Source organism: Xenopus laevis, chromosome 9_10L (genome assembly GCF_017654675.1).
Source record: "Xenopus laevis strain J_2021 chromosome 9_10L, Xenopus_laevis_v10.1, whole genome shotgun sequence".
Classification (NCBI taxonomy): domain Eukaryota; kingdom Metazoa; phylum Chordata; class Amphibia; order Anura; family Pipidae; genus Xenopus; species Xenopus laevis.
In genome coordinates, this window is record NC_054387.1 from 110,241,611 (window position 1) to 110,358,138 (window position 116,528).

At 39.9% G+C, this 116,528-nt stretch overlaps 2 protein-coding genes across 2 annotated transcripts; one reads left to right on the forward strand and one right to left on the reverse strand.

The window, feature by feature from the left end:
* The first annotated feature begins 24,632 nt into the window (after window positions 1-24,632).
* Window positions 24,633-96,408, forward strand: baiap2l1.L (BAI1 associated protein 2 like 1 L homeolog). Its single transcript, NM_001096405.1, is given in 14 exon segments — window positions 24,633-24,791; window positions 45,484-45,559; window positions 49,207-49,293; window positions 75,862-75,923; window positions 77,316-77,387; window positions 78,590-78,727; window positions 79,753-79,905; window positions 80,831-80,998; window positions 82,986-83,130; window positions 85,046-85,253; window positions 87,932-88,003; window positions 88,440-88,650; window positions 92,462-92,502; window positions 96,182-96,408. Coding segments are annotated over 14 exon segments (1,560 nt in total). The 5' UTR covers window positions 24,633-24,740; the 3' UTR covers window positions 96,258-96,408.
* A 6,250-nt stretch (window positions 96,409-102,658) lies between these two features.
* bri3.L (brain protein I3 L homeolog) lies at window positions 102,659-112,021 on the reverse strand. Its single transcript, XM_018236414.2, has 3 exons — window positions 111,545-112,021; window positions 106,669-106,774; window positions 102,659-103,346 (listed from the first exon to the last, which is right to left on the reverse strand). The coding sequence occupies exons 1-3, from the start codon at window positions 111,708-111,710 to the stop codon at window positions 103,214-103,216; spliced, it is 405 nt and encodes a 134-aa protein (XP_018091903.1). The 5' UTR covers window positions 111,711-112,021; the 3' UTR covers window positions 102,659-103,213.
* Window positions 112,022-116,528: the final 4,507 nt, after the last annotated feature.

Consider the following 116,528-nt stretch of genomic DNA (forward strand, 5'->3'; position numbering starts at 1 on the left):
TGAAAAGATAAGAAACCAACGGTCTCGTTTCATCCAACTATACAACAATTTCATCCAAATATCCAACAATTGACATTGTTTTTTATAGATTGTGGTTACCCAACTTGGAAGGTCTAAAGGAGAAAATATGGTTTCCATCTGTAACCACATCAAGGTATTAAAAGCAGGTTTTATCTTGCCACTGCCAGGAATAGTTTATTTCTGCTTGACACCGTGTAATGTAGATACTATGCTTTTAGGACAACAGCTTTTCCTGTAGATAGCCTGGACCACACTGAGCCTTCTGATAAAATAATGTTATCATAAATACAAAGAAAATAATTCCTTGTGTATGTAAACTATTTATCTGTATAACGGTAACAGCTATGTTTGATGTGTACTCAATTAGAATTTTGTCATCTCAAAGGGCACGCACGATAAAGAATGTGGCTTGTAAATGATTGGTTTGCAATCTACATAGATATAAATTATCCAAGGAGAGAGATATATTGACATTGAGAGAGAATATTGAGAGAATATTGTAAGTATTTTGTAAGCAGATTAAAAACCCTACAGTATTTACCTAATGTTTGAATGAAAATAGGATCTGTTTTGTAAATGGAAATGAGGCAGTGCTATCTAAGGCTATTAAATAAACCAAAAGCAAATATTTATGCAGAATTATTACTTCCAGTTGCCACTTGTGTGTGCAGTATAATAAAGCTATAATAACAACTTTGAATTGCACTTTCATATTGGCTTCCATTGTAGGTTTAGTAGCAGTCTTTCTATGTGATTCTCTTTTTCAGGTGTGAGACAATCAAAGAGTAGAGTAACTTGCAACAAGGTGCTCTTAGGAGTGTTTATATACAAGCTATTCACTCCTGCCAAGCATTACCAGGTATCCTACATAGGTCAAAGGTAGCAACCTTAAAGGAGAAGGAAAGGTTAAAACTAAGTAAGCTTTATCAGAAAGGTCTATATAAATAAATGCTGCTCTGTGTCCTCTGTCAAAAGAAACACAGCATTTCTTTCCTTTTGTTGTGTATACATGGTCTTCTGTATCAGACTTCCAATTTTCATCTTAAACCTCCAGGGCTAGCTCCTGAGCATGCTCAGTTTGCTCCTCTCTCTCTCCCTTTCCCCCCCTCCCTGCTGTAATCTGAGCCCAGAGCTATGAGTGAGCAGGGAGAGACTCAGACAAATGGCAGCTTGTATCCTAAACAAACAGAGTTTCTAGAGCTGTTTACTTAGGTATGGTAAAGCATTCTGCAAAATAAAAATAGCATTCTAGTTTGCACTATTGTGGATAATCTATTGGCAATAAACTGTCTCTGTAACTTTCCTTCTCCTTTAAAGGAAACCTATACCCCCAAAATGAATACTTAAGCAACAGATTATATCAAATGAAGTGCCCATGAAAGAATTTTACCAAACTGGAATATGTATTTAAGTAAAAACTGTCCTTTTACATCTCTTGTCTTGAACCACCATTTTGTGATGGTCTGTGTGTTGCCTCAGAGATCACCTGACCAGAAACACTGCAGCTCTAACTGTAACAGGAAGAAGTGTGGAAGCAAAAGATAGAACTCTGTCTGTTAATTGGCTCATGTGTCCTAACATGTATGGTTTGTTTGGTATGTTTGTGTGCACAGTGAATCGTACGATCCCAGGGAGTGGTCATTATTTTTTTAAAATGGCAATTTTCTATTTATGATTACCCAATGGTACATACTACTAAAAAAGTATATATTATGAAAATGGTTTATTTACATAAAGCAGGGTTTTACATTTGAGCTGTTTATGCAATATCTTTTTATAGAGACCTACATGTGAGGCCTTAAAGGAACAGTTCAGTGTGAAAATAAAAACTGGGTAAATAAATAGGCTGTGCAAAATAAAAAATGTTTCTAATATAGTTAGTTAGCCAAAAATGCAATGTATAAAGGCTGGAGTGACTGGATGTCTAACATAATAGCCAGAACACTACTTCCTGCTTTTCAACTCTGTAACTCTGAGTTAGTCAGCGACACGGGACATAACTGTTCAGTGAGTTTGCAATTGATCCTCAGATTCAAAAGCAACAGGTATGACCCATGTGGCCTACCCTCAAGTCACTGATTGGTTACTGTCTGGTAACCAATCAGTAGAAAACAAGAGAGCTGAAAGGCAGGAAGTAGTGTTCTGGCTATTATGTTAGAAATCCAGTCACTCCAGCCTTTATACATTACATTTTTTGGCTAAGTAACTATATTGAAACCATTTTTCACAGCCTGTCCATTTACTTTAATTTTTTTACTGAACAATTCCTTTAGACCAAGGGAAAACAAAGACTCAAATCAAGGGAACCGTAGGGTCTTAAATCTAGTGTCTCTGAGACCTTTAATCAAGGGAACCAAGAATCCTTTTTTCACTTTTGTTAGCAGGTGTAACAGGGTTCCAGATGCACCTTGCATACCAGGAGCTCCAGCATGAGTGGCTACTAAGGACCATGCAAGCAGGTGCCCACCTACAACCTCTGTGCCACCCTCTTGTAAGTTGCACCAGCTTGTCTGCCATTCACTGATATGTGCAAACATCTGGGGTAGCACAAGGTCAATACCTGCTTATAATTAAGTGTTTTTTTAGAACATGAAACTCATAAGGCTACCTCTATGTGCATCTAAATAAACTACTGGATTTTATACTTCTGTGGAAGACTGCTCATTGATTGCCTGCTCTATACTAACACTGTTTGATTTGCTGAAAGCTGGAAAGATTCAGGACAATATATAATTTAAAAACTATATAAAATTTAGGGATGCACTGAATCCAGGATTCGGTTCTGGCTTCTGCCAAGATTTTGCGTTTTTCAGCACGATTTGGATTTGGCCGAATCCAAAAAATCACGCAACTTCAAAAATGTTTTACTCTTTTTTACTCTCTTTGCAGTTACAGTATATAATTTTGCTGTGGTGTGTAGTTCTACGGACAGAAAACTGCCCGTCCAATGGGTTATCCAAAAAAAAAAAATCAGAGATTCGTTCTGGCTTCGGCCAAGATTTTGCGTTTTTCAGCAGGATTTGGATTTGGCCGAATCCAAGTTCCTGGCTGAACCGAATTCGAATCCAAAAAATCACGCGACTTTTCATCACACAAAGAAGGAAGTCAAAAATGTTTTACTCTTTTTTACTCTCTTTGCATTTCCAGTATATTATTTTGCTGTGGTGTGTAGTTCTACTCTTAAAACAGAAAAATCATAGGTCCAATTTGTAACGGAAAAATATACACAGTGGCTGCATCCCAAAAAAACCCCAGTCCAACGGGTTATCCAAAAATAAAAAATTGGAGATGGGAAGAGGCCCACTAATAGTGAAGTAGTAGCCCAAATAATATTTAAAATAAAAAAAATCTTTATTAGTAAATGCATAAGCCTAACGCGTTTCGTGCCAAGATGGGCACTTTCTCATAGGCTGTCGGTCTCCCCTTCATACAGTTTAAGGGGATATTGACCAATAAAATTTACATACATGACATCACACAAAGCCTTGTCCAATAAAGGAGAAGCTTTTTATATGGTTATGAACCAAGAAAAATTTGTTACATAAATTGCATCCCACAGATCATGTCCAATCAGAAACAGGCACGCTTGGACCAATAGGAAAAGTGGGTGGGTAAGAAAAGTGGGTGTGTTAAAAAAGCAATCCATGTGACTGAATACAGTCTAAGTATAAACAATGCATTCTTCCTTTTCACAAAAACGTGCCAAAGTTACATCATATATAACTAAGTATATCTTATGTTTCTGTGCAATAGGTGATTCAAAAAAATCAAATGTGATTTAAATAGGTAAAGACACATTTTTATTGGTTCATAACCATGTAACAAGCTTCTCCTTTATTGGATAAGGTTTTCCCATCTCTGATTATTTTATCTACTCTCTTTGCCTCTCGTTTCCCTAGAGTTCGGATTCAGTTCAGTATTCTTTCACAAAGGATTTGGGATTTGGCCAAATCCTAATATAGTGGATTTGGTGCATCCCTAATAAAATGAAGACCAATTGAAAAGGTTATAAGAATAGGACATTCTATAACGTAATAAAGGTTAAACTAAAGGTGAACAACCTTCTTGACGACTGTAAACAGGTGGGTTGTGAACAGGCAGAGGGGACCCTCCTCATCATCCATGTGGGGTGGGTCTGGGTCAGCAAGATTCATAAAGGCCGGGGCCAACCAGGTTTTTTCCTCAGTGTCCTGCTGGCCCAGTCTGACCCTGGTTTTCCCCCAGTGTTTCAACCTTGTTCTTCTTTTCTACCTGTAGTTGAAACGATGAGGTGAGGAAACTTTTCAAGACAAGTCCAGTTTATTTACACTTGTCACTACTTGATTCTACACATGAGAGAGATTCAAAGCAATGTTAAAGGAGAACTAAAGCTTAACTAAACAAGTAGGCTAGAAATTATGTTTGGGGCTTCTGTACCAGCCCAAGGCAACCACAGCCCTTTAGCAGTAAAGATCTGTGTCTCCAAAGATGCCCCAGTAGCTCCCCATCTTCTTTTCTGCTGATTTACTGCACATGCTCTGTGCTGCTGTCACTTAATGAGCTTAGGGACCCACTCACAATAAACTGTATATATAGAATAGAAATGTCACAATATAAGGCTGATTAGTAATTAATACAGATAATTACTACATGGCAGCACAGAAACCAGTACAACTAGCATCAGAATTGAATAATCAGCTTGTAGCGTCACTTATATTACAGGCCAACCTCATTTTCAATTAGTGACGAGCCCTAAGCTTAGCTTCTCAACAGCTTCTCAGAGCCCACTGAGCATGTGAGTGTCACAGACACTTTCCAAGATGGTGACCCCCTGTGACAAGTTTGAAGTCCTGGATTATTGCTGTTATTGACAAGCTGAAACTTTAGGCTGGTGCAATAAGTTCATTATATAAAATATGGCATTTTTAGCCATATTCATTTTTAGGGTTTAGTTCAAGCAAATTAGAATATATCACCTAATGAGTTCACGAGATGGATCAAATGGTTCTTTTTTGCCTGCATGTACTTTTTTTCTATGTTGGTAGTGTCTCTTAGTATTTGCTGCACTTGATAACCAGAGCCATTGTAGGCACAAAGCTGGGATATCACCTCTGAACTTCTTAGCAACTGCCTTCCTTGCCATTGAGAATTCTAGAAGTCTCAGGTGTTTTCGATAGCACTGAAAAGGAAACTGTACTCACGCTATGAACTGCTAATACACATGAAGCACGCTAGCTTGGAATCCATTGGGTTTAACCCCATCATGGTCTCAAAGAAAAATCAGAGCATTGTGCATAACAGATATATCAGGTTTCCACTCTGAGGACGAGTGGCCTCTATTGTCTGTTAACCTGTGACTCTGGAGTTGCTAGTGAACCACAAACTACATTAAATAAAAGGGCATACACACTTGCACATTCTTTTTTAATCATACATGTAGTAACTAGTTCCGAAAAATAATGGCATGGGGTCCTGGTGATGGCAAACATAAAAATAATACAGGTATGGGATCTGTTATCCGGAAACCCGGTATTCAGAAAGCTCTGAATTTTGGAAAGGCTCCACTTTATCAAAATAATCTACATTTTTAAATAATATTTCCTTTTTCATATGCATTTTCGGTGGATGAGCACAGATTATACTGCAAAGAAAACTGTGACTGTATATTAGTATTTATTAGGTGTTATTATGTATTGATGCTTGCTACAATAATATAAGTGCCATCTGTGAGTGCCAATGTATCATAAAACATGGCTATATTCTACCCTTTACAAACACCATCCCTTATACATAAGATAATTAAAATTCTATAAATTCTGTATAATGAACTAGTACTTTCTTATGTTTTACACAGAATGTCTCCTTTAAACATTATCCTTGATAACTATCTTAACTAAGTTTATGAAAATGATCTTGTCCCCAAAGTTTAGGGGGGCCCTAAAATCCTTTTTAGCTCCTAGTTATGCCATAACCTTCTGCTGCATCTGTCCATCACTGATTTGTAAAGGGGTGGTTCACCTTTAAAGGGCATGTAAAGTCTAAAATAGAATCAGGCTAGAAATGCTGTATTTTGTATAATAAATATAAACATGAACTTACTGCCCCACAAGCCACCCTACAAGCCTAATCAAACAAATGATTTATGCTTTCAAAGTTGGCTACAGGGGGTCACCATCTTGTAACTTTGTTAAACATCTTTGCAAGACTAAGACACATGTGCACATGCCCAGTGTGGTCTGGGCTACTTAGGGATCGTCATAAACAAAGCTGCTTGAGTTCTGCATGGCTGGGAAGTAAGGCGGGGGCTCCCCCTGCTGTTCATAAGTATGATTGTTTCCCTGCTCAGCAGTTAGGGACCATCTGACAATTCCTATCCACAGCAGTTAAATGAAGGGAGAAGTTCACTGCATACAGTCAGGTTTCTTATAAAAACGGTACACATTTTTAAATTAAAGTATATTGGAGATAGGTTTCTTTTTCACAAAAGAAAGTAAAAATGGGATTTTATTTTTTTGCCTTTACATACCCTTTAAGTTAACTTTAAGTATATTATAGAATGGCCAATTCTAAGCAACTTTACAATTGGTCTGCATTATTTATTTTCTACAGTTTTTTTTTATTTACATTCTTCTTCTGACTCTTTCCCGCTTTGAAATGGGGGTCACTGACCCCATCAAAAAACAAATGCTCTGTAAGGTTAAAAATGTATTGTTATTCCTATTTATTATTACTCATCTCAACTATTGAGGCCTCTCCTATTCATTTCTTTTGTTTTCATTGATGCATGGTTACTAGGGTCATTTGGTGGATAATTGCAAACTGGAGAGTTGCTGAATAAAAAGCTAAATAACTCAAAAACCACAAAAAATAAAAAATAAAAGCCAATTGCAAATTGTCTCAGAATATCACTCGCTACATCATACTTAAAGTTAACTCAAAGTTGAACAACCTCTTCAAAGTGTGAAGACACTAACACCTGATTTCTAGCACACACAGGCTGCAAACTAGGCCTGGTCCCTTGTATCAGTGCCCAGAGCCGGGCCAGACCGGCCAGGCGGCCTAAGCAACCTAGCCAGTCACAGTGCCGGCTGAGCGCGCGCATGCATGAATTGGTGTTCTCGTGCGCATGCATGCGCACATGCAATAACAATACATTTGTACAACATGTGTACGTGTGATTAAATAAATAACTTTATCTTTGTAGATCTATATCAGTGATCACCACAAGTGACTTGTTTGCAACATGTTGCTTATACCTCCTTTCGATGTTGCTGCTCATGACCTCAAAGCAGGCGCTGGCAGTCCACATGGGGCTACCAAACAACCAATCACATCATTTACATGGAAACACCCAGAAACTGTTTTTCATGCCTTTGTAGTTTTTTTTTTTTACATTTGAGTGGCTCATGGGTAAATGAAATGATTCAAATTTTTACAAATGTTTTCTTTTTTCTCTGTTATAATAAAGCAGTACCTTGTACTTGATCCAATCTAAGATATAATTAATCCTTACGGGAGGCAAACCCATCCTATTTGTTTTTTTTTAATGTTTACATGATTTTCTAGTAGACTTAAGACATTTCCTTATACTGAAAATCCCAGGTCCCGAGCATTCTGGATAACAGTTCCCATACCTGTACTAATTTTAAAAGGGGTATAGATCCATGAGAGTAAAAGCAAATTGTTCTGCTTTAAATGCATTGGCAAGGCTAGAATATGCAGTGTTTTCGTCTAAAGGACTAAAAATGGATATTGATGAAATAGAAAAGTCCTAAGGAGAGCAGTTGTATAGGGTAGAGAAAGGTCTCAGTTATGAGAAAAAGTTGGACAGGTTTGGATAGCTTACACAGGACAAGAGGCGTTTAAAGGGGGATATGATTACTATGTATAAATATATAAGGAGAGCAGCAATAATGATAATTCTGACAATATATACACCTGTAGGTCCTTCCAATGGATACTGGGTCATCCAATCAGTTTAGTAGAATGAAGGTTTTACTTCCATGAAAAGCCTGCCATTAAAAGCAGCACAATTGTAGAGAGGGTCAGAGACCGCCTGAAAGTTGTTTGCCATTACTAAGCACCAATGGATAGGTATGCTGTACAGTTTCTTATATACACAAGCCCTGTGCTCATCAATTTAAGGGAATCATTCTGCATGGTAAAATAATCCATCCTGCCTTTCACATTTCACAAAAGTCCCCTGCATCAAAAGAAAAATGCGGTCACCTATATGCTTTAACTTCTGCTTTACTTAGATTGCATTGCCACCTAGTGGCTCAAATAGTAAAAGAACGGTATATATATGCAAGTTTTTTTCCCTGTTCTATATCTCTACTTTAGCTTTAGCACCCTGGCATATGTGACTACTACACGAGTTGTGCTGCCTTCCAGACTCTCAAATTGCTTTTATTTCATACCTGTTATATATCCCATATACATATGGATATATCACAAGTACGCAATAAAAGCAATTTGATTCACAAAGTGGAGTGCGGGTCTTTCAACAAATTTATATACATCACTTTTGACCCTGCACCCAGATTCACCAAAGGAAGTCCGGATTAGAGTGTGGCTGCTTAAAATTTACTTTGTATATTTATATATGTACAGTCTAATAGAAGGACCCGCACTCCAACTTAACGTGAATCAAATGTGTTTTATTTTAATGCATATCCAACGTTTCGGCCCACATTAGGGTCTTTCTCAAGGACAAATTGCAAATGCAGATTTAAATACCCTTAGAATTGGCGCCAAACATGATGTCATAGGCAGTAAAAAACTTTAAAACAAACAGTGTGTTTTTCTTTTGTATGAACATAAATGCAGAATATGGATCTCACCACAGGGTGTCTCTGTTGTGCAAGTGAATAGCGTATCCAGGTTTAGGTGAAACAAAAGTGTCCATTCAGAAAAAGTCCATTCTTACAAACCTGCAAGTTTATACAAATCAGATATTAAGCTTCCATAATGACAGGTATACATCTCGTTAACTAGCCACCACTTAACATTTCTATGTTGCTATTTGTAACTTCTATGTTTCAAAACATCGAGGGTTGTTCAATCTGTCCCTGCACATACATGAGAACTTTTCTCAGGTTAAAATTTTAACCCTTTAGGTGCCACGCAATCCAGCTCATGGATCCAGTACGCATCTCTCTTAAGCAAGACTTTATCAATGTTTCCCCCTCTTGTTCTAGCGGGTATATGCCCTATGGACATACATCTAAACGTAGCTGGGCTAAGCTTTGCTTCCGCCCAATGCTTTGCCACCAGCTGCAGAGCAATGTCTTGGTTTTTGTTTTTAACCTTACTGTCTCTTTCTGGGTCCAAGGCTGCCTCATGCTAGCCCTGTGCATCCCAATGCACTCTTTAAGCATTCTGACCGTCTTTCCACAATCGTTTAGTCCACATGGGCATTTAATAATATATACAACACATACTGTAGTACAGGTCATCCTCTGCCTAATATCATACTTTTTGCCAGTCCGGGGATGCATGAAATGGTTACCTAGGTTCAGGCTGCTCCACATAACGCAACCACTACATCTATCGACCCCTGGTCGTTGTGTCAAAAAGTGCTGTACTTGTGGATTCAAATACTTATTGGTCGGGTCAGAAGGGCTCAAAATGTTTTTCAAATTGCTGCCTTTTTGGTAGCTAAATTTGGGCCTAACGGGTAGTTTTTTGGATAAACTATCGTCACTAGCAACAAGTGGCCAATGTTTAAATACACATTTCCGGATATATCCAGAGCCTTCTCCAGATCGGCTTACATAGTACATATCATTTTTACTTTCTTTTCTTTTGTTGGGACTTACACCTTTTGTTTTTGATTCTATTAGGATTTGCTCCTGACTAAGACCCAAAGCCCATGTCTTGGTATTATTAATTAGTTCTTGAGGGTAGACTCTGTTAAGGAACTTTTTGCACATTATATCCAAGTCTTCCACTCTTTTGTCTTTGTCGTTGTCTATACACACTACCCTAATTATTTGAAACTTTGGCAGTGACTCCAACAGATGCCTGGGGTGGTTACTCTCGTATGCTGAGGCTACTTACGACCCCTGGTCGCTGTATAAAGTATTGCTTTTCAAACTTAAAGTAGTTTGCAATTTGTCCTTGAGAAAGGCCCTTATGTGGGCTGAAACGTTGGATATGCATTAAAATAAAACACATTTGATTCACGTTAAGTTGGAGTGCGGGTCCTACTATTAGACTGTATAATGAAACTTTGACCCTTGCAATCATCTTCAATCCGGTAAGAGGAATAGAGCTGAAACGTTGATAAAAAAACTTTTGATTTTTTTGTTCACTATACAAGTCCTGGTTGGTGCGGTTTTTCTCTTGGCTATATATATATATATATATATATATATATATATATATATATATATATATATATTGAATAATGTACCCCCTGTTGTAAAATAAAAAGTCACAGGGAAGTTCCATGACCATATAAAAGCACTGGGCTAAAGACCTGGTGGATGGCTGAGGTTTTGCTTGAGGAGAACTAGTGGAGCTTTAAGAGGAGTGATTTGGAACACAATTCAAAAGAGAAAAGAAAAGCCCATGCTCGTTTCTCCACACTCACTTATGGAACTGTGGTTAATTAAAGTAGAGGTGTCACTGGTAGAACTGTCGTAGTTAAAAGAAGAGTGACTGTGCAAAACGTGAGGTACAGGTATGGGACGTGTTATTTAGAATGCTCGAGACCTGGGGTTTTCCAAATAAGGAATCTTTCTATAATTTTGGATCTTCATACCTGATTTTGCTTTCAATAAGGATTAATTATATCTTCGTTTGGATCAAGAATGAGGTACTGTTCTATAATTACACAGAAAAAGGAAATATGTTTTTATAATTATTTGATTAAAAGGGAGTCTATTATGGGAGATGACCTTCCTGTTATTTGGGCCTTTCTGGATAAAGTGTTTCTGGATAACAGATTCCATACCTGTACTTAAATGGTAAAGCAGTTGTGAGTTTCCTTCTACCCTTTATTGCAGGTGCATTTTAAGTCATAGCATATGGAGGCTCAACACCTGAAACATACACAAGCTATCTATTCAATAGTTTTACAATCTGCAATAAACACATTAAATAAAGGGTTCTGGGAATTGTAAGGAATTAAAGCAGAGGTTCACCTTTAAGTTAACTTTTAATATGTTATAGAATGGTCTATTTTAAGCAACTTTGTAATTGGCCTTCGAAATGTATTTGTTATCATTTTTGAGTTATTTGCCTTCTTTTCTGACTCTTTCCAGCTTTCAAATGGGGGTCACTGACCCCAACTAAAAAATGTATTCTCTGTAAGGCTACACATACACAAAGCTATCTATTCAATAGTTTTACAATCTGCAATAAACACATTTAATAAAGGGTTCTGGGAATTGTAAGGATTTAAAGCAGAGGTTCACCTTTAAGTTAACTTTTAATATGTTATAGAATGGTCTATTTTAAGCAACTTTGTAATTGGCCTTCAAAATGTATTTGTTATCATTTTTGAATTATTTGTCTTCTTTTCTGACTCTTTCCAGCTTTCAAATGGAGGTCACTGACCCCAACTAAAAAATGTATTCTCTGTAAGGCTACACATTTATTGCTTTTGCTACTTTTACTATCACTCATCTTTATATTCAGGCCCTCCCCTATTCATATTCCAGTCACTTATTCAAATCAATGCATGGTTGCTTGGGGAATATGGACCCTAGTAACCAGACTGCTGAAACTGCAAACTGGAGAGCGGCTGAATAAAAAGCTAAATAACTCAAAAATCACAAATAATAAAATATGAAAACCAATTGCAAATTGTCTCAGAACATCCCTCTTTATTTCATACTAAAAGTTAATTTAAAGGTGAACAGCCCCTTTAAGGAATTCTTTCATGTGGCGCTTGAAATTGCTTGTGCCAAAACATGTGCCCAGTTTACCGAAGTAGCCTGTATCAGTATTAACAGTATTGGTGCATTATGTCTAAATTGCACTGGAACCAACTATGTAGCCAAATGCCCAATGTTAATCATCTTGTGTCTGAAAATGAATTGAACGTTTCCTTCTACACGCACCAGAGAAGCACCCGATTGTAGCTTTGCTCTAACCTTTTGCTCTGGTGAGTAGTTACTGGGAATAAAACCTACCACCATGCACATTTTTATGAGCTGTGTAAAATGCACATAGTTTTGCTGCTATAAAACGGCAATTTAGTGCTGTTATTGAGAAAGCAAAAAAAGTTAGATTTTTCAAAGATAATTAGTATGAGATGGTAGAAATGTGGTAATTTTTAATGCAATATGGAAAAATACATCGTTTTATTACAGGTATGGGATCCATTATCCAGAAACCTTAAAGCTCCAAATTACGGGAAGGCCATTTACCATAGACTCAATCAGTGTCGGGACTGGGCCGGCGGGATCCCGGGAAAGAAACCCGGTGGGCCCCGGGCTCTTGTAGGCCCTGCCAGCCCAGATCCGCTTTTTAGTGGCGCGACCCCTCTTTGTCGGGGTCGCGGCATATGCACAAATGAGACGCGGCACACAAGGGGCGCCGGAGGGGGAGCAACCCTGGACTCAATTTGATAACATAATTCTAATTTTTAAAAATGATTTCCTTTTTCTCTGTAATTATAAAACAGTAGCTTGTACTTGATCCAAACTAAGATGCAATTAAACCGTATTGCAGACAAAACAATAGGGTTTCATTTTTGAATGATCTTTTAGCCGAAATAAGGTATGATTATTCACAATACAGAAAGATCCATTATCGAGAAAAACCTCAGGTCCCAAGCATTCTGGAAACAGGCCCCATACCAGTAGTTGCATGTAATAATGCCTGATCCCTATGGTTAGGGTCCTTCCTCTCACCCCACTGGGAAATAGAAATTGAGGGCCTATATGTCAGAGCTGGACTGATTTATGTTAGGGTTCCCTTCCCCCAAAAATTGACAGCGTTGGGCTACTTTTATTAGCATTTCTCATAAATCTATAGAACTGGGCAATATTTTTGCTTTTATTAAACCTCTGTCTCAGCATTCAGGGTAGGGTTGCCACCTTTGACCTTAACAAAAACTGAACAAGAGGGTGATGACATTGGGGCAGGGCAGAGATATATGGGGGTCGTTATATTTGGGGGCATGTTTGTGCCTTGAAGGGTGGAGCTGTGACAAAGCTGAAATGCCGCTGACAATGCCGGCATATGCGGCCGTACAGTGGGGGGCGGGGCCCGGCTGCACGTTACGCACCAGGGCTCGCCCCCCTCTAGGATCGCCATTGAGCAACTATTGTATCAATTCCAACAGCTGCCTGTAATGAAACCCAGGGATTCTTCTCAGCAGGGACAAAGATAAGAAATGTATCAACTAAATGTATCAATTTAGAACAGTTTACAGGGTTGGCGACCCCCCCTCCCAGAGCTGCTTCAGAAGGTGAAAAATGATACTTTACACTTCAATATTAGAAAAACAGTGACACATAGAAAATAAAAAGTCATTGGAAAAAGTCGTTATTTCTGGTGATTTATCTGAAACCATCTAGTTGTTTGAAGGTGAACCAGCCCTTTAAGAGACAGTAGTTAGGCCTCGTCTTGCCATATTGATGCCCTCTGAGATCTTGACTGCCCATGAACAGGATGGTTAAGGTAGTGGGGACCCCTAGTGAATAATATTGATAAACTATTACATTAGCATACACAAATAAAGGGAAAGGATGCCAACAACATGCCCATGACTCTTAGTTAAAAGATGGGTTGGTGAGGACTCTTTTGTATATGGAATAGGAGAACAGGGCATAAAACAAAATGGAATATATAACAGGCACAACTGGTCTGCTGTTGTTTGTGCTGAGAGAAGGAAGCAAAGTACAATAACATTTAAATATATAAGAAAAATTAACTCCTCATTGACTTTTAATATTGCTATATTTTACAATAGGAGGAAATATCATTGCCTTAATGGTTAAAAGCAGGGTGGTATGTTATTTCTTATTATACACAGCTTTTAATGAGTAATGGATCAATGGACATCAAGTAGTGATTATAACTAGATGCTAAGCAACATTTATACAGGCCATAGAGTTCCATGGCCTCCTGTTTTTATATGTCATGAAACTCCTTGGTACTGTATCCACTATATAATTTATAGGACATTCATGACTCTTGTTTATTATATAGTGAATAAAGTACCCCCTCTTGTAAAATATAAGGATATTATAAGTTACCAAGGAGTTTCATGACCATATGAAAACACGAGGCCGAAGGCCGAGTATTTTTATACAGGTCATGGAACTCTTAGGTTACTTCTAATATCCTCATATTTTGCAACAGGGGGTTCTTTATTTATTATAATACACAAGTTTTAGTGAGTCATGTGACAGAAATGACATCACTACTCACCGTTTATAGCTGATGACATCAGTACTCACTGTTTATATAGTGAATAAAGTACCCCCTCTTGTAAAATATAAGGATATTATAAGTTACCAAGGAGTTTCATGACGATATAAAAGCATGAGGTTGAAGACCGAGATCATGGAACTCCGAAGTAACTTCTAATATCCTCATATTTTGCAACTGGGGGTACTTTATTTATTATAATACACACATTTCATGACAGAAATGACATCAGAACTCACCGTTTATAACTGATGACATCAGAACTCACCGTGTTTTTATACAGGTCATGGAACTCTGAGGTAACTTTTAATATCCTCATATTTTACAACTGGGGGTACTTTATTTATTACAATACACAAGTTTCAGTGAGTCATGTGACAGAAATGACATCAAAACTCACCGTTTATAAGGATATAATTTACAGGATATTCATGGCTTTTGTGTATTATAAGGATATAATACACAAGAGCCATGAATTTCCTGTAAATTATATCCTTATAAACAGTGCTTAGCAATTAGGGATGCACTGAATCCACTATTTGGGATTGGGCCGAATCCCCAAATTCTTTGTGAAAGATTTGGCCGAATACCAAACCGAATCCAAACTCTAATTTACATATGCAAATTAGGGGAGGGAAAGTAAAAAGTGGAAACATTTTTACTTATTTGTTTTGCGACGAAAAATCATGCGATTTCCCTCTCCGCCCCAAATTTACATGTGCAAAATAGAATTCAGTTCGGCCAGGCACAAGGATTAGGCCGAATCCTGCTGAAACAGGTTGAATTCTGGTTATAATTGGAGCTTCGTGATGTCAATTCCGTCATGTGTATTGTAATAAATAAAGTACCTCTAGTTGCAAAATATGCAAAATATATTTTACAAGAGGGGGTACTTTATTCACTGTATATTTATTAATTGCCTAATAATTTTATTGCATTTCCCTTGTGACTGTGACTGTGTCTGTGTATCTCTCAGCAGGTAGAAATAGCATTGTGTAAAATCTGATCAAATTCAAACTTATTATTTACGTTTTTTGTGTCTGTACAACAGTTCAGTCATGCGTGTGTCTTGCAGAACTCGTTCTACTTTCATCTGGGTATCTCCTGGCTGTGTCTTAGGTAATTCACAGATTTACACTTAGCACAAACAATTATCTGCTGATTAACATCTCCCCTGCCTTGAACCTTTCTCAACCCAGACACACCTTGCAACAGAGCAGCCTGGGATCTTCACTAGCTTATTTTCACAAAAAGCCAATGCCTTCGAAATATCGCAGCTTTGTTTGGCTCTATAGAAGCTGTGGTTCCTACACTGAGTGGCTGATCTTTCCTAGGGGGTGCAAACTGAAGTCCCTTTAGAAACTCCTAAAAGTTCAGCTTGAAGGTGAAAGTTGAGGTAGAAAGCTTAGATCAGTGGCATGCTCAAAATCAGAAGAAACAGTGTAACTGAGCCCCAAAATCATGCTGAAAACGGCTATACTGTATATCAGAGTTGGCCTCCAATCTACCGTTGAGAACTGTCTAAAAAAAGTGTCCCCTTCCCGTTTAGATGCACAAACAGGGGAGGGTATGGTCTATTTAAAGCTTATTTGGCTGAGCATTTTCACTATTTATTGCAGGTGTTTTGCTGTGTCACTCGCTGTTGTAGAACTTTTCCAGCTTCCTCTTCAGATCTATTTTAAAAATACAATAAAGGACGGGCCCTTGGTGGCAAAAGTGAATGAGATGTTTATTGGCATGTTTGTTGTATTTCTGGTAACACTGGATCTGGGTGTGGCCTACAACCCAATATTAAAGGGCAACTGTCATATCTGTAAAAAAAAAGAAAAAAAAGAAAGACATCTAAGGGCTCTTACACATGAGCGTTCTGACCTGCGCTCCCCTGCGTTCCGTTTTTTGGCGTTCAGCCGCAGGGGAGCGCAGGAATAGACGCAAGTCATTATTTGAAATGGGGCTGTACTCACTCAGGCGCGTGTAGGCGCCGAACGCAGGAAAAATGCAGCATGTTGCGTCTGAACCTGCGTTCGGCGCCTACACGCGCCTGAGTGAGTACAGCCCCATTTCAAATAATGACTTGCGTCTATTCCTGCGCTCCCCTGCGGCTGAACGCCAAAAAACGGAACGCAGGGGAGCGCAGGTCAGAACGCTCAAGTGTAAGAGCCCTAAGGCTGTAGTGAGAATTAACTAAGTGTTTGTTTAGTTTTCTTATAGTTTTTATGAAATGCTTTATTAATTCTCCCTCAAAAATATTTTTTTGTCATGATTGTGTTGCTTGGCAGGTGGGCATTTCCATTGTACCACCTAGGGAACAAGTGGGACAGACAGGACATGTACAATACAGGTATGGGATCCATTATCCAGAAAGCTCACAATTACTGGAAAGCTAGCTCCCATAGACTCCACTTTATTCAAACAGCTATTTTGTAAATAGATTTTTCTCTGTAATAATAAAACAGTACCATGTACAAATATGGGATCCGTTTTCTGGAAACCTGTTATCCAGAATGCTCCGAATTACAGAAAGGTTGTCTCTCATAGACTCTATTTTATCCAAATAATGCAATATTTTTTTTAAATGATTTCCTTTTTCTCTGTAATAACAAAACAGTACCTTGTACTTGATCCCAAATAACATATCAGTATTGCTTATTGGAAGCAAAACCAGTCTATTGTTTTTACTCAATATTTACATGATTTCCTCGTAGACTTAAGCTATGAAGATCCAAATAACAGATAGATGCATTATCCAGAAAACCCCAGGTCCCGAGCATTTTGGACAACAGGTCCCATACCTGTACTTGATCCAAACTAAGATATAATAAATCCTTACTGGAGGAAAAACAAGCCAAATTGAGTTTATTTTGTTTAATATTTTTGTAGACTTAAGGTATGAAGATGCAAATAACGAAAAGATCTATTATCCGGAAAACCACAAGTCCCAAGCATTCTGAATAACAGGTTCTATACCAGCATCTCTTTATCTGTAATAATAATAATAATAATAAAAAAATGTTTCCAGCAGAAAGTTTTCAGCCACCAGGGCTCTGAAACTTGCATTATTTGCATTTAATTGTAATGTACAAATATTTCTCTAGGACTTTGGTAATTTTATCTCATCTTTATGAACCAATGATTCATGGTCTCTGTATCTGTTACATAGTTACACTGATGACTGATGACGAATGAATCTGTCTGTTGAGAGCAGGTGAAGCTGTACGTAACCAGAGGCTCTTTCTGTGGCCTCCTCCCTATTGAGGCACGTCACACAGCTTAAGAAACAAGAGAGCCCTGTCCTCCGAAAAGCGGCATTCCCTTCTGCTGCCCTACCTTCCCCACCTTGCCTTTGTCATTCAGCCAAATGCCATTAGTTCGTAATAACTGTATTCATACTAGAGATTTGTGTTTTACAGATTCACATACCAAATCCTCTTGAAAAGTAAGCACATGTGTACCTGGGATAAATAGCATGAAATCAGTGTACGGAAGTGATATAACAAAGCAGTATTATTAATAATAATGATATTGGGCTGATTAACCTCTCAAACTCCAAATCCTGACTTATTAGCCAGTCATTACTCAAATTAACCTCTTGCCACAGATAATGGCAAATAAAATATAGGAGTTAATTTAGGCAATTACTGCATATGAAATCCTGCTTGGCAAGAACTAGGTGGAACTTAAATAGATATAATATAGGCCTATTTTCAAAATTATTTTAACTATTCTTTATTAATAAAGGGACTGCCTATTCTATAGAATGCAACACAACAGCATGTAATCAAACCAATTACAAATAAAAGAACATAAGTGAAGGCATGAGATCAGAAGGGCCTGCTCCGGAGAGCTTACAGTCCATAAGGAATAGGAAAGGGCTGATGAAGTTGGCCTTACCTGGCATTCACTGTAGATGCTTTCATACTCTGGCAGGATACTCCAACCCTGGAAGTTAGAGAAAGCAAAGTGAGGGGAAAAGTAGGGGTGAACGAATGATACATTGTGTAACCTTTAATAAAACCAATAAAAATGATCCTAAAAATAACCATGTTCCTCACAAAAAGTAGCATTAGACAATGCTCACTATTAGGAAGAAGCTGATACATTGTTGCAATTTTGTTAAAGGGTTTGTTCACCTTTGAGTTAACTTTTGTTATCATGTAGAGAATGATATTCTCTGTCAATTTGCAATTGGTTTTCAATTTTTATTATTTGTGGTTTGTGAGGTATTTATCTTTTTAAGCAGCTCTCTATTTTCCATTTCAGCAATCCAGCTGCTAGGGTTCAAAATAACCGAGCAACCATACATTGAATGGAATATGAAGTGGAGAGGTGCGGAATAGAAAGATGAACAATAAAAAGTAGCAATATAAATAAATGTATTTGTTTACAGAGCATTTGTTTTAAAGTGGGTTCAGTGACCCCCCCCCCCATATGAAAGCTGGAAAGAGTAAGAGGGAAAAAAACTATTAGAAAAACATATAGGGGCAAATTTACTTAAGTTCGAATATCGAGGGTTAATTAACCCTTGATATTCAACTGTCCAAGTTAAATACTTCGACTTCGAATATCGAAGTCGAAGGATTTAGCGCAATTCGTTTGATTGAACGATCGAAGGAATAATCGTTCGATCGAACGATTAAATCCTTCGAATCGAACGATTCAAAGGATTTTAATCCATCGATCGAAGGATTATCCTTCGATCAGAAAAAATGTAAAGCCTATGGGGACCTTCCCCATAGGTTAACACTGGCCTCGGTAGGTTTTAGGTGGCGAACTAGGGGGTCGAAGGTTTTTTAAAGAGACAGTACTTCGATTATCGAATGGTCGAATATTCGAATGATTTTTAGTTCGAATCGTTCGATTCTAAGTCGAAGGTCATATTCGAAGGTTGAAGTAGGCAATTCGATGGTCGAAGTAGCCAAAAAAAACATTTGAAATTCGAACTATTTTTCCTTTATTTTCCTCTATTCCTTCACTCGAGCTTAGTGAATGGGCCCCCTAATGAAGACAAATTGAAAAGTTGCTTAGAATTGGCCATTCTTTAACATACTAAAACGTAATTTAAACGTGAACCACCCCTTTAAAGTTTCATTGCCTGGGTGCAATTAACTCTAAAGTTGGCAAAACCCAGGACAATTTTAGCTGACAACGCTGCACCTTTTGACTGAGTTGGCACTTTATTGGCTTATGTATGCGGCCTTTGTGATGTCATGTCTAACCAAAATCTGTCTGAAAATCATTCAGCTATCTGCTGGGCAGGTTTGAAAACCTTTTAGATAAGGACCGTATTGGCATGTTCATGTAGTCTTTGCCTGACAGGTCAATGTATTCCCATTGTGCGACCCAATCATTGGACCAGCCAAATCTTGCTCAGATCTACACCTTTGGGACCTACACAAATGAGCAGATCTCTGTGTGTCTCTCTAGTTTAAAGGGTTGTTCACCTTCCAACATTTTTTTCAGTTCAGTTGGTTTCAGAGAGTTCACCTAAAGCTAAAGACTTTCCCAATTAGTTTATATTTGCTATGTGTGACCGTTTTTCTGATATTGAAGTGTAAAGTGTAAATTTTCAACTTATAAAGCAGCTCTAGGAGGGGCGGGTCACTGTCCCTGTAAACTGTTCTAAATTGATACATTTAGAGGCCCATTTCCCAAATTTTGAATTCATGTGAGTTTTTTTTTACCTCTAATAAATTCAAATATACTTGAAATACGATTGGGAGGTTATTTAAGAAAAAAATTGAATATCTAAAAACCAACCCGAAACTCTAATCAAATTTGACTAAACTCGAATCAAGTTGTTTCTCCAAAAAAAAACTTGAATATCAAGAAGTCTAATAACATCTTCAAATTGATCGACCTCTCCAATTGACTTAGGGCTCTTACACACGGCCATTTTTTCCTGTGCTCCCCTGCGTTGTGTTTTTTTCCTTTCAGCTGCAGGGGAGCACAGGAGTAAACGCACTTATTGTCAAGGGGGCTGTACTCACACAGACGCATGTATGAGCCGAACGCAGGTGAAATGCAACATGCTGTGTCCCACCTGCGTCTGCTGCTTACATGCATCTGTGTGAGTATAGCTGCAGCTGAACGAAAGAAAGAGCAATGCAGGGGAGTGCAGGAAATACCGCCCATGTGTAAAGTTGCTGAATAAAAAGCTAAATAACTCAAAAACCACAAATAATAAAAAATGAAAACCAATTGCCAGGACCGGATTTAGCAAAGAAGCGGCCCAAGGCCGCATTGTCTTAAAGCTTCTGTATGCACACAGCACCCTTCCCCGCATGGTCCTAGCGCCGACCTCGCAAGGAGCACGTGAGCGAGCGCTCTTGTGCTGGAGCACTTGGGAGCTTTGAGTCCCCAATGCTCCTTAGGTATGAGGCTGGGCAAAATGCCGCCCCAAAAATTTTGCCATCCTAGGCCTGGGCCTTTGTGGCCTCGTCACAAATCCGGGCCTGCCAATTGACTCAGAATATTACTCTCTATGTCATACTAAAAGTTAATTAATAGGAGACCCCTTTAATGTGTGGTAGCTGCATTCCACAGTAAGAAGAGAAAGAGCCATGTCACTTTGTACAAATATTTACAGGGTAAAGCTGCGCTGTGGCTCAGGCTAATAACTCCTCTTTTGCCCATGTTCTGCTTCAGTTGCTATCTTCAGTCTTTGATTTCACATTACACGTCACTTTCGCTGCTGATTTATACAATAATCTTCAAGGCACCTCAGGACCGTACCATTATTTCCTAATCAGAATGACCTCTTGCATGGGCTTTGACTGTATCTTTTACCATGAGTCATTTCTTTTCAAATTTACTCCATTTTCAGACAGTTTGTTTATTGTCCATTTTCTTTTGTTTAAACTTCTTTTCACTTATAATCCACTTCATAATCCACTTCATGCTCTGCTTCTGTTTAGTTTCACAGCATAACGTTGACCATAAACATACTCGTTCTTTTGGGGGACAAACACCAAAGTGTAGGTCAGTTCTCCTGAATAATAAAGGTATGGGATCAGTTATCCAGAAACCTGTTATCCAGAAAGCTCCGAATTATGTAAAGGCTGTTGCCCATAGACTCCACTTTTTATTAACATGTATTTATAGAGCGCCAAATTTTTTAAAATGATTTTTCTCTGTAGTAATATAACAGTACCTTGTACATGGTACTTCAGTTTATTTAATGTTTACATGATTTTCTTGTAGATTTCAGGTATGAAGATCCAAATTACAGAAAGATCTGTTATCCGGAAAACCCCAAGTCCCATCCCTGTACTTCCACACACACAGTTTCTATATTCATTGCTGGTAGCAGTATAGTATAGATTGATGAGGAATTTCTGCTTGATTTAAATCAAAGGTTCCCAAACTGCAGGTTCGATCCCCATAGGGGAGCAGTGGCTGAGGTGTCCAGTCTGGAGGCCTACATTGGGAAGAATAGCTATTCCATTGTAGATATTTCTAGAACTCAATTTGAAGATTAATTAAAGGGGGGGGTAGTTCACCTTTAAATTATTTGCCTTCTTCTGAATCTTTCCAGCTTTTCTGGCCTCAGCAGCCAAAAAGACTATGGTTATTTCTACTTTTTAATTACTTTTCTTTTTATTGAGGCCCTCACCTATTCATATTCCAGTCTCTCATTCAAACCACTGTTTGGTTGTTATGGTAATTTAGACCCTAGCAACCAGATACGTGCTGAAATTTAAAACTGGACAAAAAGCTGAATGATTCAAAAATCTCAAATAATAAAAAAAGGCCAACTGCAAATTGCCTTAGAATATCACTTCATATACAGAATCATACTTCTATAGTTTTTTTTAGAATGAAGTGAATCTGGCCCATTATTTGATAAATCCAGAACAAAATCCACTATTATGCATGATAAATGGCCACTGGAGGTCACTGTTTCGGTATCAGCGTTTGGATTCTAATCGAAGCAATGACGGCTGTTTTCTCTTATGAGAAGAAACGCAAATATGCGGATCAATAAAGGTCCCTGAGAGATATAAACTATGCAAATGGGTGTAATAAACATGTAATAGACGATAAATAACAAACTGTGAATCCAGCTTTCTTTCCAGAAACTTGTGGTGCGGTGGCAGTTAGTTTTGGTTTCTGTCTTGCTGAAGGCTAATATGAATTTTCACAATATTCATATATTATCTCCTGTTATTAATGCAAAATGCTACATTATATTGCAGGGGCATTTGCTTATGTTTGCATGTATACATTTACCGGAGCTGTCTTATTGATAACCTAAGCAGGAGTATTATTGAAGCCTACGATACCTAGCCTGAATTCTCTACTGACATTTCTCAAGTGTCAGAATGTTCAGCCTGATATTTAATGGAAGAAACCTATCACTACAGGTGGAGTTTCGTACAGATAATGGTCAAATGTGTGTTTTCTGCTATTTTAAAAGGGTTGTTCACCTTTAAATACATATTTGGTATGCTGTAGAGAGTGATATTCTGAGACAATTGCTTTTGGCTTTAATTTTTTATTGCATTTGGTTTTCATTTTTTATTATTTGAGTTTTTTGAAATACAGTATTTAGCATTGTATTCAACATCTCTCCAATTAGCTTTTTCAGCAATCTGGTTTTGAATAATATGAACGAGAGACTGGAATATGAATACGAGAGGGACTGAATAGAAAGATAAGTAATTACAAGGAGCAACAGCAATACATTTGTAGCCTTACAGAGCATTTGAATTTTTAGATGGGGTCAGTGAGCCCTATTTAAAAGCTGGAAAGAGTCAGAAGGAGAAGGCAAATAATTCAAAAACTATAAAAAATAAAAAACATAATAATGACCAATTGAAAAGTTGTAAGGCTACCTGTATAGTTATTGCTACCAGGGGCGCTGCTGCCATGAGGCCAGTTGAGAATATCGCCTCAGGCAGCAGCAGCCGCACCTGGTAACTTTAAGAGCTGAATTTCCGGTTATTAAACTGGATATTTGGCTCTTCTAGAGTAGAGAGAGCAATTGTGTATTAGCCAAGCAGCTTCCCCTGCACCCGCTTCTGCGTAAGAACGGTAAGCACTGGGGAGCGAGAGCCGCCTCATCTTTCTATTCAGGCCTCTCCTATTCATATTCCAGTCTCTTGTTCAAATACATCTATGGTTGCTAGGTCATTTGGACCCAAGCAACCAGACTGTAAAAACTGCTGAATAAAAAGCTAAATAACTCAAAAACAAAATAATAAAAACAATCAAACCAATTGCAAATTGTCTCAGAATATTTCTCTCTACATCAGCGTTTTCCAAGCTTTTTTGGCCCGAGGACCGGTGTAGAGCCAAATTTTTTTCTGCAATAATCGGGAGGGGTCGTGTCCAATTCAGCTCGCCGGCGTCCAATTCGTCGCACCACGTTAATTGGTTGATAGGCTCGGCGGCCCAGTTCGTTCAAGACTGTCCGCGGCCTCTACATCATACTAAAAGTTAATATAAAGGTGAACAACCCCTTCAATGCCCCAGAATACTGCAATTTTGTACCCAGGCAGCACCAACAACACCTAACCATACCTCCCAACATTTTGGAAGTAAAAAGAGGGACAAAAATTTTTTTCTCTCACGTAGCGCAGCAATTTTTTGACCACACCCCTTTCTGTGGCCACACCCCCTAATTACCATGTTTGTTTTACAAAATTTGGCAGGTTATGAAAGTTTGAAAATATTTCTCCTTATCTAAACTGTGTTTTTGTGTCTCAAAATTGTTACAAAGTATCTTATTTGCACCTGTGGCTGTTCTGGGCTCTCTGCTAAAAGCCAATTAATTGAGAAACTTTGTTTCTTTTTCTGGCTGTTCAGTGCAGAGAAAAGAGGGACTTTCCAGTACAAATGAGGGACTGCGGGTTGAGCTGTCAAAAGAGGGACTGTCCCTCCGAAAAAGGGACAGTTGGGAGGTATGCCTAACTACTATATGTGCAGTGATAACCCCTGCACAAAGTTCAGTCACACCCATTCTCTGCTGCCCAGGAAAGACTTTTGGAGAAATATGTCCTCTGAGTTTACAAGGCCCCAGTGCCAGTTTAGGTGCTCATAATTCCTTCAAGTGGCCGCCTGACTCAGTACCAGGTTATCTCGAGGCCCCGCCCCTTCCTCTCTGTCGCTCCCAAGCTAAGCCCCGCCCTCCCCACGCAGGTGCGTCCCTCCCCGGCTCCTGGCGCTCGTCCCTCCAGCCACACCTTCCTGAGCCAGGGCGGGCGCTGCAGGTTGCGCTGAGCTGATAGTTGTGCTGCTGAGTGACCGGCAAGGGAAGCGCGCTACAGAGCAAGGTGGTCCTTGGGGAGAGGAAGCAGCAGTATTAGCGGAGTTCTCCACCTGGGGGTGGTGCGGGGAGAGCCGTAGCCATGTCCCGGGACGCAGACGCCGTGGCAAAGATCACTGAGAGCACGTACAAGGTAAGTTGGGCGTCTGGTTACAGCATGGTACTTAGGGGCCACCGTAGGGCCATACAGACAGTAGGGAGTAGTCATGAAATAAAGTGACAAAGAAGTGTAAAGTCTCTTGCATTTTGGGATTCAGTCCCCATGCAAAGGGAACACTAGTGCTAGTCATACAACCCTACCTGCTGCTGCTGAACTACACCCAGCACCCTCTCTTAAAGGGCCATAGTAGAGAGAGAGAGAGAGAGAGTCTGGGCACCCCTCTAGTAACTCCATCCTCCTCTGTCATGTAGAGCCCGAGCTGCCAGCACACTGCCATTAGAGACACAGAGAAAATACAGGAGACATGAATAGGGGAAAGTTCCTCTGTAGATTTCTGAACTTCTGAACATGAATTTGCTCTGTGCAACTGTGTTTATAGAAATGAAACCAGTGTGTTATAAAATGCCAGCACTCAGTTCGTAGGTCAGGATCCCACCTGGAAATTGCCTCATCCAGGATCCTGGGATCGACTAATCGCATCCTGTGGTGCATTTCTATGTGTCCAGAAATAATCATGTAAAAGGGGTATCCACATAGGATTTGTTAAGTAAGGGTGGCAGACGTGGCTACTGGGAGAGATTAGTTGCCAGCAACTAATCTCCCCTAATGCCTTCCTGCTGGCTAGAATGTAAATCGTCGGTGGGATGGCAACGTTTCGTTTTCCGAAGTAGCCCAAATTTGCCTCAAGAGGAAACTTCAGGCGACTTCGGAAAGCCGAAGCGATCCGAGTGGCATCCCGCTGACAATTTACATTCTAGCCGGCGGGAAGGCATTAGGGGAGATTAGTCGCCCGAAGAAGAGACGATTTGTCGCTGGGCGACTTATCTCCCCCAGTAGCCACGTCTGCCACCACCCTTAATGATACAAAGTCGAGTAAGATTTTGCCGTACATCTGAACGTGAGAACTGCTGTACTTTGTGGCTCTTATTAACGCCTACTAGGATTCTGTGCTGGTACTACAGGTATGGGACCCATTATCCAGAAACCCGTTATCCAGAATGCTCCAAATTACGGAAAGTCTGTACCCATAGACTACATTTTATCCAAATAATCCACATTTTTAAAAATGTATTTCCTTTTTCTCTAATAATAAAACATATGATCCCAACTAAAATATAATTAATCCGTATTGGAAGCAAAACCAGCCTATTGGGTTTATTTAATGTTTGCAAGATTTTCTAGTAGACAAAGTATGAAGTTCCATATTATGGAAAAATCCATTAACCTGAATACCCCATGTCCCTAGCATTCTGGATAACAGGTCTCATACCTGTACTGATGTTTCCCTGGATAGGGGTGTGATGGGCTGTTTTATGCAGTGACATGGTTTTGGTGTGTATATTAGTAGCAATAAAACTTGCAGTTGCTTGCAGGTATGTATGCCTTTAACATTTAGCAACTGTGTACCGTAGAGCTTTATTGGTGAGATTACTCTATAAGCACAGTAATTACCATTGTTGGCAGCCATAATTAACTCTGGACTATGAGGGTGGCTATAGCACTTTTTAGGTAAAGGGGCCAAGCATAGGTACATCTGTTCTTTGGTGTAGTGGTCAAATAAATGGGTCTTTGTCTAATTTGAGTAGTGGTCTGAATAGAGTTCAATTCTTTAGATAACATGGGGGTTATCAGGAGAGGACTGTACCCTGGTTCACCTTTAGGGTAAGGACACACTGGACGATTTGTCGCCAACGTTTTTAAAAAGCAAATCGCGGCGACATATCGCTCGTTTTGTCTCTGAACAAAACCAAATGAAAGACGCCAGCTCCTGTGCCCACAGCACGTTTGTGAATCGCCTGTAGCTCCAAAACGCACTGAGACCCTTTTCCGAGCGATTTATCAGAAATAGCATGTACTTAGAAAAGCACTGAAATCTCCTAGACACGCACACACATACAGATAAGTAGCAGCAATTGTATTCAAATTACAATGCGAACGCAATGACGCAAGAACGTAAAGACGCCAGGTTACAGCGGGAAGCACAAACCGTTTCCCGTTTTGGGTGGAGCACGTACCGCACAGAGTAATGGGATACAAATCGCTCTGTGCCAATAGTCGCTGTGAATCGTCTGTTCAAAAAAGATGATTGTCTTGTCGCCGCAATTTACTTTTTAAAAACGTTGGCGACAAATCGTCCAGTGTGTCCCTACCCTTAAGTTAACTTTTATTATGTTATAGAATGACCCATTCTTTGCAGCTTTTCAATTTGTCTACATTATTTATTTTTTTTATAGTTTTTAAATGATTTGCAGTATTCTTCTGACTCTTTCCAGCTTTCAAATGGGGGTCACTTTTAATTACTTATCTTTCTATTCAGACCCTCTCCTATTCATATTCCATTCTCTTATTTCAATCTATGTATGGTTGCTAGGGTCATATGAAATGGCATGCCAGAGAGCTGCTGAATAAAAAGCTAAATAACTCAAAAACCACAAATCATAAAAAATAAAAACCAACTGCAAATTGTCTCAGCATATCACTCTCTACATCATAATAAAAGTTAACTCAAAGGTGAACAACCCATTTAATAGTATTTTCCAGCTCTTATGTTCAGTATCTGGCAGAGCCTCACCTGCTTGCTTGGTGAACAATGGCCAAGAAAGGTGCATTGGCCCCTATATTACCTCTACCTATTACTAATAAATGACCCATCACTCTTATCAAGACATTGTTGAGCTACAACTCCCAGAATCCTATGAGGCAAGCAGGCTGCCCTGCCAATTCAACTGAAAACCGGAGATCTGCGTCCTGTCAGTCAGTGGTTTTGTTGGTCGTATTGGTTGTTTGTTGTTTTGTTCTTTTTCTATTTATTTGTTTACATGCAGAGCAGTGAATAGAAATAATCAAATAAAAGTAATGTGTTTGTAAACATGGGCCCAGTGCAATCAGCCAAGAAGCCTCATGGTATTGTGAGTTCTGTACATATATAAAAACGATACGGTTGTTTATTTATAACAGTGCATAGTTCCAGACCCACTGATATGGCTGAGAACCTGCAGAATTGGGTCATCGGTTTATCAGGTTTTTGATTTTGGTCCATCAGCGTTGGTTAGATTGCACCAGAGGTGTGTATGAAGAGATTAACTACTACTGCAGCTCTCCCCATCCCAATCCAAGAAAGCTAAGACCGGAGAAACAAAGTTTTTTTACAGGTATGGGTTGTGTTATCCGGAAACCAGTTGTCCAGAAAGCTCAGAATTATGTAATGGCTGACTCCCGTAGACTCCATTACATCCAAATGATCTTTATTTTTTTTAAAAATTTTAAAAATTATTTCCTTTTTTTCTGTAATAACAAAACCGTACCTTGTACTTGATCCCAACTAAGATATACCGTATATACTCGCGTATAAGCCGAGTTTTTCAGCACCCAAAATGTGCTGAAAAACTCAAACTCGGCTTATACGCGGGTCATACCTCCTTCCGCGGCCCCAGCAGGACTGTCTGTGACTGACTGTGTTGCCGGCCGCTACCCACGTGGCGGCCATGGGCGCCGCCATTTTGGGAGCGAACGCCGGCAGGGAAGGACGCGCCGCCCGGAGCTCCTGGACCTGCTCCGGGCGGTGACACAGTCAGTCACAGACAGTCCTGCTGGGGCCGGGTCACGTTTTACTGTGACAGAGGGAAGAGCAGCAGACGTGAGGGCCGGGGTGGGGAGAGCGACAGATGGGGAGGGCAGGGGGGGGGAAGTGGCAGAGGGAAGCAAACATGAAATAGGGGTAGACAGAGGACCCTTTAACAGGTACCTGCCCAGTGTCCCCCAATTGTTGCGGCCGGGTCACATTCACATTTTGAAATCTGACATGGGGCCCCTAGGCTTATACACGAGTCAATACATTTTTCCAGTTTTCTTAGGTAAATTAGGTACCTCGGCTTATACACGGGTCGGCTTATACACTAGTATATACGGTAATTAATCCTTATTGAAAGCAAAACCAGCCAATGGGTTTATTTAATGTTAACATTATATTCTAGTAGATTTAAGGCATGAAGATCCAAATTAAGGAAAGATCTTTTATCCGGAAAACCCCTGGTCTTGAGCATTCTGGATGACAGGTCCCAGATACCTGTATACAAGTTGTAACCCAGCTAGAGCACAATCATTAAGCTTATGATAATGGTCCAATAATAACTGTCAAGAAGGGTTTCCGGTACTTCACCAGCCTAACCAGACTAGAATTACCTGTCCTCCCCATACCGAATTGTTCAACTACCCTTTTAATCCCAATCTCACCACGTGAACTCCCTGGGTCATTACATTCTAAAGAGGAGCCCCATTTTGGGGAAAGCCAAATCTGATTTATTGTCATCTTGTCCGGTTTCCTTTAAAATGTGGCCCATTATTTTAAAATACTAAAAAAACTGTATTCCACCCCCACCATGTATGGTCTCCAACCAAAGCCCCCCCACCTGCCAGGAATGTGCCACCGGAAAGGTGTTAGCTCTACTGCCAAGCCCAATCTGAGTCAATAGTTTACCAGTCTAGATACAGACAGTAGCATTCATTGGGCCAGATTCAATTCAGTGAGAAAAAGTTATCTCATGGTTTATCATGTGAACACTCGTTGACAAGATTCAATTAGAGGAGGAAAAAACTTTTCTCCAGCTTCAGATCCAGTTTTTTTCCTATAGACTTTGATAGAGGTTTCACGTGATAAACTGTGAGATAACAACATTTTCTGAATTGAATTGCATCTCAAATTGAATCTCGTCCATGAGTTCATAAACCTTTGTTTCACTAAATTGAATCTGGCCCATTGTGTGGAATGGTAATGGTGCCCTAGTGCCTGGATGTGTTTTAGGGAGTCAAGTTTCACAATAGTGACCAGTAGAATCCAAAATACAAGATCTAGTGTGCCCATCAATGAACACCATAGTCCAATAGAAAAAAAGTCTCTGGTAGAACAGTCCAAAAGTCCAATAATAAACTTTTACATTCTGTAATGAACAGACACTACCTATTTAAAATCATATATACATGAAAGGTGGTACTTCAGATTTTAGGGTGTACCTGTCCTGTTAATCAAAGAAACATGTAGGGTAAGGGCACACTGGGAGATTTACGGAGATTTAGTCTCCTGATGACTAATCGCCTCATCTTCTGGGCGACAATCTCCCCGATCTGCCTTCCCCTAACTTCCCGCCGGCTATAATGAAAAATCTCCAGCGGAAGGTACTCGCGGCGATTCGTTTTCCGAAGTTGCCTCATGAGGAAACTTCTCCCCGAATCTCCCCGTGTGCACTTACCCTAAATGGGTTGTTCACCTTCCAAACACTTTTTTCGTTCAGTTGTTTTAAGATTGTTCTCCAGAAATAAAGACTTTTTTCAATTGCTTTCCATTTTTTTTTTTTTTTATAGTTTTTCCAAAATCTAAGTTTGAACTTGAATGTTCCTGTCTCTGGTGTTTGAATCTGGCAGCTCAGTAATTCTGAACTGTTACCGTTTTGTAACATTTAGTTGATACATTTCTCAGCAGCATCTCTGGAGTATTATATTAGCAACTATTGTATCAATTCTAACAGCTGCCTTTAATGAAAGTCAGGGATTCTGCTCAGCAGGGACAAACACATGGATCAACTAAATGTATCAATTTAGAACAGTTAAAAGAGTCGGCGACCCCCCCCCCCAGAGCGGCTTTAGAAAGGTAAAAAAATTAGATGTAAATTTCAATATTAGAAAATCAGTCCGCGGGTCACCGTCGTGTGGCCCCGCCCCTTTAACATTACGTCCCTCCCCTTTTGACGTCACATCCAGCCCCTTTTGAGGCCCCGCCCCTTTTGAGGCCCCGCCCCCAGCAGCCGGTAAAAAAAATTATAAAAGGTGGCAACCCTAGCCTTCAGGTATAAGGCCAAAGCCCCAAAAAACTGTATTCAAACAAAACAAAAAAACTGTGGCAGAACTGATGCAATTGAATATGTGATAGATGTTTATTTAGCTCACAAAAAGTAGCAACATTTCTGGCTTCTATAGGTTTAAAAAAGGGCCCTGTAGAGGACAGAAACGTTGCCACTTTTTTGTGAGCTAAATAAACCTCTATCACGTATTCAATTGCATCAGTTGTGCCACAGGTTTTTTGTTTTGTTTAAATTTTCACAATTATTTATCAGAACACAGGGATATTCTATCACATACATTTTATATCGATCCTCTCAACATAATATATTCAAATAGGTAAGTATAGAGTATGCTTTTGGTGCTTTACACCCAAAAAAACCCTGTGGTGAGCATTTTTGCTCCAGATTTGCAGTTTGTAAGTGGCAGTTGTGACTTGGATAACATGATACCAGAAAGCTGACCGTCCATATATGTATCAGTAGAATGGTAATGGCCTGACTGCAATCTAGCTACAAAATCCAGGCAGACAAGAGGCAGCATACACCCACTTATGTTTTTAAATGCATATGAATAAGAGTGACATATTTACGGAGTGCAGCAAAGCCAGCCCTAAGGTTGTTTCGGCTGTGTCTGATGTCACTCAGTGCAGAGGCTAAAATTAGTGCACAGAACAATACCACTCTTCTACCTCTATGAATACGTTTCCTTACGGCTCATACACATGGATGGTTCCCCCCCTCTGTTTAATAAGTGTTATTAGACCACTGGTGCCCAAAGGGGTAGATTGCGCTCTGCCAAACAGTATTGAGCAGGTAACCAGCTGACCACAAGCAATTTAGATAACCCTTTGTAGCAGATCAATACAAGTGTGGATGGATGAATGATCATTATTCATTTAAATGGGTTGTTCACCTTTAAATTAACTTTAAGTATGATGTAGAGCGTGATATTCTGAGACAATCTGCAATTGGTTTTAATTTTCATTATTATTTTATGGTTTTTGAGTCATCTAGTCTTTATTCAGCAGTTCTCCGGTTTGCAGTTTCAGCAATCTGGTTGCTAGGGTCCAAATTACTCTAGCAACCAGGCATTGATTTGAATAAGAGACTGAAATAGGAGAGGGCCTGAGTAGAAAGATGAGTAATAAAAAGTAGCAATAACAATACATTTGTAGAATTACAGAGCATTTGCTTTTACATGGGGTTAGTGAACATGGGGAAGAAGAAGGCAAATAATTGAAAAACTATGAAAACAAGTAATGTAAACCAACTGAAAAGTTGCATAGAAGTGGCCATTCTATAACATACCGGTACTAAAAGTTAACCTAAAAATGAACCACCACTTTCTTTATAACCGTATGTACTATATTTCCTCATAATGCAAACAGATTTGCATTTTTATGGCACTTGAACGTCATTTTAACCATGTCGATACAGTGCTTGTCTTACTGGCACAACTTCACTAAATTTAGACCCTACAGTAGTAGTGTTTCATCTCCTTTCATAAACGCCTGGCCAACCTATGGCCCTTCAGAGTCTACGCTATAACCCCTACAATCCCTGAGGATTGATGGGCCTATGACATTTGTGAGTTATGTAGCACATGTCTGAACTGAGTACGGGTAAGGTCACACTGAGTTTTGGGGAGATTTAGGGCGACTAATCTCCCCGTACTGCTTCCCCCTGTCTTCCGCCTGCTACAATGAAAAAACCGCCTGCGGCATGGCATTCACGGTGCTTCGTTTTCCACAGTTGCCCGAAGTTTCCTCGTGAGGCCTTCATTTTGGTAAAACGAAGCGCCGCAACTGCCGTGCCGTAAGCATTTTTTTTATTGTAGCAGGTGGAAGACAGGGGAAGCAGTTCGGGGAGATTAGTGGCCCCCAAAGAAGAGGCGATTAGTCACCTAAATCTCCCCCAGTCTGACCTTACCCTAACATCATAGTGACTGAAAAAAAAAAGCTGTTATGCTAATATTAAGTTGTGTTTAGGTATATCGTGTAAGCTTGTCCAGCCTTCCTTTTGTCTGTTGATGCAGGTTTCATACTATTGTTACCCTTCAGATAAAAACAGCTCTATGTAGAGGAATAGTAATGCCTAAATACTGTAGGAGGTATAGATGCAACATCCTTAAATAATGAATTAATAAGTTGCTTTAAACTCTGGAGTCATTAGCTGAGTTTATAACGGCCATTTGCTAAATTTCCATTCAGATCTTTGGTTTTCATTATCCAGCTCGTAGTGGACTTCAAAACATGTAGCTGATTTGTTGCTATTTTGCAAAAATATTTGTATGTCAAAAAATCTAAATACAAGTATGGGACCTGTTATCCAGAATGCTCTGGAACTGGGGTTTTCCGGATAATGGATCTTCATACCGTACTTCTACTAGAAAATCATGTAAATATTAAATGAATCCAATAGGCTGGTTTTGCTTCCATATATGAATTAATTATATCGTAGTTGGCAGCAAGTACAAGGTACAGGTGTGGGACCCGTTATCCAGAAAGCTCTGAATTACGGAAAGGCCGTCTCCCATAGACTCCATTTTATCCAAATAATCCACATTTATAAAAATGATTTCCTTTTTCGCTGTAATTATAAAACAATCTTGTATTTGATCCAAACTAAGTTATAATTAACCCTTGTTGGAAGCAAAACCTGCCTATTGGGTCTATTTAATGTTTACATGATTTTCTAGCAGACTTAATGTATGAAGATTTAAATTATGGAAAGATCGGTTATCTGGAAAATCCCAGGTCTCCAGCAATCTGGATAACAGGTCCCATACCTGTAATGTTTTATTATTACAGAGGGAAAGAATTTTTAAAAATTTGGATTATTTTGATAAATTTAGTCTAAGGGAGATGGGCTTTCCATAATTCTGAGTTTTTTGGATTATGGGTTTCCCATACCTGTATTACACAGAACCAGTAACCCACTCGGGCTCACCCAGCTCTCCTTTAACCAGTGATGTAGGACATTGTCTTGAAATCTTGTCACTTTATAAAAATGTTTAATGCGGATCAAGATAAAATTAATGGCTTTCCAGGGCATTCAATCAGACATATGTAATGTAAGGATGCTTTAATTTAACATGATGTGGGTATGTCTGTTGCCCAGAGGCAAGGGTTGGGCCAGCTGTTGCCCTGAGAGCTTTTTATGTTTACTTTTGTTTACTTATCTTTTTATTTAGGCCATCTTCCATTCATCCACTGCTTGTTGGCTAGGATAAGTTTTCCCACAGTTTGATAAATGATGTGTGCCAAAAAATCTTTTACCCTGAGCACATTTCTTAAAAGCACCCATTAACAAAAATTTTGGAGTTTTGAGCAAATGTTGAGTGAACTGGTCACTTGCATTGGAAACAGGATCAGTGTAAGTGCTTTATCTGGAGTGGTGAATTGCATTGGCAGGACAGATGTATCAGTGTTTGGGTGCATGTATGCGCCTAACGCAGGTGAAATGCAACATGCTGCGTCCCACCTGCGTTTGGCGCTTTCATGCGTCTGTTTGAGTACAGCCCCTTCACAATAATTGAGTGCGTCTACTCCTGTGCTCACCTGCGGCTGAACAGAAGAAATCGCGTTACATATATGTAACAAGCTATCCCATAGCTTGTGAGTTTAGGTGACAAATTAGTGTGTCTGATCGTTACCAGTCCTTGACAATAGGTTTTCTGCTATCTTTGATTGATGGCTTTATTCTCAGCACAGAGTAAGACATGGCTCTTAGAAATTCTGAGTAGGTAGTGTCCATTTGTTAAAACATGCACTTTTCCAAGCCAAATTAAAGCGATACCGACGCGTTCCTATAAAAAAAAAAACATTGGCACGTGTCAGTATCAAGTACTTGCTGCACCCAAAATAGTTCTCCTGAAAGCCCCCCTCAAAGCCGCCCCGGGAACCTTCGTTGACCTGACCCTCCGGCGTTGCTAAAAGATCTTCTGTGCTGTTTAAGTGACACTGGGCTGGTGGCGACGTGATCTTCCATAGGCTAATAACGAATGAAAACAGGACTTCAGCCTATGGAAGGATCGCTTCGCCCCCAGCCCAGCGTCATGGAAGCAAGGCAGAAGATCAGTTAGCTGTGTCAGCGGGTCGGCTGCGCAAAGGTTTGCGGGGCTTGAGGCAGCTTTGAGGGTAACTATATTGGGTGCAGCAACTACTTGATACTGACACGTTCCTATGATTTTTATAGGAACGTGTCAGTATCTCTTTAAAGTGCAAATAAGCCCAGGAGGGAGATCTTTATCAAACATTTCTAATAGGATTGGTGTATGTGCCCAGAAGAACAGTAGCTCATATGTATCCTCACTTCACTGCCCAAATCCCTATTCTTTGTCTTAAGCAGGAATCCCCAACCTTTTGAACTTGTGAGCAACAATCATATGTAAAAGGAGTTGGGGAGCAACACAAGCATGAAAAATGTTCTTGGGGTGCCAAATAAGTGCTATGATTGGCCATTTAGTAGCCCCTATGTGGATTGTCAACCTACATTGAGGCTCTGTTTGGCAGTACAGCTGGTTTTTATACAACCAAAACTAGCCTGGAATTCAATAATAAGCACCTGCGTTGAGGCCACTGGGAGCAACATCCAAGGGGTTGGTGGGCAACATGTTGCTCACGAGCTACTGGTTGGGGATCACTGGTCTTAAGCATGTTGTAGCTTGCCACTGTCATCTGCCCATGTAAACTCTGAAGCTTGCCATATGTTGTAAGATCTGCTCTTTTGGTGAGGTTGATATACTTTGAGATGAGTAGTATCAGGCCAGATCATGATTGTCACTATGCAGGCCGTTGGATCAAGAATAGCATCAGTGTGCAAATGTGGTCCTCAATTTGATGGAAAAATCAAAATATCAGTTGTTGAAGCAATCAGCTGCTTCCAGCCAGACTGGATGAAGTCAGTTGCAGCAATTGGTTCTCTGCAGCATCAGTCAATGTACAGCACAAGGGAGAATGGGAAAAGTCATAATTTCTACAGTGCTGATGTGTTGCACAACAAATGATGACAACGGCTGTTTGTCTAAGATATGGTTGAGCGAATGCAAATAAAAATGGGAAAGGTTTTTGAAAAAAAGCAATATTTCACGTGACATACAGAAAAACAAACCATGTCTGTCTTAGAAGTTGATGCTTCATGCGAGCATTATATTTATTTATAAATATATACACACACAAACTACTGTATAGGTGCACTCAGAAAACAATGGAAATGCCTAGTTGCTGGAACATATATCAATATCAATAGAGCAAAGAAATCCGCAGTTATAGGTCTTTTGTGATGAAAAAAATGGATATATTCAACGTTTCGGCTCTTAGACTCGAGCCGTCATCAAGATGGGCCCTTCTTGATGACGGCCCTTTCCATGCTTCCCAAGAGATCTCTTTTTGGCAGGCGAATAAACTGTTGACTTGGTGTGGCGCCACGGCAAAGTCAACATCTTTTATGGACCCATGTATGACGACCTTAAAGCAGGTAAGTTCTGGAGGGAGAAAAAGAAAAAGTTTTCCAGATGAAGCCCTATACATTATTTGGCCTTTAGCATGTACGGATGTGTACTGGGTGACCATGATAATCCTGGGAGCACTTCTGTGGAATATATAATGCTGGTCCAGTGATGTGTTGGATCCATTAATGAAGGTAGTTTTCTGTTTTACATATTTGCTTTTCCCTTGCTATCATTGATGGAAACTATACAAATATGTAACCAGTATATGCTGTACTAGAATGTGTTGAGTGAGCTTACCGCTGTGCTTGGTGGGCCCGGGTGCACACACCCCAGACCTTCAGCATAGGGAAACATCAAAAAAAGCTGGCACAAGCCTGGACCCACAAAGTAGTAAAGCTGGAGTCAGATTGTAAAAGGTTAAAAAGCTTACATTTTATTCTTTATAATTAAGAACAAAGGCCTGACGCGTTTCGTGTCTACCAGGGACACCTACTACTTTGGAAGGTGACTTGTGGACATGCGTTAAGGAAAAGTCCAGGACATGCATTAATAAGTGTACCAGTTTCATTGTATTATCATTGTCTTGGCGGCCAACAGCACACCAGATTCATGTTGTGCTTGATTTGGAATTATGTGTGTGTCTGTGGAGCATGTTCAGATTCTTAATTACAGAAAGGCCTTCTCCCGTAGACTTCAATTTATTCAAATTTTAAAAAATTATTTCCTTTTTTTTCTGTAATAATAAAACAGTAACTTGTACTTGACCCAAACTAAGATATATAATTAATCCTTATAGGAAGCAAAAGCTATATATATTTAATGTTTACATGATTTTCTAGTAGACTTAAGGTATCCAAAATACAGTGGTGTGAAAAACTATTTGCCCCCTTCCTGATTTCTTATTCTTTTGCATGTTTGTCACACAAAATGTTTCTGATCATCAAACACATTTAACTATTAGTCAAAGATAACACAAGTAAACACAAAATGCAGTTTTTAAATGAGGGTTTTATTATTTAGGGAGAAAAGAAATCCAAACCTGTGTGAAAAAGTAATTGCCCCCTGAACCTAATAACTGGTTGGGCCACCCTTAGCAGCAATAACTGCAATCAAGCGTTTGCGATAACTTGAGTCTTTTACAGCGCTCTGGAGAAATTTTGGCCAACTCATCTTTGCAGAATTGTTGTAATTCAGCTTTATTTGAGGGTTTTCTAGCATGAACCGCCTTTTTAAGGTCATGCCACAACATCTCAATAGGATTCAGGTCAGGACTTTGACTAGGCCACTCCAAAGTCTTCATTTTGTTTTTCTTCAGCCATTCAGAGGTGGATTTGCTGGTGTGTTTTGGGTCATTGTCCTGCTGCAGCACCCAAGATCGCTTCAGCTTGAGTTGACGAACAGATGGCCGGACATTCTCCTTCAGGATTTTTTGGTAGACAGTAGAATTCATGGTTCCATCTATCACAGCAAGTCTTCCAGGTCCTGAAGCAGCAAAACAACCCCAGACCATCACACTACCACCACCATATTTTACTGTTGGTATGATGTTCTTTTTCTGAAATGCTGTGTTACTTTTACGCCAGATGTAACGGGACGCGCACCTTCCAAAAAGTTCAACTTTTGTCTCGTCGGTCCACAAGGTATTTTCCCAAAAGTCTTGGCAATCATTGAGATGTTTTTTAGCAAAATTGAGACGAGCCTTAATGTTCTTTTTGCTTAAAAGTGGTTTTCGCCTTGGAAATCTGCCATGCAGGCCGTTTTTGCCCAGTCTCTTTCTTATGGTGGAGTCGTGAACACTGACCTTAATTGAGGCAAGTGAGGCCTGCAGTTCTTTAGATGTTGTCCTGGGGTCTTTTGTGGCCTCTCGGATGAGTTGTCTCTGCGCTCTTGGGGTAATTTTGGTCGGCCGGCCACTCCTGGGAAGGTTCACCACTGTTCCATGTTTTTGCCATTTGTGGATAATGGCTCTCACTGTGGTTCGCTGGAGTCCCAAAGCTTTAGAAATGGCTTTATAACCTTTGAAATTGAACTCAGGTGTGATAAACCACAGTTAAGTTATTTTTTAACAAGGGGGGCAATCACTTTTTCACACAGGCCCATGTAGATTTGGAGTTTTTTTTCTCCCTTAATAACGTAAACCTTCATTTAAAAACTGCATTTTGTGTTCAATTATGTTATCTTTGACTAATAGTTAACGGTTTTTGATGAGCAGAAACATTTAAGTGTGACAAACATGCAAAAGAATAAGAAATCAGGAAGGGGGCAAATAGTTTTTCACACCACTGTACTTAAAGATCCGTAATCTGGGAAACCCAAGGTCGCAAGCATTCTGGATAATAGGTCCCGTACTTGTATTGAAACTGTACCTCATTTGGCCTCCAAAACAACCTCCTATAACGTCTGAGCCTCCAGCAATCACAGATGAGCTTCCCTATTAGCTACACCCATGTAAAACTGCTAAATAAGAAGATTATTGGTGCTGTTTTGTGGGGTGCTTTTGCTTTGCTTTGTTTTTTACTGAATTCATATAAGTAATAAACAGAATATACTTAATATATTAATATACATTACCCTTACATTAATTATGATATGTTGGTCCTAGAGTTGCTAACTGGACAGTATTTTACCGGGCCTGACCGATAAAAATTATGCTTGATCCCAATGTAATTAATAGGGGAAAAAATCTTAATATATAGGAAGGCCGGTATTTTTTTCCAAAAAAAGGCGGCAATCCCAAGTTGATCCCTATGCCCCAATATGCTAACAAAGCTAACTCTCTGGCTGGTGTAACCATAAGCTACTGCAAGCATCAAATACAACAAATTCAGTGCATGTGCTATTCATGCATGTGCTATTAATGCCATTTTCTGCATTAGGAGAGATGTGACAGATATGTGCATGCGTGAGCCCTATCTTTGTATTGGGCCTATAGCTTTAAATGTGGTACTGCTGGTTGGGGGGGGGGGCGGGGCAGCACTGTGATATAAAACTAAAAAGTCAAAAACAGATGTCAGAGTTTTCAACAAACCACCAGGAGGGTACATAATAATAATTACAGTGGTTTATAGATGCAAGCTCCAATAATTTTCAGTTATTTTTTAGTTTATTGTAAAGCAAACTGATTTTTATCTATTTCCGTAATCAGAACAGCTTTTTATTTCTCCAGACATTCACACACTCATGTCATTTATATCAGGGGACCTGTAACACAATCCTATCACAAGTCAGAGACAATAGAATTGATCTGTTGAAAATGGAAATCAGAATGTGCAAGAGTAATCATATAATGCAGAATTCCAGATTCTGCTGGGTTTTAAGGTAGGAGGTCCTAGTTCTGGTCCTAGTTCTGTGTTGGAGCACTCTAAATTAAGGGACGCAGGAGGGGAAATTAAGAAGCAGGGGACTTTAATAATTCCCAGCAATTACACTGCCAGTAATATTTTAATACTGGTCCAAGCAGGGAATTTACCAGCTAGGCCAGTAGATTCTACTACACTTCTACAATACTTTTTGTATTTGTTTGTTTTTTTATTTGTTATTTCTAATTTTGGGGATGTCTCGTGTCAGAATTAGAGGCAGTCCTTCGAGTTCCGTGATCCGAAGATACCATTTAAGTGCTATAAGTAACTATTTGTCTTATCTAAAGTAACAGATGATTGTTGCTATCAGCGTAGGAGGTACAGTTGTAAGTGCATCTGATATTCTTAGAATTTCTCCACCACTTTTTGAAAGTCCTTTAAGCCCTGCCCAAAACCAGCATAAGTTAAAGATTGCTTTCAAAGCCCTCACTTAAAGCCATAAAAGGGACACTGTGCACCCAGGCATGTTTGCAAGCTATAGTATCATATGATGTTGTTCATTCTTGCCAATCGTCCTCCACTAGTAGGATTATCCATGTGCTTAATGGCTCAAGGTACAGCTGATTTGTCAGGTCAAAAATATTTTTTTTTGCCTACAACTTTAAAGTCTCTCATAGTTAGGTTTGATGTGATTGGGCTAGGTTTGGTGCCTTTGCAGTGTTCTCCCTCTAGCTGGGCACTATATCTGGTATTTTTTGTAAGCCCTTTGGCCGGAAGTACTCTTGTTTATTGATGCACCTCAAAGCTTGACCCAACCTTGCCCACCATAATAGAAAGCTTTCTACAGAAGTCAGTAGGACAGTGTGGTGGTTTGACCTGCAGACATTCCAGTCCCACTGCACATTGTATTTGCAGAACCCCACAATACCGTTGCAGTATAAATATCAGCCTCCTAATCCAAGAGATGAAATAACAGAACAATAGATACCATACAGGATTGACCAGTGCATGGCTTCCTTGAGACTCATGGTGCTACATTAATCTACTATAGGTATGGGACCTGTTATCCAGAATGCTCGGGACCTGGCACTTTTTGGATAACTGATCTTTCCATAATTTGGATCTCCATACCTTAAGTCTACTAGAAAATCATGTAAACATTAAATAAACCCAATAGGCTGGTTTTGCTTCCAAGTACAAGGTACTGTTTTATTATAACAGAGTAAAAGGAAATCATTTTTAAAAATGTGGATTATTTGCTTATAATGGAGTCTATGTGAGACAGCCTTTCTATTAATTCGGAGCTTTCTGAATAGCGGGTTTCAGGATAACAAATCCCATACCTGAGCATATCAGAGCTGGAAACAAAAACAGACAAAAGATTAAGAGAAGTCATTGATTTAAACCTAAGAAAAGAAAATAACACACTGGTTGTGTCTTTAGTGCCATTTATTATTGTAATTTCCAGTTCATCCTGAATATCTGGCAGAATATTTCACAACCTTAGCTTGTCTGTGTGGTTTTGACTTTCGCTTGAAACTGCTTGGATGATGAGGGCTCTTAAAGTAAAAATTCCTGTTGCTCAGCATTTTATATGCTGATTAAGTGCTTTCCTTCACTTCTAAGCATTAAGGAGTGCTTCTTGGTATATGTGTATATAAAGACCAATTATGTCTAAAATGAAAAGTAGTTTAAAAGAATGCTTTCACACAAAACATTGTGTGCGTGTGTATATTTCAGCAACTTTTTACAATAAATTATATTTGAAAAAAGACTGTAATTATGGGCGTTTTCCTCGGAACATTACTTATTTATGTTGAAGGGCACAGTAGTAAGACACTAAAGATAGTCATACACGGGCCCCAGTGATTCCTGCCTCTGAGTAAGGCTTTACCTTTAATCTGGGCTTTTAGGTGTACATAGGTTAAAAAACAGTAGTTCTCCCCAAATTGTACCCTAAATATGGCAACTTGTAACTGAATTAATGAAAGCAAAGCACAGAAAGATGTGGGTAAAGGTGGCCATAGACGTAGAGATCCGCTTGTTTGGCGATCTCGCCAAACGAGCGGATCTCTCCCTGATATGCCCACATTGAGGTTGGCGAAATCTGGCATATCCGATCGGTAGGGCCCAACGTTCGGATCATAATGCATCTGATATGGGCGGTTGGATCACGGGACCGCATCTGTGCATTTATGCGGTCCTGCGATCCGACCACCCATATCGGATGCATTATTTTTTAACATGCCCGGCCGAGATCTGCCGGACTTTCGGCCAGATGTCGATCGGGGAAGCCGGTTGGATGGCCCCACACAAGGGCCAATAAGCTGCCGACTCTGTCTGTCTGCAGCTTTTATCAGCCTTTGTATGGTGGCCTTAACACTTGTGATAAGCAGTTTTCATATTGTGTACATATGAACACTCCAGACTCTCATAGCCTAGACTAAAACCTACGATGTCTGAGGCTGAGCTGAGATTCGCCCAATCACAGTCCTTGAAGGACATTTTAATATGGTCATCATTCAAGGTATATTTCCCCTTCAAAAGAATGTGTAAGATTGCATATAAAAGAAATACTGCCATCTAAGAATCTGTTCCCATTTGACCTCCCAAAAGAAATCCCATTTTTTTTAGACTCTTTAGGCTGGAATAATGATGCTTCGCTGGAATACTCTGTGCTCTCCTTTAATTCTTTCCAAAACATAAACTCCTAGCATTCTGTCAGAACTCTGTCCATAACCACAAATTGGCTGACGCTTGTATAAATAACCAGATTGAGGAATACAGGCATTTTGTGTTAGTGACCCAAATATGGCCGCTAGAAAAATATACAGTGAAACGAAGGATAGTGGTGTTTTGTTTTATTAACAGTGAAACTGTTCAGCCCGTGCTGTAATTTTTATGCTGCCTGACCCCTGAGAATGAACGCTTTTGAGAGGACACAAAACTGGAATACAAGATTTCGTGCATGAAAGGGAGCATTCATAGACTTCTGCTTTACAAGACATAGAGATGCTCACAAGTCTGTGCTAAATCTTTCTCCTTTATAAGGTTGAGACATTCTTCCCAGGAACTCTGGCTTGAAGCTTTAGAATATAACCTGCATTGCTGATCATGAACCAGTGGTTTAGATAAAGCTGGCCACAAGTGTAAAGATCCACATGCAGATCTTCTACTAATATGCTCGCCTTGAGGTACGTGATATTGGGCTGATCCAGTCGTTTGGATCAAGGGCCAAACTGTCAGATTACAGTGCAGAACTAGCAGGCCATCTGTGCGGGGCTGCATCAACAAACCAATGTGTTCTCACACCGACAGGATTTTTAAACATCTGCCCAGTTGTCGGCTAGATATTGGTCAGGGAGGCCCAACAATGTCAGCAGTTTTATAGTCTTATGTATGGCTACCTTAACAGACATGTACAGTATGTAGATTGACATACTGTACGACTGATGGTGCTCTGTTTTTTGCTTGCTTGGTGTTGATATCCTTGTTCTTATCTGGAGGTTCCTCCTTTGCCTACATCACCTCAGACAATCTATGTCATCTTCTATTTTATACTAGCTGTCTGGATGTTAGTCCTTTGCCTACTTAGAGACTGCCCCTCATAAGACAATATACATTGTTGTCCATTTCTCACTAGCTAGAGAGTACATGCTTGGTAAACAGCTGCAGAGTTCAAAATTTGACCTCCACAGTCTAGGTATGGAAAGAGGCAGCCCCTGGCTGATCTTTCAGATTGCTCCAGTAGAGGCAGACTTAACCTGTACATTGTAATTACCCATTTATTACATTTATAAAGGGAAACCAGACATCCTGTGATCAACTACTAGGCTTGGTCTTCCAAAACAGATGCAGTTTTTAGGCCTCTGGGTCCAAAGTGATTTACACAGCAGAGATATCACACTGTTAAGGATCATGGTGTCATAAAAATGCCAAGAATCATAAGAATGTGTTGGGTAGTTTGGTAAATAATCTTTATTGCTTCACTTTTGCATGTCTCATGTTCCGTCTTTTGCTAGAGAATTTTTATCTTGTTTTTATGTGTTTATGTGCAAGGACAGTCCTAGCATGAATACTGACCACCCTGAAAGAGAATGTGTGACTTTCTGCCATTCTAGATTAGTGCTAGAAAATTGGTCGTAACTATTCTTGAAAATGGTCTACTTTCTAACCCTGGGTCACTTATGGACCTGTTTACAGTACTCATGCAGAGAACTCACATAGGGAAATGCTACCTGCTATCTTTTTCTAAGTGTTGGTTGTTAAATGCATTTGAGTTGGACATTGAACTCTAGAAAAGATGGGTCATAAGCCAATGAAGAATGTTTGTCCTTGGCAAGGCAGTAGGCATTTAAAGCACCTAAAGCACCATGGTTATCTACATAAAGAATGCTTAACTGCAAGATTGCACGTATCAGAGGCTTCTTACGCACTTACATAGACTTACACAGAGTTTCTAAGAAGATATATACTGAACACAAAGCTGTACTTCTTTATCAGCTCACCAACTGTTTATATAACAGTTTAGTCCAGTAATAGGCAGAGCTCAGTGCATATGGAAAGTATATCCGGTTACCTGGTGGAACATTTTCAAGCAAAAATTACTCAACGAAGGTCGAAGAAACTTCCTTTACTGTTCATATTTACATGCAAATGCTAGTGTGGCACGTTTTATCAGTTCTTTGAAGTCTAATAATCTCTTCGGGCTCCCTTTCTGTCAGTCTGCGTCATCACCGGAGGCAGGCAGCTAATGGAGGAGAGTATCATTATGTAAGAATGCTTTCCACCCCAGCTGAAACTCCAGCAAGAAATGTGGCCAATGAATAAAGTCTTAAAACATGATTAAAGGCCAAAGGTTCGTCATAATTCTCAAATTCCAGACCCCAGTTGTGCTTCAACATTTGCCCCCTCCACCCAAAGCTAATAAGGTTACAGATTGTAGTAATATTCACACCACTGTAGTTCCATTGGCATCCAAAGCAGCAAGGACACATTGACCCCAACTCTCACCATAAGGGTAAAGCCACACTGGGCGTTTTGGGGAGATTTGGTCACCTGGCGACTAATCGCCTGGTCTTTGCGGCGACCAATCTCTCCAAACGCCTTTCCTCACTCTGCGCCGGCTAAAATGACAAAAATAAACGCAGTCGCTATTCACATGCGGGCAACTTCGGAAAACGAACCACCGCGTGTGATTCGCGCTGGCGGTTTTTCATTTTAGCAGGCGCAGAGTGACGAAAGGCGTTTGGGGAGATTGGTCGCCGCAAAGATGAGGTGATTAGTCGCCAGGTAACCAAATCTCCCCAAAAAGACCAGTGTTACCTTACCCTAATAGTTTAAGGCTTAGCCCCCCCCATCCACTGCAACAGACTTCCAAGGGGAACTGTGATCAATCCCCATAAGCACTTCTTCAGCCAACCATTTAATTAATAAATAGGCATAGCGTCTGCCTGGGTACATACTTGTGGCCCAAAACCGAAATCAGCTCATTGTTGCTTCACCCAAGCCACCAATAGTTCTTCACAGTGCAGACACAGGAGGAGGAGGAGATTATACTGTACATTTAACCTTAATTACAGTGTCTAGAGTTCGAGATGTTCGCTGTTATGTCACTGCAGTAAAAGGTTTCTCTAGTTACTGAAACCTGTGTACCCTGTACACTGATTTTTATATTTTTTTCCTGAAAAACACAATGTTCAAAATGATGCTGTTCACTTTTAATAGGGATATCTGTATAACACCATGTTTTGCTGGCCTATGTGCTGTTACTGATAAACAGTATTGTAGATTGTTTGCGTCTTCATTTAGATACCTAGAATATGTGCTGAGATTTATCTTGTCTTTTCTTCAGTATAGCCAGTGTCATCTCATTTCGGGCCATGATGATATTGTGTATTCAGCTGCAAACGATACAGATTGTTAGATCACCACAGCACCCGAGATTCATGTTACACAGATTCATGTTTTAAGTTATATTTTATTAAAATATGGATTAAGGGATAATGCTGCCTGTCTTGCTTATGGTAGCATTACATGAAATAAATGCAACACTGATTTTTCCTCTTTGTTCATTCTAGAATGTTATGGATCAGTTCAACCCTGGGTTAAGAAACCTGGTGAATCTTGGAAGGAACTATGAAAAAGCAGTGACCGGTAAGATTCATTAAGGGAATGTTTTCTTGATTATATTTATAACAATTGCTGTAAGAAATGTGTGTTACAAGAACACTGCAATGGGCAACTTTGCACAAACCGTTTGGTGCTCCATTTATTTGTATTTTTATTTATGTAGCACAGTACACAGCACCGTATAACAGAACAATCAATGAATAGAACAAACAGGGGGTTGTTGCAATAAATACAAATAAGTACAAAGAACAATAATAAATACAAAGTACCGGTATATTGACAATAAAGACTTAGTGTCAAGGAGACAAGACGATGGAAGTCCCTGCTCCGTAGAAACTTTGGGCGACTTCTGAATACGAAGCGACGAGTGTGCCATGCCGCAGGCGACTTTTCATTATAGCCGGCGCAAGACAGAGGGAAGGCGTTCAGGGAGATTAGTTGCCCCAAAGAAGAGGTGATTAGTCGCCAGGCTACTAAATCTCCTTGAATCGCCAGGTGTGCCTTTACCCGTAAATGTAAGACCTTTTTTTTTTGTCCTTGAAAATATTCCTGTATATGTTCACAGATGTAGCACGTTACTCACCATGGAAAAGAATCCTAGTTGGGATTGCATCCAGGTTTACTTGGATCTGGCCCCATTTACATTGCTAAGGAGAGAACCTAGTGGAGTGGAAGTAAATATTTTGCCTTCCAATGTGTTATCTGATAGGTAGGAAGAGTGTTTGTTGTAGATTAAGGGGCATATTTATGAAGCTGTTAAATATTTTTCTACAGATAAAAGCAGTGTAAAATATGTATTTATATGTGTTGCAGATTGCACATGGTTAAATGCTAACCTTCAGTGTCACATACATCATCCATTACAAGGAGATAATCCGTGAATTAGTAAAGGTGTGTCATTTATTTAACACCAGATTAACGCCAAAAATTAAACCATTATTTTAACTGATCTGGTGTAGTCTATTGAGGTCAATTAGACAAAATGAAGTGACAGTTTTTTGTGCATCATTCATGAAAATCTGTAAAAATATAAAATATAAATAAATATAAAATAAAAATATAAAATCCTGTGTAAAAAGTGCCAATTTTAAAATGGGTTTGTTCACCTAGCAATCATGCATTGATTTGAATAAGAGACTGAATTATGAATAGGAGAGGCCTGAATAGAAAGATAAGTAATAAAAAGTAGCAATAACAATATATTTGTAGCTTTACAGAGCATTTGTTTTCTTAGATGGGGTCAGTGACTCCCATTTGAAAGCTGGAAAGATTCAGAAGAGAGAGGCAAATAAGTAAAAACTATAAAAAATAAACTGAAGAATAATTGTAAAGTTGTTTAGAATTGGCCATTCTAAAACATTATAAAAGTTAACTTGAAGGTGAACCCCACTTTTGTGCAGTTTGGTTTTTCCCAATTTATAATTTGGTAATTTACATTTACCAAAAATAAGTACACCACTTAATAGATAAAAGTGATTTACATGATATTCCACCGTGTGTTAAAGTGGTGATGTAAAAGATATTTTAACTCCTTTTTTTTTTTTGTACACCATAAAAGCCATGATTTGCCTACACAGTTGTGTCAGTCAAAATAGATGTACCTGTATTCGTTATTTGCATTCCATTCAATTTCTTTGCTTTGTATTTATTTAATTACCACTTTAAAGCAGTGATTCCCAAACATGGGGGCTGAGACCCCTGTAGGTGCCACCGAAAAGTACTTTAGGGTGCCTAGCCTCAAGGCCAGTTGTGTAAAAATCTGGTATAAAATGTTTTCACTCTCCTGTAAATTCCTGAATCTTTAGCTCTATGACCGCAAATAAATATATTTTTAGCCATCTATTTACACTCACATACAAAAGGGCCAATAAACTCAAGTCTCTCGTAAAGGTTATGCGTAATTTACTTTTCCATCTCCTCCAGAGAACTGGAAAAGGGTTAATCCTGTCATAACCAGCCTTTGCTTTGCATATCTTTCAAATGGATTGTCATATAGTGTGTCTGTAAATTTCCATTTGCATGTCTCACCAATGACATGTAGGTTAACCCCACTTCTACTGAGCATTTATGTAAATAACTTCTGCCACAATTCTTTAGCTGTCCCCATGTCTTTGGGCAACCATTAGTCAGTAAAGTCCTAATCTAGTTAATTAAGCATGCTTTTTATTGGAGAATTGAAACCCTTGCCTCTCCGTGCATTACACATTCTACAACCTACTGTGTAGGCCTTGCTAAATTTAATTTTAACCGAGCTCCCAGGCCAATTAAATGCTCAGTCCTGAGACAAAGACAATGTTGTATACACAAAACTCTGGAAATTATTCAATATCCCTTTCCAGTCTGGAAGTTGTCTCTTGGAATGTAACTGGTTCAAATAACCAAAATGTGTGCGTCATTCCTGAGATATGTCAGTGGCAAAACATTGATTGTGACACTAACCTAAGCTACAATATCCATTTCAGTAATAGACGTATCATCAGCTAGTACACATTTCAGAATTCTTGTAACAGATTGTGGACAATTGCCCAGTGCCCATTATGTCTAGGTAAGTCCCCAAACCTTCCAGATGCTTCAGTTTTAATTCCCTATGAAACATACATCAGTCCCTGTATTTTAATGATAGTTCTGTATGAAATAATGTGGTTTCAATTTTTTTTTACCTTGCTTTGCACTGCTGTCAACTATAAAAATACAATTTAAAAAAATGTTGTTATAACCATTTTATAATCAGTCCTATAGTCTCATATCTTATCAGTCAGTCTTTACTGATGTTAATATAAGACTCCATCTGCTCTCCCCACCCAGTATGTGTCTTGTCTCAGATTTAAACATCCCTCCATTCTCCCTCCTGACTCTTTATCCCCTTTCCAGTCTCCCTCTTAACTAACCTGAGGGCCAGAATTCTTAGCAAATTGGTCAGCACCCTAACACTGCTTTTCCTATTCTAGTGCATCAGGGTACCTGTATGATCTCAAAATAAATGTCAGCATATGGACAGATACATACATATCTCCCTAAAAACTTTTAGCAACAGAATTTTTTTCAACCGATAATTTACAAATTATACTGTGAGTTAAGATGCTTTAAAAAGTGTTATTAAGATAATTGCAAATTAATCAAAGACTTTGAGTTTACGGTGGTTGTTTTGTGTATTTTGTCACCCTTGTTCCATGTATTCAGTGGACTGTTATTGCCCAGTATTCTGATATAATGACATTTGTTCCTGTACAGCAGATTAGCCAAGCATTTAATATACTGAACCAGAGGAGTACATGGATAGGCTTTAGAAAGAGACATGTCCTTCATTATTTATGGCACCCTGCTTTTCCCAGCGAGAAGGGGAAGCGTGAAATTCGATGTCCTGTATCAAGTACCTGCTCAGTTTAAATAGCTTAAAAATAGAGTTCTGCTCGCATGGACTTTCTTAAACGTAATACTGTAAATCCTGCATTGCTATCTTGAGAAATCCTAAAGGGAAAGTATTCTCACTGTTAGTGAGTAGGGCCTGGCTTCCATTTTTTTCTTCTAAATGGATAGACTGGTAAAACCCTCAAAACAAGTCTGTTCCTCCCTAATGCAACCCCCTGAAATGCTACATATTTACCATTATTATTTGTGATCTTCTGTAGAACCACTTTTACAGTTTTTTAATGAATGTCCATCTCTTCCAGCAATGGTGCAAGCAGGAAGAGCGTATTATGATGGCGTAGCCAGGATGGGTGAATTGGCCTCTGCATCTCATGTATCAAAAGAGCTAGGTAAGTTACATGGCCTTTTTGTAATGCATAGTGTCTGTGTGTGTTTTAATAGGCAATTCAATAGGCAATTAGTAGACTCTGATTTAGCAGTCCATCTCATTACATACACATACCACCATACAACTGTCTGTGCACAGGCTAAGCTGGGTGCATGGGCAGTATAGCAATTCTATAAAGTCTTGGTGTAGCTTGCATGCACCCTGCCATATCCGTGTAAGGACTCCATTGAAGATAAAAATAAATTAAACAATATGGCTGTGCGGCACTCTCTCGCCAAGCACTTCAGGCCTAAGCACAGGGCAGCAGGTACGTTTTTAAATTGCCACACCCCAGCAATTTCACCTTTTGTTGTTCTTCAATAGTCATCAATCACAGGAGCTGACATTGTGATGAACACATATGTTTTGGTGAATACTGTTTATCTCTAGAGTAGAGCAACTAGATGCTTTGGTGACAAAGCTAGCAAGGCTTCCAGGTGACTTAGGCCTAACCCATAGAATATTCCCTCTCCCAATGGGATGGCCGAAGAGATTGCTCTCTGCTCCATCTTTAGTCTTGCCTGCCCTAGCCCCTTGTTTGCTTGATGCAGACTCCCAGAGCATTTGAGCGGATGGACCTATAAGTTCTTAAATAAGTGCAGTTTGGAATTCTGAAGTAAGAACAGTTGGTTCAGTCCCCTAGCTACAAAGGGTGAGGGTTTTGTGGGTTGGGTTCAGACATACCTGCATTCTTCTCTAAGAATGCTTACGTCTCCTTTTTAATATACAAAATTTCATTTTCATCCTAGAATGGGTTAATATGCATTATTATGTTTGGTTTTAAAAGAAAGAAACCCTTTTTGTACTGTTACACAAGGAAATCTGAATAGAAATATGCAGGCCCGTTTAACATGAGCAGGGTTTTCCCATGGCTGTGTTCAGATTACGGGAGTGGTTCAAAAGCAAACAGAAAAGAGCAAACATTTGGAGACTATTGCGTATGAGCTTGTTGGTTTTAGCCAGCTTTAGTGAAAATAATGGTGGCGTTTGTTAAAAAAAAAAAAAGAAAATGTAAAAAATGAGCAGTGAATTACATCTATTGTGTCTGTTAGTCTGAGTGGTCCTTCTTAGGCTGTAACAGCACCTAACCCCTTAACTGTTTGTGGTCATTTTAGAGCAAAAAGAAAGGCATCAACCAGACAATGTGTTCTGAGACTGCTTGCTGGAAAGATTTGGGTTATAATGGTACTATTACATTAATAGTGTTAAAATCGAACAGAGAAGGGGGATTCAGGAAAGCATTCTATTGCTATAGCTGTTCTTAACCAAAGGAACATTGTAGACTAGAAGCATGTACAGGTATGGGACCTATTATCCAGAATGCTCGGGACCTGGGGTTTTCTGGTAACAGATCTTGCTGTAATTTGGATCTTCATACCTTACGTCTGCTTAAAAAATCATATAAATATTACTGAATCCTAATAAACTGGTTTTGCTTCCAATAAGGATTATTTATATCGTAGTTGGGATAATATACAAGGCACCATTTTATTATTACAGAGAATAAGGAAATCATTTTTAAAAATTGTTTGTAAAAATTATCTGGATAAAATAGAGTATGCCTTTCCATAATTGGGAGCTTCTGGATAATGGGTTTCCTGATAATGCTTCCCATACCAGTACTGAACTATTACAGGGCTCTATGATACTATTCATTTTAGGGAATCGGTTGCTGGTGGGCAGTGTATTAGCAGTTGTGTTTAAAAAAAAAAACTATGCTGAGAGGTAACTTATATATTGAGTTTGGTTTATCCTCAGCTAGCCTAGCATTCCTTCAGTATACTGTATGCCAATTCCACTTTCAACAAAGTACAATGCTCAACTCCACATCTCTAATGTTGCTGACTCCTAATCTTGCCCATCCCTACACTCATACTAGTGATGTGTTGGTCAAGAAAAAGTCAACCTGCACTGACCCTAACCCACAAAACCTTAACCTGCACCCGACCCATACCCGTAAAATATTGACATTGTAGGACCTGTACCCAACCTGCACATGCCCATCTTTTACGCTACTTTTGAGAGGAGTGGACTTCCCCAGTCTGTCCTGCTTTGACCTGGTTGGCCAAAATTCAACCCGAACCCTCCCAACCCGGTGGTCAACCTGCAGATCACTGAGGGTTTCGAATCAACCCGCAAATCACTAACTCATATCCCTTTCTGTTTTTAGATTATAAGCTCTGAGGTGAAGGTCCCTCTAGCTCCTGTATTGGTTACTATATGTACTCAACATGTATGTTTAATGTATTCTAGTGCTGCTGAACTTGGTGGAACTTTTTAAATATGTGATCATAATAATTGTGACACTCAGAATTAATGCCAGGCCTGCCCAAATCTAATTTCACTGACCTAACAGCCATAGCAGACAGGACCTGGACCTCTTAACCTAGACGAGTGTTTGGATTGTAACCTGCTGTTCAATTTCAAATGTACTTTAGGGGGGATATTTGTCTATGGGAAACAATGACATAAGGGTGTTTTGATTATCACTGTAAATCAGCCAGACAATTTATGTTCCATAGCCTTTAAGATGGCAATAGAACCATGACCCTCATTCTAGTAATACATTGCCTAATGTTAACACCCTAAGCCGTTACGTGGTTAAAGGTTAGCAAAATACTATAACAAAGGTTGCCTAAAGCCAGTATGAGCACTACCACTATAGGTTGAATATAAATAGTTTAAGACAATGAAATATGGAGACGAGTATATACTCACAGTTCACCCCAGTCCATTAGTAAGTGCCCTAATAGGCACGAAACACGTAAGGCCTTTTTCCATTATGTCCTAATAAACATTTTTGTACTTTTTAGTACTTTTTGATTTACTTTTCTGCAAAATACTCCCTTTGTTCCTGTTTGTTCTATTTGCATATACTATTAGAATCCAGATCACTTGATTTATTTTTCTCCTTTTGAACGTTATCAGGCGTGGGTAAAATTCAGTGTGTAAAATACTGTGTAAATGTTTATACGGCTATATGTAATTCTGGTAAATAGAGAATGTACAGTTTTATTTGTTCAACTACAGGCTTTCTTCCCTTTTTACTTTTGTTTTGTATTCAAATCTGCGGTTATAAAGTGAAGTCATTTGAAACAGAGGTTTTAATATTAAATGCCTCTGAAGGTAGGGCTTCATGCAATTTATAGCTTCTGGAAACAAAGGCAACGAGGAAGTAGGAGAACTATTTTAAAGGGGTTGTTCACATTTGAGTGAACATTTAGTAGAGTGATACTGAGACAATTTGCAATTGTTTTTTATTTTCTTTTATTTGTGGATTTTGAGTTATTTAGCTTTTTATGCAGCAGCTCTTTAGCTTGTAGTTTCAGCAATCCGGTTGCTAGGGTCCAAATTACCCTAGCAACCATGTACTGATTTGGATTAGAGACTGGAATATGAATAGGAGATGCCTGAATCAAACAAGGAGTAATACAAAGTAACAATAACAATAAATGTGTAACCTTACAGAGCATTTGTTTTAAGATGGGACCAGAGACCCCTCCCCATTTGGAATCTGGAAAGAGTCAGAAGAAGGAAAATCATTCAGAAACTATAGCAAATAAATTATGTAGGCCTATTAAAATGTTGCTTAGAATTGACTAACTTGGTTAACTTAAAGGAAAACTATACCCCCCAAACAATGTAGGTCTCTATTAAAAGATACTGAGTAAAACAGCTCATGTGTAAAACCCTGCTTCATGTAAATGAACCATTATCATAATAATATACTTTTTTAGTAGTATGTGCCATTGGGTAATCATAAATAGAAAATTGCCATTTTAAAAAATAAGGGCCGCCCCCTGAGATCGTACGATTCACTGTGCACACATACAAACCACATGTAAGGTCACATGAGCCAATTAACAGACAGAGTTGTGCCTTTTGCTTCCTCACTTCTTCCTGTTACAGTTAGTGTTGTAGTATTTCTGGTCAGGTGATCTCTGAGGCAGCACAGATAGAGTCACGAAATGGTGGTTCAAGGCAAGAGATGTAAAAGGGCAATATTTATGTAAATATATATTCCATTTTGGTAAGATTCTTTAATATGTCATTCAATTTGATATAAACTATCTGTTGCTTAAGTATTCATTTTGGGGGTATAGTTTTCCTTTAAAGGTGAGGCACTCATTTAATATCCTGCCTTTGGTTAAAGAGTTGGTGGTATAATCCTCCAGGATATTTGGAACAGCATTACCTTTTGTGATAAGATTAGTTTGGGTGTAGCGTGCCCTTATTTCCCTCCCTGTGTGCTTTAGGGGTTGTAGTTGTATCTGTAATTTAAGGGAGTGAATCCTATGGAAAAATATGCAGCCAAATAAATGGGGAGGGCTTAATATTTAGGCAAGGCTTAACTCTGCACTGCAGGAGCTGTTAACTTGTATAGAGAGGTCATTGCAGGATCAGCCATACAAAGCAGGAAGAGCAACTTTTAGGGGGTTATTTGATGATGAGTTGTGTTTTCCATGAAAAAATTTTGGAGGGTATTTTTTGAGTCAAAAATCGATGTTTTGGTGTAAAAAAATTTTTTTCAAGATTTATTATACCCACTGACCCTGAAAATAGTTCAAATACACCATCTAAAACCTGTCGAGGTCATGTAAAAATCAATGGCAGAGCTCCCTTGAACCATTAGCCTTGGTTCAAGGGTAAAACTCGATTAACTTGAGTTTTCGGGTTATAGACCCCGAACTCGCTGCTTCGAGTTTTTTCCATTCAAGTTTTTTTCTTAAATTACAAACCACTTGAGTTGTGAGTTCTTCTAAAATAGCTCACTGCTCTAAAATTTGACCTTTGATAAATAACCCACTTAGTTTGTGTTGGAGCATTAAACGAGATGGAGATGTTTTGCCATTTACTGGTGTGGAGAAATTAGCAAATGGAAGCAGAGAAAAACAGCAGGGGCTACTTGGAAATCTGATAAAAAAAAATTAGCATTTAGAAAAAGATAGTACATTTAAATTGTTTTTGAATAATACTGGATTTGGATAGTCAAGTGCTGATTAAGTAATACAACCCATACCAACTCCTCTAGGAATATTCTGTGTGTGTAACGGATTTTCTTCTTATTCTCTACAAACTTTCTTCATCTCTGAATAATCTCCCGGTCTGTTTTCCCCCAGCCATTATGTACTAAAGAGTGCAAAAGAAATTGGTTGAGAACAAGAAGGGTATTATTCCCCTTATTTAAAAATTAGTTCAATGGATAGGGCTTGTGCTAAACACTACTTTTACCTATTGATTTACTTGTGCTATATCTGTTTTTTATTATTTCTTGCAATTAGCAAGGCAAAAACAGTCACATTGTTTGTTCTGTCCATGCGAGCAAATTACTAGCCCACTGAGAACCCCTGTGTATAAACAAGCCCTTCCCACTAGTTGTAGCCATTGTGAATAATGAATATGTTCGTTATACAGAGGGCTTCTCATTGGACTGGTAATATGCGCCTAAAAAAGGCAGTAGAATGTGAATTTGCATTCATTTTCTCCACTGTTTAATGCAAGAGATAGCATATACTATACATATTTTCTTGTTTAAAACAATAGGCAAAAAGTATATTCAGCACAAGCCCTATTCACTGCCCCTTTAAACAAAAATATTGTAAGCTTTTTTTTTTTTAAGACTGTTATGGATATCCATGCAAATATAATTAAATACATTTTCCCATATTGGAGCAAAGTGTTTTTGTTTACCCTGTGTATCCTGTTTACTAGGCCAGTTTGGATGATACAGTAATTATTTAGCTGCTGACATCTGTTCTATCCATTGGTTACTATGGAAGTTGGAAACCCAACTTGTTGAACTGGTTTTTCCATGACATTTTTTTCCATAGCTGCAAATGGTTATGAGCAGACCTCAATGTGCACGTTTGATTGTTTGATACAGATCTGCGGCTTCAGTATTTAATTCCAAGTGATCCGTACATCTCTTCTGGCAATCCTGGGAAGGGCAGGAGGCTGGGGAATTGCCACGGGGGGTGTGTGGAGGGTCTGTCTTCAGTTCCAATGTGATGCAGTTAGTAGAGTCCCAAGGTTCCTGGAACCATTTGCCTTGTTTATTCATTTATTTCAGATGTTTTAGGGACAGAGCATATGTATCATTGAAAAACAAAACGATACATTCCAGATTCCTTGAGACACTGAAGCAACATGATACTGAGAATGCTTTCCCAAGCCTTTATCAGTTGTTAGTGTCCATGTAAATGCCCTGGCTGCTAAATACAGGACAGGTGAGGGATCCTATTTCAATCAGGAACAAGAAAAATCTATAACTCCAATCCCCTATCTTCATTTTGCGATGTTCCTGCTGTACATATATCACTCCCTGTCTTTTGCCTTAAAGGAATTTTTCAGGGTAAAGATAAAAACTGGGTAAATAGACTTTATGTGCAAAATAATAAATGTTTCTAATATAGTTAGTTATCCAAAAATGTAATATATAAAGGCTGGTCCCACAACACCAGCTACTTAGCCAAGAAAGCCCAACAGCGCCTCTTCTTCCTGCGCAAGCTGAGGAAATCCCATCTCCCACCATCCATACTCAAAACCTTCTACAGAGGGACTATCGAGAGCATCCTGAGCAGCTGTATCACTGTCTGGGCTGGGAACTGCACTGTCATGGAGCGCAAGACCCTACAGAGGATAGTGAAGACAGCAGAGAAGATCATAGGTGTCTCTCTTACTTCCATCACGGACATTTACACCACTCCCTGCAGCCGTAAAGCCACCAGCATTGTGGCTGATCCAACACACCCCTCACACTCACTGTTCACACTCCTGCCATCTGGAAAAAGGTACGGAAGCATTAGGGCCCTCACTACCAGACTGTGTAACAGTTTCTTCCCCCAAGCCATAAGGCTCCTGAATACTCAGGGACTGGACAGATCTCTCTCACACTCACACTCCATCTGACCTTACTATATACCACAATGTTACACAGCCACTGTACGCCATTGTATGGATGAATAACCATTGGATACAGCTGTTCCCTATGATCACATCTGCACTTTGTCATGTTCTTTATCATTTTCTTGCTACTGTCATGTCACAATGATACACCCATCATGTCTGACGTTTAGCATTATTTACTTAACATATTACAGGTATGGGACCTGTTATCCAGAATGTCGGCACCTGGGGTTTTCCAGATAACAGATCTTTCCGTAATTTGGGTCTTCATGCCTTAAGTCTACTAGAAATTCATTTAAACATTAAACCCAATAGGCTGGTTTTGCTTCCAATAAGGATGAATTATATCTTAGTTGGGATCAAGTACAAGCTACTGTTTTATTATTACAGAGAAAAAGGTAACCATTTTTAAAAATTTGTATTATTTGGATAAAATGGAATCTATGGGAGACAGTCATTCCGTTATTCGGAGCTTTCTGGATATCAGGTTTCCGGATAAGGGATCCTATACCTGTCTTGTCCTGTCCCTGCACTATGCTGTCCTGTTTTGCAGGAGTTGCATAATTTTGCACTTGCACATTTTGTCTGTTGTCCGGTACACTATATTGTGTTGTGTAGCACCATGGTCCTAGAGGAACGTTGTTTTGTTTCACTGTGTACTGTACAAACGTGTATGGATGAAATGACAATAAACTCACTCTTGACTCTTGAGTGACTGGATGGGTAACATAATAGCTACAACACTACTTCCTGCTTTGTAGCTCTCTTGGTTTCCACTGATTGGTTACCAGGCAGCAACCAATCAGTGACTTGAGGGGGGGGGGCACATGCCTCATAAATGTTTGCTTTTGAATCTGAGCTGCATGCTGAGGATCAATCGCAAACTTACTGAACAGTTATGTCCCATGTTGCTCCCCCTTGTAGTCGCTGACTAACTCCTAGTTAGAGAACTAAAAATCAGGAAGTTGTGTTTTGGCTATTATGTTACACATCCAGTCACTCCAGCCTTTATACATTACATTTTTGGCTAGCTAACTAGATCAGAATTTTTTTTATTTTGTACAGCCTATCCATTTACCCAGTTTTTATTTGTACAATGAGCTGTTCCTTTAAAGGACATCTCTAGTCCTCTGCCTTAAAGTGATACTGACACTAAAAAATATTATTGTACATTAAAAGTTACCTATAGCTCATGTTGATCGTTTTTCATTGATAGGTCTGTTTTTGTAATTAATTAGTACTTGAAGTTCCTAAACCTTACTGTTGAATGGCAATTCCTTCCGTGAAGAATTTGCCATCCATTTACCAAGCTACATTTACGTGTAATTAGATGTCTTTTAAAAGGTGTGCCATGCGTATAATGTACCGACCGATAATCTCTGTAGTATACAATGGGATTCTTCAAAAATTCTGTTATCTACTGTGTATCCTGTGCTTGAATGGCTGCCCCCATGGCTACACAGCAGCTTGTTTATAGAAACTATAGTAGTCTTTCTGAAGCAAACACACAGCTTTTACCCATGCAATACAGTTTATTGTCATTCCATTAAAACAATTAAATTTTTTGGTGTTCTATTTAGTCTAATACAATATCATTTAAACATAAATTAAACCCAATAGGATTGTTTTGCATTCTGTAAGAATTAATTATATCTTAGTTTGGATCAAGTACAAGGTACTGTTTTATTATTACAGAGAAAAAGGAAATGATTTTTTAAAATTTTAATTATTTGATTATAATGGAGTCTATGGGAGATGGTCTTCCCATAATTCAGAGCTTTTTGGATAGCGGGTTTTCTTTTTACGGATCCCATAGCTGTAAATGAATTAATCTGCCCTACAATGGTCCTTTCTTTGGATGCCAAAGCTCTGACTGGAGTGAGTTATTAAAAGGATGCAGGGAACTGTAGCAAGCAAACATCTGGAGGGGTTTGAGTTTTACCATCCTAAAACTGATAGCATTTTATAGGTCTTAACCTTCCAAGATATTTTCTAATGGAAGGTTTATAAATATGACTTCTGATTTCTAACTGGCTTTTTGCTCCCATTCACTAGATGTCATTAGCTGTATAATCCACTCAGGCAATGACTTGTTTACACCATAACAGCAATGTTTATAGCCCTAACACATACGTTTCCAAGTGCGGCTCTCATGAGTTTCCCCGGCAGAACAAGGGTAACTTGAGTAAATGATCATTCGATTCTAAGACACAGCCTTTTGTTATCTCTCCTTCTATATCTGGAAGGTCAAAGATTACCTATGCCAAACATAGTCCTTGCTGAGATATTCTACTCGGATACTGTATGCAGCCCCGTCTCCTAGAATGCTGTTAAAGGATCTCAGAGGAGTAGATGCACAGGAGTACTGACTGGTTGCAGGATGGACTGAAGATTTGCTTAACTTCTAAATACTATACTCTGCCTACCTTTTCTCCGGAGCTACATCATATATACCGTATATACTCGAGTATAAGCCGAGTTTTTCAGCATCCAAAATGTGCTGGAAAAAGTCTACCTCGGCTTATACTCGGGTCAGCGGGCAGTAGCCGAGATTGCAGTCACTTTTAATCATTCCTATACCAACAGTTCACTTGGGGAGAGACTGCAATATCCCACAATGCCCTCTGTTGGTTTTATGACAGAATAACAGTGCGCCCTCTGTTGGTTATATCAAAGAATAACAGTGACTGCAATATCACACAGCGCCATCTGTTGGTTGTATCAAAGAATAACAGTGACTGCAATATCACACAGCGCCATCTGTTGGTTGTATCAAAGAATAACAGTGACTGCAATATCACACAGCGCCATCTGTTGGTTGTATCAAAGAATAACAGTGACTGCAATATCACACAGCGCCATCTGTTGGTTGTATCAAAGAATAACAGTGACTGCAATATCACACAGCGCCATCTGTTGGTTATATCAAAGAATAACAGTGACTGCAATATCACACAGCGCCATCTGTTGGTTATATCAAAGAATAACAGTAACGGCAATATCACACAGCACCATCTGTTGGTTGTATCAAAGAATAACAGTGACTGCAATATCACACAGCGCCATCTGTTGGTTATATCAAAGAATAACAGTAACTGCAATATCACACAGCGCCATCTGTTGGTTGAATAAAGGATTAACAGTGATGGCAATATCACACAGCGCCATCTGTTGGTTATACGAAAGATCAGTGATGGTTTTATGACACACAGCACTCTCTGCACAATTCTCTGTCACCATCAACTTTGCAAAGAAGTCCGGTCGATCGCTGGGGGAGTCTCTTTGGCGGAAGGTGCGCTGCTGGGAGACAGGGCTGTAGTTGTGTCTAGGCTTATACTAGAGTCAATAAGTTTTCCCAGTTTTCGTAGGTAAAATTAGGTAACTCGGCTTATACTCGGATCGGCTTATACTCGAGTATATACGGGTAGTCTGTACAGCCAGGCCTGTACAGTGCACTACATATTATACTCAGGCCTGCTCGGGATAAGGGTTCTTTCCGTAACTTGGATCTTCATACCTTAGGTCTACTAGAAAATCATGTAAATATTAAATAAACCCATTAGCCTGGTTTTCATTCCAATAAGGATTAATTATATCTTAGTTGGGGTCAAGTACAAGGTACTGTTTATTATTACAGAGAGAAAGGAAATCCTTTTTTAAAAAAAAAAAGTGAATTATTTGGATAAAATTGAGTCGGTGTGAGACGGCCTTTCCATAATCCGGATAATGGGTATCCGGATTACGGATCTCATACCTGTACAGCTGTAAAGGATCCCTGATGCCCAAATTAGGGATACACTGAAAGCAGGAGTTGGTTTGTGACTGTATTTTTCAGAAGATTTTGAATACAAGTGCCTGACCAACCCAAATCAGAATCCCTAAAATCAAGACTTTTTGTCTCACAAATAAGGATGTTGCAGGTTGTTTTTTTTTTTTTGCAAAGTCCCACCTCATGCTCCAACTTTACCTATACCAGGGGGGAGAAGTGAATGGGTAGAGCAGTAGGACCCAGTGCTTAATTGTTGTACTACAACTCATGCTCGCTACTGATTAGGGATGCACCGAATCCACTATTTTAGGATTCAGCCAAATACTGAATCCTTTGTTAAATATTTGGCCAAACACTGAACCTAATCCGAACTCTTTTTGCATATGGAAAGAAGGAGGAAAGAGAACCGCACGGTTAAAAAAATGTTGTCTTCCTTGTTTGTGTGACGAAACGTCGTGTGATTTTTTTGAATTTGGTTCGGCCAGGCACTTGGATTTGCCCGAATCTGAATTCTGCTGAAAGAGGCCAAATACTGAACCGAATTCTGGATTCAGTCCATCCTTATTACCGATACCCATGGAAAAGTAATGGTTTATCGGGTTATAATCACTAGAATGACCAGGCAGTTGACCTCGGTGTACTTTACCCTTCAACTCTCTCTCACACAGTCGCTAACACAAGGAATATAGTAGCCTCTGTACATGTTGAGGACATACAATTTGCTTTTATTTCCCAAAACCATGTGGGAACATTTAGTCACAGCAGGAGAGGAAGCTATTACAGAGAAGTAATCAGGCTGGGCTGGATTACAGAACAACAGTAAACAAGACTAGAACCATGATCAGCCCCTCTTCTTATCTGAGCCAACTTCATCTGTGCATCCTTTGTAGGCACACTTACTAATGGTATTGCACGAAAAAGTATTATGTGCCTTTATTGATTAACATGCAGAGCAGTTCTATACACATGGAGAGACCTACAGAAGTGTCTGTCTGTTTAAAGGGGTGGTTCATCTTTTAACTTTTAATATGCTATAGAATGGCTAATTCTAAGCAGCTTTTCAATGGGTCTTTATTCTTTCTTCTTATTACTCCTTTTTCTATTCAGGCCTCTCCTATTCATATTCCAGTCTCCTTATTTAAATCCGTCAATGATTGCTAGGGTAGACTGAATGTCAATAAACCATTTTTTGGTGCCACATTCACCCCCTTAGGTTTCCAGTTGGACAGCCGTAGCCTTGGGAAGCAAGCCTCGCGATAAAATAATACTGGGATGATTGCTTTAGCAGGGTTCGCAGATTATATACTAATATACATATATTGCCGCTAATTAAGGGTAGAGCTCCATGACAACGACGCCCACCGACAAAACGCTTGTGACAAGTCGGATGGAGTCGCACACGTGAAGATATAATTGGACTGAATGAAAAGTTGGTGGTAACAACCACACTACATCGGACACGACTGTCGGATGTGGACGCAGAAAGCATCGTCTTCATCCAACAGTCGGACCGTGTAGTAGTTAACGCCGACTTTTCGTTCAGTCCATTTATATCTTCACGCGTGCAACTCCATCCGACTTGTTGCAGGGCGTTTTGTCAGTGGTTGCCGAACCGACAAAAAACGCTTGTGGAGCTTTACCCTAACCCTAAAGGTGGCCATACACGGGCCGATAAAAGCTGCCGACAGACCGTGTCGGCAGCTTATTGGCCCGTGTATGGGGGCCCCCGACGGGCTTCCCCGATCGAGATCTGGCCGAAAGTCGGCCAGATCTCGATCGGATGGGGTTAAAAATCCCGTCGGATCGCGGCCGCATCTGTTCGTTGATGCGGTCCCGCGATCCGACCGCCCGTTTTGCGAACGCTAGGATCCGATCGTTGGGCCCTAGGGCCCACGATCGGATCAGCCCGATATTGCCTACCTCAAGGTGGGCATATCGGAGGGAGATCCGCTCGTTTGGCGACATCGCCAAACGAGCGGATCTATCCGTGTATGGCCACCTTAAGGCTGTCTGCAGCACATGCCCCAAACAATAGCTTTGTGGGGTTTTTTTCATGGGTTTTCTTCCTGGTTGTTGCTGACAATGAAAACGTTTCCTTCCATCCAAAAGCTATAAACTCCTTACTGATCCCCTCCCTTTGCCTTTGATCCTGTACTTTGTGTTGCCTGATATAATCATCAGCATAAAACCAGGGATACCAGAGGGAAATCTGAACTATAGGCTTAGTGCTGGAAACATCCAATAAATAAAGGATATAGTCAGTGTGTCTTTCTATGGTTATCACAATTGTCATTTTCTCTGTGACATCTCCACACCCAGTGTTGGAATGTGGGATCCCTTCCACAAAAGAACCAAATCCACACCATCATTTGCATATTCGGATTTGAGCAGTCTACATATTTACATAAATCAAGCTCCCACCTGTGCAGCTTTTTAACATACCGTATTTATTGATGAACAAAGTCCCAGCATTGTACAAAAGAAGGGAGTAGAATGTCTATTTAAATGTTTAATGACCCATAAACTACTAATGCAACCATAATAATCACATATGACTTCTTGTGGATGAGTGCAGTAAACATCGGACGCCTTTTGACCAGAAGGGGAAATGATTTAACTTAGAGGTTCCCAAGCTGTAGGTTGGGGCCCCCCCGTGGGGTATCTGGAGTGATGGCTGGAGGGTCTAGTTTAAAGGACAGTTATAGTGAGATCTGGAGCAGGACTGTTGACTACAAAATACTCCTATTTGTACATTTGTATGAATGATAGCACAAGTGCCTTAGCACCATTGCACATGGGGTGTTTGCTTGCTGCTGCCCCTCCAGGGGAAGCCATGTTGTTGAAGTCAACGTTATTTATAGGAAAAAAACATAAAAATATCAGAAGGCTGGTATTTTTCTTTCATAAAATGTGGCAACCCTACTGCCGAAGGGCAGCGGCTGTTTTTTAAGGGGTGTTTCACCTGTACATTAACTTTTAGTATGTTATAGAATTGCTAATTCTAAAGAACTTTTCAATTGGTCTTCATGATTTATTTTTATAGTTTTTTTTAATTATTTGCCTTCTTCTGACTCTTTTCAACTTTCAAATAGGGGTCACTGATCTGAAAAAAAAACAAATGTAAAGCTACAAATGTATTGTTATTGCAACTTTTGATTATATTCATCCAGACTAATGAAATTGCAAACTGGAAAACTAGTATTAAAAACAACAAATAAAAAAATGAAAACCAATTGCAGATCGTCCTAGAATATCAGTCTCTACATCATACTAAAAGTTAAAGGGGAACTCCACAGAAACATAACGTAAACCTTTTAAAAAGTAAACATAATTTCAATGATTTTCTTTTTTTTTTATGATTTTTAATGGTATAGAACAGTTCCCTAAGCCTAGCCATCTGCTCTCCTGCTGATCTGTCTGACTACTTTGCTGAGCTGGCAGACTACTGTTACTTTGTATCAACAGCCATCTGTCCTCATCCTGCATCCTCCAAACCCCACAATTCCCTGCACACGTGATTTCAATAAGGAAAGGAACATCACAGTGCAATGCATTGTGGGTTATGTAGTTCCTGCATGATGTCTGTAAGCTGTGGAGAGGTTGTTACAATTTGTAACATCAGTGTTTAGTCCCTCCTTCCCTGCCAGGATTTTAAATGATGCAGGAAGAGAAGAACTGTTAAACAGCTGGGTTTCAGCATAGAAAATGGCATTTATTCATACTTTTTGAAGAAACAGGTAACGGTGATGGATATATTAGGGGTTTCTGTGTTATGTGGGCCTCTTTATCAAATTTTTGTTTGGAAGCAGGAGTTCCCCTTTAATCTAAAGGTGAACAGGCCCTTTAAAACACCTGTGTGCAATTTGCTAAGGATCATTAGGGTGAGATTTGAGGTATATTTGCAACTGTAGCAGATATATAGTGAATAAAGTACCCCCTCTTGTAAAATATAAGGATATTATTAGTTACCGAGGAGTTTCATGACCATATAAAAACACGAGGCCGAAGGCCGAGTGTTTTTATACAGGTCATGGAACTCCGAGGTAACTTCTAATATCCTCATATTTTACAACTGGGGGTACTTTATTTATTATAATACACAAATTTTAGTGAGTCATGTGACAGAAATGACATCACTACTCACCGTTTATAACTGATGACATCACTACTCACCGTTTATAAGGATATAATTTACAGGATATTCATGGCTTTTGTGTATTATAATAAAATAAATAAAATATTTTCATGTATCTGTATGTTGTAATGTTGGCACTGAAAGGTGTGGGGCTTAAAATATCAAGACCTCTGATTTAACCGATCCCTCATCCAATTAAAATATGGCTACATACAAGTATGGGATCCGTTATCCAGAAACCTGTTATCCAGAACGCTCCAATTAGGGGAAGGCCACCTCCCATTTAATAAAATTCTTTAAATGTTTCTTTTTCTCCGTAAAAATAAAACAGTACGTTATACCTGATCCCAGCTACGATATAATTAATCTGTAATGGAGGCAAAACAATCCTATTGGGTTTATTTCATGTTTAAATTAATTTTAAGTAGACTTCTTGTATGGAGATCCAAATTACATAAAGATCCCTTATCCAGAAAAACTAAGGTCCCGAGCATTCTGGATAATAGGTCCCTACCTATACATATATATTTTTAGCAATCCATGGCCATGGTTCATTTACAGATCTTGACCTTAAAAAAAACCTTATTTATTTTAGTGCTTAAATATTTGGGCTGGTGATAATTTACAGTTAATTCTGTCCTCGTGGTTCGTGGTGCGGAAAGACAATTTGCTTTTATTGCACACTTGAGCAGCCCTGAACAGGGATGAAGGGCAAACCTTGAGAGTAGCCATTACAAGAAATCGGCCTGTTCATAGGTTGCTACAGAAACCCAAGGCACAGCGATACTTTTACCTGCCGGTATCCTGAATGGATATTTTCATTATTTACAAATTATAGAGGGTGTTACCTTGCCAAAATAAAAGCTTTTATTAAGCCTCTGTGTTTGCTTGCCCGAGTCTGGATTCCAAAAAGCCCCATAAGATCTTTTAAAAAAGTGGGTGTTAAAGAGATACTGACACCAGAAATTAAACCTTTTTTAACATATATAATAACATTGTCTTTGCATGCAATCTAATTTTGCCATACAAGTATTTGCAGATGATTTTATATTACACATCTGATCCCCATGTTCCTCTATGAAGGGGCTGCCATATTTGAGCTTCAATAGTCGGTTAGCATTAGAAAATCTAACTGATATGTTGAGAAGGGACAGTCAGGTTGACAAAACAGTCCGGTTTAGGAACTTCGTCAAGTTGAATTTTCAAATGAAAAAAAATCGAATTTGAGCTATTTTTTGTGTACTTTGACTAGGGAATAGTCCAAATTCGATTCGAATTTGAAAAAAATTTGAATATTGAAATTTATCATGTCTATAAAAATTCGACTTCGACCATTCGCCATCTAAAACCTGCCAAATTGCTGTTTTAGCCTATGGGGGACCTCCTAGAATCTATTTGGAGTCAATTGGTGGACTTCAAAAAAATCTAAGTTTTTTTGAGGAAAAACTTTGAATCGAATTCGATTGAATGCGCTATTCCTTCGATTCGTACGATTCGAATTCGGCCGAATACGGGCCTATTTGATCGAAAATGGATCTATTAGACTAAAAAAAGATTAGACTTCATTTCGGTTTGTCTTTTTGAATTCGAATTTCGAAGTTTTTTTCAATTCGAAATTCGTCCCTTGATAAATATGTAATTCTTGGCAACTAGAATTAATAAAGAATGGTTTTAAATGTATTTGTTAATATTATGGATGAACCGAATCCACTATTTTGCATTCAGCCGAATCCTTTGTGAAAGATTCTGCCAAATACCAATCCGAATTCTAATTTGCATGTACAAGTTAGGGATGGGAAGGGGAAAACATTTTTTACTTCCTTGTTTTGTGACAAAAAGTCAGATTTCCCGCCCCGCCCCTAATCTCCCCTAATTTGCATATGCAAATTAGGATTCCGTTCGGCTGGCCAGAAGGATTCGTCCGAATCCTGCTGAAAAAGGCCAAATCCTTAGTGTTACAAGCAATAGCTGCCTGTTTCTTTTGATCCTCTCCCCGAGTCTCCCTAACTTTTGTTGCAGAAGCCAGATGATTAACCGACCTGTGAAAAAGCCAGAAAGGCCTCTACATTGTTTCAAGGGACAGAACCAGCAATGCAGAAAAATAAAATATTGTTTTTCAGTTGCCGTTTGCAAACAACTTTAAAACCATCTACAATGAATATACATTGGGAAATTGGTTAGAATTCCATTTTCTTTTATTAGGCAAAATGTTATTGGGAGTTTATATACCCTTTAACACTCCAGCATAACCTGCATAGGTGAATGACAGATAGGACTGGGGGAATCTGGAGGAGCAAGCCGTGCTGCTGGGAACACTAATGCTAACGTCACAGGGTGCGACACTGGTTTCAAAATCAAATTCATTGCCTCATAGTAAACACTCCTCGTTTCTCCGGTATTATTAACTCATTACAGACATTGAGAAGTGTTTCCATTGTTTACAATGACAAGGTTACGCAGTAGTATGACTAAAGCTGAGATGTCATGTCAGGGCTGGGATATCTTTTAAGTTGCCTGCCAGATGATAGTACTCCAGCTGTCTACTGGACATTAGTGCTCAGCTATTCGGAGTCAGACTGGGTACAAGAACATGTATGGGATCCGTTATCCAGAAAGCTCCGAATTACAGGAAGGCTGTCTCCCATAGACTCAATCTTATCCAAATAATACACATTTTTAAACATTATTTACCTTTTCTCTGTAATAATAAAACAACACCTTGTACTTGATCCAAACTAAGATATAATTAATCCTTATTGGAAGCAAAACCAGCCTATTGGGTTTAATTAAATATTTAAATGACTTTCTAGTAGACTTAAGGTATGCAGATCCACATTATAGAAAGATCTGTTATCCTAAAACCTCAAGTCCCAAGCATCCTGTACACAAAACATTCATTCCCTGAATAAATATTCTATTAAATATGAGCAGGAGCCACCATTTGGTTTGCCTAATCTGAAATACAGGTAGGGGATCCATTATCCAGAAAGCTCTGGATCATGGATTATTTTATCTAAATAATACACATTTTTACACATTATTTCCACTGTAATAATAATACAGTGCTTTGTACTTGAGCCAAACTTAGATACAATTAATCCTTATTGGAAGCAAAACAAGCCTATTGGCTTTATTTAATGTTTAAATTATTTTTTAGCAGGCTTAAGGTATGGAGATCTAAATTAGAGAAAGACCCCTTATCTAGAAAGCCCCATATCCCTGGATAACAGCTCCCATACCTGTATATCATTGTTTTACGACCTCTAGATAGTGGTTTTCTATGTCTATGGGCAGCACATTAGTAACAGTATTTGAATAATAATCATAATAAATAACAATGTTGAGTAAGGGATTGTCCATCAAAGCCTGTCAGTTCTTCCATAGCACAAGCCAACAAAGGGCTTAACAAGGGCTGTAACAGGAATCCTGCTGCGAGGCAAGTCTTTCCGGATTGTGGCCATTATCCAGCCTTTTCCATTCAGCTGAATACCAGAGAAAAGTCATGTGCAGCTGCAGGCACACAAAAAAAGAAGTTACACACTGTACAATGTAACAAGCCACACAAATAAGCAAGATGTCAGTAGCAGCAATATAAGGGATAAAGGGCAGATTATGTTTTCACGCAGCAGACCGTCACTAACAATTGCTTTCAGCACACCAACCGTATCAATCATTTCTTACTTCCAGTTCCAGGCTTTGTTTGTGGTAACTAACCCCCGCCCTCCCCATGCTATGCCTTTAATAAAAGGCGTTCGGCCTATAATTAGATTGGGTTTGTTTAGCCGCTCTCACCCTCTGTGCGGAGTTGTGCGTTCCTTTTGTACCTCTGCTAGGAAGCATGTTGTGCAAGGATACATGTATGCTGTAAATATCACTACAGGATCATATTTCCAGCAAAACATTTAGTAATTGTGCTGGATGTGTTCAAAACTTCTTTTTAGGCATACATTAACCACATAGGTCAGGGGTGCCCAACCTGCGGCCCGAGGGTGGATATGAATGCGGCCCAGCTTGAAGGAGAGAGAAAAGGAAGAGAAGGGGAAAAAAAGAAAGAAAGAAACACTTTGTGCTCTCTAAGTCCAGACACATTAACCACCTCAGTCTGTCGTCTTGTTAGGAACAGGCTTACTATGCCTGTAGGTTGTAACAATGGGGTGACCTATGGAGTAGGGAGGATGGGGGACTCCGCCCATTGCCCAGTTAGTAATAATAATATAATAATAAGTCTGTTTGATATCCAGGTGTCCCATATTCCAATGATAGCTCCATCTGGTTATCCAACTGGTATTGTAGTTCTTTTCTGTGCATTTTCTTTAATTTTACACATCAAAAGTGTTTGTGTATTTCGTGTTTGGCCCCAAACTATTTTTCTTTTACCAATGTGGCCCAGAGAAGCCAAAAGGTTGGACACCCCTGACATAGATACAAATTTGCATCAGGCTTTTTCTTATACAAGATATGCAACGCATCCGTCTACAAGATTAGTGATATACCTCTCTGGTTATTGGCCCCCCTCAGTGCTTAATCTTTAGTTTGCCTTTAAAGGAGAAGGAAAGCTACCAAAGCAGTTTTTGCCAATATTCTGCAGAATGTTTTACCATACCTGAGTAAACAGCTCTAGAAACTCTGTTTGTTTAGGATAGCAGCTGCCATATTAGCTTGGTGTTGGAAGAATTTCACTGGCACTCGGGTTCAATTCAATTCAAGCAAGTACAAGCCCTTGCTGAGTTTATTTTGCTCAGGTGCAACGTTTCGGGGCAAACCCCTTTGTCAAGCATACAAATCACAATGTGCGTGAGCTATTTAACACCACCACGTGACACATCAATTAGCATAATTAGTCTACTCCTAATTAACCATTTACAGTCCAGTAACCAAAGTTTTATTTTCAATTGGTCTGTTTATGAAAGTCCATACTAGTAGGCAAAATCCAAAAAAAACATTTTTACCAAAAAACAGTGCTGCAAAAAACAACCCCTTATCCTAATAATTGAATGCCCAAAAAGAAGTCCATAGAATTGTCCAAAGTATACCCAGGGTATGTGTCACAAACCAGACAAGTGTCCATCAACCCAGAAAATAGAAGAGCAAGGAAAAATCTAAAAATGTTACAGTATAGCATAAAAACTGGGTAGCAAACATGATTATTACATTGTAACAATCCATTTATAAAGATACTATCTTACCCTACACGAATGGGGAGAGGAAGTTAGGATCAGTATCTGTCCCTGTGGCATATTCAGGTTGCTCGGTTATCTGTAAAAAATATGTACAAAACAATTCTCACACAAAGTTACATATTAAATTCTTTGTTTAGCCCTTTGGGATGTCTGGACTGCAATTTCCAGATCCAGTAACATTCCCTCTGCAGTAAAATTCTCTTTTTATCAAATCCTTGCTTCGTTGGTGTTAAATAGCTCATGCACATTGTGATTTGTATTAGGGATTCAACGACTCCACTATTTTGCATTCGGCCGAACCCCCGAATCCTGCTAGAAAGATTGATGAATACCGAACCGAATCCTAATTTGCATATGTAAATTAGGTGTGGGAAAGGGAAAACACTTTTTACTTCCTTGTTTTGTGACAAAAAGTCCTGCGATTTCCCTCCCAGTCCCTAATTTGCATATGCAAATTAGGATTCGGATTTGGTTCGGCCGGGCAGAAGGATTCAGCTGAATCCAAATTCTGTTAAAAATAGCCGAATCCCGAACCGAATCCTGGATTCGGTGCATCCCTAATTTGTATGCTTGACAAAGGGGTTTGCCCTGAAATGTTGCACCTTCGCAAAATAAACTCAGCAAGGGCTTGCACCTGCTTGAATTGAACCTGAGTGCCAGTGAAATTCTTCCCACTTATGAAATTTGAGGTTGCCGAGGCCTCCTTCACCGAGCACCAGGTATTCATTTTCTGGAGAGCCAGGGTGTGCAAGCATGGTAACCTTTTTTCATTCAATATTAGCTCTCCCTGCTTACTCATAGCTCTGGGCTCAGATTACAGCAGGAAGAGGAGGGGGGAAGCAAACTGAGCATGCTCAAACCCAAGCGGTTTATGCTGAAAACAGGAAGTCTGATACAGAAGCCCATGTGTACACAATAGAAGGAAAGAAATGTGGTGTTTCTTTTGACAGAGGACTCAGAGCAACATTACTTTGAGGGTTTACTGGTCAAGCTTTCTTAATTTTAGCCTTTCCTTCTCCTTTAAATATGTAAAGGGTTAGGGGTTTAAAATAAGTGCCCCAAATCCATAATTATTTTTGATTTGGCCATATATGAAAGGGAATCTAACCCTTATTTCCTTATTCCAATTTAAGAATAAAATTAGTGAACTAAAATTGTCAATTTAAAGTCACGTGCCACACAATACCTGTGAATGTGGCGGCAAGAAGAGGGCTGCCTGTTCTGGACAAAAGCACCCCATGCACCCAATTAACTTTCAGTATGATGTAGAGAGTGATGTTCTGAGACCATTTTCAATTTTTTATTATTTGTGGTTTTTGAGTTATTTGGCGTTTTATTTGGCAGCTCTCCAGTTTGAAAGTTTTGCAATCTGGTTGCTAGGGTCAATTCTTTTTCTTTTCTATATTGGTTTAATTATTTGACCTTGCACACCATCGGTTGTTTTCTATTTGATGGGAGGTGCTCCCCAATACTCCTTATTTATTGTTCCAAATTAACCTAGCAACCATGCACTGATTTGAATAAGACATTGGTATATGAATAGAAGAGGGCCTAAATAGAAAGTACAATAAAAAAAAGTAACAATAACAATAATTGTGTAGCCTTACAGAGCATTTGTTTTTTAGATGGAAGCTGCAAAGAGTCAGAAGAAGAAGGCAAATGATAAAACTATAAAAAAAATAAAAAAAAAAAATACTGAAGACCAATTGAGAAGTTGCTTAGATTTGGCTATTCTATAACGTAATGGAAAGGTGACCCGTGCCTTTAAATACTCTATGGCAGATCCTTATATGAACGTTCCTTTCACCTGAAAATATATTTTATCTTCTAGTTGATCTCTTGTTTTCAGTCAACTCCTCAGCAGGTAGATTAACTAATTCTGTATTTAGAGAAATGTGCTATTGGCTCAGAAAGGACCCGGACGCAGGACAAGGTGATTGCCGGGATGCAGAACCATAAAAACTGGATGAATCAGAGAAGATAGCAGGGCAGACACATATTGACTGTACATTATACATTGTACATTGTCTATCATTGACTGCCATTTGCTACCTGGAAAACTCACCTTTTACATCTCGAGTTAAATGTGCATTAATATTCAGGGCCTCTCAAAGGGGAAGTTCATCTGTAAATAAACATTTACGTTGGCTGTGCCATGTGACACAGAGCTTTTTTTTTTTTTTTGGTTCAGCAGCTCTCTGGTTTGGAATGTTAGTAGCTAGGGTGTAATGTACCCTAGCAACCAGGCAGCAGTTTTAATGAGAGACTGGAATATAAATAGAAGGGGGTCTCAATAGTGATTAGGAATACAGTTATGAGATTCGTTTCCTGGAAACCTGTTATCCAGAATGACCGTCTCCCATAGACTCGATTTTATCCATATAATAGTTTTTTAAAAATGATTTCCTTTTTCTCTGTAATAATAAACAGTACATTGTACTTGATCCAAATTAAGATATAATTAATCCTTATTGGAAGCAAAACCAGCCTATTGGGTTTATTTAATGTTTAAGTGCTTTTCTAGTAAATATAAGGTATGAAGATCCAAATTACAGAAAAATCTGTTATCCAAAAACCCCAGAGCATTCTGGATAACAGGTCCCAAACCTGTAATAAGTAAAAATAAAATTGTAGCCTCACAGAGAAATGAAAACCCCATTAAAAAAGACTAATTGAAGTATTTCTAAGAACAGTACATTGTACAACAGTGTAAAGGTAAACTACCCACCTTTTCCTGCACACCTGCTCAGTATTCTTGTATTTGACATCACTCCTCTCTGGAGTTAACTTTTAGTATGTTATAAATTGACAACATTTCATTTCCAGCTTCCTAATGGGAGTCACTGACCCCATCTAAAAAAAACAAATGCTCTGTAAGGCTACAAATTAATTGTTATTGCTACTTTTTATTACTCATCTTTCTAGTCAGGCACTTTGCTATTCATATTCCAGTGTCTTATTCATATCAGTGCATGGTTGCTAGGGTAATTTGGACCCTGGCAACCATATTGCTGAAATGCTGCAAACTGGAGAGATGCTGAATAAAAAGCCAAATAACTCAAAAACCACATATAATATAAAGTTATTTAAAGGTGAAGAACCTGAACAAAGTAACTTAAATTACAGAGTAAGAGACCATTTTTTTGTTATTTTTAAATTATTTTGCTTTTCATTAAGCGGTTTGGAATTCCAGTAGCTGGGTCCAATTTACCATAGCAACCAGGCAGTGGGTTGAATTAGGGACTGAATTATGACAAGGAAGGGGCCTAAATAGAAAGAGAAGTAATAATAAATGAACAATAACATTTGGCAAATGTGAACATATGCAGCTATAGTGTCTGTGCTGTGGCAAAGATGTTTATATCCCGGCACTTATGGAACAGACCCTCAGTCCAAGGATTTAGCATACCCTGTTTTTTTTTTTTTTAAACTGTCTGTTCTTTTCTTTAATCCTTGGCCGCACCCAGGTAATGCTTTGTGTGTGTGTGTAATGTAACTTAACTCTTTGTAGTCTATGCTTGCAACAGAATTGAGTGTATGCAAATACATACCTTCCAGCATTCCCTATAGGAAAATAACAGTGTACGCACATTTCAGACCAGGCCCTTCAGCTGAACAGACTGTGCCCAGGTGTGCACAAACTAGCTCCCCACTGCCCTATGACCTTTTACATAAAACAGCAACCGAATTGCAGCTGTACTAACCCAGTAGGGCCAAATGGACAGTACACCATTAACTTGACATTTATAGGCTCCAAAAAAATTTTTTTACTTTAAAGGGATACTGTCATGGGAATTTTTTTTTTATTTCAAAACACATCAGTTAATAGTGCTGCTCCAGCAGAATTCTACACTGAAATTTGTTTCTCAAAAGAGCAAACAGATTTTGTTATATTTAATTTTGAAATCTGACATGGGGCTAGACATTTTGTCAATTTCCCAGCTGCCCCCAGTCATGTGACTTGTGCTCTGATAAACTTCAGTCACTCTTTACTGCTGCACTGCATGTTGGAGTGATATCACCCCCTCCCTTTCCCTCCCAGCAGCCCATCAGCAGAACAATTGGAAGGTAACCAGATAGCAGCTCCCTAATACAAGATAACGGCTACCTGGTAGATCTAAGAACAGCGCTCAATAGTAAAATCCAGGTCCCACTGTGACACATTCAGTTACATTGAGTCGGAGAAACAACAGCCTGTCAGAAAGCAGTTCCATCCTAAAGTGCTGGCTCTTTCTGAAAGCACATGACCAGGCAAAATGACCTGAGATGCACCTACACAACAATGTTACAACTAAAACAAAATACACTTGCTGGTTCAGGAATGAAATTTTATATTGTAGAGTGAATTATTTACAGTGTAATTTAGAAATACAAACTACATCATAAAAATCATTACAGAATCCCTTTAAGCAGCAGGCTTATCCTAGTCCTGTTGAATCAGATTACTGACACGCACATTGTTTCTAAACCTCAGGGCTTCTATATCTGATTGGACCATAGTTAGATATTGATTGGTGATGGCATCCAGTGTCTGCACAGACCCATAATATAGTTCGACCATTGACCCTGGGAATGATGGAAATGTGTGGGAGTGTTAATTGAGCTACTAAAGCTGGCCATAGATGTTGAGATTTTTAAAAGATCAGATCCTGATCGTGAGACCACGATCTTCTCAGAACGATCGTACGAATTTACCATCAACTAAAAAGACCAATTTACCAGGAAAACAAAGGGGAGCTGCCTGCTTGGCCCTGCAAACATAGATAGATTGCACTGGGGCCGACAAAGATTTTTTTGACCTGGCCGATCAATTTCCCGACAGATGTCGGCCGAAAAATCGTAAGATGTACGATCGTTCGAATACCACTAACCGCACGATAATTTCGAAGGATTGGTCGGACTTCCCTAAAATCTGTCGTTCGGCAAGAAGAATTGTCGCGTCTATGGGGAGCTTTACTTGATCTTTCATTAGCTGTGTTTGGGCTGATCAGAAGGATACTGGGCTTGGAAAGGTTTTGCAAAACAGAGACATACCACATTTTTCACTTCTTATCTTCTGCCAGTGGGTTCCTTTGTATTGTTCGTCATATTTTTCTGTGATTGTAATAAATCAAATAGTTCTAAACCTAGTTCTGACAGTTCTAGAAAACATTCTGTTCCCTGGCCATCTAATTCTAAAGAACCTGTGTATGTTTCTTCTGCCAAATATACAATATATTGTGTATGTGTATAGTGGTGCATAATGCCCTCTTGTGTTCTCCCTGCTCTGCCCAGTGGTACCTACAGCACCAGCATTTGGGCATCTGGGTATATATATATATATATATATATATATATATATATATATATATATATATATATATATATATATATATATATATATATATTCATTCATTAGCTGACAACTTTCTTCAACTGCAAGCCGCGGCCAAGCTATAGAGACTTAATATGACTTGTTTGGGTGCATGTGTCAGATAATTCAATAATAACCAGTGATTATGTCCCTGCGACTGCCTCATTAAGACAGCGTAGACATTCCCCAGATAAAAGTAGAAGTGAAAGAAGATTTGGTGTCTCTGTGGTAGTTAGTAGAGTATTCTGTTTATAAAAACCATATGTAGATATAGGTATTGGATTATTATGCATTATCCTGACTGTATAGGTAGGAAATAAAGTGGCGTCTTACGGACACGGCACTTCAGTGTGTTCTATTGTTGGGATAGTCCTAAGAGATCAAAGTTAAGACTAATTATATATTAATAAAGCTTAAACAGGTCTAAAGATTGAATTGTACGTTTTGGAATAATTAATTAAATTATGAAAATATCTTATTACTTTAGTTTTAACTCAACGTGTGTGTTTATGTACCGAGCAAATGTATATGAAAACTTTATTACGTTCACTATCATATGCTTTACTCCTAAGAGGGTCACCTTTAATTTATATAATGGCCATTATTAAGCAACTTTTCAATTGGTCTTCATTTTTTCTATTTTATAATTTTTTGAATTATTTGCCTTCTTCTGACTCGCTGACCCCATAAAAAAGGCTACAAATATGTTGTTATTGCTTCTTTTTATTATTCATCTTTCTACTCAGGCCCTCTCCTTTTCATATTCCAGTTTCTTATTCAAATCAGTGCATGGTTGCTAGGGTAAGTTGGGCCCTAGCTACAAGAGTGCTGAAACTGCAAACTGGAGAACTGCTGAATAAAAGGCTAAATAACTCAACAACCACAAATGAAAACCATTCGCAAATTGTCTCAGCATATAACTCGCTACATCGTAGTAAAAGTTAACTCAAAACTGAACAACCCCTTTATTATACAAACAAACTGGATCGGCACTTGATTTACCTACTGGACATGCTGGGCTAAAATGTATGTATTGGGCCGATGGCTATTACATAGATAAAGAATCAGCTGACTAATACTTACACTAGAAATTTGTTTAAAAGAGCCGTCATTGTTGATTTAACAACATTCTTTAGATTCATGTGTGTTTTTTTTTCTATTTTTGAAGTTTTCCTTTTCATTTACAGGCCATGTACTTATGGACATTTCCAACGTTCACAAAAAGCTGAATGACAACTTAGAAGAAAATGTAAGTATCGACCGGTAACGATAGTAGGGGCCTATGGTGCTCCAGTGAAAACGTTGACAGGTTATATCATATATTGAAGTTACAGGAACAGGGCTTGATTTTTTCTGTGACTGCTATGGCTTTTTATGTATGTGGTATAGCCAATTGTAGTGCTGCCCCAATTGTATTTAGTGGGCTCCTTCAGTATTATACTTGCTCTTTACACTTACTTGTATCGCAGGGGTCCCCAAACTTTTTCACCCATGATGTAAACGTAAAAAGAGTTGGGGAACAACATAAGCATGGAAAACAGTTCATGGTGGTGCCAAAAGGTCATGACAAAGCACAATGGCACATAAGGCATATAGCTGCATGTCTAACCCTTGCAATATTTTAATGCGGACGTGCAATGTTTTGGGGCTCCGCCCCTTTATCAAGCATAGTGCATAGGTACAATTTATAGGGAAAACAATTAAGGTGATTAGAACTCATTTACTCATATCACAATGAAGAATAGTTGGTGTCATCCAGAAGTCCATACTTCCAGTAATACATATAATTGCAAACCAGAAAAATAAGTCCAGTCATAATCAATTCCGTGTAAAGTCCATAGTAATGAAGCACAAAGTCAAAAGAAAATGTATGCAGTGTAGAACTCCATAGTATTAAAGAAAAATTCACTTGAAGATACATTGAAAAAAAATACCTAAAAGAAAGAAGGAAGGATTCTAAATAAGGGCTGTGATTGGCTATTTGGTAGGCCCTATATGGACTGGCAGTCTACAGGAGGCTCTGTTTGGCAGTACAACTGGTTTTTATGCAACGAAAACTTGCCTCCAAGCCTGGAATTTTGAGGCCGCTGGGAGCAACATCCAAGGGGTTGGTGAGAAACATGTTGCTCGTGAGCCACTGGTTGGGGATCACTGCTTACGGATCATAATCAAATGTCCTTGATCCCTCGCTTGTTTATAAAATAGTAAGCGCCAATATGCCAAACAAATTTAAAAAGCAGTTTCCCTGCTAAGGATCTATACTAATACAACGGAACAGCCTAAGAGGCACAGAGGGGTCATAGTCGAATCCAGAAGTGAGAAAAGCTGCCAGTCTGCACATTGAAACCATTAGCCCAAACAAATGGTCTGGCAATGGTTGATCATCCATGTGCCAGGTGTCTGACCAGCTGGTGTATTACCCATAAAGCCCAGCTTTAGGCCAGAGTAACATAACCAGGCTTTTATTAGGCTTTGCAGTAAATTCCCCCTCAGAATACTGACTAGTGCCAGTTTATCTTTATTTCTTTTTATTTTTGATATATAGTTCATAATCTACGTTTAGAAGAAAATAAATATTGACATTTAAAAGCCCAAATGCCAGTGGATTCCGAGTAATGCCCATATTTTGTACTCTTTGCAGTTTAAAAAATTCCACAGAGAGATCGTTGCAGAACTGGAGAGAAAGTCGGAACAAGATATAAAGTATATGAATGTAAGTACGTTGCCTCGTCGAATTTCCGGTGCATTCGTTTTTTGTCCCGTTTGCTGACATATCTGTATTGGAATAAATGCACCCATATAAGAGTATAGTGCCAATATAAACAGGTACTGTATTAAACAACAGCATAATCACAGTTTTAGAGTCAGGGCACACGCTCATATTCAGGGAAATTAGTCGCACGGTAACAAATCTCTTCTTCTTCGGGCGACTTATCTCCCTGAACTGCCTCCCGTCGGCTAGAATGTAAATCACCGGCGAGATGGCACTCAGTTCGCTTCATTTTCCAAAGTCGCCCGAAGTTTCCTCGTGGGGCGACTTTGGAAAACGAAGTGCTCCGTGTGCCATCCCACACTCTGCCGACTGCCGACGGGAGGCAGTTCGGGGAGATTAGTCGCCCGAAGAAGAGGCGATTTGTTGCCGGGCAACTAATTTCCCCAAATCTGAGTGTGTGCCCTGACCCTTAAGCTGGCCATAGACGCAAAGATCCGATCATACAAATCAATGTACGATCGGACTTTCCCATCTCCCGACCTGCCACTAACCATTCAGATCAGTCTTACCATTCCGACCAAATAAAGTAGTTAAAGAACAGATCAGCCGATGTTCTGCCCCTGACAGCAATCGTACGATATACATAGCTAGTGACAGTCTCCCACTGAAAATCGTACGATCGGCAATACATGCAGAGATATTATCGGCAGCCGACAGAAATTTTCCAACCTATCCGATCGACCAAATGACCGATCTCCGCCGGACGAAAAATGACGGGACTCTCCACACACGGTCCGAAAATCGTACGAATCAGATCATACGTCTATGGCCAGCTTTAGAGTATACAACAGCTTCTCCAGCTGGTTTTTGCAGGAGATTTATTGGCCTTAATGATGTACAATCAGAACTGCCATCCATAATCATGGACCCCTTACTATTAATCAGGGACTTCCCCTGGTGGACCCTGCAAACAATTAAAATAGGCATGGTCATGCTCCTGATTCTCCCACCATGCCCCTGTTATGCCAAAAATTCTGTCCCTGATCCACCCACAAGCCCTGCCCTTTCATGACCCAGAAATTGTGTCATTGGGCCTCTAACTGCCGTAGGCTCCCAATGGAGGTCCTATGTACAATGTGCACACAGATGGCTACAAAAACATGAATGTAATCATTAACAAATGTTAATTTTTTTTGTGGCAGGCCACCCTCAAGAGGTACCAGACAGAGCACAAAAATAAACTAGACTCTCTGGAGAAATCTCAAACAGATCTAAAGAAACTCAGGCGAAAAAGTCAAGGAGGGAGAAACGTCACTAAATATGAAATGAAAGAAACAGAGGTACGTTTGTTTCCCGCCACTGTGTTGAAATTACACGCATCCTGTAATGGTTCCCACTCTGTTGAACCCTAGGCATGTGCTGCTTCTGCCTGGCACTGTAACTAATTCTGGCCCTGGTTTTATGTGATATGTTTATAGAGCTCACAATACAGTAAGTACAGTATATCACCTTTGCATGTCTGTGATGAACTTTAAAGGGATACTGTCATGGGAAAATGTTTTTTTCAAAATGTATAGTGCTGCTCCAGCAGGATTCTGTATTGAAAACTGTTTCTCAAAAGAGCACACCATTTTTTATATTTATTTTTGAAATCTAACATGGGGCTAGATGTATTGTCAGTTTCCCAGGTGGCCTTAAATATGTGACTTGTGCTCTGTTAAACTGTTGGGTGGAATATAACAACAAAAGTCCTTCGACAAGTGGCATAAAGGTATTAGTGCATCTACTTATTTTCAATGTCCCACCAACTATTACATCAGAGTGCCTGGGGAGAATGAACATTTACTTTCCTAGGTATAACTAAATGCCCTACTTGGAGGTCAGCTAGTTTGAGTTTTGAGGTCTAGTCCTAAATTTTTCTAAAACCATTAACTAACTCACTCATATACCAATATTTTTCTATATCTGTACTCCTTTCATGAGCAAAGGGAAGGTAACCAGATAGCAGCTCCCTGACACAAGATAAAAGCTCCCTAGTAGATCTAAGAACAGCACTTAATAGTAAAATCCAGGTCCCACTGCGACATATTTAGTTATATTGAGTAGGAGAAACAACAGCCTGTCAGAAAGCAGTTCCATCCTAAAGTGCTGGCTCTTTCTGAAAGCACATGACCAGGCAAAATGACCTGAGATGGAGCCTACACACCAATATTACAACTAAAAAATACACTTGCTGGTTCAGGAATGAAATTTTATATTGTAGAGTGAATTATTTGCAGTGTAAACAGTGTAATTTAGAAGTAAAAACGACATCATAAAAATCATGACAAATCCCTTTAATACTATACTTATTCTTTGTTTCTAGTACGTGGAAACGATCACGTCCAGACAGTCGGAGGTAAATAAATTCATAGCGCAGGGCTGCAGGGAAGCTCTGCTAGAGGAGAAGAGACGATTCTGTTTCTTAGTGGACAAACACTGCACCTTTTCAAACTATATCAACTATTTCCATGTACAGGTAAGCTTGGACCCAACAGCACAAAAGCACAGGGCATCCTAGGGAAGAAATAGCTATGTTTGTTTTTAGAAAACAGTTAAGCACACAAGTTCCTGTCTGTAGAGGTTGCAATCTAATTCTGGAGCCCAGAGCACTGTGGGATAAAATGAATACAGCCAGGGGGGCAATTATATTCAGGTATTTTGCTTCAATTCTCAGTCTTTCATGGAGGTCCATGTATGTTAAAATATTTTTGGAGTGGTTGCTCTTTAAGTCTATGGCAATGCCTGCCATGCAAATATGAACAGGGAGGGCTAAAGTGAAAAAATTGCCCAAGGTATCTAGAAGACAGAATACTGAGATGAAGTTCACTGAAGTCATTTCAGCGATGTAATTTTTAAACGTTTTTAGAATTTGGTTTTCTTTGACGAATGCGGAATCTGTTGAATATTTACCCCCATATGTAATATAAGGCACTAACTTTGCCTGGTAGCAGTAACTCACAGCAACCAATAAGATTCTTGTTTTTAAACAGGTGACAGGTAAATTCTACCTTCTGATTGGTTGCTGTGGGTTACTGCACCTGGGCAAACTTAGTACCTTTTATTACATAACCCCCTAAAAGCCGCGAGTTGGGTAAAATATGTAAATGTACAAAAGTATTGGTTAAACAATCAATGAAAGAAATAAAAGTGATAGTGAGCCCTCTAAGGGAAAACCAATACTATACTATAAACTTACATAGTCATAGTACGCCTAGCAGATTGTTGAGATACTTTAGATTGTAAGCTCTTCTGAGCTGGGCCCTCTGATCTTCGTTTTATTCTGTCATCCTTCTTTGTGATTATTAAATGATTATGATGACCGACCCTAAACAGAACCCCTAAAACAGATGAGTGTTTTCATAGCAGTCACAGTTGTGTGTGTTGGTTTATGTTGATTGCAGGCTGTGGATTTAATCACTTCCAAGTTGCCCAAGTGGCAGGAGACGTGTAGTGACATCTCTCAGGTTCCGGAAACGGTCGTTAATATTATGCAGGACCTGAAAACTCCAGTGTCCACACCAATTTCTGGTACTCCTGAACCTTCCCCATTAATGGACAAGAAGGCCCTGGTAAGTCACACATACCCATATTACTGTATGTTACTGGCCTTCGCCTGTATTTTGGGTGTGTAGAATGCTGGGCACATTAATGCAGTTAAACCAGTACTTTTACATACAAACACGTCATCCGTTAAAAAAATCTAAACATGGGATTTAACTCCCGGTATTCACCTGACAACTGAAGCTTCTGAAAAGATCTTATAAGCATTGTGCCTGCCGGTGTATAACTGCCATATGAGAGCCGTGCTCATTAAGTCTGGGCATGCAGCTTGAGTTTCTGTTAATAAAGCCCATCCCCTGTAATTGAAGGTTTGTTTTGGCACTGGCTGTGGCCTGCCATGCGAGAGAACAAATACCTTAGATCCCAATAGACAGATGTTCTATGGAACCAATGTGCTTTGGTACAGAAACACTGAAGACAAAAGAAACCGCACATACTTGCATTCAGCACTAATGTGCCATAGCCCAGCAGCCAGGGTTTGCTGTTCAATAAGCACTTCTCACTTTGGAAGCAATAAAGGCAGAACCATGGTATTTAAAGGGGATGTTCCCCTATAAATTAACTTTTAGTATGATGTAGAGAGTGATATTCTGAGACAATTTGCAATTGGTTTTCATTTTTTATTATTCAGGGTTGGTTTTTGAGTTATCAGCAGCTCTCCTGTTTGCAATTTCAGAAATCTTCAAATGACCTTAGCTACCATGCATTTATTTTAATAAGAGACTGGAATATGTATATTATATTAGTAGAGGCCTGAATAGAAAGAACAGAAAGATAAAAAGTAGCAATAACAATATATTTGTAGCCTTACAGAGCATTTGTTTTTTAGATGGGGTCAGTGATCCCCATTTGAAAGCTGGAAAGAGTCTGAAGAAGAAGGCAAATAATTAAAAAAATATACAAATAAATAATGAAGACCAATTGCTTAGTTGCTTAGATTTGTCCATTCTGCAACATTCAAACTTAAAGGAGTTGTTCACCTTTAAATTAAACTTTTAGTTTGATGTAGAGTGTGATATTCTGAGACAATTTGCAATTGGTTTTCATTTTTTATTATTTATGGTTTGAGTTATTCAGCTCTTTATTTAGCTGCTCTCCAGTTTGCAATTTCAGCAATCTGTTTGCTACGGTCCAAATTACCCTAGCAACCATGTACTGATTTGAATAAGAGACTGCAATATTAACAGGAGAGGCCTGAAAAGAAAGGAGTAACCAAAAGTAGCAACAATACATTTTGTAGCCTTACAGAGCATTTGTTGTTAGATGGGGTCAGTGACCCCCCATTTGAAAGCTGGAAAGAGTCAGAAGAAGAAGGCAAATAATTAAAAAAATATATACAAATAAATAATGAAGACCAGTTGCTTAGATTTGTCCATTCTGTAACATACTAAAAGTCAAATTTAAAGGTGAACCACCCCTTTAAAAACCAGGTTTCACACTTTTAGATATTGAAATAATAATGCTGGAAAACTGAGCCAATGTCCGTTAATTTACATGTGCCCTTTTGTACTTTTATATTGGTATGGTCTTAGACACTTATGGTTTAATGTAATAAAGAAAAATCTCAGCATTTGTACTGGGTTCGGTAATCCATAGCAATTCAACTCAACCAATCGGCAAGTAGGATTCACAAGGTACTAGTGACCTGCTCGACCAGTTGCAAATCTTGCACATTACATTACCCAGAGGGTTAACTAGACTGTACCATACATATATTAATCTGGCGACATAATTGTTACATTTCATAATTTTAATTATTTGTTTAAGGACACATATATTTTTAGTATGGGAATTATGATGTTATTTTTCTTGAACAGACTTGAGAAAGTCGATTGTTTGCCCAGGTGTAGGCCAATTGTTTGCTCTATATTTGTTTAAGTAGGGGCGGCCATATTTCTGCGGGGAAGTCAAACGGCACTTATGAAAAGAGTGCATTAGGGTAAGATTTTAACTTGCGATGACGAGTCCAGTGCAAACTGTCTGTTCTCCATTTAGATGGCTGGAGATACCCTGTCTAGGAACACACTTAGGATGCCTCCAGCACCCCTGACCAAAGCGCAGACTAGTCCCCTGGTCGACATGTTTAACAACCCACCAGTTATCCAGAAACCAACATTTGAGAAACTAAGGACATCACAAGGTACTCACTCTTGTTTCACATCTTACCTTCTCCAGTCTAAAGGGGCACCTCTCATAGGAAAATTATTTCCCCCACTAGAGGTGCCAACAATACTATTTTACTCAAAAAATGCTTGTGTTATGCTATGGCCCTCGAAATTAGAGGGAGCTACTGGTGCCATGTTGAAACGCTAGGCAACTTTTGTGCAAATAATGATCAAGACAGGAGACCCACTCATTATGTGCATGCATGTCACCAAACATGGCCGCCCACACCAGGAGCTCCCTCTTGGGGTGGGCAGAATAGTACTGTGAGTGTTTTTTGGGGCAAAATAGTGTTGCTTCTTTCAAACGGAATGCAGACTCCAGTAGGAGAAACCATTTTCCTTTTTTTTTTTTTTTTTTCTTTCATCTCCATCATCCTCACCGCCATTGTTTATCACTCGTACCTATTAAACTACAATTGCAGTGTATCTATATAAAGACACACACATATGTAATAAATAACACAAACTTCCTTTCCATTTACTAATCTCTGTCCCTCTTTCTCTGCTGTAATGCTAGAGAATGTTGTACTGCCTCCAATTGTACTTGTATTTTTTTTCTTTTTATACATCACAAAGTAATAAAATAGTGATGTGTGGGTTGACAAAAATGCGACCTGACCTGAACACATCCAGCACATCTGTTTATAGGCCCGCCTCTGCCCCGCCCATCTCTGATGTCATTAAACGGGCTGGGAGCGCGCCAATAAATAGACACTGCTGGAAGAAGAAAGCCGCGGATTCCATGGGTATCTGCCCGCACATCACTATTAAGTAAACATGGCTCTCCATATTTTACCTTTTGTTCCTACAATGAAATTGTGGCCCAGCTATTCTTGTGCATAAGGTATGCTGAGTGACTGAGTGAGTGTTTGCTTATGGGCCAGCAGTGTGTTTCTCCGAGTTCTAAAGGGACCATCCCAAGATGGTAAACATTACAGCTCTTGTGTATCAATACTTACCTGCAATGCCAAAACCCCTTACTCAACAGGTGCTTCTGTCCTTTGTCCCTTTTTTTTTTGCTTCACGTTCACTTGCCATTCTGAATTTATGTGACAAAACGGTGAACTAGTTGGCAGCCCTATGTCCACTCTTCATTTTAAAGGAGAAGTAAAGCTTAACTAAAGAAGTAGGCTAGAAATGTTATGTTTTAAGCTTCTGTACCAGCCCAAGGCAACCACAGCCCAAGGCAACCACAGCCCTTTAGCAGTAAAAATCTGTCTCTCCAAAGATGCCCCAGTATTGCTGATTCACTGCACATGTTCTGTGCTGCTGTCACTTACTGCGCTTAGGACCCACTCACAATATACAGTACATATAGAATAGAAATGTCACAATATAAGGCTGATTAGTAATTAATACAGATAATTGCTACATGGCAGCAAAGAAACCAGTGCAATTAGCATCAGAATTTAATACTCAGCCCTGTAGCATCAGCTTATATTACAGATCAACCTCATTTTCTGCTGGATAATTAGTGACGACCCCTAAGCTTAGCTTCTCAACAGCTGCTCAGAGCCCACTGAGCATGTGAGTGTCACAGACACTTTCCAAGATGGTGACCCCCTGTGACAAGTTTGAAGTCCTGGATCATTGCTGCTATTGACAAGCTGAAACTTAAGGCTGGTGCAATAAGTGCAGTATATAAAATATGGCATTTTTGTCTATATTCATTTTTAGTTCTCCTTTAATCTCTAGCCTGTAATATAGAAAGGCAGGCTTCTGGCTAAACAGCACACATATTAATAGCATGTTAATACCTTAAGACAGGGCCACAAATAGGGTTGCCTCCCCAATGAATTTTAGTGAATTTAAATAGTTTCTTATGTTTGAGAATGTTAATAAACGAATGATGCCTTGAAGTGATCATATAACATTGTTGCTCTGTTGCAGGAGAGAGTCATGAAGAAGGCACTTTGCCTCGTTCCATGTCCGTAGCAACAGGTCTGAATCAAATTAAGAAACGAAAAGTAAGAACCATCTTCCCGCACACCGGAAACGGCAGCACTCAGTTGAGCTTTTCTCAGGGCGACAGCATCACACTTCTTATCCCAGAGGAAAAGGATGGCTGGCTGTATGGAGAGCACGACACAACCAAAGCGTAAGCAACACGCCCATACATTTTATGTGCCAATTTAGTTCACCATACCAGCAAGTGGGTAACCTTCAGTCCATATTTGTACGAATTGTAAAAAAAAGAAAAAAGCAGCACTTGCTGAAGCTGAGATTTAACATTCAGTAGATGTAGTAGGTAGGACAATTATACTGAACAGCAGCTGTTATCTGCGCAATATGGCCAAAAGTAGCCAGACACCCCTTTGAAAATGGAACACCTTCCACTGGAACACCCCTTGCCTTGTTCCATTCTCCCTCTGTAAGCAGTGCCAGCTCATGGAATATTTGTCTGGATTATACGATGAGCAGCCACACATGAGCATTTGGTCAATATGTGCCATGCCAAGCATCGGTTAGAGATGAAGCTAGTGCTCTGGAAACACATTCACTGGGTGTGATGAATCACTCTTCTCCATCTGGCCAGCTGACAATTTTGGGTGAGGAAGATGCCAGGAGAACACTATCTGTTGATGCTGACTGTAAAGTTTTACAGGAGGAATAGTGCTCTGGGGCTATCTTTCATAATTTAGTGTCAGTTCCATACTTCCAACTTTATGGCAAAAGTTTGGGGAGAGCTCTTTCTTGTTTCAGCACAAAAAATGCCCAAAGCAAAGGCCATACTGAATGGGTTTGCTGAGATGAGAGTCAAAGAATTGACTGACCTGTGCAAATCCCTGGTGTGAATTGAAACATCAACTGTGAACCAGGTCATTGCCAAAACTCTCAAGTATTTTTGTAGCTGAATGGAAACGAATCCCACCAACAGTCTTTCAACATCTAGTGGAAGCTAGTAGAGGCTGTTATCACTGCAAAATGAGGATTAATTCATATTAATACTTTGTTTGGAAATGAGATTTTGGATAGTCGAGCAACAAGTTCTTAGGCATGAAACATTTATTTTCCTACACATATAATGTATTATTACAAAAGGAGCAGCAGGCTACTCGCACAAGAGCTAACAATCATAAATAAGGGCCAAGACTGTAAGTGCCAAGAAGCAGTTTGATTCCACTGAGTTTGGCACACAGTGGGGCTCATTTATCAACACTGGGCAAATTTGCCCATGGGCAGTTACCTATAGCAACCAATCCGTGATTAGCTTTTTGAAGCCAGCTGCAAGTAGAACAATCAATGCCGCAATTTGATTGGTTGCCGTGGGTTACTGCTCATGGGCAAATTTGCCCAGTGTTGATAAATGACCCCCAGTGTATTTAAACTGCTGCTGAAAGGTGAGTTTTAGTAGGGCGATGCCCAGCTGTGCTGATAGTTTCAATTGGAAAGAAGCCACTTGATTTAAAACAATTATTTTATTTAAAAAAAAAACATTACATGCAATTCTTATCGTGCTGCAGGGATTTGTTTTACCTTTGTGACTTGGACGGTCCCACGGGGTTATAGAACAGAGAGAGGGAACTGCTAGATAGCATAATGACAGATAAGCACTGGTGATCAGTGAGCTGTTGTGCAAGCTGTATGCACTTTATTCCTCATTGGTTGGCATGGAGCAGTGTGTACACTATAATAAACAAAGTCCTATTAGGCCTTAGTCAGGAACTGGGTTTCACTTCCGTCATTGAAGCTGGATACATTTGCAATTGCTAATGTGTGTGTTTATATTTCACTACTACATCTAGCATGGGAAAAGAAAAAATGCTACCATGGTTCTGTCTCTGGGGTCGTCTTTGAATAGACTTTAGCATCACAATCTGACCTTGAGACCTTACCAGAGACTAGTTCTAGAATAGGTTAATGTATTTCTTTCCGAGTCTTGTATCCTTTTTTTTATTTTAAATAGTAGTCCTGATATTATTATTAGTATTCTAGCTGTCTATTAAGGGACCATTACTCAGTAGTATGGATCCTCTGTCTTAAAATCATTCAAGACGGACCCTCCAGACCAAATCTGTAGCTTGTTGGCCCCTGAAAAATCTTGCTTGGAAAGTACAGCATCAGGCCATTAATACAAAGGTTCGGCATAGGCCCCTTTGGTGATATGATTGTTGGTCTGAGGGCCAGGCCATATCAGATCAGCCTGATCGGGTCCGTCACATGGGTTTCCAGATTGAGTCCATCACGTGGGTGTCCAGATTGGGTCCATCACGTGGGTGCCCAGTTTGGTCCATCACGTGGGTGCCCAGATTGGGTCCATCACGTGGGTGCCCAGATTGGGTCCATCACGTGGGTGCCCAGATTGGGTCCATCACGTGGGTGCCCAGATTGGGTCCATCACGTGGGTGCCCAGATTGGGTCCATCACGTGGGTGCCCAGATTGGGTCCATCACGTGGGTGCCCAGATTGGGTCCATCACGTGGGTGCCCAGATTGGGTCCATCACGTGGGTGCCCAGATTGGGTCCATCACGTGGGTGCCCAGATTGGGTCCATCACGTGGGTGCCCAGATTGGGTCCATCACGTGGGTGCCCAGATTGGGTCCATCACGTGGGTGCCCAGATTGAGCAAAGATACATTTGTATACCCAAGCATAAACATATATTTTAGTTTTTTTATCTTGAGATAAGAAAGCTAGCTAATGAAGAGAAAACCAATAATGGTATGCTCATTTCATAATTGTATATGCTCGTGATCTTAGCCATGATTAAAATATTGGTAACATAGTAAAACTTTTAGCAAAGGTATTAATCCATATTGTTTGTACCAATTGCAGTAAAGGTTGGTTCCCGTCATCTTATACAAGGCCGCTGGAAGAAAACGGCAGGGAGCCATTGAAAGCGCCAAGGTAATGCAATACAATCAGCCTGTGTTGTGATGTGGCGTATGTATGAATACCGAGTGCAACCACAAGGCAAGCTCTAGCCACAGGAAAGTGAATGTGAGCGTGTGGAAGTTTTGGGAGTGTGTTGTTAGAACATCCCAGTTACATAACTCATGGCTTGAGGCCTCATGTATGGCTGCTTTCTTGCCTGTGTAGAACAATAGCGCTATCGTATGACAATGCTGGTGTTGTTTGGTCATTGATCTGCCCTTTATCTCTTGTATGGAAAGCAAATATTGCTAATGCCACTTCCAATTTGCCCGGCATAGCTGCAAATAACAACAGATAACTGTATCTCCTCCTTTGTCTTCTGCAATATAGAGTGTCTATATATTCCTTTCTCCATTCCAACCGTGTTCATTTCACATTAACTGTAGCTGAATCTGCTTGCTCATTCCAGCGTGCCCCCGAGCCCTGCTCCAGTCCGGAGTCTCAGCTCAGCCAACTTAGTTGAAAAAAGTCGAGTTGTCCTCCCAGAACCGGATTATCTGGAACCAATGTCAGGGAGAAGCAGTAGCAGCAGCAGCAGCAGCAACAATAGCAACCGGGGATACACTTTCAGCCCACTCATTGCCAAAGATCCTCCTCCAAAGACAAACAGTGAATCTCCTGTGAGTACATTTGTGTACATAACAAAGCTACTGACTGGTATTGTTTTACACTGTAGTTTATTAAGCCTTATTTATTATCGGATCCCAGAATTCCGAAAATATAACATGCCTGCCTGTAGGAGCTCTAGCCATATCTCATGTTTATATTTTGTATCCAGAATCATAAATCTTCCATAAGAATGTGTTATAATTACAGTAGAACCCCCAGTCTATGTTTTTCAGGGGACCAGGAAAAAATGATGTAAAATCTGGGAAACTGTAAAATCAGGGAAATGTGTTAAAGTAACTTTTTCTTCAAGCACTGAAAGGATATAAGCACAGGAGTCTGTTTTACTTTGAGATACAATATTTACTGTGTTAATAACATGACAGCATTAATGCACACACACAACCTAAAGCAATAAGTGATTGGTGCAGGACTGTATAAGGGGCAGACTCATTGGAATTGACCATTTACAGGCAGAACCATGGCAAAATAAACATTTGGTTAGTATTTTAAACCTCCTTATTTCACAAAAAAATAACATTCATAGATAGAAAAAAAAACAGTTTTTGGGTACATCAGGACAGAATTTTGGTGTAAAATCCAGGAAAACATTACTTAAAGGGATACTGTCATGGGAAAAGATTTTTTTTAAAAATGAATCAGTTAATAGTGCTGCTCCAGCAGAATTCTGCACTGAAATCCATTTCTCAAAAGAGCAAACAGATTTTTTTATATTCAATTTTGAAATCTGACATGGGGCTAGACATATTGTCAATTTTCCAGCTGCCCCAAGTCATGTGACTTGTGCTCTGGTAAACTTCAATCACTCTTTACTGCCGTACTGCAAGTTGGAGTGATATCCCCCCCTCCCTTTTTCCCCCCAGCAGCCAAGCAAAAGAACAATGGGAAGGTAACCAGATAGCAGCTCCCTAACACAAGATAACAGCTGCCTGGTAGATCTAAGAACAACACTCAATAGTAAAAACCCATGTCTCACTGAGACACATTCAGTTACATTGAAAAGGAAAAACAGCAGCTTACCAGAAAGCATTTCTCTCCTAAAGTGCAGGCACAAGTCACATGACCAGGGGAAGCTGGGAAATTGACAAAATGTCTAGCCCCATGTCAGATTTCAAAATCGAATATAAAAAAATCTGTTTGCTCTTTTGGGAAATGGATTTCAGTACAGAATTCTGGTGGAGTAGCACTATTAACTGATGTGTTTTGAAAAAAACATGTTTTCCGATGACGGGATCCCTTTAAAATCGGGGAAATGCACCCATTGAAATGCTTTATAAATTGGTGGGACCACAAAAAAAATGTAAAATGCGGGAAAACTTAAATTCAGGGCATTCAAAATCGAGATTTCACTGTATAAGTAGTAGTTATTTATTATTTGAGAAAGAATAATATGGAGATACTATATTACTTATATATGATATATTTCTTGGCACTTTTGCTAGGGAAAACGAGGCAGCCTTTTGTCTGTTACACAAGGAAACGGAATGGTATTCGTGGTATATTGCCCCATAAAAACTGCTCTGAATCATTGCTTTGTCCTATAGCCAAGTTTCCCAATGGCTCATTTCCTTGTGCTTTTATTTTATTTGTACTGGAATTTGACTTGGATTTTTCCCTTGTGTTTTTTAGTTGTAATTAAAGGTGTCTCACACTGGCAGAGAGTGTGAATAGTCCCTCTTTATAGCGGGCACTGGTCTGTAATCAACATTAGCCTCCATGCAGACAGCATTAACGCTATTACACTGACGAGTCACATAACCAACCTTGTCACCAACCTGTTCTCCACATACTAATATATTCAAGCTTTTGCAGCAACATGACCCCACTACCCACATTCTATCCCAGCAGGTATTGTTAAATTACCATGTGTAGATCTGACTGATCCAGGGCAGCCATCAGGGGGGGACAGGGGGGAGAGTTGTAGGAGGCCCGAGTGTAAAGGGGGCCTGGCCACGCCGCACTTTCTTGATTAGCCGGGCCCCCCTGCTTTCTGAGAGCTGCCGACTTTGAGAAGGCAGGGTGGGAGCACAAGGGGAGGTATCTTCTGTCCATTACTTCCCCTTATTGGTCACTGAGTTTAAGTCCCAGTTGAGCTGCTCAGGGATTGGTAGCTGAGGTTTGAACTTCTCCTCCAGCTCATTCAATCACCATGCAGCTTTACCAGGACTTGAAATTCTGTGACCAATAAGGGAAGAAAATTCTGTCACTGGAAGAAGATGCAGCCACCTGTGCTCCTCTCCTCCCTTCTGTAGTTGGCAACTCACTGACAGCAGGTGGGCCACGCTAATGAAGTAAGTGTAACATGGCAGGGCCCCCCTAAAGGTAACCCTTTGTGGTCCCTGTTGTGTGGTGGACGTTTAAGGGGGGCCCTGGCCACCAATTTTCTTATAATGTGGGGGGGGGCCCTGGCCACCACCAATTTTTTTCACCATGTGGGGTCCTAGCCACCAATATTTTTTTTTTCAATTGGGGGCCCTGACCACAAATGTTTTTTTCAATGGGGGGGCCCTGACCACCAATATTTTTTATTTTTTTAACATGTGGGAACCATAGCCACCAATGTTTTTTTTTTAGTGTGTGGTGGGGGTGGACCTGTGGGGTGGGGAGGGCGGACCTGTAGGTTGGGCTTGTGGTGGGTGCAGCCCAGGGGGCCCAGGAAATTATTTTGTATGGGGCCCTGCGATTTCTGATGGTGGCCCTGGACTGATCATTGGCCCCTGGACCACACACTGAGGCCTATGTAGGGCCGTCAGTAGGGTTGCCACCTGGCCGGTATTTTACTGGCCTGGCTGGTAAAAATGATGGTTGATCCCAATGTTATTAATAGGGAAAAAAAGATAAATATATAGGAAGGCTGGTATTTTTTTCCAGAAAAGGTGGAAACCCTAGCCGTCAGACAAGGACAGCATCAATATTTCAGTGTGAACCTCATCCAATGGGATTTTCACAACTGTCAGATTATGGGTGGAGAGCCCCATAAACAAGCTAATAAGCTTCCATTCTGGAGGGACTGAGTTTCAACTAGGGTTGCCACCTGGCCGGTATTTTCCTGGGCCAGTTATTTATGGGAAGTGCTGTTACCTATAGAAAATCCCAATGTTGTTCGTCCCTAAACAGTCACATGACACAGATCCACCGTGGAAAGGAGCCCCCAGCTAATTTGTTTGCTCCTAACTCTGCAGATCAAAGAGGGGAAATAAAATATCAGTGTAATAGGGGCTATATAAGTAGCACAGGTAAGTGTGACACTCGCTGCTGGGCAAAAATTAGATGTAACTTTTTCAACAGGAGCAAAATACACAGAGCTTATTCTGAAAATACATTTTGAAAATGCATAAAAGTCGAGATAATGAGCTCTGTTTAAACAACCTCCTAACAGCACTGTTCATGCGACTGTTTTGTCTTCGAGAGATATTTTTTTTCAAAGGCTTATTTTACATGAAAGGTAAACCAGTGGGTGGTTAGTCCTTATGACTAGGTGCTCATTATAGGCAGGTAATGTGCTGCTCTAGCAGGGAAATGTTGCCTTTATATAGCACTGTGCTGCCACCTTGGGATCAAGCAGTGTAATTGCAGGCAGGCACAATACCCCATGGGCGTTGGTTATGGTATTTATGCAGGAAACGCATAGTTTGAACACCTGCAAAAATAGAATCATGTTCAGTCAACAAGGAAATAAAAGTAATATTTCTGGGAACGGAATGTTTATTGGTTTTAGTCATAATAAAACCTGTACTAGTTGCTTTATGACCTCTTCTAATTGCTTCTTTGTAATCACTTCTGTTTTGGCTTTTTTTTCCCCAGAAGCCAAATGCAAATGGCCTCAGTAGCCATCCGTTTCTAAGGTAAGTAATAAGTGTGTGTGCTCATGTTCTAATCATTTGCGTATACTCACAAGATGCTCACCGTTCTATTTAATGATCCAGCCCATTAATGACGTCCCCAGCAGATTATGTTAGGCCACTGCACATGCTCAGTAAGTTCTAGGCAGCTGTTGAAAAGTTCATGTCATACAGGGGTCGTACAGACTCATCTTAGTTCCCTTACTTATGGCCCCACATGTTTCCAGCAGTCCCCTGAGAGAGCTCACCATTAGTGATGGGCGAATAAATTTGCCTGGCACGAATTCGCTGCAAATTTCCGTGTTTCGCAGCCAGTGAATAAATTCGCGAATCTCTCGTGAAAATTCGCCGGCGTCAATTTCCGTTTTTCACGATTTTTTGGTGAAAATGTCAGAATTTCATGATTTTTTAGTGACAACCTTCAAATTTCAAGATTTTTGAGTGGAATCCTAATTTCACGATTTCTTTCGTGAAAGCGTTAGAATTTCACGATTTTTTCGGGAACTTTCCGATTTTCATTTTTCGTGAATTTTACAACGTTTTGCGAATTTTGCGGGAAATTCGCAAATTTTTCGGCGAAACGACACCAGAGAAATTCGCCCATCGCTACTCACCATGACATCTGTGTAAAATGAATACAATCCTAGTTCCTTTTACTACCACACTCTATGAATGTCCCTTCTGAAGGACATGAAAAAAAAGTAGAGAAAGGTTCATTTATTTAGCACTCTGCTGCCATCTAGAGATTAGGTTGTGTAAGTGCAGGTAGACATAAATTCACAGGCATTTAATTGTATGTATGGAAGCAGGAACTGCATAGATTCACTAATCAGCCAAGAAGGATTTGCTCTTGTGTGTGTGTGTGTGTATATATAGATATAGATATAGATATAGATATATATATATATATATATATATATATATATATATATATATATATATATATATATATATATATATATATAATGCACAAAAGCCATGAATATCTTGTAAATTATACCCTTATAAACATTGAGTAGTGATGTCATTTTGTCACATGACTCACTAATACTTGTGTATTATAATAAATAAAGTACCCCATGTTGTAAAATATGAGGATATTAGAAATTACCTCGGAGTTCCATGACCTGTTTAAAAACACTCTGCCTTCTGCTTCTATATGGTCATGGAACTCCTCGGTTATAATATCCTTATAATTTATAAGAGGGGGTACTTTATTCACTATATATATATCCACAGCAATGACTCACGGGACTTGCTTAGAAAATGAAAAAAAAACTTTTTAATGTGCAAAATCAATGTTTCGGTCACATATTCAGACTTTTATCAAGATGCCTCATGATGTACAAACAACATAAATACCCAGAACAAGTTACATCAGCATGATGTCATCACCCCCTACTCATGCAAACTAATGAGCCTCCTAATCATGTATGGTAATGAGCCCCACGTGTGAACCCAATATTGTGCAAAGACAAGACAGTTGTTAAGTCATCCATTAAAGGGATTCTGTCATGATTTTTATGATGTTGTTTTTATTTCTAAATTACACTGTTTACACTGCGAATAATTCACTCTACAATATAAAATTTCATTCCTGAACCAGCAAGTGTATTTTTTAGTTATAATATCGGTGTGTAGGCTCCATCTCATTTTGCCTGGTCATGTGCTTTCAGAAAGAGCCAGCACTTTAGGATGGAACTGCATTCTTGTTTCTCCTACTCAATGTAACTGAATGTGTCGCAGTGGGACCTGGATTTTACTATTGAGTGTTGTTCTTAGATCTACCAGGCAACTGTTTTCTTGTGTTAGGGAGCTGCTATCTGGTTACCTTCCCATTGTTCTGTTGTTAGGCTGCTGGGGGGAGGGGTTGATATCACTCCAACTTGCAGTAAAGAGTGACTGAAGTTTATCAGAGCACAAGTCACATGACTGGGGGCAGCTGAGAAACTGACAATATGTCTAGCCCCATGTCACATTTCAAAATGAAATATAAAAAAAAAATCTGTTTGCTCTTTTGAGAAATGGATTTCAGTGCAGAATTCTGCAGGAGCAGCAATATTAACTGATGTGTTTTGAAAAAAAACATGTTTTCCCATGACAGTATCCCTTTAGGGCAGAGACACACACTCAGATTCGGGGAGAAACTGCCTCCCGTCGGCTAGAATTTAAATCGCCGGCAGGATGGCAATCGGAGCGCTTCATTTTCCGAAGTTGCCCAAAGTTATCTCATGAGGAACTTCAGGCAACTTCCGAAAACTAAGCGCTCCGAGTGCCATCCCGCTGGCGATTTACATTCTAGCCAATGGGAGGCAGTTCAGAGAGATTAGTCGCACCGAAGAAGAGGCGATTTATCGCCGGGTGACAAAGGGCAGAGACACAGGCTCAGATTCGGGGAGATTTAAAGGGCATGTAAAGTCACCATGAGGCATTTTGATAAAGGTCTGAATATGTGACCGAAATGTTGATTTTGCACAATAAAGAGGTTTTTTTTAAAAAAATTAAGTGTGTGTGCGTGTGTGCGTGTTAGAACAACCCTATTTTAGTAAAGTAACCTCCCCCCATACCCTTGTTTAGTTAAGAAGGCACAGTATGACTGGGGTACTTATGTCCTTGTGCCACATTCTGGCAACACCTTCATTGTGTCAGTGGTCCCGTCCCATTCATTTTACCTCTAGAGATTTGTGATGAGGGCAAGTGAACTGAGTAACTAAGTGCTATGGCCCAGTTAGCCAGGGGTTAATCTAGGGATACATATCAAGAACACAATGCCTATGCCTCCAGCCAAGACCCTCTTAAGCAGATACTGTACCGTGCAGTCTATTGGGGAATGTGGAGCATCTCCCTGGGATATAATATACACAGTCGCTTTGTACTGGGAGCACTTACTGACTGTTTTTCCCAAGTCTGGGTTCCTGCTCTCACTGTTTGTATCCAAAACAAAGCTGCTGTACATCCGTTTTCTTGACTCATTTACTGGAGCACAGGAACATAAACAGGAATAAAGTAAGCTGCTAAATACAATAGATTGTGCTTAGTAACAATAACTACTACCCATAGTCCCGCTGCTTCTCTACCATTTCTACAAAGACTTACGTAAAGTTTACCTTTGTGTCTTCTTGTTAGTTCCCCTTTATGTTTCCCAAAGAGGTGAATTTACAATGATTTACTTTTTTGCTTTTACTGGTTCTGCCTTGTTTGAGCAGCCATTGTCTCTTAGGCTGGCCACAAGCACTGCCCAATCAGCAGTATTAGAAGGTAACAGGGGATATGGCCAAGGTGTGTGTTCTGGAAAGGGGCAAGGGAAGATAAATTTGCCATTCCATGGTGATTGCATCTCAAGCATGGCGAATTAACTGATGCCTAAGGGGGTAATTTCCCCTTTAATTGCTTCAGGCTTCTCTGTTTATGTATTGTATTTGCACAAACAATGAAACTTTATATTTATTGCACATTAAGTAAGATGCTATGGGAATAGGTATGGCCTTACAATGTATGTTTTAGAGGCCCCTTTAGCAATCCAGGGGTAACTGTGCATACCCCTCTGTGATTATACTAGGCTTAAAGGAACAGTAACACTAACATTTTTTACATTAAAAAAATCCCTTGTTGCCTCCTTCAATAATACTTCTGTTCTGTTCACGCTAAAGCCTTCATTTTGCTTCTCTGTTCTCTATTCCAGTGGAGAAAACCCATTTGCGACCATCAAACTCCGACCAACCGTAACAAACGACCGATCTGCGCCAATCATCCGATGAGCCGGACCCATTAATTTAATTAACCTTATTTTTATAAATATATATATATATATATACATACAGTATATTGTTTCTTTATGCTTGATGAGCTGAGTGCCGTCATCCCTGCTGTGTCCTTCCACCCAAATAAACAATTGGACTTGTAAGACTATACACTGGCCTCGTTGCCGTGATCGGTGGAAATCTTTGCCCAAGCCCAGCGATCCCGGTGTTGTCCATGGAGTAAGTGTGGGTCTATGGCAGTAGCTGTACGTCCTTTAACCCTCCCATAACTGTATTGAGTGGGAATAGCTTTGATTGATTCTAAACCAATTTGTGGGTCGCTGGGCTGATTCCCAAATATAATATTGGTCATTAGAGAAAGGTGTGTCCCCATACAGTGAGAACCACATCTATGGGCCAAATCCAGGATTCGGCCTTTTTCAGCAGAATTCGGATTCGGCCTAATCCTTCTGCCCGGCCGAACCGAATTTGCATATGCAAATTAGGGGCAGGAAGGTAAATCGCGTGACTTTTTGTCACAAAACAAGGAAGTAAAAAATGTTTCCCCTATGCAAATTAGGATTCAGATCTGGTTCAGTATTCGGCCAAATCGTTCGCGAAGGATTCGAAGGTTCAGCCAAATCCAATTGGCTTTCGTTTTTTCTCTTTTTATAGTTTATGAATTATTTGCCTCCTTCTTCTGACTCTTTCCAGCTTTGAGATGGGGGTCACTGACCCCGTCTAAAAAAATGAATAAATGCTCTGTAAGGCTACAAATGTATTATTGTTACTACTTTTTATTACTCCTCTTTCTATTCAGACCTTTCCTATTTCAATTCCAGTTTAAATAATGGGTAATTTATACCCTAGCAACCAGATTGCTGAAATTGCAAACTGGAGAGCTGCTGAATAAAAAGCCAAATAACTCAAAAACCAGAAATAATAAAAAATGAAAACCAATTGCAAATTGTCTCAGCATATCACTCTCTACATCATACTAAAAGTTAACTCAAAGGTGAACAACCCCTTCCTATTTTACTTTAAACAATGGATGCTTTTTGTAGACGTTCCCTGCAGTTACAATCAAGAGACCTTGGCCCCGCCTCCACTTCATATTTTACCTGACTTAAAGGTGCAGACATGTTTTCTCTTCCTTCTTGATAGGAAGTGTCATGGCAGCTCATTGCTGACATGTGGGAGACGCACAGATTCGTACATTGCTAAATTCCAACCTTTGCAAAACTTATGTTAATTTTAAAACGAATGTAGTTCTTGGGGGGAAAAATGTTATTTTAAACATTTTCTTAATTCTGCGGCACGTACATTATTATCCATCGCCAGCGTTTAATGGTTCCGCGTGTCGCTGACCACCCCCAGCCCCGTTAAGTTATTTGATACGTTACTAAACAGTGAGATGCCTTTATGTAAAATGATATATAAATATGTGATGTTTAAAAGATTCTATATATTTCATTGGTTTCAATCAGGAAATTCCAAAATCTTTAGGAAAAAAATAAATATTCTCAAAAAATGCCTTGGATTTTTTTTTCCTGTCTGGTCAATAACGGAAGAGGCTCACATTGGATGGTGAATATGAAGGTAATATGGCTGAATGAGGCACATACAGGTATAGGATCTTTTATCCAGAATGCTTGGGACCTGGGGTTTTCCAGATAACAGATCTTTCCATAATTTGGATTGCCATACCTTAAAGGGATAGTGACACATCTCAGGTTTTAGCATAATTTAATTCTTTATCAAAAAAAAAATATATATATATATATATAGATATATATAGATATATATATAGATATATATATAGATATATATATAGATAGATAGATATATAGATATATATATATATATATATATATATATATAGATATATACTACTATTTGTGGGTTTACATCAGTAATTTTGTGATTAATAGTTATTATAATAATTAATAGTTATTATTGACATCAAAGTAGAGATTGAAGCACAAAACTAGAGGTGTAACTATAACTTTGTCTACTAAAATCATGTTAACATTAGGGGGCATATTTATCAAGGGTTGAATTTCGAATTTGAAAAACTTCGAAATTTGAATTCAAAAAGACCAACCGAAATTAAGTAGAAGTTTTTTTGTTTTGTTTTGGCCGAATAGGTCCGTTTTCAATCGAATAGGTCTGTATTCGGCCGAATTCGCATCATACGAATCAAAGTAATAGTGCATTTGATCGAATTCGAATCAAAGTTTTTCCCAAAAAAAGAAAAAACGTAGATTTTTCAAAGTCCACCAATTGAATCCTACTCGAGGAGGTCCCCCATAGGCTAAAACAGCAATTCGGCAGGTTTTAGATGGCGAATGGTCGAAGTCTAATTTTTAAAGAGACAGTAAATGATAAATTTCGATATTTGGAATTTTCTAATTTTCTTTCAAATGGACAATTCCCTAGTCGAAGTACACAAAAAATAGCTTGAAATTCGAATTTTTTGAATTTGAAAATTCACCTCGACCTTTGCCCCTAAATAAACCCAGTAGGCGGGCAGGATTTTTAGGGGGCGGTGTGCTGCCTAACCACACCCACATTGTTTTTAGAAACACTGGCGATGCGCAGGAGATAAAATAGTTGTTTAAATTTACTGTGCGCCAATCCTCATTGCTCTGGTCCCAATGATGAAAATTTGAGGGAATAGGGGCGATGAACTTCAGCGGGCCAGCTATGTAAATCCAGCCCTGATTATAATGGAGTCTATGGGAGATGGCCTTCCTGTAATGAGGAAGTTTCTGAATAACAGATCCCACACCAATACCTTGTTTTTAAATGACGTCTGTCTGTATGTTGGGATTGATTTGTAACCCGGCTTGAAGGCAGACACATTTCTGAGTTGGAGCTTTTCACCAATTCTATGAAAACTGTCAGTATAATTGACAGTTGGATTGGAGCATGCTTCAGATCCCCATTTACATGAAGAGAAGGAGACTTCACTTCCTCCCCTAATAAAGGATTTCCACTACCCACTTATTGACTGGAGTTAAAATAAAATGGAGGGTTAGAATGTGACTCCACTATGTAACTCTGTAGTAGAACAGATGGTTTTGCCAACACAACATAGTAGATTTAAACCATTTAAAGGGGTGGTTCACCTTCAAGTTCACTTTTAGTATGTTATAGAACGGCCAATTCTAAGTTAGTTTTCAATTGGTCTTCATTATTTATTTTGTATAGGTTTTTAATTATTTGCCTTCTTATTCTGACTCTTTCCAGCTTTCAAATGGAGGATCACTGACCCCGTGTAAAAACAAATGCTCTGTAAGGCTACACATTTGTTGTCATTGCTACTTTATATCACTAATCTTTCTATTCAGACCCTCCTCTGTTAATATTCCATATTCTCATTCAAATCAAGGCATGGTTGCTAGGGTAATTTGAACCCTAGCAACCAGTTTACGGACACTGCAAACTGGAGAGCTGCTGAATAAAAAGCTAAATAACTCAAAAACCACAAATAAAAAATGAAAACCAATTGCAAATTGTCTCAGAATATCACTCTCTACATCATACTAAAAGATTACTCAACTGTCAACAACCCCTTTTAAGCAAAGTCAATGTGAACTGGAATTCACTAGGAATGCATCGAATCCAGGATTCGGTTTGGGATTTGGCCTTTTTCAGCAGGATTCGGCTGAATCCTTCTGCCCGGCCAAATCAGAATTTGCATATGCAAATCAGGGGTGGGATGGAGATCACATGACTTTTTGTAACAAAAATGTTTTTTCCCTTCCCACCCCTAATTTGCATATGCAAATTAGGATTCGATTCGGTATTCAGCCGAATCTTTCAAGAAGGATTCAGGGGTTCGGCCGAATCCAAAATAGTGGATTCGGTGCATCCCTAGAATTCACTTCTTGAGTTCTTAGAGAGCTTAGATCAGTTTTAACCCAACCTTTAATTCTGATTTAATGCCAATATTTTGGTCTGACATTGACAAGTCTCACATTAGTATTGGGCAACTTACTGGAAGGTTTGACATTATAAAAATAAACCAGGATGGCTTTTAGATCAGATTAAACAAACAGACGTGCTTACAGTTAGACAGTGATGTCACAGACATTGTGATTCAATAAGGGTTGGCCCAAGCATAATTAAAGCATCAAATATTTGCTTTCTAAACAAAGCCCTGTACATGTATAGAGAATTGGCTAAAATGTGGTGTTCTCCACCTCTGCAGAACCAGTGGCTGCAGCAAAATAATCCTCCAAATAGAATCCCAGTTTATCAGTTTAAATCTGGCCCCATGATTTTTGTCCCTGCAGCTGGAGTTGGAAACAGTAAAGGGGATGTAAAGGCAAACATAAAATCCAATACAAATCTCTACACAGTCGCTGACTGCTCTACAGGGAAACAAACAAAGCTGCTTGAGTTCTGCATGGCTGGGAAGTAAGGCGGGGGCTCCCCCTGCTGTTCATAAGTATGATTGTTTCCCTGCTCAGCAGTTAGGGACCATCTGACTATTCCTATCCACAGCAGTAAATGAAGGGGGAATTTCGCTGCATACAGTCAGGTTTCTTATAAAAACGGTACACATTTTTTAATTAAAGTATATTTGAGATTGGTTTCTTTTTCATTAAAGAAAGTAAAAATGGTATTTTATTTTTTTGCCTTTACATGCCCTTTAAATCTGTTAGGGGATTTGAAAAAAAAAAAAAAAAAGGCCCTCCCAAATATCTACAGTGCAAAAGATATAGAACTTTATTCAATAATTCTTTACCAAGTCTTACCCTTTCTCGTGTGCATTGATCATTTAGGACCATTTTGGTCTCCAGCATTGAAAAGGGACATTATTACAATAGAGAAAGTTGCAGAGAATTGGGAGGAGGGTGACATTTTTGTTTGGGGAGGATACCAACGAGAATTTATAATTATATATACATTAAGCTCTTTTTGGGAAGGCTAAGCTCCTCAAAAACATCATTAGTCTTCACCTGTGCCAGAGAAGAGATAAAGCTGGGCCTCTGGGCTGATGTCTGTATAAAGAAAGTATCAATTGTTCCCAGGACAGACTGGGTTCTCATTGGAGGACCCTCTTGCATCAATTTACCAAAAGCTTGACCAATTCTGCTTTTGCAATTTACATTTTTTTTTTCAGTTTCAGAGGTATTTACTGTAAGTTTTTATTAACGGACATTATGAAATTTTAATAACAGCGCCACTTACTGGTCCATTTCTGTAGGCAAAATGAACAGCAGGTGGCGCTGTGGTTTCACATTCATTATATTTGTTTAGAAACTATCTTAAAGGGATACTGTCATGGGAAATAATTTTTTTTCCAAAATGAATCAGTTAATAGTGCTGCTCCAGCAGAATTCTGCACTGAAATCCATTTTTCAAAAGAGCAAACAGATTTTTGTATATTCAATTTTGAAATCTGACATGGGGCTAGACATATTGTGAATTTCCCAGCTGCCCCAAGTCATGTGACTTGTGCTCTGATAAACTTCAATCACTCTTTACTGCTGTACTGCAAGTTGGAGTGATATCACCCCCCTCCCTTTTTCCCTCCAGCAGCCAAACAAAAGAACAATGGGAAGGTAACCAGATAGCAGCTCCCTAACACAAGATAACAGCTGCCTGGTAGATCTAAGAACAACACTCAATAGTAAAATCCCATGTCCCACTGAGACACATTCAGTTACATTGAGAAGGAAAAACAGCAGCCTGCCAAAAAGCATTTCTCTCCTAAAGTGCAGGCACAAGTCACATGACTTGGGGCAGCTGGGAAATTGACAATATGTTCAGCCTCATGTCAGATTTCAAAATTGAATATAAAAAAATATGTTTGCTCTTTTGAAAAATGGATTTCAGTGCAGAATTCTGCTGGAGCAGCACTATTAACTGATTCATTTTGAAAAAAAAAAATTTTCCCATGACAGTATCCCTTTAAAGGGGAACTCCACACAAACATAACTTAAGCTTTTTGAAAAGTAAACATAATTTCAAGCAACTTTGCAATATACATCAATTAAAAAATATGCAGACTCATGATTTGTTATGGTTTGGAACAGTTCCCTAAGCCTAGCCTAGCCCCCTGCTGATCTGTCTGACTCAAAAACCACAAATAATAAAAAACGGAAAGCAATTGCAAATTATCTCAGAAAGTTACATCATACTAATATTTAGTAAGGTGAACAAGCCATGTTGCTCTGTGTAATTGTTGGGGGTTTAGTTTCATTTAACACCTGCCTTGCCAAGCCATGAAAAGCTGCTCATACACAAAGCTGTAACATTAGACTTACCGGTATGTCCTATTGAAGAAAGCCCCCTCCACCCCCAAAATCAGTCTGTTACTTGCCCCAGCAGCGGACAGAAAATACCTCCAGATAAAGCAATGAATATGCCCAGGTTCCCGAGTGAAAGAGGCTTTTCTACCCACCTGAATCATAGAATTATCTTTAATATTTTCACAGTGCTTTTCTGGTTTTACTATAAAATTTGTACATGTTGCAGAATTACATACAAAAAAAAAAAACCACAGGTCTGTATAACTGAAACAATATCACTTTTACATTAGATCATGGGAAACCAGCTTCCTAGCTCTCCGCCTGTTGCTGAACTGCAATTCGCCAGCATTCTCGGCCCGGTCTGCATCTGGGAGTTGTAGTTCTGCAGCGGGCCGAGACAAAAGAGAGGCTGTCCCTGTAATTGGTAGACAGAGGAAAGACAGACGGAATAATTCTGTACAACGTGTAAAGGCACCAGAGAGTGGAAGCGTCACAGCTCCACCAGTTACAATGGCACAAAGATCGACACGCCCCCCCCATGCAATAAACAGGAAAAGGAAGGAACGCTATCACACACCCCCATACAAATATGCAATTTAATCAAATAGAAGGATTGTGCAACTTAATGAGATTTACAGAAGGGAACTGAGAAGTGCATAATTATATATATATTTATATATAAAGCCTCTGAGGGGTAAGTTCTCCTCCTTAACCAAACGTAGCGCCGCAGTTGGGGCATCTCCGCTGCCTTAGTGCCAAGCAGAACAGGATCCCGATAGGAAAGAAGAAGATGGCACATAACAGGCCCAGGCACGTGAAGGAATCTTCCAAGACGCCAACTCTGCAGGGGGGATAGAGAGAACAAGAAAATGACTAAAGTCCATCAAGTTCAAGCCCTACCACATGAAACCCAGTGCACTTTATACACCAATATCTATAGGAATTGTACATGTTAGTATCACTATAGTCTTTGATATTCTGTTAAGGGATGTAAATATAAAGGAAGCAGACTGCTGGGGGCCAGGACTGATAAGAAGTGTTTACAGGGGCCCTTAAATCAATTTGCTGTGAGGCCCAGTCATTTGTGCTTTGCATTGGTTCAAGAGGTTTGTGCCGTTCTCTGCTGGACAATCTCCTTTATTTCACAGAGGCCTCGCCCAGGGTTAATGCAGCAGCGGGTGCATCTGATGCTACTTCCAATTATTCACATGCTAAAAAGGGAACAAGGAGACCTCTAAGCACAGGAACAGCGGCCAGACTGCACAACATGTGACCCCGGCTGACTAACAGTCTCGCTTGCTGTACATTTAAAGGGAAACTGTATGTGTGACATTTTCAGCTCAGCATCTAGCACTTGGCTGTTCCTGAACAGCTCCAATATGAGTCAATATGGGACCTACACCTACTACTACTACACCTCCTACCACTACTACTACTACACCTACTCCTGCTACTACGTTAGGCCCACCCTCTGATTATCAGACCACTAGTCACCTGAAGCCCCTGGGCAGTTCCCCCTGCCAACAAGTAGAACCACAATAAAAAAATGCCCTGCACCCACTGTCATGCCCCTGATCCACCTTGGTCACACCCACGTAGATTCCAACCCCACCCATGATCTTCCGACTCTCCCGCAATCCCCACCCATGAGTTACACCTTCCCATCTCTTTGGGCCCCGACTGGAGTGACTGCTGACGAACAAAATGGCGCCCCCAGTGTAAGAGGGTTTCCTGATTGGTTAATGCTACTGGATGTGGCAGAGGAGGGATATCAAGTACATTGGTGCTAGGCTGAAAAATGTGTCCATAGGCTTCAGGTAAGTAGCACAAAGGGAACTCACTGCATGACTGCCTTTGCTCCCGATATTGGCCCTCCATAGGATGAGCCCATGATTAAGCTCCCTAGGTGGGTGCGAAACGAGTAGGGCGGATGGAGATGCAAATATACATTTTTAACTTTGTATAATAAAAAGATATTTTTGTAATTAATTTTCACTGGTCCTGTGGATCCGTTTGAGTGCCGGTCCGCCCTGCTTCTTCTTCAAATCCTGTGCCTTATCGCTCCCTAAAGCTGGGGGTCTGGTGCACCCGCACCACATTTACTATTTGGTGAGTTATTTACAATATATTCTAGGGCACCTTGTTTTTTCCAAACTCCTCCATAGGATGCACATCCAATAGGACGCTGCACATTATTAAAAGTATTGGAAAGTATACAGCGGTCTTTGCACAATGGAGGCTTCCGCCCCTGGGTAGTTGCAGAACTGGATTTCACTGTTATGCTATCAAAACCCAGAAGGAGAAACAATGCAGTGGGGCTTCTTAAAGTCTTTTTCTGCCACTGCGGGGTCATCATAGACTCTACGAGATGAATTTAGGCTCATCTTGTACCCACTGAGTACAACTGCCACTGGGTTGGTGCAGGGCACAAGGACAGTGTAGCTGAGCAAATACAGGATGATGGAGGTCGCATTGTATCCCAGCAACCATGCATGAGAGACATAGCACCTGTGCCCGATACAGAACATGCACAGCAGCGTCCAATGGGGCACTGATCCCATCATTTATAATTATTATCTTTTATTGATCCAAGTAGGAATTAAATAACCCTTGTAACCAACAGCTGTCATATGAAAACACCCCCGGCTCTTCCTTGGCTACATGCAGGTTGCACCCCAGATTTGTACAACAAACGCACCCAGGTAAAGACGGGCTGGTGAGATCAGTTGATTTAGATTTAGGTTGAATAGTTAATGAATCCACTGTTTGATTAATGATGTTCAGCGATGTGGTTTTTTTTTTGGTCAACATTTACTCACTGGAGTTGGACCAACTGCTTCCCAAGGTGACAGTGGAAATTCACGATATACATAATATTGGCTGAATTTGGATGGGGTCTCATATGTTTGGAAATGTAGGATTCCCTTTATGCTGCTCCACAGACACATTCCCAATAAAATTCATAGCTCATATACTTTCCATTCAGTTCTCCAGTTGACAATAGGGCAAGCGAGTGGGCAGACTCATCCTGGCACTTTTTGGAATGACTAGGTCAGCCTTCATTATAAGCCCCTTGAGGACATCTCCATGCTTCCAATATAACATAGCTCTTGGGTTTTCATCATTACCCAGAGCCCTTTACTGATCAATAATCCTCTAGCAAGGGCATCACAAGGGAGCAGGGCCACCATTAGAATTTGTGGGGCCCCGTACAACATTTTCTGTTTCCCAATACAAGTAAAAAAAAAAAAGAAAATATTGGTGGCCAGGGACCGGTACAAGTAAAAAAAAAAAAAATCTTGGTGGCTAGCCCCCCCTTCCAAGTTACCAGGGCCCCCCAAGTTAAAAAAAACATCATCGGCCAGGGCGCCCCAAGTTAAAAAGTGACCAAAGGTTAAAAAATATTGGTGCTCAGCTTCTACTTCAGCAGTTCAAGGGAGGTTGGCTAATCCAGTCCCCCAGTGCCCCCCTGATGGCGGCCTTGCAAGGGGTGTAGGCAGTCGTAACGGACTATAGTTAACGATCTCCACAGCAGAGACAAGGTTTTCTCCAGCCTTTACAGAAAAATACCAAAATGCCTTCCAGCTTTCCAGCCCTTCTTGAAAGAACACTTTAGGACTCCAGAAAAACAAGGATCGGCCCTTCAGCATCCTGGGAAAAAAGTGCACTTGTACTGCCCTACGCTGCTGTTCCCATCAATGTACCAAACTCTCTGATATATATGAGAATTGGACCACATGCTATATTAGATTATACTCAAGATCTGACACCTGCTATAAACTGCCAGTTTCCCTACGAAACCATATGGGAAACCATAAAGGGCCAGGCACAGGGCTGTACATTATTTATCATGGCTGCTGGTGAGTCATATAGTGAAGGGGGTGAATGGAGCTGTACTTGGGGGGGATTCAAACAACTGTCCAATGTAATGGCTGCTCAATTTCCAACAGAATGAGATTTAGTGCATTTGATTATACTGGGGAAAAAGTAATAAGAAGTGTGAAGGTTACCCCTAGCAACTAATCAGCTGTTGTTTTTAAAAACGGGCAAATTGTATCGGCAGTTACTGTTATACCACTGCCACTGGCAATTCCCGGCCCTTTAAGAAAATGATGGCGATGCCTCTGAATACAGGTCACACTTTCCTCGCATTAGATATTTACCTGCACGCAGGACAGCCTCCCACCACCACCACAGACGTAGTTGCTGCTGGCTGTTGGATTATGGTGTAAGTGCTTGGATAGGCCGGCTGGGGCGGAGGAACATATCCTAAAATGGGCAGAAAAAGAAATAAATGTAAAAGATAAAAAAAAAAATTATGAAACAAATTTCATTCTATAAACTCACACCAACAAGAAGTTACACCAGGGACATACCAAATCCATCCTTTAAAGGGATTCGGTCATGATTTTTTATTTCTAAATTACACTGCAAATAATTCACTTTACAATATAAAATTTCATTCCTGAACCAGCAAGTGTATTTTTTTATAGTTGTAATATTGGTAGGGATGCACCGAATCCACTATTTTGGATTCGGCCGATTACCGAACCAAATACTAATTTGCATATACAAATTAGGGACAGAAAAGGATTAGGGTTACGGATCGACCAGGCACAAGGATTTGGGCGAATCCAAATCCTGTTGAAAAAGGCCGAATTCCGAACCGAATACTGGATTCGGTGCATCCCTAAATATTGGTGTGTAAGCAGCCATCTCAGGTCATTTTGCCTGGTCATGTGCTTTCAGAAAGAGCCAGCACTTTAGGATGGAACTGCTTTCTGGCAGGCTGTTGTTTCTCCTACTCAATATAACTGAATGTGTCACAGTGGGACCTGGATTTTACTATTGAGTGTTGTTCTTATATCTACCAGGCAGCTGTTATCTTGTGTTAGGGAGCTCTTATCTGGTTGCCTTCCCATTGTTCTGTTGTTAAGCTGCTGGGGGGGGGGAGGGGGTGATATCACTCTAACTGGCAGTACAGCAGTAAAGAGTGATTGAAGTTTATCAGAGCACAACTCACATGACTGGGGGCAGCTGGGAAACTCACAAAATGTCTAGCCCCATGTCAGATTTCAAAATTAAATATAAAAAAAAATCTGCTCTTTTGAGAAATGGATTTCATTGCAGAATTCTGCTGGAGTAGCACTATTAACTGATGTGTTTTGAAAAAATTTTTTTTCCCATAACAGTATCCCTTTAATTTTGGATGAATACATAGCCAAATCTGGAACATAATGGCACAGGTACTACGACGAACTGGGGACAGGGTACCACCAGTTCAATGCTGCCAATATGAAGCACTGAATACTGCTAGTGCCAACCACCCATTCAGCAACTGTCAGACCCCAGGAAAGCAAGTGGGGGTGCTTGTGCACATAAAATACATGGACTCTTTGCCTACTAAAAAAGCAGGCAGAATGCCGACAACTTCTGAGACTACTTCCCTATTGCAAACGGCACACAAAGAAGTTGTAACATGAGAAATGGAGAATTGCATAATGTGTGCTTTTTGGGAGAAATTCCAGATTGTGTTCCACTTGTGGGAGCTGAAAGCATACTTATGATCATGGCTGCCAAAATGATTGTGTGTTATTCATCTCCAACTATTAAAGCCATCACACTGACCTCCAGACACAGAGGAATTTACTGACTGGGGCCAGAGGCAAAAATTGGCACAACCGTGATGCTTTTACCAGAATTCCAGCATCCCAACCAATTTGCCAGGTGCAAGCTAGCATCCGGAAACCAAACAGACTTTTGCTTTTGTTTCATAACTTGTAAGCAACTCCTGAAATGTAATTTAGTTTACCCGCCCCACTAAATGAGGGTTTCTGGCAGTGATAACCCAAGCACATGCAGCAGTGGCAGCTGAAAGAAGACAATTAAGGCAAAGACCAGACAAAGCAGATACCCCAACCACCCATATGAAGACAAAAGCTGGCAGCCTTTGAATTCTGAGAGTTGCCCGTTCTCCTGACCAATGAAAGATGGACACTTGGGCAAAAGGTCATGTCATCTCCTGACCAACGAAAGATGAGGACACTTGGGCAAGAGGTCATGTTATCTCCTGACCAATAAATGATGGACACTTGGGCAAAAGGTCATATCTCCTGACCAACGAAAGATGAGGACACTTGGGCAAGAGGTCATGTTATCTCCTGACCAATAAATGATGGACACTTGGGCAAGAGGTCATGTCATTTAAATACTGAGGGTTGCCCATTTTCCTGACCAATGAAGGCTGGACATCTCTGCAAGAGGATTTTAGATTCGAGGATTGCCCATTCACACATAATTTTATCTCATACGTATAAAATGAGCTCACCAGGGTCAAAAAGCAGAAGAGCACAAGGTGAGTCACCAGGTAAGATAAACACTGTGTCAGGTCACCATTACATTTTACAGACCTAGTATTGTGGAACCTTTGTCCTTCCCTTGGACTGGGTTTTTTTTTTATGTTTAAAGGGACGGACACATGACATGCAAGTTCAGTACATTAGTGTAGATGAACCTCCAACAACTCCAATAAGTGTCCTTAGCGAGCAGTTCGTAGAATTTACTGCAAACCTACTGACTTTTTGTTCACATTCTAACAAACAAGGAACAATAAATTAAACTTGAGATCGGTCAGCTGGATTTGGCTCAGAGGGAGACTGCATTTGTGCACACTTAACCCCAGTACCCAACTCATTATTATTACGGTCAAAAAAAACAATTAAAAAAAGTACATTAAAAATAAAAATGTATTAACGGAGCAGATCATTTGAAGCAATCAAATTAGTAGGCCAGTTCAATCAAAATTATTTTTAAAGAATTGACCAAATCCGATTTCCCAGCATGTGATTTATATCAGGCGACTGAGCTCTAACAGGATGGTGTCCAACTACACAAAGCATTCTAATGAGGTCACGCAGGTATCACCTTTAATAAATGTGTCCATACTTAAAAACTTTGATACAAGGGGGAAAATATCAAATGGCTGGGAATCATTCACATGAACAGTGAGAAACTGTGGAAATGAAAACTCTTTTACCCTCCGCACCAGTTTCCATTTTGGTTGGCTGGGACACTCATTCCCTAAACCCCATCACAGTGCAACTTAAGCTGGCCAAAGACGCAAAGATCCTATCGTACGAATCGAGGATTCGTATGATTTTCGGACCCTGTGTAGAGAGTCCCGTCATTTTTTGGCTGATCGGACAAGTTTGATTTTGTCCCGACCAATCCCGCCGGAGCCCATTGCGCTCTCATCGTAATCTTGATTACGTTCAGATTACCCCCATATAGCCATGCCCGTTAGTGGCATATCGGGGGAAAGATTGGCTCGTTTGTCTACGTCGCCAAACGAGCGGATCTTTTTGTCTATGGCCACCTTTAGGAAGGATTAGAGAAAGAACAGGATACCCCAGTGCAAAAAATAATAATTTACAGGTATGGGATCCATTATCCAGAAAGCTCCGAATTATTGCCATAGACTCCATTTTATCCAAATAATATATATATATTTTTTTAAATTATTTCCTTTTTCTCTGTAATAATAAAACAGTAACTTGTACTTGATCCAAACTAAGATATAATTAATCCTTATTGGAAGCAAAACCAGCCTATTGGGTTCATTTAATGTTTACATGATTTTCTAGTAGACTGAAGGTATGAAGATCCAAATTACGGAAAGATCTGTTATCCGGAAAACCCAAGGTCTCATGCATTCTGGATAACAGGTCCCATACCTGTATGTGTGTGTGTGTTATGTATAGTTGGGATCAAGTACAAGAAACTGTTTTATTATTACAGCGGAAAAGGGAATCCTTTTTTAAAAATTATGAATTATTTGGATACAATGGAGTCTATGGGAGATGGCCTTCCTGTAATTCTGAGCTTTCTGGATTACGGAACCCATACCTGTACACCATTCACAGGAAACTCAGTGGCACTGACAAAATATATATATATATATATATATATATATATATATATATAATCCAAAAAATATAAAACCGCACTCCAAGGTCTTGAAATAGTGAAAATAGTGGAAAATTTATTTCAACGTTTCGGCACACTGACTCGGGCCGTCTTCAGGAAGTGAAAAACGTGCAACACAAGTGCCAGATTTATACATGTAAAGATGGCGCCCAAATTGAGGATGTGACGTCATCAGTAAGTGCCCATAGTGCTGATTGGACAATAATTATTCAAAATTATAAATATTTAGTGTCTCTCTCTCTCTCTCTATATAAAAAAGACAAGCACAATAGGGATAACAGGGATACACCTCCCCAGACACAAGTCACACACATTACATGATACTAGTTGTCTGACAAGTGCACACAGTCAGTGTAGGAGAGAGTAGAAGAAGAGAGAGAGGTAGAAGAGAGAGATGTAGAAGAGAGGTGTCTGTGTAGAAGAGAGAGAGAAGTAGAAGAGAGAGAGAGAAGTAGAAGAGTGAGAAGTAGAAGAGAGAGAGAGAGAGAGAAGTAGAAGAGTGAGAAGTAGAAGAGAGAGAGAGAGAGAAGTAGGAGAGAGAGAGAGAGAGAAGTAGGAGAGAGAGAGAGAGAGAGAGAGAGAGAGGGAGAAGTAGAAGAGAGAGAGAGAGAGAGGTAGAAGAGAGAGAGAGAGAGAAGTAGAAGAGAGAGAGAGAGAGAAGTAGAAGAGAGAGAGAGAAGAAGAAAGAGACAGAGAGAGAAGAAGAAAGAGAGAGAGAGAGAAGAAGAAAGAGAGAGAGAAGTAGAAGAGAGAGAGAGGGAGAAGTAGAAGAGAGAGAGAGAGAGAGAGAGAGAGAGAGAAGTAGAAGAGAGAGAGAAGTAGAAGAGAGAGAGAGAGAGAGAGAGAGAGAGAGAGAGAGAGAGAGGTAGAAGAGAGAGAGAGAGAGAGAGAGAGAGAGAGAGAGAGAGAAGTAGAAGAGAGAGAGAGAAGTAGAAGAGAGAGAGAGAAGTAGAAGAGAGAGAGAGAAGTAGAAGAGAGAGAGAGAAGTAGAAGAGAGCCCATCTGTACAGGTGAGAGCAGTAAAGCGAATAGAGGTGGTACATAGGTACATACCGGCGGCAGCAGGGTAAGGGTATGGCGGGGGGTAGGCGTGCTGGGCAGCTGTCTGAGGAGCTCCAGGAATAGCCCCATAGTTCTGCTGCTGCCCGTAGTCATATCCCCCCGGTACCGCCGGGCTGTAGGCTGGGGGTCTGTCCTGCAGGAGGGGCTTGCTATCCATTCTTTACCGGTCGGAGTGAGCACAGGTTGGCAGGAAGGAACTCAATCACAAAGTGAAAGCAGCTTCCCTGTCAGTAGGGTGTGGACACAAGTTTGTGGGAGACTCTATCACGGGAAGAGGGGGGTAAAGGAGTTACCCAGAGTCACATGTACCCGATCCCTTCTGCCTGTGCGAACTCTCCCACCCCTCTTCTCTCAACTGGGTCCCGAAGTAGAAGGTGCAAGCGGTCATGTGCTCAGCTCTTTGCTGGATCAGGCCAGTCACAAGACTTGGGTCATGTGACCACTCCCGAGCGCACTTGCCTCTCCCCCCTGCAGACAGGAAGGGCTCCTTGTTAAAGGCGCCGCGCACTCGAGACCTGTTACTGTTACTCCTCAACCTCGTCACATCATTTGTCTTTATTTCTGTTGGATTCCTTGTCCTCCTCACACAATGGACGCTATGCCAATGAGGGAACATGGTTACCGGCAGGGGGCGCACATTATCTACACCAGGCGCCATTTCCTCGTGTAATACGTTTCTGTGAGAATCTCCTTGTGTCTCCTAAAAAGGGGAACCTAAATCCACTGCCATTATAACTTCTATTGCCGTTGGTTTGTTATCCTATATACTAACCGAAGGCCTATCTATGTCCCGAGTGGAGGGGAGGCAGATGCGCACGCAACTTCGGTTAGGATCTATGAGATGCGCGCGCAACTTCAGCCGAAAGACATAGATGCGGCCTTCGATTAGCAGATGTGCTGGAAGGTTAGGATCAGAACAGGTTAGGATCGGGGAGGCAGATGCGCTGGAAGGTTAGGATCTAGGGAGGCAGATGCGCTCACCGTCTCCTTCTGCCTCCCGCCGCCTCTTCTTTCCTGCTCACTCAGGCGGCGACCGCTGGAAGGTTAGGATCTAGGGAGGCAGATGCGCTCACCGTCACACTAGGGGAACCGGTTGCGTACCTGCACGAAAGTCTGTATAAGCGTCGGCCATCTTGCTACTCCTCTGCGACTTTGTCATCCGCCCACTGCCAAATCCGCCCACTAAAGTCTGTATAAGCGTCGGCCATCTTGCTACTCCTCTGCGAGTTTGTCATCCGCCCACTAAAGTCTGTATAAGCATCGGCCATCTTGCTACTCCTTTGCAAGTTTGTCTAATGGCGGCGCTAGCGTCACTCTAGGAGGGGAACCGGTTGCGTACCTGCACGAAAGTCTGTATAAGCGTCGGCCATCTTGCTACTCCTCTGCGACTTTGTCATCCGCCCACTGCCAAATCCGCCCACTAAAGTCTGTATAAGCGTCGGCCATCTTGCTACTCCTCTGCGAGTTTGTCATCCGCCCACTAAAGTCTGTATAAGCGTCGGCCATCTTGCTACTCCTTTGCAAGTTTGTCTAATGGCGGCGCTAGCGTCACTCTAGGAGGGGAACCGGTTGCGTACCTGCGTGGGTGGCCATTTTTAGCAAAACGGGCTATATTATCTCCAAAAAATATTGATGTTGACATGATAAACAACCAAGTGATTGCATTACTTCCTGGACAAAGCTGTGTCTTTCTGAGTACTGACTGTATTGATTCTGAAGACGAAAGTGAGAAACTTAACTTCCCATTAGAATATTTAAACACTATCAACAATGCTGGATTACCACAACACAATCTTATACTCAAAGTAGGAACAATAGTCATGCTGTTAAGAAACCTTAAGGGTAGGGGCACACGGCGCGATTTCGCCGCGATTCTGCGCTAAGCGATTTGTCGCTGCGTTTTTTAAGCCGAAATAGCTTTGCTAACTTTGGCGCTGGCGTCAATGCAAATCGCGGCGAAATCGCTGCGCTAATTCACACGCGGCGATTCGTTTTCTATTGTCGTCCGAAGTTGCCTCGCTGAGCGTTTCCGGGCGACAGTAGAAAAAGAATCGCCGCGTGTGAATTAGCGCAGCGATTTCGCCGCGATTTGCATTGACGCCAGCGCCAAAGTTAGCAAAGCTATTTCGGCTTAAAAAACGCAGCGACAACTCGCCCAGCGCAGAATCGCGGCGAAATCGCGCCGTGTGCCCCTACCCTAACACTAAGCAAGGTTTATGTAACGGTACACGGTTGGTTGTGAAGAGCATGAGACAAAATGTTATCAAGGCAGAAGTGCTTACAGGATCCCATAGCGGTGATACTGTTTTGATTCCCAGAATTGACCTTACCAGTTCTGACCAGGAATTACCTTTTAAACTTAAACGACGACAATTCCCCATTAAGGCTGCATTTGCCATGACAATCAACAAATCACAAGGACAAACATTGGATAAAGTCGGCATTTACCTATCTGAGCCTGTGTTTGGTCATGGTCAACTTTATGTTGCATTTTCAAGAGTGCAGCGTTCATCTGATGTTAAAGTCAAGATTTTAAGTACAGCTCACCAGGGAGAACTCATTCAAGGACAGGAGAACATTTTCACAAAAAATGTTGTTTATAAAGAAATTTTTCAGTAACACTTTACTACCAATAAACTCAAAATTTAAGAATTCTAATAGCAGATAGGTAATAACAAGCAATAGGCACAGATTCACTCTACATCCCCACAAATTAGCGTCGCCAGTTGCTGCCTGGGGATGCCGAGTGAATCAGCACCCATCGCATTTTGCTGCCTCACTGTTGTTACCATTCTTTCATTAACGATTCTTTAGAGAATCGGGGGTTTACTGGTCTTTAACTAAGCAGGAGCAACCCTGTCATTTGCTTTAAGAATAAAATCTTCAGATTAGACCTTGTGACTTGTGTGACCAAATCACGTGACTCGCTCTGTGTCGCTCACTCACTGGACAAACTGTCAGACTGATTGAGAGACAACAAAGGGCTACAGACAGTAGTGACTGCTTCTCTCCCTTACTTACTCCATCCATGGTTTTTTAATGTAGGGATAGAGACACATAATGAATTTCTCATGATGTCATAGGAGGTGTCATGTCTTATTATTATTATTATTCCATATTTGGAGCTATGAGAAAGCAATAACTCTACTGACTGATATACAAAGTACCTTTCTCAGCCCTGAGCTGTTTCCTGATTGGCTCTGACTGACTAGTAATATTGTGTATTAAACCAGTGTACTTACCTTCAGAAATCAGACTTTGTTTCTTACTCATTTAAGGCTTATCATAATGATTATTACACACATACACAGGTGTATATATATATATCAGGGGGTGAACTGACAGTTTGGCACAACACAGAACTCTATTCACATAGGAGTTCTTCTGTAACAAACTGCTCTTTCTCTCTTTGTCTGATATGCCCTATCTGTCACTAAATCCCCCTTCAGCATATTCTAATCCATGCCTTATGTATCATTTGGATGGTGGTTGGTGATTGCAACAAACCCTAAACTCAGCTTCTCAACAGCTGCTCGGAGCCCACTGAGCATGTGAGTGTCGCAGACACTTTCCAAGATGGTGACCCCCTGTGACAAGTTTGAAGTCCTGGATCATTGCTGCTATTGACAAGCTGAATCTTTAGGCTGGTGCAATAAGTTCAGAATTTAAAATATGGCATTTTTACCCATATTCATTTATAGAGCTTAGTTCTCCTTTAAAGGACATGTAAACCCCAGAAACAAGAATTGAATGTGTTATTAGGCAGCTTCCTACCTACACATATCTGTGTATCCATCTGCTGAAGCATGGAGTGTTCTCCTGCAGCAGGTCCATAGGGTGTCAGAAACCACTGCTCACCTTTAGGGTGAGCATTAGGGTGCAAGGTGCTGGGGACACATTTTCTGTGTTTGTATTAGCACAGTACACTCTGACCCCTGCCACATACACCATACTGCAGATCCATGCCCAAGTGCATTTAATGTAGGCAAGTAATGGTGAACTGAGTACTTCTCCATACAGATAACTAATGGCTCTGCATGGGGTTGGCCTGATGTCTGCTGCCTTCTGTGTGATGTGGGTGGGCCCATTTTGACCCAAAATGTATCCGCCTGGTTAAAAAATGTACAAAACCCGGTGAGTGTGCCCCCTCCTCGTCTCTGCCACACAAGGCTGGGCCACGCCAACCCGGAGCCTGCATTATATAAATGTTTTCAATTTAAGTTAGCAGGAACAGCTGAAGCTTTTATTATGATCAAAAAGGCCAATAAAGCATGCAAAAAAAGCTGTCAGACAAGCTACAATAATGAATGAAAATGCATTGCAGCAAAAAATGAAATAAATCCAAAATAATTTTTTGATATGTAAATATTAAAAAAAATGAAGCAAGAAGTGTGTTATTTTTTATTTCAAAAGGGTTGCCTTGTAACATGGTTTTATACATAATAGATGTTGCCAGACTGATCTAATTGCCTTCTGTGAGGTGGTGAGCAGGAAACTAGACTTTGGGATGGCAGTGAATGTGCTTTTGATACAGAAGTTTACTGAATTTGGGAAAATTAACCAGGAACATAATATTTGTACTCGGATAGATAACTGGCTATAGATAGCCTCCAATCTCCACTTGCTACTTTCACTGCAGAAGAAATGGAATTGGTCTCTGGCTTCACTTTCTTCTCTGGGCAGTGCTGGGGAAGCAAGTATACATGGCATCTGCAGTAAGTGTGAGGACACTGTTAGGTGCCATGTAGACTTGCTTCCTATTGGTTCCTCCTGTACTGAAAACACAGGGTAGACAACAACCACGTTGATTTTTTTCAGCATAGTAGGGAAGGCTACGTGAGGCAGTGAGAAGCACCAGATATAAATACTTATTTCGATAACTTTCTTTTTTCTATGTGTGGCCATTTTTATAATATTGAAGTTTAAAGGAGAGCTAAACCCTAAAATTCTGTACTTACCCCTCTGTGCAGATCCT

Excerpts from the sequence above, each read along its gene's own strand:
- bri3.L (XM_018236414.2), bottom strand. The coding sequence starts at position 111,710 with ATGGATAGCAAGCCCCTCCTGCAGGACAGACCCCCAGCCTACAGCCCG. Across the intron at positions 106,775-111,544 it reads CCCTTACCCTGCTGCCGCCG|GATATGTTCCTCCGCCCCAG; the intron begins GTATGTACCTAT and ends TGCCCATTTTAG. Across the intron at positions 103,347-106,668 it reads GGAGGCTGTCCTGCGTGCAG|AGTTGGCGTCTTGGAAGATT; the intron begins GTAAATATCTAA and ends TCCCCCCTGCAG.